The following is a 144,179-nucleotide window of genomic DNA, read 5'->3' on the forward strand; positions in this document are numbered from 1 at the left end:
ATTTTGTTCTTGGAATGAATGAATTATTGCAGTTTGTTTCATTGAATGAAGGCGTTAAGGTGTAGACATTGAATCAATGGGAAGCTGGATTCAATGAATGAATGAATACCGCTTGTTTCAATGAATGAGTGAGTGCAGTTTGATCCATTGAATGAATGAATGCAGTTTCATACATTGAATAAGGCAGTTAAGCTCGTTACATTGAATGAATGACACAAGCTCAAAACGTTGAAGCAAAACGTCATATTTTGTTGTTGGAATGAATGAATTATTGCAGTGTGTTTCATTGAGTAAAGGCGTTAAGGTGTAGACATTGAATCAATGGGATAAGCTGGATTCAATGAATGAATGAATACCGCTTGTTTCAATGAATGAGTGACTGTAGTTTGATTCATTGAATGAATGAATGAAGTTTCATACATTGAATAAATCAGTTAAGCTCGTTACATTGAATGAATGACACAAGCTCAAAACGTTGAATCAAAGCATCTTATTTAGTTCTTTGAATGAATGAATGAATGCAGTGTGTTTCATTGAATGAAGGCGTTATGGTGTAGACATTGAATGAATGGGATAAGCTGTATTCAATGAATGAATGAATACCGCTTGTTTCAATGAATGAGTGAGTGTAGTTTGATACATTAAATGAATGAATGCAGTTTCATACATTGAATAAATCAGATCAGCTCGTTACGTTGAATGAATGAGACAAGCTCAAAACGTTGAATCAAAACGTCTTATTTTGTTGTTGGAATGAATGAATTATTGCAGTTTGTTTCATTGAATAAAGGCGTTAAGGTGTAGACATTGAATCAATGGGATACGCTGGATTCAATGAATGAATGAATACCGCTTGTTTCAATGAATGAGTGAGTGTAGTTTGATTCATTGAATGAATGAATGCAGTTTCATACATTGAATAAATCAGTTAAGCTCGTTACGTTGAATGAATGAGACAAGCTCAAAAGGTTGAATCAAAACGTCTTATTTTGTTGTTGGAATAAATGAATTATTGCAGTTTGTTTCATTGAATAAAGGCGTTAAGGTGTAGACATTGAATGAATGGGATAAGCTGGATTCAATGAATGAATGAATACCGCTTGTTTCAATGAATGAGTGAGTGTAGTTTGATTCATTGAATGAATGAATGCAGTTTCATACAGTGAATAAATCTGTTAAGCTCGTTACAGTGAATGAATGAGACAAGCTCAAAACGTTGAATCAAAACGTCTTATTTTGTTGTTGGAATAAATGAATTATTGCAGTTTGTTTAATTAAATGAAGGCGTTAAGGTGTAGACATTGAATCAATGGCATAAGCTGGATTCAATGAATGAATGAATACCGCTAGTTTCAATGAATGAGTGAGTGTAGTTTGATTCATTGAATGAATGAATGCAGTTTCATACATTGAATAAATCTGTTACGCTCGTTACATTGAATGAATGAGACAAGCTCAAAACGTTGAATCCAAACGTCTTAGTTAGTTCTTTGAATAAATGAATGAATGCAGATTGGTTCATTGAATGAAGGCGTTAAGGTGTAGACATTGAATGAATGGGATAAGCTGTATTCAATGAATGATTGAATACCGCTTGTTTCAATGAATGAGTGAGGGCAGTTTGATTCATTGAATGAATGAATGCAGTTTCATACATTGAATAAATCAGTTAAGCTCGTTACATTGAATGAATGAGACAAGCTCAAAACGTTGAATGAAAGCGTCTTATTTTGTTGTTGGAATGAATGAATTATTGCAGTTTGTTTCGTTGAATGAAGGCGTTAAGGTGTAGACATTGAATCAATGGGAAAGCTGGATTCAATGAATGAATGAATACCGCTTGTTTCAATGAATGAGGGAGTGTAGTTTGATTCGTTGAATGAATGAATGCAGTTTCATACATTGAATAAATCAGTTAAGCTCGTTACATTGAATGAATGAGACAAGGTCAAAACGTTTAATCAAAACGTCTAATTTTGTTGTTGGTTTGAATGAATTATTGCAGTGTGTTTCATTGAATAAAGGCGTTAAGGTGTAGACATTGAATCAATGGGATAAGCTGGATTCAATGAATGAATGAATACCGCTTGTTTCAATGAATGAGTGAGTGTAGTTTGATTCATGGAATGAATGAATGAATGCAGTTTTATACTTTCAATAAATCAGTTAAGCTCGTTACATTGAATGAATGAGACAAGCTCAAAACGTTGAATGAAAACGTCTTATTTTGTTCTTGGAATGAATGAATTATTGCAGTTTGTTTCGTTGAATGAAGGCGTTAAGGTGTAGACATTGAATCAATGGGAAGCTGGATTCAATGAATGAATGAATACCGCTTGTTTCAATGAATGAGTGAGTGTAGTTTGATCCATTGAATGAATGAATGCAGTTTCATACATTGAATAAGGCAGTTAAGCTCGTTACATTGAATGAATGAGACAAGCTCAAAATGTTGAATCAAAACGTCTAATTTTGTTGTTGGAATGAATGAATTATTGCAGTGTGTTTCATTGAGTAAAGGCGTTAAGGTGTAGACATTGAATCATTGGGATAAGCTGGATTCAATGAATGAATGAATACCGCTTGTTTCAATGAATGAGTGAGTGTAGTTTGATTCATTGACTGAATGAATGCAGTTTTATACTTTCAATAAATCAGTTAAGCTCGTTACATTGAATGAATGAGACAAGCTCAAAACGTTGAATGAAAACGTCTTATTTTGTTCGTGGAATGAATGAATTATTGCAGTTTGTTTCGTTGAATGACGGCATTATGGTGTAGACATTGAATCAATGGGATAAGCGTGATTCAATGAATGAATGAATACCGATTGTTTCACTGAATGTGTTTAGTTTGATTCATTGAATGAATGAATGCAGTTTTATAGTTTCAATAAATCAGTTAAGCTCGTTACATTGAATGAATGAGACAAGCTCAAAACGTTGAATGAAAACGTGTTATTTTGTTGTTGGAATGAATAAATTATTGCAGTTTGTTTCATTGAATGACGGCGTTAAGGTGTAGACATTGAATGAATGGGATAAGCTGGATTTAATTAATAATGAATACCGCTTGTTTCAATGAATGAGTGAGTGTAGTTTGATTCATTGAATGAATGAATGCAGTTTCATACATTGAATAAATCAGTTAAGCTCGTTACATTGAATGAATGAGACAAGCTCAAAAGGTTGAATCAAAACGTCTTATTTTTTTGTTGGAATGAATGAATTATTGCAGTTTGTTTAATTGAATGACGGCGTTATGGTGTAGACATTGAATCAATGGGATAAGCTGGATTCAATTAATGAATGAATACCGCTTGTTTCACTGAATGTGTTTAGTTTGATTCATTGAATGAATGAATGCAGTTTTATACTTTCAATAAATCAGTTAAGCTCGTTACATTGAATGAATGAGACAAGCTCAAAACGTTGAATGAAAACGTCTTATTTTGTTCTTGGAATGAATGAATTATTGCAGTTTGTTTCATTGAATGAAGGCGTTAAGGTGTAGACATTGAATCAATGGGAAGCTGGATTCAATGAATGAATGAATACCGCTTGTTTCAATGAATGAGTGAGTGCAGTTTGATCCATTGAATGAATGAATGCAGTTTCATACATTGAATAAGGCAGTTAAGCTCGTTACATTGAATGAATGACACAAGCTCAAAACGTTGAAGCAAAACGTCATATTTTGTTCTTGGAATGAATGAATTATTGCAGTGTGTTTCATTGAGTAAAGGCGTTAAGGTGTAGACATTGAATCAATGGGATAAGCTGGATTCAATGAATGAATGAATACCGCTTGTTTCAATGAATGAGTGACTGTAGTTTGATTCATTGAATGAATGAATGAAGTTTCATACATTGAATAAGGCAGTTAAGCTCGTTACATTGAATGAATGACACAAGCTCAAAACGTTGAATCAAAACGTCATATTTTGTTGTTGGAATGAATGAATTATTGCAGTTTGTTTCATTGAATGAAGGCGTTAAGGTGTAGACATTGAATCAATGGGAAGCTGGATTCAATGAATGAATGAATACCGCTTGTTTCAATGAATGAGTGAGTGCAGTTTGATCCATTGAATGAATGAATGCAGTTTCATACATTGAATAAGGCAGTTAAGCTCGTTACATTGAATGAATGACACAAGCTCAAAACGTTGAATGAAAACGTCTTATTTTGTTGTTGGAATGAATGAATTTTTGCAGTTTGATTCATTGAATGAAGGCGTTAAGGTGTAGACATTGAATCAATGGGATAAGCTGGATTCAATGAATGAATGAATACCGCTTGTTTCACTGAATGTGTTTAGTTTGATTCATTGAATGAATGAATGCAGTTTTATACTTTCGATAAATCAGTTAAGCTCGTTACATTGAATGAATGAGATAAGCTCAGAACGTTGAAACAAAGCATCTTATTTAGTTCTTTGAATGAATGAATGAATGCAGTGTGTTTCATTGAATGAAGGCGTTATGGTGTAGACATTGAATGAATGGGATAAGCTGTATTCAATGAATGAATGAATACCGCTTGTTTCAATGAATGAGTGAGTGTAGTTTGATACATTGAATGAATGAATGCAGTTTCATACATTGAATAAATCAGATCAGCTCGTTACGTTGAATGAATGAGACAAGCTCAAAACGTTGAATCAAAACGTCTTATTTTGTTGTTGGAATAAATGAATTATTGCAGTTTGTTTCATTGAATAAAGGCGTTAAGGTGTAGACATTGAATCAATGGGATACGCTGGATTCAATGAATGAATGAATACCGCTTGTTTCAATGAATGAGTGAGTGTAGTATGATTCATTGAATGAATGAATGCAGTTTCATACATTGAATAAATCAGTTAAGCTCGTTACGTTGAATGAATGAGACAAGCTCAAAAGGTTGAATCAAAACGTCTTATTTTGTTGTTGGAATAAATGAATTATTGCAGTTTGTTTCATTGAATAAAGGCGTTAAGGTGTAGACATTGAATGAATGGGATAAGCTGGATTCAATGAATGAATGAATACCGCTTGTTTCAATGAATGAGTGAGTGCAGTTTGATTCATTGAATGAATGAATGCAGGTTGATACATTGAATAAATCAGTTAAGATCGTTACATTGAATGAATGAGACAAGGACAAAACGTTGAATCAAAACGTCTTATTTTGTTGTTGGAATGAATAAATTATTGCAGTTTGTTTCATTGAATAAAGGCGTTAAGGTGTTCACATTGAATGAACGGGATAACCTGGACTCAATGAATGAATGAATACCGCTTGTTTCAATGAAAGAGTGAGTGTAGTTTGATTCATTGAATGAATGAATGCAGTTTCATGCATTGAATAAATCAGTTAAGCTCGTTACATTGAATGAATGAGACAAGCACAAAACGTTGAATCAAAACTTATTATTTTTTTCTTCGAATGAATGAATTATTGCAGTTTGTTTAATAGAATTAAGGCGTTAAGGTGTAGACATTGAATGAATGGGATAAGCTGGATTCAATGAATGAATGAATACCGCTTGTTTCAATGAATGAGTGAGTGTAGTTTGATTCATTGAATGAATGAATGCAGTTTCATACAGTGAATAAATCTGTTAAGCTCGTTACAGTGAATGAATGAGACAAGCTCAAAACGTTGAATCAAAACGTCTTATTTTGTTGTTAGAATGAATGAATTATTGCAGTTTGTTTCATTGAATAAAGGCGTTAAGGTGTAGACATTGAATCAATGGGATAAGCTGGATTCAATGAATGAATGAATACCGCTTGTTTCAATGAATGAGTGAGTGTAGTTTGATTTATTGAATGAATGAATGCAGTTTCATACATTGAATAAATCAGTTAAGCTCGTTACATTGAATGAATGAGACAAGCTCAAAAGATTGAATCTAAACGTCTTATATAGTTCTTTGAATGAATGAATGAATGCAGTTTGCTTCATTGAATGAAGGCGTTAAGGTGTAGACATTGAATGAATGGGATAAGCTGGATTCAATGAATGAATGAATACCGCTTATTTCAATGAATGAGTGAGTGTAGTTTGATTCATTTAATGAATGAATGCAGTTTCATACATTGAATAAATCAGTTAAGCTCGTTACATTGAATGAATGAGACAAGCTCAAAACGTTGAATCAAAACGTCTTATTTTGTTGTTGGAATGAATGAATTATTGCAGTTTGTTTAATTGAATGACGGCGTTAAGGTGTAGACATTGAATCAATGGGATAAGCTGGATTCAATTAATGAATGAATACCGCTTGTTTCACTGAATGTGTTTAGTTTGATTCATTGAATGAATGAATGCAGTTTTATACATTCAATAAATCAGTTAAGCTCGTTACATTGAATGAATTAGACAAGCTCAAAACGTTGAACGAAAACGTCTTATTTTGTTCTTGGAATGAATGAATTATTGCAGTTTGATTCATTGAATGAAGGCGTTAAGGTGTAGACATTGAATCAATGGGAATGCTGGATTCAATGAATGAATGAATACCGCTTGTTTCAATGAATGAGTGAGTGTAGTTTGATTCATTGAATGAATGAATGAATGCAGTTTTATACTTTCAATAAATCAGTTAAGCTCGTTACATTGAATGAATGAGATAAGCTCAGAACGTTGAATCAAAGCATCTTATTTAGTTCTTTGTATGAATGAATGAATGCATTGTGTTTCATTGAATGAAGGCGTTACGGTGTAGACATTGAATGAATGGGATAAGCTGTATTCAATGAATGAATGAATACCGCTAGTTTCAATGAATGAGTGAGTGTAGTTTGATACATTGAATGAATGAATGCAGTTTCATACATTGAATAAATCAGTTAAGCTCGTTACGTTGAATGAATGAGACAAGTTCAAAAGGTTGAATCAAAACGTCTTATTTTGTTGTTGGAATAAATGAATTATTGCAGTTTGTTTCATTGAATGACGGCGTTAAGGTGTAGACATTGAATGAATGTGATAAGCTGGATTTAATTAATAATGAATACCGCTTGTTTCAATGAATGAGTGAGTGTAGTTTGATTCATTGAGACAAGCTCAAAAGGTTGAATCAAAACGTCTTATTTTTTTGTTGGAATGAATGAATTATTGCAGTTTGTTTCATTGAGTAAAGGCGTTAAGGTGTAGACATTGAATCAATGGGATAAGCTGGATTCAATTAATGAATGAATACCGCTTGTTTCACTGAATGAGTGAGTGTAGTTTGATTCATTGAATGAATGAATGAAGTTTCATACATTGAATAAATCAGTTAAGCTCGTTACATTGAATGAATGACACAAGCTCAAAACGTTGAATCAAAACGTCATATTTTGTTGTTGAAATGAATGAATTATTGCAGTTTGTTTCATTGAATGAAGGCGTTAAGGTGTAGACATTGAATCAATGGGAAGCTGGATTCAATGAATGAATGAATACCGCTTGTTTCAATGAATGAGTGAGTGCAGTTTGATCCATTGAATGAATGAATGCAGTTTCATACATTGAATAAGGCAGTTAAGCTCGTTACATTGAATGAATGAGACAAGCTCAAAATGTTGAATCAAAACGTCTAATTTTGTTGTTGGAATGAATGAATTATTGCAGTGTGTTTCATTGAGTAAAGGCGTTAAGACATGAATCAATGGGATAAGCTGGATTCAATGAATGAATGAATACCGCTTGTTTCAATGAATGAGTGAGTGCAGTTTGATCCATTGAATGAATGAATGCAGTTTCATACATTGAATAAGGCAGTTAAGCTCGTTACATTGAATGAATGAGACAAGCTCAAAATGTTGAATCAAAACGTCTAATTTTGTTGTTGGAATGAATGAATTATTGCAGTGTGTTTCATTGAGTAAAGGCGTTAAGGTGTAGACATTGAATCAATGGGATAAGCTGGATTCAATGAATGAATGAATACTGCTTGTTTCAATGAATGAGTGAGTGTAGTTTGATTCATTGAATGAATGAATGAAGTTTCATACATTGAATAAATCAGTTAAGCTCGTTACATTGAATGAATGACACAAGCTCAAAACGTTGAATCAAAACGTCATATTTTGTTGTTGGAATGAATGAATTATTACAGTTTGTTTCATTGAATGACGGCATTAAGGTGTAGACATTGAATCAATGGGATAAGCTGGATTCAATTAATGAATGAATACCGATTGTTTCACTGAATGTGTTTAGTTTGATTCATTGAATGAATGAATGCAGTTTCATACATTGAATAAATCAGTTAAGATCGTTACATTGAATAAATTAGACGAGCTCAAAACTTTGAATCAAAACGTCTTAGTTAGTTCTTGGAATGAATGAATGATTGCAGTTTGTTTAATTGAATAAAGGCGTTAAGCTGTAGACATTGAATCAATGGGATAAGCTGGATTCAATGAATGAATGAATACCACTTGTTTCAATGAATGAGTGAGTGTAGTTTGATTCATTGAATGAATGAATGCAGTTTCATACATTGAATAAATCAGTTAAGCTCGTTACGTTGAATGAATGAGACAAGCTCAAAAGGTTGAATCAAAACGTCTTATTTTGTTGTTGGAATAAATGAATTATTGCAGTTTGTTTCATTGAATAAAGGCGTTAAGGTGTAGACATTGAATCAAAGGGATAAGCTGGATTCAATGAATGAATGAATACCGCTTGTTTCAATGAATGAGTGAGTGTAGTTTGATTCATTGAATGAATGAATGCAGTTTCATACATTGAATAAATCAGTTAAGATCGTTACATTGAATGAATGAGACAAGCTCAAAACGTTGAATCAAAACGTCTTATTTAGTTCTTGGATTGAATGAATTATTGCAGTTTGTTTCATTGAATGAAGGCGGTAAGGTGTAGACATTGAATCAATGAATTCAATGAATGAATGATTACCGCTTGTTTCAATGAATGAGTGAGTGTAGTTTGATTCATTGAATGAATGAATGCAGTTTCATACATTGAATAAATCAGTTAAATTCGTTACATTGAATGAATGAGACAAGGACAAAACGTTGAATCAAAACGTCTGATTTTATTGTTGGAATGAATGAATTATTGCAGTTTGTTTCATTGAATAAAGGCGTTAAGGTGTTCACATTGAATGAACGGGATAAGCTGGACTCAATGAATGAATGAATACCGCTTGTTTCAATGAAAGAGTGAGTGTAGTTTGATTCATTGAATGAATGAATGCAGTTTCATGCATTGAATAAATCAGATAAGCTCGTTACATTGAATGAATGAGACAAGCTCAAAACGTTGAATCAAAACGTCTTATTTTGTTGTTGGAATAAATGAATTATTGCAGTGTGTTTCATTGAATAAAGGCGTTAAGGTGTAGACATTGAATGAATGGGATAAGCTGGATTCAATGAATGAATGAATACCGCTTGTTTCAATGAATGAGTGAGTGCAGTTTGATTCATTGAATGAATGAATGCAGTTTCATGCTTTGAATAAATCAGTTAAGCTCGTTATGTTGAATGAATGAGACAAGCTCAAAACGTTGAATCAAAACGTCTTATTTTGTTGTTGGAATGAATGAATTATTGCAGTCTGTTTCATTGAATAAAGGCGTTAAGGTGTAGACATTGAATCAATGGGATACGCAGGATTCAATGAATGAATGAATACCGCTTGTTTCAATGAATGAGTGAGTGTAGTTTGATTCATTGAATGACTGAATGCAGTTTCATACATTGAATAAATCAGTTAAGCTTGTTACGTTGAATGAATGTGAGAAGCTCAAAAGGTTGAATCAAAACGTCTTATTTTGTTGTTGGAATAAATGGATTATTGCAGTTTGTTTCATTGAATAAAGGCGTTAAGGTGTAGACATTGAATCAATGGGATAAGCTGGATTCAATGAATGAATGAATACCGCTTGTTTCACTGAATGTGTTTAGTTTGATTCATTGAATGAATGAATGAATGCAGTTTTATACTTTCAATAAATCAGTTAAGCTCGTTACATTGAATGAATGAGACAAGCTCAAAACGTTGAATGAAAACGTCTTATTTTGTTCTTGGAGTGAATGAATTATTGCAGTTTGTGTCATTGAATAAAGGCTTTAAGGTGTAGACATTGAATGAATGGGATAAGCTGGATTCAATGAATGAATGAATACCGCTTGTTTCACTGAATGTGTTTAGTTTGATTCATTGAATGAATGAATGCAGTTCTATACTTTCTATAAATCAGTTAAGCTCATTACATTGAATGAATGAGACAAGCTCAAAACGTTGAATCCAAACGTCTTAGTTAGTTCTTTGAATGAATGAATGAATACAGTTTGTTTCATTGAATGAAGGCGTTAATGTGTAGACATTGAATGAATGGGATAAGCTGGATTCAATGAATGAATGAATACCGCTTGTTTCAATGAATGAGTGAGTGTAGTTTGATTCATTTAATGAATGAATGCAGTTTCATACATTGAATAAATCAGTTAAGCTCGTAACATTGAATGAATGAGACAAGCTCAAAACGTTGAATCAAAACGTCTTAGTTAGTTCTTTGAATGAATGAATGAATGCAGTGTGTTTCGTTGAATGAAGGCGTTAAGGTTTAGACATTGAATGAATGGGATAAGCTGGATTCAATGAATGAATGAATACCGCTTGTTTCAATGAATGAGTGTGTAGTTCGATTCATTGAATGAATGAATGCAGTTTCATACATTGAATAAATCTGTTAAGTTCGTTACATTGAATGAATGAGACAAGCTCAAAACATTGAATCAAAACGTCTTATTTTGTTGTTGGAATGATTGAATTATTGCAGTGTGTTTCATTGAGTAAAGGCGTTAAGGTGTAGACATTGAATCAATGGCATAAGCTGGATTCAATGAATGAATGAATACCGCTTGTTTCAATGAATGAGTGAGTGCAGTTTGATTCATTGAATGAATGAATGCAGTTTCATACATTTAATAAATCAGTTAAGCTAGTTACATTGAATGAATGAGACAAGCTCAAAACGTTGAATGAAAACGTGTTATTTTGTTGTTGGAATGAATGAATTATTGCAGTTCGTTTCATTGAATAAAGGCGTTAAGGTGTAGACATTGAATCAATGGCATAAGCTGGATTCAATGAATGAATGAATACCGTTTGTTTCAATGAATGTGTTTAGTTTGATTCATTCAATGAATGAATGCAGTATTATACTTTTTATAAATCAGTGAAGCTCGTTACATAGAATGAATGAGACAAGCTCAAAACGTTGAATCAAAACGTCTTATTTTGTTGTTGGAATGAATGAATTATTGCACTTTGTTTCATTGAATAAAGGCGTTAAGGTGTAGACATTGAATGAATGGGATAAGCTGGATTCAATGAATGAATGAATACCGCTTGTTTCACTGAATGTGTTTAGTTTGATTCATTGAATGAATGAATGCAGTTTTATACTTTCAATAAATCAGTTAAGCTCGTTACATTGAATGAATGAGACAAGCTCAAAACGTTGAATGAAAACGTCTTATTTTGTTCTTGGAATGAATGAATTATTGCAGTTTGTTTCATTGAATAAAGGCGTTAAGGTGTAGACATTAAATCCATGGGATAAGCTGGATTCAAGCATTGAAACAAGCGGTATTCATTCATTCATTGAATCCAGCTTATCCCATTCATTCAATGTCTACACCTTAACGCCGTCATTCAATTAAACAAACTGCAAGAATTCATTCATTCCAACAACAAAATAAGACGCTTTGATTCAACGTTTTGAGCTTGTCTCATTCATTCAACGTAACGAACTTAACTGATTTAATAAATGTATGAAACTGCATTCATTCATTCAATGAATCAAACTACACTCACTCATTCATTGAAACAAGTGGTATTCATTCATTCATTGAATCCAGCTTATCCCATTGATTCAATGTCTACACCTTAACGCCGTCATTCAATTAAACAAACTGCAAGAATTCATTCATTCCAACAACAAAATAAGACGTTTTGATTCAACGTTTTGAGCTTGTCTCATTCATTCAACGTAACGAACTTAACTGATTTAATAAATGTATGAAACTGCATTCATTCATTCAATGAATCAAACTACACTCACTCATTCATTGAAACAAGTGGTATTCATTCATTCATTGAATCCAGCTTATCCCATTGATTCAATGTCTACACCTTAACGCCTTTATTCAATGAAACAAACTGCAATAATTCATTTATTCCAACAACAAAATAAGACGTTTTGATTCAACGTTTTGAGCTTGTCTCATTCATTCAATGTAACGAGCTTAACTGATTTATTCAATGCATGAAACTGCATTCATTCATTCAATGAATCAAACTACACCACTCATTCATTGAAACAAGCGGTATTCATTCATTCATTGAATCCAGCTTTTCCCATTGATTCAATGTCTACACCTTAACGCCTTTATTCAATGAAACAAACTGCAATAATTCATTCATTCCAACAACAAAATAAGACGTTTTGATTCAACCTTTTGAGCTTGTCTCATTCATTCAATGTAACGATCTTAACTGATTTATTCAATGTATGAAACTGCATTCATTCATTCAATGAATCAAACTACACTCACTCATTCATTGAAACAAGCGGTATTCATTCATTCATTGAATCCAGCTTATCCCATTGATTCAATGTCTACACCTTAACGCCTTTATTCAATGAAACAAACTGCAATAATTCATTCAATCCAACAACAAAATAAGACGTTTTGATTCAACCTTTTGAGCTTATCCCATTCATTCAATGTCTACACCTTAACGCCTTCATTCAATGAAACAAACTGCAATAATTCATTCATTCCAAGACCTAAATAAGACGTTTTGATTCAACGTTTTGAGCTTGTCTCATTCATTCAATGTAACGATCTTAACTGATTTATTCAATGCATGAAACTGCATTCATTCATTCAATGAATCAAACTACACTCACTCATTCATTGAAACAAGCGGTATTCATTCATTCATTGAATCCAGCCTATCCCATTGATACAATGTCTACACCTTAACGCCTTTATTCAATGATACAAACTGCAATATTTCATTCATTCCAACAACAAAATAAGACGTTTTGTTTCAACGTTTTGAGCTTGTCTCATTCATTCACTGTAATGAGCTTAACAGATTTATTTCATGTATGAAACTGCATTCATTCATACATTGAATCCAGCTTATCCCATTCATTCAATGTCTACACCTTAACGCCTTCATTCATTCAAAGAACTAAATAAGACGTTTTGATTCAACGTTTTGAGCTTGTCTCATTCATTCAACGTAACGAGTTTAACTGATTTCTTCAATGTATGAAACTGCATTCATTCATTCAATGAATCAAACTACACTCACTCATTCTTTGAAACAAGCGGTATTCATTCATTCATTGAATCCAGCTTATCCCATTCATTCAATGTCTACACCTTAACGCCTTTATTCAATGAAACAAACTGCAATAATTCATTCATTCCATCAACAAAATAAAACGTTTTGTTTCAACGTTTTGAGCTTGTCTCATTCATTCACTGTACCGAGCTTAACAGATTTATTTCATGTATGAAACTGCATTCATTCATATTTTGAATCCAGCTTATCCCATTCATTCAATGTCTACACCTTAACGCCTTCATTCATTCAAAGAACTAAATAAGACGTTTTGATTCAACGTTTTGAGCTTGTCTCATTCATTCAATGTAACGAGCTTAACTGATTTATTCAATGTATGAAACTGCATTCATTCATTCAATGAATCAAACTACACTCACTCATTAATTGAAACAAGCGGTATTCATTCATTCATTGAATCCAGCTTATCCCATTCATTCAATGTCTACTCTTTAACGCTTTTATTCAATGAAACAAACTGCAATATTTCATTCATTCCAACAACAAAATAAGACGTTTTCATTCAACGTTTTGAGATTGTCTCATTCATTCAACGTAACGAGCTGAACTGATTTATTCAATGCATGAAACTGCATTCATTCATTCAATGAATCAAACTACACTCACTCATTCATTGAAACAAGCGGTATTCATTCATTCATTGAATCCAGCTTATCCCATTGATTCAATGTCTACACCTTAACGCCTTCATTCAATGAAACAAACTGCAATAATTCATTCATTCCAACAACAAAATAAGACGTTTTGATTCAACCTTTTGAGCTTGTCTCATTCGTTCACTGTACCGAGCTTAACAGATTTATTTCATGTATGAAACTGCATTCATTCATACATTGAATCCAGCTTATCCCAATCATTCAATGTCTACACCTTAACGCCTTCATTCATTCAAAGAACTAAAGAAGACGTTTTGATTCAACGTTTTGAGCTTGTCTCATTCATTCAATGTAACGAGCTTAACTGATTTATTCAATGTATGAAACTGCATTCATTCATTCAATGAATCAAACTACACTCACTCATTCATTGAAACAAGTGTTATTCATTCATACATTGAAATCAGCTTATCCCATTGATTCAATGTCTACACCTTAACGCCTTTATTCAATGAAACAAACTGCAATAATTCATTCATTCCATCAACAAAATAAGACGTTTTGTTACAACGTTTTGAACTTGTCTCATTCATTCACTGTACCCAGCTTAACAGATTTATTTCATTTATGAAACTGCATTCATTCATACCTTGAATCCAGCTTATCCCATTCATTCAATGTCTACACCTTAACGCCTTCATTCATTCAAAGAACTAAATAAGACGTTTTGATTCAACGTTTTGAGCTTGTCTCATTCATTCAACGTAACGAGTTTAACTGATTTATTCAATGTATGAAACTGCATTCATTCATTCAATGAATCAAACTACACTCACTCATTCATTGAAACAAGTGTTATTCATTCATTCATTGAATCCAGCTTATCCCATTCATTCAATGTCTACACCTTAACGCCTTAATTCTATTAAACAAACTGCAATAATTCATTCATTCCAAGACCAAAATAATAAGTTTTGATTCAACGTTTTGAGCTTGTCTCATTCATTCAATGTAATGAGTTTAACTGATTTATTCAATGCATGAAACTGCATTCATTCATTCAATGAATCAAACTACACACACTCATTCAGTGAATCAAGCGTCATTCATTCATTCATTGAATCCAGCTTATCCCATTCTTTCAATGTCTACACCTTAACGCCTTCATTCAAAGAAACAAACTGCAATAATTCATTCAATCCAAGAACTAAATAAGACGTTTTGATTCAACGTTTTGAGCTCGTCTCATTCATTCAATGTAACGAGCATAACTGATTTATTCAATGTATGAAACTGCATTCATTCATTCAATGAATCAAACTACACTCACTTATTCATTGAAACAAGTGTTATTCATTCATTCATTGAATCCAGCTTATCCCATTGATTCAATGTCGACACCTTAACGCCTTTATTCAATGAAACAAACTGCAATAATTCATTTATTCCAAGAACAAAATAAGACGTTTTGATTCAACGTTTTGAGCTTGTCTCATTCATTCAATGTAATGAGTTTAACTGATTTATTCAATGTATGAAACTGCATTCATTCATTCAATGAATCAATCTACACTCACTCATTCATTGAAACAAGCGGTTTTCATTCATTCATTGAATCCAGCTTATCCCATTGATTCAATGTCTACACCTTATCGCCTTTATTGAATGAAACAAACTACAATAATTCATTTATTCCAACAACAAAATAAGACGTTTTGATTCAACGTTTTGAGCTTGTCTCATTCATTCAATGTAACGATCTTAACTGATTTATTCAAAGCATGAAACTGCATTCATTCATTCAATGAATCAAACTACACTCACTCATTCATTGAAACAAGCGGTATTCATTCATTCATTGAATCCAGCTTATCCCATTGATTCAATGTCTACACCTTAACGCCTTCATTGAATGACACAAACTGCAATAATTCATTCATTCCAACAACAAAATAAGACGTTTTGATTCAACGTTTTGAGCTTGTCTCATTCATTCAATGTAACGAGCTTAACTGATTTATTCAATGCATGAAACTGCATTCATTCATTCAATGAATCAAACTACACTCACTCATTCATTGAAACAAGCGGTATTCATTCATTCATTGAATCCAGCTTATCCCATTCATTCAGTGTCTACTCTTTAACGCTTATATTCAATGAAACAAACTGCAATAATTCATTCATTCCATCAACAAAATAAGACGTTTTGTTTCAACGTTTTGAGCTCGTCTCATTCATTCACTGTACCGAGCTTAACAGATTTATTTCATGTATGAAACTGCATTCATTCATACATTGAATCCAGCTTATCCCATTCATTCAATGTCTACACCTTAACGCCTTCATTCATTCAAAGAACTAAATAAGACGTTTTGATTCAACGTTTTGAGCTTGTCTCATTCATTCAACGTAACGAGTTTAACTGATTTATTCAATGTATGAAACTGCATTCATTCATTCAATGAATCAAACTACACTCACTCATTCATTGAAACAAGCGGTATTCATTCATTCATTGAATCCAGCTTATCCCATTGATTCAATGTCTACACCTTAACGCCTTTATTGAATGAAACAAACTGCAATAATTCATTCATTCCAACAACAAAATAAGACGTTTTGATTCAACGTTTTGAGCTTGTCTCATTCATTCAATGTAACGAGCTTAACTGATTTATTCAATGCATGAAACTGCATTCATTCATTCAATGAATCAAACTACACTCACGCATTCATTGAAACAAGCGGTATTCATTCATTCATTGAATCCAGCTTATCCCATTGATTCAATGTCTACACCTTAACGCCTTTATTCAATGAAACAAACTGCAATAATTCATTCATTCCATCAACAAAATAAGACGTTTTGATTCAACGTTTTGAGCTTGTCTGATTCATTCAATGTAACGTTCTTATCTGATTTAATCAATGTATGAAACTGCATTCATTCAGTCAATGAATCAATACACATTCACTCATTCATTGAAACAAGCGGTTTCCATTCATTCATTGAATCCAGCTAATCCCATTGATTCAATGTCTGCACCTTAACTCCTTTATTCAATGAAACAAACTGCAATAATTCATTTATTCCAACAACAAAATAAGACGTTTTGATTCAACGTTTTGAGCTTGTCTCATTCATTCAATGTAACGATCTTAACTGATTTAATCAATGTATGAAGCTGCATTCATTCAGTCAATGAATCAATACACACTCACTCATTCATTAAAACAAGCGGTATTCATTCATTCATTGAATCCAGCTTATCCCATTGATTCAATGTCTACACCTTAACGCCTTTATTCAATGAAACAAACTGCAATAATTCATTCATTCCATCAACAAAATAAGACGTTTTGTTTCAACGTTTTGAGCTCGTCTCATTCATTCACTGTACCGAGCTTAACAGATTTATTTCATGTATGAAACTGCATTCATTCATACATTGAATCCAGCTTATCCCATTCATTCAATGTCTACACCTTAACGCCTTCATTCATTCAAAGAACTAAATAAGACGTGTTGATTCAACGTTTTGAGCTTGTCTCATTCATTCAATGTAACGAGCTTAACTGATTTATTCAATGTATGAAACTGCATTCATTCATTCAATAAATCAATCTACACTCACTCATTCATTGAAACAAGCGGTATTCATTCATTCATTGAATCCAGCTAATTCCATCGATTCAATGTCTACACCTTAACGCCTTTATTCAATGAAACAAACTGCAATAACTCATTTATTCCAACAACAAAATAAGACGTTTTGATTCAACGTTTTGAGCTTGTCTCATTCATTCAATGTAACGAGCTTAACTGATTTATTCAATGTATGAAACTGCATTCATTCATGCAATGAATCAAACTACACTCACTCATTCATTGAAACAAGCGGTATTCATTCATTCATTGAATTCAGCTTATTCCATTGATTCAATGTCTACACCTAAACGCCTTTATTCAATGAAACAAACTGCAATAATTCATTCATTCCATCAACAAAATAAGACGTTTTGTTTCAACGTTTTTTTGCTCGTCTCATTCATTCACTGTACCGAGCTTAACAGATTTATTTCATGTATGAAACTGCATTCATTCATACATTGAATCCAGCTTATCCCATTTATTCAATGTCTACACCTTAACGCCTTCATTCATTCAAAGAACTAAATAAGACGTTTTGATTCAACGTTTTGAGCTTGTCTCATTCATTTAACGTAACGAGCTTAACAGATTTAGTCAATGTATGAAACTGCATTCATTCATTCAATGAATCAAACTACACTCACTCATTCATTGAAACAAGCAGTATTCATTCATTCATTGAATCCAAATTATTCCATTGATTCAATGTCTACACCTTAACGCCTTTATTCAATGAAACAAACTGCAATATTTCATTCATTCCAACAACAAAATAAGACGTTTTGATTCAACGTTTTGAGCTTGTCTCATTCATTCAATGTAATGATCTTAACTGATTTAATCAATGTATGAAACTGCATTCATTCATTCAATGAATCAATCTACACTCACCCATTCATTGAAACAAGCGGTTTTCATTCATTCATTGAATCCAGCTTATCCCATTGATTCAATGTCTACACCTTAACGCCTTTATTGAATGAAACAAACTGCAATAATTCATTTATTCCAACAACAAAATAAGACGTTTTGATTCAACGTTTTGAGCTTGTCTCATTCATTCAATGTAACGAGTTTAACTGATTTATTCAATGTATGAAACTGCATTCATTCATTCAATGAATCAAACTACACTCACTCATTCATTGAAACAAGCGGTATTCATTCATTCATTGAATCCAGCTTATCCCATTGATTCAATGTCTACACCTTAACGCCTTTATTGAATGAAACAAACTGCAATAATTCATTTATTCCAACAACAAAATAAGACGTTTTGATTCAACGTTTTGAGCTTGTCTCATTCATTCAATGTAACGAGCTTAACTGATTTATTCAATGCATGAAACTGCATTCATTCATTCAATGAATCAAACTACACTCACGCATTCATTGAAACAAGCGGTATTCATTCATTCATTGAATCCAGCTTATCCCATTGATTCAGTGTCTACTCCTTAACGCTTTTATACAATGAAACAAACTGCAATAATTCATTCATTCCATCAACAAAATGAGACGTTTTGTTTCAACGTTTTGAGCTCGTCTCATTCATTCACTGGTACCGAGCTTAACAGATTTATTTCATGTATGAAACTGCATTCATTCATACATTGAATCCAGCTTATCCCATTCATTCAATGTCTACACCTTAACGCCTTCATTCATTCAAAGAACTAAATAAGACGTTTTGATTCAACGTTTTGAGCTTGTCTCATTCATTCAACGTAACGAGTTTAACTGATTTATTCAATGTATGAAACTGCATTCATTCATTCAATGAATCAAACTACACTCACGCATTCATTGAAACAAGCGGTATTCATTCATTCATTGAATCCAGTTTATCCCATTGATTCAATGTCTACACCTTAACGCCTTTATTCAATGAAACAAACTGCAATAATTCATTCATTCCATCAACAAAATAAGACGTTTTGTTTCAACGTTTTGAGCTCGTCTCATTCATTCACTGTACCGAGCTGAACGGATTTATTTCATGTATGAAACTGCATTCATTCATACATTGAATCCAGCTTATCCCATTCATTCAATGTCTACACCTTAACGCCTTCATTCATTCAAAGAACTAAATAAGACGTTTTGATTCAACGTTTTGAGCTTGTCTCATTCATTCAATGTAACGAGCTTAACTGATTTATTCAATGTATGAAACTGCATTCATTCATTCAATGAATCAATCTACACTCACTCATTCATTGAAACAAGCGGTATTCATTCATTCATTGAATCCAGCTAATTCCATCGATTCAATGTCTACACCTTAACGCCTTTATTCAATGAAACAAACTGCAATAACTCATTTATTCCAACAACAAAATAAGACGTTTTGATTCAACGTTTTGAGCTTGTCTCATTCATTCAATGTAACGAGCTTAACTGATTTATTCAATGTATGAAACAGCATTCATTCATTCAATGAATCAAACTACATTCACTCATTCATTGAAACAAGCGGTATTCATTCATTCATTGAATTCAGCTTATTCCATTGATTCAATGGCTACACCTAAACGCCTTTATTCAATGAAACAAACTGCAATAATTCATTCATTCCATCAACAAAATAAGACGTTTTGTTTCAACGTTTTTTTGCTCGTCTCATTCATTCACTGTACCGAGCTTAACAGATTTATTTCATGTATGAAACTGCATTCATTCATACATTGAATCCAGCTTATCCCATTCATTCAATGTCTTCACCTTAACGCCTTCATTCATTCAAAGAACTAAATAAGACGTTTTGATTCAACGTTTTGAGCTTGTCTCATTCATTTAACGTAACGAGCTTAACTGATTTATTCAATGTATGAAACTGCATTCATTCATTCAATGAATCAAACGACACTCACTCATTCATTGAAACAAGCAGTATTCATTCATTCATTGAATCCAGCTTATCCCATTGATTCAATGTCTACACCTTAACGCCTTTATTGAATGAAACAAACTGCAATAATTCATTTATTCCAACAACAAAATAAGACGTTTTGATTCAACGTTTTGAGCTTGTCTCATTCATTCAATGTAACGAGCTTAACAGATTTATTCAATGTATGAAACTGCATACATTCATTCAATGAATCAAACTACACTCACTCATTCATTGAAACAAGCGGTATTCATTCATTCATTGAATCCAGCTTATCCCATTGATTCAATGTCTACTCTTTAACGCTTTTATTCAATGAAACAAACTGCAATATTTCATTCATTCCAACAACAAAATAAGACGTTTTGATTCAACGTTTTGAGCTTGTCTCAAACATTCAACGTAACGAGCTTAACTGATTTATTCAATGTATGAAACTGCATTCATTCATTCAATGAATCAAACTACACTCACTCATTCATTGAAACAAGCGGTATTCATTCATTCATTGAATCCAGCTTATCCCATTGATTCAATGTCTACAACTTAACGCTTTTATTCAATGAAACAAACTGCAATATTTCATTCATTCCAACAACAAAATAAGACGTTTTGATTCAACGTTTTGAGCTCGTCTTATTCATTCATTGTAACGAGCTTAACTGATTTAATCAATGTATGAAACTGTATTCATTCATTCATTGAATCAAACTACACTCACTCATTCATTGAAACAAGCGGTATTCATTCATTCATTGAATCCAGCTTATTCCATTGATTCAATGTCTACACCTTAACGCCTTTATTCAATGAAACAAACTGCAATAATTCATTTATTCCAACAACAAAATAAGACGTTTTGATTCAACGTTTTGAGCTTGTCTCATTCATTCAATGTAACGATCTTAACTGATTTAATCAATGTATGAAGCTGCATTCATTCAGTCAATGAATCAATACACACTCACTCATTCATTGAAACAAGCGGTATTCATTCATTCATTGAATCCAGCTTATCCCATTCATTCAATGTCTACACCTTAACGCCTTTATTCAATGAAACAAACTGCAATAATTCATTTATTCCAAGAACAAAATAAGACGTTTTGTTTCAACGTTTTGAGCTCGTCACATTCATTCACTGTACCGAGCTTAACAGATTTATTTCATGTATGAAACTGCATTCATTCATACATTGAAACCAGCTTATCCCATTCATTCAATGTCTACACCTTAACGCCTTCATTCATTCAAAGAACTAAATAAGACGTTTTGATTCAACGTTTTGAGCTTGTCTCATTCATTCAACGTAACGAGTTTAACTGATTTAATCAATGTATGAAACTGCATTCATTCATTCATTGAATCAAACTACACTCACTCATTCATTGAAACAAGCGGTATTCATTCATTCATTGAATCCAGCTTATTCCATTGATTCAATGTATACACCTTAACGCCTTTATTCAATGAAACAAACTGCAATAATTCATTTATTCCAACAACAAAATAAGACGTTTTGATTCAACGTTTTCAGCTTGTCTCATTCATTCAACGTAACGAGTTTAACTGATTTATTCAATGTATGAAACTGCATTCATTCATTCAATGAATCAAACTACACTCACTCATTCATTGAAACAAGCGGTATTCATTCATTCATTGAATCCAGCTTATTCCATTGATTCAATGTATACACCTTAACGCCTTTATTCAATGAAACAAACTGCAATAATTCATTTATTCCAACAACAAAATAAGACGTTTTGATTCAACGTTTTCAGCTTGTCTCATTCATTCAATGTAACGAGTTTAACTGATTTATTCAATGTATGAAACTGCATTCATTCATTCAATGAATCAAACTACACTCACTCATTCATTGAAACAAGCGGTATTCATTCATTCATTGAATCCAGCTTATCCCATTGATTCAATGTCTACACCTTAACGCCTTTATTGAATGAAACAAACTGCAATAATTCATTTATTCCAACAACAAAATAAGACGTTTTGATTCAACGTTTTGAGCTTGTCTCATTCATTCAATGTAACGAGCTTAACTGATTTATTCAATGCATGAAACTGCATTCATTCATTCAATGAATCAAACTACACTCACGCATTCATTGAAACAAGCGGTATTCATTCATTCATTGAATCCAGCTTATCCCATTGATTCAGTGTCTACTCCTTAACGCTTTTATACAATGAAACAAACTGCAATAATTCATTCATTCCATCAACAAAATGAGACGTTTTGTTTCAACGTTTTGAGCTCGTCTCATTCATTCACTGGTACCGAGCTTAACAGATTTATTTCATGTATGAAACTGCATTCATTCATACATTGAATCCAGCTTATCCCATTCATTCAATGTCTACACCTTAACGCCTTCATTCATTCAAAGAACTAAATAAGACGTTTTGATTCAACGTTTTGAGCTTGTCTCATTCATTCAACGTAACGAGTTTAACTGATTTATTCAATGTATGAAACTGCATTCATTCATTCAATGAATCAAACTACACTCACGCATTCATTGAAACAAGCGGTATTCATTCATTCATTGAATCCAGTTTATCCCATTGATTCAATGTCTACACCTTAACGCCTTTATTCAATGAAACAAACTGCAATAATTCATTCATTCCATCAACAAAATAAGACGTTTTGTTTCAACGTTTTGAGCTCGTCTCATTCATTCACTGTACCGAGCTGAACGGATTTATTTCATGTATGAAACTGCATTCATTCATACATTGAATCCAGCTTATCCCATTCATTCAATGTCTACACCTTAACGCCTTCATTCATTCAAAGAACTAAATAAGACGTTTTGATTCAACGTTTTGAGCTTGTCTCATTCATTCAATGTAACGAGCTTAACTGATTTATTCAATGTATGAAACTGCATTCATTCATTCAATGAATCAATCTACACTCACTCATTCATTGAAACAAGCGGTATTCATTCATTCATTGAATCCAGCTAATTCCATCGATTCAATGTCTACACCTTAACGCCTTTATTCAATGAAACAAACTGCAATAACTCATTTATTCCAACAACAAAATAAGACGTTTTGATTCAACGTTTTGAGCTTGTCTCATTCATTCAATGTAACGAGCTTAACTGATTTATTCAATGTATGAAACAGCATTCATTCATTCAATGAATCAAACTACATTCACTCATTCATTGAAACAAGCGGTATTCATTCATTCATTGAATTCAGCTTATTCCATTGATTCAATGGCTACACCTAAACGCCTTTATTCAATGAAACAAACTGCAATAATTCATTCATTCCATCAACAAAATAAGACGTTTTGTTTCAACGTTTTTTTGCTCGTCTCATTCATTCACTGTACCGAGCTTAACAGATTTATTTCATGTATGAAACTGCATTCATTCATACATTGAATCCAGCTTATCCCATTCATTCAATGTCTTCACCTTAACGCCTTCATTCATTCAAAGAACTAAATAAGACGTTTTGATTCAACGTTTTGAGCTTGTCTCATTCATTTAACGTAACGAGCTTAACTGATTTATTCAATGTATGAAACTGCATTCATTCATTCAATGAATCAAACGACACTCACTCATTCATTGAAACAAGCAGTATTCATTCATTCATTGAATCCAGCTTATCCCATTGATTCAATGTCTACACCTTAACGCCTTTATTGAATGAAACAAACTGCAATAATTCATTTATTCCAACAACAAAATAAGACGTTTTGATTCAACGTTTTGAGCTTGTCTCATTCATTCAATGTAACGAGCTTAACAGATTTATTCAATGTATGAAACTGCATACATTCATTCAATGAATCAAACTACACTCACTCATTCATTGAAACAAGCGGTATTCATTCATTCATTGAATCCAGCTTATCCCATTGATTCAATGTCTACTCTTTAACGCTTTTATTCAATGAAACAAACTGCAATATTTCATTCATTCCAACAACAAAATAAGACGTTTTGATTCAACGTTTTGAGCTTGTCTCAAACATTCAACGTAACGAGCTTAACTGATTTATTCAATGTATGAAACTGCATTCATTCATTCAATGAATCAAACTACACTCACTCATTCATTGAAACAAGCGGTATTCATTCATTCATTGAATCCAGCTTATCCCATTGATTCAATGTCTACAACTTAACGCTTTTATTCAATGAAACAAACTGCAATATTTCATTCATTCCAACAACAAAATAAGACGTTTTGATTCAACGTTTTGAGCTCGTCTTATTCATTCATTGTAACGAGCTTAACTGATTTAATCAATGTATGAAACTGTATTCATTCATTCATTGAATCAAACTACACTCACTCATTCATTGAAACAAGCGGTATTCATTCATTCATTGAATCCAGCTTATTCCATTGATTCAATGTCTACACCTTAACGCCTTTATTCAATGAAACAAACTGCAATAATTCATTTATTCCAACAACAAAATAAGACGTTTTGATTCAACGTTTTGAGCTTGTCTCATTCATTCAATGTAACGATCTTAACTGATTTAATCAATGTATGAAGCTGCATTCATTCAGTCAATGAATCAATACACACTCACTCATTCATTGAAACAAGCGGTATTCATTCATTCATTGAATCCAGCTTATCCCATTCATTCAATGTCTACACCTTAACGCCTTTATTCAATGAAACAAACTGCAATAATTCATTTATTCCAAGAACAAAATAAGACGTTTTGTTTCAACGTTTTGAGCTCGTCACATTCATTCACTGTACCGAGCTTAACAGATTTATTTCATGTATGAAACTGCATTCATTCATACATTGAAACCAGCTTATCCCATTCATTCAATGTCTACACCTTAACGCCTTCATTCATTCAAAGAACTAAATAAGACGTTTTGATTCAACGTTTTGAGCTTGTCTCATTCATTCAACGTAACGAGTTTAACTGATTTAATCAATGTATGAAACTGCATTCATTCATTCATTGAATCAAACTACACTCACTCATTCATTGAAACAAGCGGTATTCATTCATTCATTGAATCCAGCTTATTCCATTGATTCAATGTATACACCTTAACGCCTTTATTCAATGAAACAAACTGCAATAATTCATTTATTCCAACAACAAAATAAGACGTTTTGATTCAACGTTTTCAGCTTGTCTCATTCATTCAACGTAACGAGTTTAACTGATTTATTCAATGTATGAAACTGCATTCATTCATTCAATGAATCAAACTACACTCACTCATTCATTGAAACAAGCGGTATTCATTCATTCATTGAATCCAGCTTATCCCATTGATTCAATGTCTACACCTTAACGCCTTTATACAATGAAACAAACTGCAATAATTCATTCATTCCATCAACAAAATAAGACGTTTTGTTTCAACGTTTTGAGCTCGTCTCATTCATTCACTGGTACCGAGCTTAACAGATTTATTTCATGTATGAAACTGCATTCATTCATACATTGAATCCAGCTTATCCCATTCATTCAATGTCTACACCTTAACGCCTTCATTCATTCAAAGAACTAAATAAGACGTTTTGATTCAACGTTTTGAGCTTGTCTCATTCATTCAACGTAACGAGTTTAACTGATTTATTCAATGTATGAAACTGCATTCATTCATTCAATGAATCAAACTACACTCACTCATTCATTGAAACAAGCGGTATTCATTCATTCATTGAATCCAGCTTAACCCATTGATTCAATGTCTACACCTTAACGCCTTTATTGAATGAAACAAACTGCAATAATTCATTTATTCCAACAACAAAATAAGACGTTTTGATTCAACGTTTTCAGCTTGTCTCATTCATTCAATGTAACGAGCTTAACTGATTTATTCAATGCATGAAACTGCATTCATTCATTCAATGAATCAAACTACACTCACGCATTCATTGAAACAAGCGGTATTCATTCATTCATTGAATCCAGCTTATCCCATTGATTCAATGTCTACACCTTAACGCCTTTATTCAATGAAACAAACTGCAATAATTCATTCATTCCATCAACAAAATAAGACGTTTTGTTTCAACGTTTTGAGCTCGTCTCATTCATTCACTGTACCGAGCTTAACAGATTTATTTCATGTATGAAACTGCATTCATTCATACAGTGAATCCAGCTTTTCCCATTCATTCAATGTCTACACCTTAACGCCTTCATTCATTCAAAGAACTAAATAAGACGTTTTGATTCAACGTTTTGAGCTTGTCTCATTCATTCAATGTAACGAGCTTAACAGATTTATTCAATGTATGAAACTGCATTCATTCATTCAATGAATCAAACTACACTCACTCATTCATTGAAACAAGTGTTATTCATTCATTCATTGAATCCAGCTTATCCCATTCATTCAATGTCTACACCTAAACGCCTTTATTCAATGAAACAAACTGCAATAATTCATTCATTCCATCAACAAAATAAGACGTTTTGTTTCAACGTTTTGAGCTCGTCTCATTCATTCACTGTACCGAGCTTAACGGATTTATTTCATGTATGAAACTGCATTCATTCATACATTGAATCCAGCTTATCCCATTCATTCAATGTCTACACCTTAACGCCTTCATTCATTCAAAGAACTAAATAAGACGTTTTGATTCAACGTTTTGAGCTTGTCTCATTCATTCAATGTAACGAGCTTAACTGATTTATTCAATGTATGAAACTGCATTCATTCATTCAATGAATCAATCTACACTCACTCATTCATTGAAACAAGCGGTATTCATTCATTCATTGAATCCAGCTAATTCCATCGATTCAATGTCTACACCTTAACGCCTTTATTCAATGAAACAAACTGCAATAACTCATTTATTCCAACAACAAAATAAGACGTTTTGATTCAACGTTTTGAGCTTGTCTCATTCATTCAATGTAACGAGCTTAACTGATTTATTCAATGTATGAAACAGCATTCATTCATTCAATGAATCAAACTACATTCACTCATTCATTGAAACAAGCGGTATTCATTCATTCATTGAATTCAGCTTATTCCATTGATTCAATGGCTACACCTAAACGCCTTTATTCAATGAAACAAACTGCAATAATTCATTCATTCCATCAACAAAATAAGACGTTTTGTTTCAACGTTTTTTTGCTCGTCTCATTCATTCACTGTACCGAGCTTAACAGATTTATTTCATGTATGAAACTGCATTCATTCATACATTGAATCCAGCTTATCCCATTCATTCAATGTCTTCACCTTAACGCCTTCATTCATTCAAAGAACTAAATAAGACGTTTTGATTCAACGTTTTGAGCTTGTCTCATTCATTTAACGTAACGAGCTTAACAGATTTATTCAATGTATGAAACTGCATTCATTCATTCAATGAATCAAACTACACTCACTCATTCATTGAAACAAGCGGTATTCATTCATTCATTGAATCCAGCTTATCCCATTGATTCAATGTCTACTCTTTAACGCTTTTATTCAATGAAACAAACTGCAATATTTCATTCATTCCAACAACAAAATAAGACGTTTTGATTCAACGTTTTGAGCTTGCCTCAAACATTCAACGTAACGAGCTTAACTGATTTATTCAATGTATGAAACTGCATTCATTCATTCAATGAAACAAACTACACTCACTCATTCATTGAAACAAGCGGTATTCATTCATTCATTGAATCCACCTTATCCCATTGATTCAATGTCTACACCTTAACGCCTTTATTCAATGAAACAAACTGCAATAATTCATTTATTCCAAGAACAAAATAAGACGTTTTAATTCAACGTTTTGAGCTTGTCTCATTCATTCAACGTAACGAGCTTAACTGATTTATTCAATGTATGAAACTGCATTCATTCATTCAATGAAACAAACTACACTCACTCATTCATTGAAACAAGCGGTATTCATTCATTCATTGAATCCACCTTATCCCATTGATTCAATGTCTACACCTTAACGCCTTTATTCAATGAAAGAAACTGCAATAATTCATTTATTCCATCAACAAAATAAGACGCTTTGATTCAACGTTTTGAGCTCGTCTTATTCATTCAATGTAACGAGCTTAACTGATTTAATCAATGTATGAAACTGCATTCATTCATTCATTGAATCAAACTACACTCACTCATTCATTGAAACAAGCGGTATTCATTCATTCATTGAATCCAGCTTATTCCATTGATTCAATGTCTACACCTTAACGCCTTTATTCAATGAAACAAACTGCAATAATTCATTTATTCCAACAACAAAATAAGACGTTTTGATTCAACGTTTTGAGCTTGTCTCATTCATTTAACGTAACGAGCTTAACTGATTTATTCAATGTATGAAACTGCATTCATTCAGTCAATGAATCAATACACACTCCCTCATTCATTGAAACAAGCGGTATTCATTCATTCATTGAATCCAGCTTATCCCATTCATTCAATGTCTACACCTAAACGCCTTTATTCAATGAAACAAATTGCAATAATTCATTCATTCCATCAACAAAATAAGACGTTTTGTTTCAACGTTTTGAGCTCGTCTCATTCATTCACTGTACCGAGCTTAACAGATTTATTTCATGTATGAAACTGCATTCATTCATACATTGAGTCCAGTTTATCCCATTCATTCAATGTCTACTCTTTAACGCTTTTATTCAATGAAACATTCAATGTAACGAGCTTAACTGATTTATTCAATGTATGAAACTGCATTCATTCATTCAATGAATCAAACTACACTCACTCATTCATTGAAACAAGTGTTATTCATTCATACATTGAATCCAGCTTATCCCATTGATTCAATGTCTACTCTTTAACGCTTTTATTCAATGAAACAAACTGCAATATTTCATTCATTCCAACAAAAAAATAAGACGTTTTGATTCAACGTTTTGAGCTTGTCTCATTCATTCAACGTAACGAGCTTAACTGATTTATTCAATGTATAAAACTGCATTCATTCATTCAATGAATCAAACTATACTCACTCATTCATTGAAACAAGCGGTATTCATTCATTCATTGAATCCAGCTTATCCCATTCATTCAATGTCTACACCTAAACGCCTTTATTCAATGAAACAAACTGCAATAATTCATTCATTCCATCAACAAACTAAGACGTTTTGTTTCAACGTTTTGAGCTCGTTTCATTCATTCACTGTACCGAGCTTAACAGATTTATTTCATGTATGAAACTGCATTCATTCATACATTGAATCCAGCTTATCCCATTCATTCAATGTCTACACCTTAACGCCTTCATTCATTCAAAGAACTAAATAAGACGTTTTGATTCAACGTTTTGAGCTTGTCTGATTCATTCAATATAACGAGCTTAACTGATTTATTCAATGTATGAAACTGCATTCATTCATTCAATGAATCAATCTACACTCACTCATTCATTGAAACAAGCGGTTTTCATTCATTCATTGAATCCAGCTTATCCCATTGATTCAATGTCTACACCTTAACGCCTTTATTGAATGAAACAAACTGCAATAATTCATTCATTCCAACAACAAAATAAGACGTTTTGATTCAACGTTTTGAGCTTGTCTCATTCATTCAATGTAACGAGCTTAACTGATTTATTCAATGCATGAAACTGCATTCCTTCATTCAATGAATCAAACTACACTCACTCATTCATTGAAACAAGTGTTATTCATTCATTCATTGAATCCAGCTTATCCCATTGATTCAACGTTTTTTTGCTCCTCTCATTCATTCACTGTACCGAGCTTAACAGATTTATTTCATGTATGAAACTGCATTCATTCATACATTGAATCCAGCTTATCCCATTCATTCAATGTCTACACCTTAACGCCTTCATTCATTCAAAGAACTAAATAAGACGTTTTGATTCAACGTTTTGAGCTTGTCTCATTCATTCAATGTAACGAGCTTAACTGATTTATTCAATGTATGAAACTGCATTCATTCATTCATTGAATCAAACTACACTCACTCATTTATTGAAACAAGCGGTATTCATTCATTCATTGAATCCAGCTTATTCCATTGATTCAATGTCTACACCTTAACGCCTTTATTCAATGAAACAAACTGCAATAATTCATTTATTCCAACCACAAAATAAGACGTTTTGATTCAACGTTTTGAGCTTGTCTCATTCATTCAATGTAACGTGCTTAACTGATTTATTCAATGTATGAAACTGCATTCGTTCATTCAATGAATCAAACTACACTCACTCATTCATTGAAACAAGCAGTATTCATTCATTCATTGAATCCAGCTAATTCCATCGATTCAATGTCTACACCTTAACGCCTTTATTCAATGAAACAAACTGCAATAATTCATTTATTCCAACAACAAAATAAGACGTTTTGATTCAACGTTTTGAGCTAGTCTTATTCATTCAATGTAACGAACTTAACTGATTTAATCAATGTATGAAACTGCATTCATTCATTCATTCATTGAATCAAACTACACTCACTCATTCATTGAAACAAGCGGTATTCATTCATTCATTGAATCCAGCTAATTCCATCGATTCAATGTCTACACCTTAACGCCTTTATTCAATGAAACAAACTGCAATAATTCATTTATTCCAACAACAAAATAAGACGTTTTGATTCAACGTTTTGAGCTTGTCTCATTCATTCAATGTAACGAGCTTAACTGATTTATTCAATGTATGAAACTGCATTCATTCATTCAATGAATCAAACTACACTCACTCCTTCATTGAAACAAGCGGTATTCATTCATTCATTGAAACCAGCTTATCCCTTCGATTCAATGTCTACACCTTAACGCCTTTATTCATTTAAAGAACTAAATAAGACGTTTTGATTCAACGTTTTGAGCTTGTCTCAGTCATTCAATGTAACGAGCTTAACTGATTTATTCAATGTATGAAACTGCATTCATTCATTCAATGAATCAAACTACACTCACTCATTCATTGAAACAAGCGGTTTTCATTCATTCATTGAATCCAGCTTATCCCATCGATTCAATGTCTACACCTTAACGCCTTTATTCAATGAAACAAACTGCAATAATTCATTTATTCCAACAACAAAATAAGACGTTTTGATTCAACGTTTTGAGCTTGTCTCATTCATTCAATGTAACGATCTTAACTGATTTAATCAATGTATGAAGCTGCATTCATTCAGTCAATGAATCAATACACACTCACTCATTCATTGAAACAAGCGGTATTCATTCATTCATTGAATCCAGCTTATCCCATTCATTCAATGTCTACACCTTAACGCCTTTATTCAATGAAACAAACTGCAATAATTCATTTATTCCAAGAACAAAATAAGACGTTTTGTTTCAACGTTTTGAGCTCGTCACATTCATTCACTGTACCGAGCTTAACAGATTTATTTCATGTATGAAACTGCATTCATTCATACATTGAAACCAGCTTATCCCATTCATTCAATGTCTACACCTTAACGCCTTCATTCATTCAAAGAACTAAATAAGACGTTTTGATTCAACGTTTTGAGCTTGTCTCATTCATTCAACGTAACAAGTTTAACTGATTTAATCAATGTATGAAACTGCATTCATTCATTCATTGAATCAAACTACACTCACTCATTCATTGAAACAAGCGGTATTCATTCATTCATTGAATCCAGCTTATTCCATTGATTCAATGTCTACACCTTAACGCCTTTATTGAATGAAACAAACTGCAATAATTCATTTATTCCAACAACAAAATAAGACGTTTTGATTCAACGTTTTCAGCTTGTCTCATTCATTCAATGTAACGATCTTAACTGATTTATTCAATGTATGAAACTGCATTCATTCATTCAATGAATCAAACTACACTCACTCATTCATTGAAACAAGCGGTATTCATTCATTCATTGAATCCAGCTTATCCCATTGATTCAATGTCTACACCTTAACGCCTTTATTCAATGAAACATACTGCAATAATTCATTCATTCCAACAACAAAATAAGACGTTTTGATTCAACGTTTTGAGCTTGTCTCATTCATTTAACGTAACGAGCTTAACTGATTTATTCAATGTATGAAACTGCATTCATTCATTCAATGAATCAAACTACACTCACTCATTCATTGAAACAAGCGGTATTCATTCATTCATTGAATTCAGCTTATTCCATTGATTCAATGTCTACACCTAAACGCCTTTATTCAATGAAACAAACTGCAATAATTCATTCATTAAATCAACAAAATAAGACGTTTTGTTTCAACGTTTTTTTTGCTCGTCTCATTCATTCACTGTACCGAGCTTAACAGATTTATTTCATGTATGAAACTGCATTCATTCATACATTGAATCCAGCTTATCCCATTCATTCAATGTCTACACCTTAACGCCTTCATTCATTCAAAGAACTAAATAAGACGTTTTGATTCAACGTTTTGAGCTTGTCTCATTCATTTAACGTAACGAGCTTAACTGATTTATTCAATGTATGAAACTGCATTCATTCATTCAATGAATCAAACTACACTCACTCATTCATTGAAACAAGCAGTATTCGTTCATTCATTGAATCCAGCTTATTCCATTGATTCAATGTCTACACCTTAACGCCTTTATTCAATGAAACAAACTGCAATAATTCATTTATTCCAACAACAAAATAAGACGTTTTGATTCAACGTTTTGAGCTTGTCTCATTCATTCAATGTAACGATCTTAACTGATTTAATCAATGTATGAAACTGCATTCATTCATTCAATGAATCAATCTACACTCACTCATTCATTGAAACAAGCGGTATTCATTCATTCATTGAATCCAGCTTATCCCATTGATTCAATGTCTACACCTTAACGCCTTTATTCAATGAAACATACTGCAATAATTCATTCATTCCAACAACAAAATAAGACGTTTTGTTTCAACGTTTTGAGCTTGTCTCATTCATTCACTGTAATGAGTTTAACAGATTTATTTCATGTATGAAACTGCATTCATTCATACATTGAATCCAGCTTATCCCATTCATTCAATGTCTACACCTTAACGCCTTTATTGAATGAAACAAACTGCAATCATTCATTTATTCCAACAACAAAATAAGACGTTTTGATTCAACGTTTTGAGCTTGTCTCATTCATTCAATGTAACGAGCTTAACTGATTTATTCAATGTATGAAACTGCATTCATTCATTCAATGAATCAACCTACACTCACTCATTCATTGAAACAAGCGGTATTCATTCATTCATTGAATCCAGCTTATCCCATTGATTCAATGTCTACACCTTAACGCCTTTATTGAATGAAACAAACTGCAATAATTCATTCTTTCCAAGAACAAAATAAGACGTTTTGATTCAACGTTTTGAGCTTGTCTCATTCATTCAATGTAACGAGCTTAACAGATTTAGTCAATGCATGAAACTGAAATTCATTCATTCAATGAATCAAACTACACTCACTCATTCATTGAAACAAGCGGTATTCATTCATTCATTGAATCCAGCTTATCCCATTCATTCAATGTCTACACCTTAACGCCTTTATTCAATGAAAGAAACTGCAATAATTCATTTATTCCAACAACCAAATAAGACGTGTTGATTCAACGTTTTGAGCTTGTCTCATTCATTCAATGTAACGAGCTTAACTGATTTAATCAGTGTATGAAACTGCATTCGTTCATTCATTGAATCAAACTACACTCACTCATTCATTGAATCCAGCTTATCCCATTGATTCAATGTCTGCACCTTAACGCCTTTATTCAATGAAAGACACTGCAATAATTCATTTATTCCAACAACAAAATAAGACGTTTTGATTCAACGTTTTGAGCTCGTCTCATTCATTCAATGTAACGAGTTTAACTGATTTATTCAATGTATGAAACTGCATTCATTCATTCAATGAATCAAACTACACTCACTCATTCATTGAAACAAGCGGTATTCATTCATTCATTGAATCCTGCTTATCCCATTGATTCAATGTCTACACCTTAACGCCTTTATTGAATGAAACAAACTGCAATAAATCATTCATTCCAACAACAAAATAAGACGTTTTGATTCAACGTTGTGAGCTTGTCTCATTCATTCAATGTAACGAGCTTTACTGATTTATTCAATGCATGAAACTGCATTCATTCATTCAATGAATCAAACTACACGCACTCATTCATTGAAACAAGCGGTATTCATTCATTCATTGAAACCAGCTTATCCCATTGATTCAATGTCTACACCTTAACGCCTTTATTCAATGAAACAAACTGCAATAATTCATTCAATCCAAGAACTAAATAAGACGTTTTGATTCAACATTTTGAGCTTGTCTCATTCATTCAATGTAACGATCTTAACTGATTTATTCAAAGCATGAAACTGCATTCATTCATTCAATGAATCAAACTACACTCACTCATTCATTGAAACAAGCGGTATTCATTCATTCATTGAATCCAGCTTATCCCATTGATTCAATGTCTACACCTTAACGCCTTTATTCAATGAAACAAACTGCAATAATTCATTTATTCCAAGAACAAAATAAGACGTTTTAATTCAACGTTTTGAGCTTGTCTCATTCATTCAACGTAACGAGCTTAACTGATTTATTCAATGTATGAAACTGCATTCATTCATTCAATGAAACAAACTACACTCACTCATTCATTGAAACAAGCGGTATTCATTCATTCATTGAATCCACCTTATCCCATTGATTCAATGTCTACACCTTAACGCCTTTATTCAATGAAAGAAACTGCAATAATTCATTTATTCCATCAACAAAATAAGACGCTTTGATTCAACGTTTTGAGCTCGTCTTATTCATTCAATGTAACGAGCTTAACTGATTTAATCAATGTATGAAACTGCATTCATTCATTCATTGAATCAAACTACACTCACTCATTCATTGAAACAAGTGTTATTCATTCATACATTGAATCCAGCTTATCCCATTGATTCAATGTCTACTCTTTAACGCTTTTATTCAATGAAACAAACTGCAATATTTCATTCATTCCAACAAAAAAATAAGACGTTTTGATTCAACGTTTTGAGCTTGTCTCATTCATTCAACGTAACGAGCTTAACTGATTTATTCAATGTATAAAACTGCATTCATTCATTCAATGAATCAAACTATACTCACTCATTCATTGAAACAAGCGGTATTCATTCATTCATTGAATCCAGCTTATCCCATTCATTCAATGTCTACACCTAAACGCCTTTATTCAATGAAACAAACTGCAATAATTCATTCATTCCATCAACAAACTAAGACGTTTTGTTTCAACGTTTTGAGCTCGTTTCATTCATTCACTGTACCGAGCTTAACAGATTTATTTCATGTATGAAACTGCATTCATTCATACATTGAATCCAGCTTATCCCATTCATTCAATGTCTACACCTTAACGCCTTCATTCATTCAAAGAACTAAATAAGACGTTTTGATTCAACGTTTTGAGCTTGTCTGATTCATTCAATGTAACGAGCTTAACTGATTTATTCAATGTATGAAACTGCATTCATTCATTCAATGAATCAATCTACACTCACTCATTCATTGAAACAAGCGGTTTTCATTCATTCATTGAATCCAGCTTATCCCATTGATTCAATGTCTACACCTTAACGCCTTTATTGAATGAAACAAACTGCAATAATTCATTCATTCCAACAACAAAATAAGACGTTTTGATTCAACGTTTTGAGCTTGTCTCATTCATTCAATGTAACGAGCTTAACTGATTTATTCAATGCATGAAACTGCATTCCTTCATTCAATGAATCAAACTACACTCACTCATTCATTGAAACAAGTGTTATTCATTCATTCATTGAATCCAGCTTATCCCATTGATTCAACGTTTTTTTGCTCCTCTCATTCATTCACTGTACCGAGCTTAACAGATTTATTTCATGTATGAAACTGCATTCATTCATACATTGAATCCAGCTTATCCCATTCATTCAATGTCTACACCTTAACGCCGTCATTCATTCAAAGAACTAAATAAGACGTTTTGATTCAACGTTTTGAGCTTGTCTCATTCATTCAATGTAACGAGCTTAACTGATTTATTCAATGTATGAAACTGCATTCATTCATTCAATGAATCAAACTACACTCACTCATTCATTGAAACAAGTGTTATTCATTCATTCATTGAATCCAGCTTATCCCATTGATTCAATGTCTACTCTTTAACGCTTTTATTCAATGAAACAAACTGCAATATTTCATTCATTCCAACAACAAAATAAGACGTTTTGATTCAACGTTTTGAGCTTGTCTCATTCATTCAACGTAACGAGCTTAACTGATTTATTCAATGTATGAAACTGCATTCATTCATTCAATGAATCAAACTACACTCACTCATTCATTGAAACAAGCGGTATTCATTCATTCATTGAATCCAGCTTATCCATTTGATTCAATGTCTACACCTTAACGCCTTTATTCAATGAAAGAAACTGCAATAATTCATTTATTCCAACAACAAAATAAGACGTTTTGATTCAACGTTTTGAGCTCGTCTTATTCGTTCAATGTAACGAGCTTAACTGATTTAATCAATGTATGAAACTGCATTCATTCATTCATTGAATCAAACTACACTCACTCATTTATTGAAACAAGCGGTATTCATTCATTCATTGAATCCAGCTTATTCCATTGATTCAATGTCTACACCTTAACGCCTTTATTCAATGAAACAAACTGCAATAATTCATTTATTCCAACCACAAAATAAGACGTTTTGATTCAACGTTTTGAGCTTGTCTCATTCATTCAATGTAACGTGCTTAACTGATTTATTCAATGTATGAAACTGCATTCGTTCATTCAATGAATCAAACTACACTCACTCATTCATTGAAACAAGCGGTATTCATTCATTCATTGAATCCAGCTAATTCCATCGATTCAATGTCTACACCTTAACGCCTTTATTCAATGAAACAAACTGCAATAATTCACTTATTCCAACAACAAAATAAGACGTTTTGATTCAACGTTTTGAGCTAGTCTTATTCATTCAATGTAACGAACTTAACTGATTTAATCAATGTATGAAACTGCATTCATTCATTCATTCATTGAATCAAACTACACTCACTCATTCATTGAAACAAGCGGTATTCATTCATTCATTGAATCCAGCTAATTCCATCGATTCAATGTCTACACCTTAACGCCTTTATTCAATGAAACAAACTGCAATAATTCATTTATTCCAACAACAAAATAAGACGTTTTGATTCAACGTTTTGAGCTTGTCTCATTCATTCAATGTAACGAGCTTAACTGATTTATTCAATGTATGAAACTGCATTCATTCATTCAATGAATCAAACTACACTCACTCCTTCATTGAAACAAGCGGTATTCATTCATTCATTGAAACCAGCTTATCCCATCGATTCAATGTCTACACCTTAACGCCTTTATTCATTTAAAGAACTAAATAAGACGTTTTGATTCAACGTTTTGAGCTTGTCTCAGTCATTCAATGTAACGAGCTTAACTGATTTATTCAATGTATGAAACTGCATTCATTCATTCAATGAATCAAACTACACTCACTCATTCATTGAAACAAGCGGTTTTCATTCATTCATTGAATCCAGCTTATCCCATCGATTCAATGTCTACACCTTAACGCCTTTATTCAATGAAACAAACTGCAATAATTCATTTATTCCAACAACAAAATAAGACGTTTTGATTCAACGTTTTGAGCTTGTCTCATTCATTCAATGGAACGATCTTAACTGATTTAATCAATGTATGAAACTGCATTCATTCATTCAATGAATCAATCTACACTCACTCATTCATTGAAACAAGCGGTTTTCATTCATTCATTGAATCCAGCTTATCCCATCGATTCAATGTCTACACCTTAACGCCTTTATTGAATGAAACAAACTGCAATAATTCATTCATTCCAACAACAAAATAAGACGTTTTGATTCAACGTTTTGAGCTTGTCTCATTCATTTAAAATAACGAGCTTAACTGATTTATTCAATGTATGAAACTGCATTCGTTCATTCAATGAATCAAACTACACTCACTCATTCATTGAAACAAGCGGTATTCATTCATTCATTGAATCCAGCTAATTCCATCGATTCAATGTCTACACCTTAACGCCTTTATTCAATGAAACAAACTGCAATAATTCACTTATTCCAACAACAAAATAAGACGTTTTGATTCAACGTTTTGAGCTAGTCTTATTCATTCAATGTAACGAACTTAACTGATTTAATCAATGTATGAAACTGCATTCATTCATTCATTCATTGAATCAAACTACACTCACTCATTCATTGAAACAAGCGGTATTCATTCATTCATTGAATCCAGCTAATTCCATCGATTCAATGTCTACACCTTAACGCCTTTATTCAATGAAACAAACTGCAATAATTCATTTATTCCAACAACAAAATAAGACGTTTTGATTCAACGTTTTGAGCTTGTCTCATTCATTCAATGTAACGAGCTTAACTGATTTATTCAATGTATGAAACTGCATTCATTCATTCAATGAATCAAACTACACTCACTCCTTCATTGAAACAAGCGGTATTCATTCATTCATTGAAACCAGCTTATCCCATCGATTCAATGTCTACACCTTAACGCCTTTATTCATTTAAAGAACTAAATAAGACGTTTTGATTCAACGTTTTGAGCTTGTCTCAGTCATTCAATGTAACGAGCTTAACTGATTTATTCAATGTATGAAACTGCATTCATTCATTCAATGAATCAAACTACACTCACTCATTCATTGAAACAAGCGGTTTTCATTCATTCATTGAATCCAGCTTATCCCATCGATTCAATGTCTACACCTTAACGCCTTTATTCAATGAAACAAACTGCAATAATTCATTTATTCCAACAACAAAATAAGACGTTTTGATTCAACGTTTTGAGCTTGTCTCATTCATTCAATGGAACGATCTTAACTGATTTAATCAATGTATGAAACTGCATTCATTCATTCAATGAATCAATCTACACTCACTCATTCATTGAAACAAGCGGTTTTCATTCATTCATTGAATCCAGCTTATCCCATCGATTCAATGTCTACACCTTAACGCCTTTATTGAATGAAACAAACTGCAATAATTCATTCATTCCAACAACAAAATAAGACGTTTTGATTCAACGTTTTGAGCTTGTCTCATTCATTCAACGTAACGAGCTTAACTGATCTATTCAATGTACGAAACTGCATTCATTCATCCAATGAATCAAACTACACTCACTCATTCATTGAAACAAGCGATATTCATTCATTCATTGAATCCAGCTTATCCCATTGATTCAATGTCTACACCTTAACGCCTTTATTCAATGAACGAAACTGCAATAATTCATTTATTCCAACAACAAAATAAGACGTTTTGATTCAACGTTTTGAGCTCGTCTTATTCATTCAATGTAACGAGCTTAACTGATTTATTCAATGCATGAAACTGCATTCATTCATTCAATGAATCAAACTACACGCACTCATTCATTGAAACAAGCGGTATTCATTCATTCATTGAATCCAGCTTATCCCATTGATTCAATGTCTACACCTTAACGCCTTTATTCAATGAACGAAACTGCAATAATTCATTTATTCCAACAACAAAATAAGACGTTTTGATTCAACGTTTTGAGCTCGTCTTATTCATTAAATGTAACGAGCTTAACTGATTTAATCAATGTATGAAACTGCATTCATTCATTCAATGAATCAAACTACACTCACTCATTCATTGAAACAAGCGGTATTCATTCATTCATTGAATCCTGCTTATCCCATTGATTCAATGTCTACACCTTAACGCCTTTATTGAATGAAACAAACTGCAATAAATCATTCATTCCAAGAACAAAATAAGACGTTTTGATTCAACGTTGTGAGCTTGTCTCATTCATTCAATGTAACGAGCTTAACTGATTTATTCAATGCATGAAACTGCATTCATTCATTCAATGAATCAAACTACACGCACTCATTCATTGAAACAAGCGGTATTCATTCATTCATTGAATCCACCTTATCCCATTGATTCAATGTCTACACCTTAACGCCTTTATTCAATGAAAGAAACTGCAATAATTCATTTATTCCAACAACCAAATAAGACGTGTTGATTCAACGTTTTGAGCTTGTCTCATTCATTCAATGTAACGAGCTTAACTGATTTAATCAGTGTATGAAACTGCATTCGTTCATTCATTGAATCAAACTACACTCACTCATTCATTGAAACAAGCGGTATTCATTCATTCATTGAATCCAGCTTATTCCATTGATTCAATGTCTACACCTTAACGCCTTTATTCAATGAAACAAACTGCAATAATTCATTTATTCCAACAACAAAATAAGACGTTTTGATTCAACGTTTTCAGCTTGTCTCATTCATTCAATGTAACGATCTTAACTGATTTAATCAATGTATGAACCTGCATTCATTCATTCAATGAATCAATCTACACTCACTCATTCATTGAAACAAGCGGTTTTCATTCATTCATTGAATCCAGCTTATCCCATTGACTCAATGTCTACACCTTAACGCCTTTATTCAATGATACAAACTGCAATATTTCATTCATTCCAACAACAAAATAAGACGTTTTGTTTCAACGTTTTGAGCTTGTCTCATTCATTCACTGTAATGAGTTTAACAGATTTATTTCATGTATGAAACTGCATTCATTCATACATTGAATCCAGCTTATCCCATTCATTCAATGTCTACACCTTAATGCCTTTATTGAATGAAACAAACTGCAATCATTCATTTATTCCAACAACAAAATAAGACGTTTTGATTCAACGTTTTGAGCTTGTCTCATTCATTCAATGTAACGAGCTTAACTGATTTATTCAATGTATGAAACTGCATTCATTCATTCAATGAATCAACCTACACTCACTCATTCATTGAAACAAGCGGTATTCATTCATTCATTGAATCCAGCTTATCCCATTGATTCAATGTCTACACCTTAACGCCTTTATTGAATGAAACAAACTGCAATAATTCATTCTTTCCAAGAACAAAATAAGACGTTTTGATTCAACGTTTTGAGCTTGTCTCATTCATTCAATGTAACGAGCATAACAGATTTAGTCAATGCATGAAACTGAAATTCATTCATTCAATGAATCAAACTACACTCACTCATTCATTGAAACAAGCGGTATTCATTCATTCATTGAATCCAGCTTATCCCATTCATTCAATGTCTACACCTTAACGCCTTTATTCAATGAAAGAAACTGCAATAATTCATTTATTCCAACAACCAAATAAGACGTGTTGATTCAACGTTTTGAGCTTGTCTCATTCATTCAATGTAACGAGCTTAACTGATTTAATCAGTGTATGAAACTGCATTCGTTCATTCATTGAATCAAACTACACTCACTCATTCATTGAATCCAGCTTATCCCATTGATTCAATGTCTGCACCTTAACGCCTTTATTCAATGAAAGACACTGCAATAATTCATTTATTCCAACAACAAAATAAGACGTTTTGATTCAACGTTTTGAGCTCGTCTCATTCATTCAATGTAACGAGTTTAACTGATTTATTCAATGTATGAAACTGCATTCATTCATTCAATGAATCAAACTACACTCTCTCATTCATTGAAACAAGCGGTATTCATTCATTCATTGAATCCTGCTTATCCCATTGATTCAATGTCTACACCTTAACGCCTTTATTGAATGAAACAAACTGCAATAAATCATCATTCCAAGAACAAAATAAGACGTTTTGATTCAACGTTGTGAGCTTGTCTCATTCATTCAATGTAACGAGCTTAACTGATTTATTCAATGCATGAAACTGCATTCATTCATTCAATGAATCAAACTACACGCACTCATTCATTGAAACAAGCGGTATTCATTCATTCATTGCTTATCCCATTGATTCAATGTCTACACCTTAACGCCTTTATTCAATGAAACAAACTGCAATAATTCATTCAATCCAAGAACTAAATAAGACGTTTTGATTCAACATTTTGAGCTTGTCTCATTCATTCAATGTAACGATCTTAACTGATTTATTCAAAGCATGAAACTGCATTCATTCATTCAATGAATCAAACTACACGCACTCATTCATTGAAACAAGCGGTATTCATTCATTCATTGAATCCAGCTTATCCCATTGATTCAATGTCTACACCTTAACGCCTTTATTCAATGAAACAAACTGCAATAATTCATTTATTCCAAGAACAAAATAAGACGTTTTAATTCAACGTTTTGAGCTTGTCTCATTCATTCAACGTAACGAGCTTAACTGATTTATTCAATGTATGAAACTGCATTCATTCATTCAATGAATCAAACTACACTCACTCATTCATTGAAACAAGCGGTATTCATTCATGCATTGAATCCACCTTATCCCATTGATTCAATGTCTACACCTTAACGCCTTTATTCAATGAAAGAAACTGCAATAATTCATTTATTCCAACAACCAAATAAGACGTGTTGATTCAACGTTTTGAGCTTGTCTCATTCATTCAATGTAACGAGCTTAACTGAATTAATCAGTGTATGAAACTGCATTCGTTCATTCATTGAATCAAACTACACTCACTCATTCATTGAAACAAGCGGTATTCATTCATTCATTGAATCCTGCTTATCCCATTGATTCAATGTCTACACCTTAACGCCTTTATTGAATGAAACAAACTGCAATAATTCATTCATTCCAAGAACAAAATAAGACGTTTTGATTCAACGTTTTGAGCTTGTCTCATTCATTCAATGTAACGAGCTTAACTGATTTATTCAATGTATGAAACTGCATTCATTCATTCAATGAATCATACTACACTCACCCATTCATTGAGACAAGCGGTATTCATTCATTCATTGAATCCAGCTTATCCCATTGATTCAATGTCTACGCCTTAACGCCTTTATTCAATGAAACAAACTGCAATAATTCATGCTTTCCAACAACAAAATAAGACGTTTTGATTCAACGTTTTGAGCTCGTCTCATTCATTCAATGTAACGATCTTAACTGAGTTATTCAATGTATGAAACTGCATTCATTCATTCAATGAATCAATCTGCATTCACTCATTCATTGAAACAAGCGGTATTCATTCATTCATTGAATCCAGCTTATCCCATTGATTCAATGTCTACACCTTAACGCCTTTATTCAATGAAAGACACTGCAATAATTCATTTATTCCAACAACAAAATAAGACGTTTTGATTCAACGTATTGAGCTCGTCTCATTCATTCAATGTAACGATCTTAACTGATTTATTCAATGTATGAAACTGCATTCATTCATTCAAAGAATCAATCTACACTCACTCATTCATTGAAACAAGCGGTATTCATTCATTCATTGAATCCTGCTTATCCCATTGATTCAATGTCTACACCTTAACGCCTTTATTGAATGAAACAAACTGCAATAATTCATTTATTCCAAGAACAAAATAAGACGTTTTAATTCAACGTTTTGAGCTTGTCTCATTCATTCAATGTAACGATCTTAACTGATGTATTCAATGTATGAAACTGCATTCATTCATTCAATGAATCAAACTACACTCACTCATTCATTGAAACCAGCGGTATTCATTCATTCATTGAATCCAGCTTATCCCATTGATTCAATGTCTACACCTTAACACCTTGATTGAATGAAACAAACTGCAATAATTCATTTATTCCAACAACAAAATAAGACGTTTTGATTCAACGTTTTGAGCTTGTCTCATTCATTCAATGTAACGAGCTTAACTGATTTATTCAATGTATGAACCTGCATTCATTCATTCAATGAATCAATCTACACTCACTCATTCATTGAAACAAGCGGTATTCATTCATTCATTGAATCCAGCTTATCCCATTGTCTCAATGTCTACACCTTAACGCCTTTATTCAATGATACAAACTGCAATATTTCATTCATTCCAACAACAAAATAAGACGTTTTGTTTCAACGTTTTGAGCTTGTCTCATTCATTCACTGTAATGAGCTTAACAGATTTATTTCATGTATGAAACTGCATTCATTCATACATTGAATCCAGCTTATCCCATTCATTCAATGTCTACACGTTAACGCCTTTATTGAATGAAACAAACTGCAATAATTCATTTATTCCAAGAACAAAATAAGACGTTTTAATTCAACGTTTTGAGCTTGTCTCATTCATTCAATGTAACGAGCTTAACTGATTTATTCAATGTATGAAACTGCATTCATTCATTCAATGAATCAAACTACACTCACTCATTCATTGAAACAAGCGGTATTCATTCATTCATTGAAACCAGCTTATCCCATTGATTCAATGTCTACACCTTAACGGCTTCATTCAATGTAACAAACTGCAATAATTCATTCAATCCAAGAACTAAACAAGACGTTTTGATTCAACGTTTTGAGCTTGTCCCATTCATTCACTGTAATGAGCTTAACAGATTTATTTCATGTTTGAAACTGCATTCATTCATACATTGAATCCAGCTTATCCCATTCATTCAATGTCTACACCTTAACGCCTTCATTCATTCAAAGAACTAAATAAGACGTTTTGATTCAACGTTTTGAGCTTGTCTCATTCATTCAATGTAACGAGCTTCACTGATTTATTCAATGTATGAAACTGCATTCATTCATACATTGGATCCAGCTTATCCCATTCATTCAATGTCTACACCTTAACGCCTTCATTCATTCAAAGAACTAAATAAGACGTTTTGATTCAACGTTTTGAGCTTGTCTCATTCATTCAATGTAACGATCTTAACTGATTTAATCAATGTATGAAACTGCATTCATTCATTCAATGAATCAATCTACACTCACTCATTCATTGAAACAAGCGGTTTTCATTCATTCATTGAATCCTGCTTATCCCATTGATTCAATGTCTACACCTTAACGCCTTTATTGAATGAAACAAACTGCAATAATTCATTTATTCCAACAACAAAATAAGACGTTTTGATTCAACGTTTTGAGCTTGTCTCATTCATTCAATGTAACGATCTTAACTGATGTATTCAATGTATGAAACTGCATTCATTCATTCAATGAATCAAACTACACTCACTCATTCATTGAAACCAGCGGTATTCATTCATTCATTGAATCCAGCTTATCCCATTGATTCAATGTCTACACCTTAACACCTTGATTGAATGAAACAAACTGCAATAATTCATTTATTCCAACAACAAAATAAGACGTTTTGATTCAACGTTTTGAGCTTGTCTCATTCATTCAATGTAACGAGCTTAACTGATTTATTCAATGTATGAACCTGCATTCATTCATTCAATGAATCAATCTACACTCACTCATTCATTGAAACAAGCGGTATTCATTCATTCATTGAATCCAGCTTATCCCATTGTCTCAATGTCTACACCTTAACGCCTTTATTCAATGATACAAACTGCAATATTTCATTCATTCCAACAACAAAATAAGACGTTTTGTTTCAACGTTTTGAGCTTGTCTCATTCATTCACTGTAATGAGCTTAACAGATTTATTTCATGTATGAAACTGCATTCATTCATACATTGAATCCAGCTTATCCCATTCATTCAATGTCTACACGTTAACGCCTTTATTGAATGAAACAAACTGCAATAATTCATTTATTCCAAGAACAAAATAAGACGTTTTAATTCAACGTTTTGAGCTTGTCTCATTCATTCAATGTAACGAGCTTAACTGATTTATTCAATGTATGAAACTGCATTCATTCATTCAATGAATCAAACTACACTCACTCATTCATTGAAACAAGCGGTATTCATTCATTCATTGAAACCAGCTTATCCCATTGATTCAATGTCTACACCTTAACGGCTTCATTCAATGTAACAAACTGCAATAATTCATTCAATCCAAGAACTAAACAAGACGTTTTGATTCAACATTTTGAGCTTGTCTCATTCATTCAATGTAACGATCTTAACTGATTTATTCAAAGCATGAAACTGCATTCATTCATTCAATGAATCAAACTACACTCACTCATTCATTGAAACAAGCGGTATTCATTCATTCATTGAATCCAGCTTATCCCATTGATTCAATGTCTACACCTTAACGCCTTTATTCAATGAAACAAACTGCAATAATTCATTTATTCCAAGAACAAAATAAGACGTTTTAATTGAACGTTTTGAGCTTGTCTCATTCATTCAATGTAACGAACTTAACTGATTTATTCAATGTATGAAACTGCATTCATTCATTCAATGAATCCAACTACACTCACTCATTCATTGAAACAAGCGGTATTCATTCATTCATTGAATCCAGCTTATCCCATTGATTCCATGTCTACACCTTAATGCCTTTATTCAATGAAACATACTGCAATAATTCATTCATTCCAACAACAAAATAAGACGTGTTCATTCAACGTTTTGAGCTCGTCTCATTCATTCACTGTACCGAGCTTAACAGATTTATTTCATGTATGAAACTGCATTCATTCATACATTGAATCCAGCTTATCCCATTCATTCAATGTCTACACCTTAACGCCTTCATTCATTCAAAGAACTAAATAAGACGTTTTGATTCAACGTTTTGAGCTTATCTCATTCATTCAATGTAACGAGCTTAACTGATTTATTCAATGTATGAAACTGCTTTAATTCATTCAATGAATCAAACTACACTCACTCATTCATTGAAACAAGTGTTGTTCATTCATTCATTGAATCCAGCTTATCCCATTGATTCAATGTCTACTCTTTAACGCTTTTATTGAATGAAACAAACTGCAATATTTCATTCATTCCAACAACAAAATAAGACGTTTTGATTCAACGTTTTGAGCTTGTCTCATTCATTCAATGTAACGATCTTAACTGATTTATTCAATGTATGAAACTGCATTCATTCATTCAATGAATCAAACTACACTCACTCATTCATTGAAACAAGCGGTATTCATTCATTCATTGAATCCAGCTTATTCCATTGATTCAATGTCTACACCTTAACGCCTTTATTCAATGAAATAAACTGCAATAATTCATGCTTTCCAACAACAAAATAAGACGTTTTGATTCAACGTTTTGAGCTTGTCTCATTCATTCAATGTAACGAGCTTAACTGATTTATTCAATGTATGAACCTGCATTCATTCATTCAATGAATCAATCTACACTCACTCATTCATTGAAACAAGCGGTATTCATTCATTCATTGAATCCAGCTTATCCCATTGTCTCAATGTCTACACCTTAACGCCTTTATTCAATGATACAAACTGCAATATTTCATTCATTCCAACAACAAAATAAGACGTTTTGTTTCAACGTTTTGAGCTTGTCTCATTCATTCACTGTAATGAGCTTAACAGATTTATTTCATGTATGAAACTGCATTCATTCATACATTGAATCCAGCTTATCCCATTCATTCAATGTCTACACGTTAACGCCTTTATTGAATGAAACAAACTGCAATAATTCATTTATTCCAAGAACAAAATAAGACGTTTTAATTCAACGTTTTGAGCTTGTCTCATTCATTCAATGTAACGAGCTTAACTGATTTATTCAATGTATGAAACTGCATTCATTCATTCAATGAATCAAACTACACTCACTCATTCATTGAAACAAGCGGTATTCATTCATTCATTGAAACCAGCTTATCCCATTGATTCAATGTCTACACCTTAACGGCTTCATTCAATGAAACAAACTGCAATAATTCATTCAATCCAAGAACTAAATAAGACGTTTTGATTCAACATTTTGAGCTTGTCTCATTCATTCAATGTAACGATCTTAACTGATTTATTCAAAGCATGAAACTGCATTCATTCATTCAATGAATCAAACTACACTCACTCATTCATTGAAACAAGCGGTATTCATTCATTCATTGAATCCAGCTTATCCCATTGATTCAATGTCTACACGTTAACGCCTTTATTCAATGAAACAATATGCAATAATTCATTTATTCCAAGAACAAAATAAGACGTTTTAATTCAACTTCTGGAGCTTGTCTCATTCATTCAATGTAACGAGCTTAACTGATTTATTCCATGTATGAAACTGCATTCATTCATTCAATGAATCAAACTACACTCACTCATTCAATGAAGCAAGCAGTATTCATTCATTTATTGAATCCAGCTTATCGCATTGATTCAATGACTACACCCTAACGCCTTTATTCAATGAAACAAACTGCAATAATTCATTCATTCCAACAACAAAATAAGACGTTTTGATTCAACGTTTTGAGCTTGTCCCATTCATTCACTGTAATGAGCTTAACAGATTTATTTCATGTTTGAAACTGCATTCATTCATACATTGAATCCAGCTTATCCCATTCATTCAATGTCTACACCTTAACGCCTTCATTCATTCAAAGAACTAAATAAGACGTTTTGATTCAACGTTTTGAGCTTGTCTCATTCATTCAATGTAACGAGCTTCACTGATTTATTCAATGTATGAAACTGCATTCATTCATACATTGGATCCAGCTTATCCCATTCATTCAATGTCTACACCTTAACGCCTTCATTCATTCAAAGAACTAAATAAGACGTTTTGATTCAACGTTTTGAGCTTGTCTCATTCATTCAATGTAACGATCTTAACTGATTTAATCAATGTATGAAACTGCATTCATTCATTCAATGAATCAATCTACACTCACTCATTCATTGAAACAAGCGGTTTTCATTCATTCATTGAATCCTGCTTATCCCATTGATTCAATGTCTACACCTTAACGCCTTTATTGAATGAAACAAACTGCAATAATTCATTTATTCCAACAACAAAATAAGACGTTTTGATTCAACGTTTTGAGCTTGTCTCATTCATTCAATGTAACGATCTTAACTGATGTATTCAATGTATGAAACTGCATTCATTCATTCAATGAATCAAACTACACTCACTCATTCATTGAAACCAGCGGTATTCATTCATTCATTGAATCCAGCTTATCCCATTGATTCAATGTCTACACCTTAACACCTTGATTGAATGAAACAAACTGCAATAATTCATTTATTCCAACAACAAAATAAGACGTTTTGATTCAACGTTTTGAGCTTGTCTCATTCATTCAATGTAACGAGCTTAACTGATTTATTCAATGTATGAACCTGCATTCATTCATTCAATGAATCAATCTACACTCACTCATTCATTGAAACAAGCGGTATTCATTCATTCATTGAATCCAGCTTATCCCATTGTCTCAATGTCTACACCTTAACGCCTTTATTCAATGATACAAACTGCAATATTTCATTCATTCCAACAACAAAATAAGACGTTTTGTTTCAACGTTTTGAGCTTGTCTCATTCATTCACTGTAATGAGCTTAACAGATTTATTTCATGTATGAAACTGCATTCATTCATACATTGAATCCAGCTTATCCCATTCATTCAATGTCTACACGTTAACGCCTTTATTGAATGAAACAAACTGCAATAATTCATTTATTCCAAGAACAAAATAAGACGTTTTAATTCAACGTTTTGAGCTTGTCTCATTCATTCAATGTAACGAGCTTAACTGATTTATTCAATGTATGAAACTGCATTCATTCATTCAATGAATCAAACTACACTCACTCATTCATTGAAACAAGCGGTATTCATTCATTCATTGAAACCAGCTTATCCCATTGATTCAATGTCTACACCTTAACGGCTTCATTCAATGTAACAAACTGCAATAATTCATTCAATCCAAGAACTAAACAAGACGTTTTGATTCAACATTTTGAGCTTGTCTCATTCATTCAATGTAACGATCTTAACTGATTTATTCAAAGCATGAAACTGCATTCATTCATTCAATGAATCAAACTACACTCACTCATTCATTGAAACAAGCGGTATTCATTCATTCATTGAATCCAGCTTATCCCATTGATTCAATGTCTACACCTTAACGCCTTTATTCAATGAAACAAACTGCAATAATTCATTTATTCCAAGAACAAAATAAGACGTTTTAATTGAACGTTTTGAGCTTGTCTCATTCATTCAATGTAACGAACTTAACTGATTTATTCAATGTATGAAACTGCATTCATTCATTCATTCAATGAATCAAACTACACTCACTCATTCATTGAAACAAGCGGTATTCATTCATTCATTGAATCCAGCTTATCCCATTGATTCAATGTCTACACGTTAACGCCTTTATTCAATGAAACAAACTGCAATACTTCATTCATTCCAACAACAAAATAAGACGTTTTGATTCAACGTTTTGAGCTTGTCTCATTCATTCAACGTAACGATCTTAACTGATTTATTCAATGTATGAACCTGCATTCATTCATTCAATGAATCCAACTACACTCACTCATTCATTGAAACAAGCGGTATTCATTCATTCATTGAATCCAGCTTATCCCATTGATTCAATGTCTACACCTTAACGCCTTTATTCAATGAAACAAACTGCAATAATTCATGATTTCCAACAACAAAATAAGACGTTTTGATTCAACGTTTTGAGCTTGTCTCATTCATTCAATGTAACGAGCTTAACTGATTTATTCAATGTATGAAACTGCATTCATTCATTCAATGAATCCAACTACACTCACTCATTCATTGAAACAAGCGGTATTCATTCATTCATTGAATCCAGCTTATCCCATTGATTCCATGTCTACACCTTAATGCCTTTATTCAATGAAACATACTGCAATAATTCATTCATTCCAACAACAAAATAAGACGTGTTCATTCAACGTTTTGAGCTCGTCTCATTCATTCACTGTACCGAGCTTAACAGATTTATTTCATGTATGAAACTGCATTCATTCATACATTGAATCCAGCTTATCCCATTCATTCAATGTCTACACCTTAACGCCTTCATTCATTCAAAGAACTAAATAAGACGTTTTGATTCAACGTTTTGAGCTTATCTCATTCATTCAATGTAACGAGCTTAACTGATTTATTCAATGTATGAAACTGCTTTAATTCATTCAATGAATCAAACTACACTCACTCATTCATTGAAACAAGTGTTGTTCATTCATTCATTGAATCCAGCTTATCCCATTGATTCAATGTCTACTCTTTAACGCTTTTATTGAATGAAACAAACTGCAATATTTCATTCATTCCAACAACAAAATAAGACGTTTTGATTCAACGTTTTGAGCTTGTCTCATTCATTCAATGTAACGATCTTAACTGATTTATTCAATGTATGAAACTGCATTCATTCATTCAATGAATCAAACTACACTCACTCATTCATTGAAACAAGCGGTATTCATTCATTCATTGAATCCAGCTTATTCCATTGATTCAATGTCTACACCTTAACGCCTTTATTCAATGAAATAAACTGCAATAATTCATGCTTTCCAACAACAAAATAAGACGTTTTGATTCAACGTTTTGAGCTTGTCTCATTCATTCAATGTAACGAGTTTAACTGATTTATTCAATGTATGAAACTGCATTCATTCATTCAATGAATCAAACTACACACTCATTCATTGAAACAAGCGGTATTCATTCAATCATTGAATCCTGCTTATCCCATTGATTCAATGTCTACTCTTTAACGCTTTTATTCAATGAAACAGACTGCAATATTTCATTCATTCCAACAACAAAATAAGACGTTTTGATTCAACGTTTTGAGCTTGTCTCATTCATTCAATGTAACGAGTTTAACTGATTTATTCAATGTATGAAACTGCATTCATTCATTCAATGAATCAAACTACACTCACCCGTTCATTGAAACAAGCGGTATTCATTCAATCATTGAATCCAGCTTATCCCATTGATTCAATGTCTACTCTTTAACGCTTTTATTCAATGAAACAAACTGTAATATTTCATTCATTCCAACAACAAAATAAGACGTTTTGATTCAACGTTTTGAGCTTGTCTCATTCATTCAATGTAACGAGTTTAACTGATTTATTCAATGTATGAAACTGCATTCATTTATTCAATGAATCAAACTACACTCACTCATTCATTGAAACAAGCGGTATTCATTCAATCATTGAATCCTGCTTATGAATGAATGCAGTGTGTTTCATTGAATGAAGGCGTTATGGTGTAGACATTGAATGAATGGGATAAGCTGTATTCAATGAATGAATGAATACCGCTTGTTTCAATGAATGAGTGAGTGTAGTTTGATACATTGAATGAATGAATGCAGTTTCATACATTGAATAAATCAGATCAGCTCGTTACGTTGAATGAATGAGACAAGCTCAAAACGTTGAATCAAAACGTCTTATTTTGTTGTTGGAATAAATGAATTATTGCAGTTTGTTTCATTGAATAAAGGCGTTAAGGTGTAGACATTGAATCAATGGGATACGCTGGATTCAATGAATGAATGAATACCGCTTGTTTCAATGAATGAGTGAGTGTAGTATGATTCATTGAATGAATGAATGCAGTTTCATACATTGAATAAATCAGTTAAGCTCGTTACGTTGAATGAATGAGACAAGCTCAAAAGGTTGAATCAAAACGTCTTATTTTGTTGTTGGAATAAATGAATTATTGCAGTTTGTTTCATTGAATAAAGGCGTTAAGGTGTAGACATTGAATGAATGGGATAAGCTGGATTCAATGAATGAATGAATACCGCTTGTTTCAATGAATGAGTGAGTGCAGTTTGATTCATTGAATGAATGAATGCAGGTTGATACATTGAATAAATCAGTTAAGATCGTTACATTGAATGAATGAGACAAGGACAAAACGTTGAATCAAAACGTCTTATTTTGTTGTTGGAATGAATAAATTATTGCAGTTTGTTTCATTGAATAAAGGCGTTAAGGTGTTCACATTGAATGAACGGGATAACCTGGACTCAATGAATGAATGAATACCGCTTGTTTCAATGAAAGAGTGAGTGTAGTTTGATTCATTGAATGAATGAATGCAGTTTCATGCATTGAATAAATCAGTTAAGCTCGTTACATTGAATGAATGAGACAAGCACAAAACGTTGAATCAAAACTTATTATTTTTTTCTTCGAATGAATGAATTATTGCAGTTTGTTTAATAGAATTAAGGCGTTAAGGTGTAGACATTGAATGAATGGGATAAGCTGGATTCAATGAATGAATGAATACCGCTTGTTTCAATGAATGAGTGAGTGTAGTTTGATTCATTGAATGAATGAATGCAGTTTCATACAGTGAATAAATCTGTTAAGCTCGTTACAGTGAATGAATGAGACAAGCTCAAAACGTTGAATCAAAACGTCTTATTTTGTTGTTAGAATGAATGAATTATTGCAGTTTGTTTCATTGAATAAAGGAGTTAAGGTGTAGACATTGAATCAATGGGATAAGCTGGATTCAATGAATGAATGAATACCGCTTGTTTCAATGAATGAGTGAGTGTAGTTTGATTTATTGAATGAATGAATGCAGTTTCATACATTGAATAAATCAGTTAAGCTCGTTACATTGAATGAATGAGACAAGCTCAAAAGATTGAATCTAAACGTCTTATATAGTTCTTTGAATGAATGAATGAATGCAGTTTGCTTCATTGAATGAAGGCGTTAAGGTGTAGACATTGAATGAATGGGATAAGCTGGATTCAATGAATGAATGAATACCGCTTATTTCAATGAATGAGTGAGTGTAGTTTGATTCATTTAATGAATGAATGCAGTTTCATACATTGAATAAATCAGTTAAGCTCGTTACATTGAATGAATGAGACAAGCTCAAAACGTTGAATCAAAACGTCTTATTTTGTTGTTGGAATGAATGAATTATTGCAGTTTGTTTAATTGAATGACGGCGTTAAGGTGTAGACATTGAATCAATGGGATAAGCTGGATTCAATTAATGAATGAATACCGCTTGTTTCACTGAATGTGTTTAGTTTGATTCATTGAATGAATGAATGCAGTTTTATACATTCAATAAATCAGTTAAGCTCGTTACATTGAATGAATTAGACAAGCTCAAAACGTTGAACGAAAACGTCTTATTTTGTTCTTGGAATGAATGAATTATTGCAGTTTGATTCATTGAATGAAGGCGTTAAGGTGTAGACATTGAATCAATGGGAATGCTGGATTCAATGAATGAATGAATACCGCTTGTTTCAATGAATGAGTGAGTGTAGTTTGATTCATTGAATGAATGAATGAATGCAGTTTTATACTTTCAATAAATCAGTTAAGCTCGTTACATTGAATGAATGAGATAAGCTCAGAACGTTGAATCAAAGCATCTTATTTAGTTCTTTGTATGAATGAATGAATGCATTGTGTTTCATTGAATGAAGGCGTTACGGTGTAGACATTGAATGAATGGGATAAGCTGTATTCAATGAATGAATGAATACCGCTAGTTTCAATGAATGAGTGAGTGTAGTTTGATACATTGAATGAATGAATGCAGTTTCATACATTGAATAAATCAGTTAAGCTCGTTACGTTGAATGAATGAGACAAGTTCAAAAGGTTGAATCAAAACGTCTTATTTTGTTGTTGGAATAAATGAATTATTGCAGTTTGTTTCATTGAATGACGGCGTTAAGGTGTAGACATTGAATGAATGTGATAAGCTGGATTTAATTAATAATGAATACCGCTTGTTTCAATGAATGAGTGAGTGTAGTTTGATTCATTGAGACAAGCTCAAAAGGTTGAATCAAAACGTCTTATTTTTTTGTTGGAATGAATGAATTATTGCAGTTTGTTTCATTGAGTAAAGGCGTTAAGGTGTAGACATTGAATCAATGGGATAAGCTGGATTCAATTAATGAATGAATACCGCTTGTTTCACTGAATGAGTGAGTGTAGTTTGATTCATTGAATGAATGAATGAAGTTTCATACATTGAATAAATCAGTTAAGCTCGTTACATTGAATGAATGACACAAGCTCAAAACGTTGAATCAAAACGTCATATTTTGTTGTTGAAATGAATGAATTATTGCAGTTTGTTTCATTGAATGAAGGCGTTAAGGTGTAGACATTGAATCAATGGGAAGCTGGATTCAATGAATGAATGAATACCGCTTGTTTCAATGAATGAGTGAGTGCAGTTTGATCCATTGAATGAATGAATGCAGTTTCATACATTGAATAAGGCAGTTAAGCTCGTTACATTGAATGAATGAGACAAGCTCAAAATGTTGAATCAAAACGTCTAATTTTGTTGTTGGAATGAATGAATTATTGCAGTGTGTTTCATTGAGTAAAGGCGTTAAGACATGAATCAATGGGATAAGCTGGATTCAATGAATGAATGAATACCGCTTGTTTCAATGAATGAGTGAGTGCAGTTTGATCCATTGAATGAATGAATGCAGTTTCATACATTGAATAAGGCAGTTAAGCTCGTTACATTGAATGAATGAGACAAGCTCAAAATGTTGAATCAAAACGTCTAATTTTGTTGTTGGAATGAATGAATTATTGCAGTGTGTTTCATTGAGTAAAGGCGTTAAGGTGTAGACATTGAATCAATGGGATAAGCTGGATTCAATGAATGAAAGAATACTGCTTGTTTCAATGAATGAGTGAGTGTAGTTTGATTCATTGAATGAATGAATGAAGTTTCATACATTGAATAAATCAGTTAAGCTCGTTACATTGAATGAATGACACAAGCTCAAAACGTTGAATCAAAACGTCATATTTTGTTGTTGGAATGAATGAATTATTACAGTTTGTTTCATTGAATGACGGCATTAAGGTGTAGACATTGAATCAATGGGATAAGCTGGATTCAATTAATGAATGAATACCGATTGTTTCACTGAATGTGTTTAGTTTGATTCATTGAATGAATGAATGCAGTTTCATACATTGAATAAATCAGTTAAGATCGTTACATTGAATAAATTAGACGAGCTCAAAACTTTGAATCAAAACGTCTTAGTTAGTTCTTGGAATGAATGAATGATTGCAGTTTGTTTAATTGAATAAAGGCGTTAAGCTGTAGACATTGAATCAATGGGATAAGCTGGATTCAATGAATGAATGAATACCACTTGTTTCAATGAATGAGTGAGTGTAGTTTGATTCATTGAATGAATGAATGCAGTTTCATACATTGAATAAATCAGTTAAGCTCGTTACGTTGAATGAATGAGACAAGCTCAAAAGGTTGAATCAAAACGTCTTATTTTGTTGTTGGAATAAATGAATTATTGCAGTTTGTTTCATTGAATAAAGGCGTTAAGGTGTAGACATTGAATCAATGGGATAAGCTGGATTCAATGAATGAATGAATACCGCTTGTTTCAATGAATGAGTGAGTGTAGTTTGATTCATTGAATGAATGAATGCAGTTTCATACATTGAATAAATCAGTTAAGATCGTTACATTGAATGAATGAGACAAGCTCAAAACGTTGAATCAAAACGTCTTATTTAGTTCTTGGATTGAATGAATTATTGCAGTTTGTTTCATTGAATGAAGGCGGTAAGGTGTAGACATTGAATCAATGAATTCAATGAATGAATGATTACCGCTTGTTTCAATGAATGAGTGAGTGTAGTTTGATTCATTGAATGAATGAATGCAGTTTCATACATTGAATAAATCAGTTAAGCTCGTTACATTGAATGAATTAGACAAGCTCAAAACGTTGAACGAAAACGTCTTATTTTGTTCTTGGAATGAATGAATTATTGCAGTTTGATTCATTGAATGAAGGCGTTAAGGTGTAGCCATTGAATCAATGGGAATGCTGGATTCAATGAATGAATGAATACCGCTTGTTTCAATGAATGAGTGAGTGTAGTTTGATTCATTGAATGAATGAATGAATGCAGTTTTATACTTTCAATAAATCAGTTAAGCTCGTTACATTGAATGAATGAGATAAGCTCAGAACGTTGAATCAAAGCATCTTATTTAGTTCTTTGTATGAATGAATGAATGCATTGTGTTTCATTGAATGAAGGCGTTACGGTGTAGACATTGAATGAATGGGATAAGCTGTATTCAATGAATGAATGAATACCGCTAGTTTCAATGAATGAGTGAGTGTAGTTTGATACATTGAATGAATGAATGCAGTTTCATACATTGAATAAATCAGTTAAGCTCGTTACGTTGAATGAATGAGACAAGTTCAAAAGGTTGAATCAAAACGTCTTATTTTGTTGTTGGAATAAATGAATTATTGCAGTTTGTTTCATTGAATGACGGCGTTAAGGTGTAGACATTGAATGAATGTGATAAGCTGGATTTAATTAATAATGAATACCGCTTGTTTCAATGAATGAGTGAGTGTAGTTTGATTCATTGAGACAAGCTCAAAAGGTTGAATCAAAACGTCTTATTTTTTTGTTGGAATGAATGAATTATTGCAGTTTGTTTCATTGAGTAAAGGCGTTAAGGTGTAGACATTGAATCAATGGGATGAGCTGGATTCAATTAATGAATGAATACCGCTTGTTTCACTGAATGAGTGAGTGTAGTTTGATTCATTGAATGAATGAATGAAGTTTCATACATTGAATAAATCAGTTAAGCTCGTTACATTGAATGAATGACACAAGCTCAAAACGTTGAATCAAAACGTCATATTTTGTTGTTGAAATGAATGAATTATTGCAGTTTGTTTCATTGAATGAAGGCGTTAAGGTGTAGACATTGAATCAATGGGAAGCTGGATTCAATGAATGAATGAATACCGCTTGTTTCAATGAATGAGTGAGTGCAGTTTGATCCATTGAATGAATGAATGCAGTTTCATACATTGAATAAGGCAGTTAAGCTCGTTACATTGAATGAATGAGACAAGCTCAAAATGTTGAATCAAAACGTCTAATTTTGTTGTTGGAATGAATGAATTATTGCAGTGTGTTTCATTGAGTAAAGGCGTTAAGACATGAATCAATGGGATAAGCTGGATTCAATGAATGAATGAATACCGCTTGTTTCAATGAATGAGTGAGTGCAGTTTGATCCATTGAATGAATGAATGCAGTTTCATACATTGAATAAGGCAGTTAAGCTCGTTACATTGAATGAATGAGACAAGCTCAAAATGTTGAATCAAAACGTCTAATTTTGTTGTTGGAATGAATGAATTATTGCAGTGTGTTTCATTGAGTAAAGGCGTTAAGGTGTAGACATTGAATCAATGGGATAAGCTGGATTCAATGAATGAAAGAATACTGCTTGTTTCAATGAATGAGTGAGTGTAGTTTGATTCATTGAATGAATGAATGAAGTTTCATACATTGAATAAATCAGTTAAGCTCGTTACATTGAATGAATGACACAAGCTCAAAACGTTGAATCAAAACGTCATATTTTGTTGTTGGAATGAATGAATTATTACAGTTTGTTTCATTGAATGACGGCATTAAGGTGTAGACATTGAATCAATGGGATAAGCTGGATTCAATTAATGAATGAATACCGATTGTTTCACTGAATGTGTTTAGTTTGATTCATTGAATGAATGAATGCAGTTTCATACATTGAATAAATCAGTTAAGATCGTTACATTGAATAAATTAGACGAGCTCAAAACTTTGAATCAAAACGTCTTAGTTAGTTCTTGGAATGAATGAATGATTGCAGTTTGTTTAATTGAATAAAGGCGTTAAGCTGTAGACATTGAATCAATGGGATAAGCTGGATTCAATGAATGAATGAATACCACTTGTTTCAATGAATGAGTGAGTGTAGTTTGATTCATTGAATGAATGAATGCAGTTTCATACATTGAATAAATCAGTTAAGCTCGTTACGTTGAATGAATGAGACAAGCTCAAAAGGTTGAATCAAAACGTCTTATTTTGTTGTTGGAATAAATGAATTATTGCAGTTTGTTTCATTGAATAAAGGCGTTAAGGTGTAGACATTGAATCAATGGGATAAGCTGGATTCAATGAATGAATGAATACCGCTTGTTTCAATGAATGAGTGAGTGTAGTTTGATTCATTGAATGAATGAATGCAGTTTCATACATTGAATAAATCAGTTAAGATCGTTACATTGAATGAATGAGACAAGCTCAAAACGTTGAATCAAAACGTCTTATTTAGTTCTTGGATTGAATGAATTATTGCAGTTTGTTTCATTGAATGAAGGCGGTAAGGTGTAGACATTGAATCAATGAATTCAATGAATGAATGATTACCGCTTGTTTCAATGAATGAGTGAGTGTAGTTTGATTCATTGAATGAATGAATGCAGTTTCATACATTGAATAAATCAGTTAAGATCGTTACATTGAATGAATGAGACAAGCTCAAAACGTTGAATCAAAATGTCTTATTTTGTTGTTGGAATAAATGAATTATTGCAGTTTGTTTCATTGAATAAAGGTGTTAAGGTGTAGACATTGAATCAATGGGATAAGCTGGATTCAATGAATGAATGAATACCGCTTGTTTCAATGAATGAGTGAGTGTAGTTTGATTCATTGAATGAATGAATGCAGTTTCATACATTGAATAAATCAGTTAAGATCGTTACATTGAATGAATGAGACAAGCTCAAAACGTTGAATCAAAACGTCTTATTTAGTTCTTGGATTGAATGAATTATTGCAGTTTGTTTCATTGAATGAAGGCGGTAAGGTGTAGATATTGAATGAATGGGATTAGCTGGATTCAATGAATGAATGAATACTGCTTGTTTCAATGAATGAGTGAGTGTAGTTTGATTCATTGAATGAATGAATGCAGTTTCATACATTGAATAAATCAGTTAAATTCGTTACATTGAATGAATGAGACAAGGACAAAACGTTGAATCAAAACGTCTGATTTTATTGTTGGAATGAATGAATTATTGCAGTTTGTTTCATTGAATAAAGGCGTTAAGGTGTTCACATTGAATGAACGGGATAAGCTGGACTCAATGAATGAATGAATACCGCTTGTTTCAATGAAAGAGTGAGTGTAGTTTGATTCATTGAATGAATGAATGCAGTTTCATGCATTGAATAAATCAGATAAGCTCGTTACATTGAATGAATGAGACAAGCTCAAAACGTTGAATCAAAACGTCTTATTTTGTTGTTGGAATAAATGAATTATTGCAGTGTGTTTCATTGAATAAAGGCATTAAGGTGTAGACATTGAATGAATGGGATAAGCTGGATTCAATGAATGAATGAATACCGCTTGTTTCAATGAATGAGTGAGTGCAGTTTGATTCATTGAATGAATGAATGCAGTTTCATGCTTTGAATAAATCAGTTAAGCTCGTTATGTTGAATGAATGAGACAAGCTCAAAACGTTGAATCAAAACGTCTTATTTTGTTGTTGGAATGAATGACTTATTGCAGTCTGTTTCATTGAATAAAGGCGTTAAGGTGTAGACATTGAATCAATGGGATAAGCTGGATTCAATGAATGAATGAATACCGCTTGTTTCAATGAATGAGTGAGTGTAGTTTGATTCATTGAATGACTGAATGCAGTTTCATACACTGAATAAATCAGTTAAGCTTGTTACGTTGAATGAATGTGAGAAGCTCAAAAGGTTGAATCAAAACGTCTTATTTTGTTGTTGGAATAAATGGATTATTGCAGTTTGTTTCATTGAATAAAGGCGTTAAGGTGTAGACATTGAATCAATGGGATAAGCTGGATTCAATGAATGAATGAATACCGCTTGTTTCACTGAATGTGTTTAGTTTGATTCATTGAATGAATGAATGAATGCAGTTTTATACTTTCAATAAATCAGTTAAGCTCGTTACATTGAATGAATGAGACAAGCTCAAAACGTTGAATGAAAACGTCTTATTTTGTTCTTGGAGTGAATGAATTATTGCAGTTTGTGTCATTGAATAAAGGCTTTAAGGTGTAGACATTGAATGAATGGGATAAGCTGGATTCAATGAATGAATGAACACCGCTTGTTTCACTGAATGTGTTTAGTTTGATTCATTGAATGAATGAATGCAGTTCTATACTTTGTATAAATCAGTTAAGCTCATTACATTGAATGAATGAGACAAGCACAAAACGTTGAATCAAAACTTATTATTTTGGTCTTGGAATGAATGAATTATTGCAGTTTGTTTAATAGAATTAAGGCGTTAAGGTGTAGACATTGAATGAATGGGATAAGCTGGATTCAATGAATGAATGAATACCGCTTGTTTCAATGAATGAGTGAGTGTAGTTTGATTCATTGAATGAATGAATGCAGTTTCATGCATTGAATAAATGATTTCAGCTCGTTACGTTGAATGAATGAGACAAGCTCAAAACGTTGAATCAAAACGTCTTATTTTGTTGTTGGAATGAATGAAATATTGCAGTTTGTTTCATTGAATAAAAGCGTTAAAGAGTAGACATTGAATGAATGGGATAAGCTGGATTCAATGAATGAATGAATACCGCTAGTTTCAATGAATGAGTGAGTGTAGTTTGATTCATTGAATGAATGAATGCAGTTTCATACATTGAATAAATCAGTTGAGATCGTTACATTGAATGAATGAGACAAGCTCAAAACGGTGAATGAAAACGTCTCATTTAGTTCTTGGAAAGAATGAATTATTGCAGTTTGTTCAATTGAGTGAAGGCGTTAAGGTGTAGACATTGAATGAATGGGATAAGCTGGATTCAATGAATGAATGAATACCGCTTGTTTCAATGAATGAGTGAGTGTAGTTTGATTCATTGAATGAATGAATGCAGTTTCATACATTGAATAAATCAGTTAAGATCGTTACATTGAATGAATGAGACAAGCTCAAAACGTTGAATCAAAACGTCTTATTTAGTTCTTGGATTGAATGAATTATTGCAGTTTGTTTCATTGAATGAAGGCGGTAAGGTGTAGATATTGAATGAATGGGATTAGCTGGATTCAATGAATGAATGAATACTGCTTGTTTCAATGAATGAGTGAGTGTAGTTTGATTCATTGAATGAATGAATGCAGTTTCATACATTGAATAAATCAGTTAAATTCGTTACATTGAATGAATGAGACAAGGACAAAACGTTGAATCAAAACGTCTGATTTTATTGTTGGAATGAATGAATTATTGCAGTTTGTTTCATTGAATAAAGGCGTTAAGGTGTAGACATTGAATCAATGGGATACGCAGGATTCAATGAATGAATGAATACCGCTTGTTTCAATGAATGAGTGAGTGTAGTTTGATTCATTGAATGACTGAATGCAGTTTCATACATTGAATAAATCAGTTAAGCTTGTTACGTTGAATGAATGTGAGAAGCTCAAAAGGTTGAATCAAAACGTCTTATTTTGTTGTTGGAATAAATGGATTATTGCAGTTTGTTTCATTGAATAAAGGCGTTAAGGTGTAGACATTGAATCAATGGGATAAGCTGGATTCAATGAATGAATGAATACCGCTTGTTTCACTGAATGTGTTTAGTTTGATTCATTGAATGAATGAATGAATGCAGTTTTATACTTTCAATAAATCAGTTAAGCTCGTTACATTGAATGAATGAGACAAGCTCAAAACGTTGAATGAAAACGTCTTATTTTGTTCTTGGAGTGAATGAATTATTGCAGTTTGTGTCATTGAATAAAGGCTTTAAGGTGTAGACATTGAATGAATGGGATAAGCTGGATTCAATGAATGAATGAATACCGCTTGTTTCACTGAATGTGTTTAGTTTGATTCATTGAATGAATGAATGCAGTTCTATACTTTCTATAAATCAGTTAAGCTCATTACATTGAATGAATGAGACAAGCACAAAACGTTGAATCAAAACTTATTATTTTGGTCTTGGAATGAATGAATTATTGCAGTTTGTTTAATAGAATTAAGGCGTTAAGGTGTAGACATTGAATGAATGGGATAAGCTGGATTCAATGAATGAATGAATACCGCTTGTTTCAATGAATGAGTGAGTGTAGTTTGATTCATTGAATGAATGAATGCAGTTTCATGCATTGATTAAATGATTTCAGCTCGTTACGTTGAATGAATGAGACAAGCTCAAAACGTTGAATCAAAACGTCTTATTTTGTTGTTGGAATGAATGAAATATTGCAGTTTGTTTCATTGAATAAAAGCGTTAAAGAGTAGACATTGTATGAATGGGATAAGCTGGATTCAATGAATGAATGAATACCGCTAGTTTCAATGAATGAGTGAGTGTAGTTTGATTCATTGAATGAATGAATGCAGTTTCATACATTGAATAAATCAGTTGAGATCGTTACATTGAATGAATGAGACAAGCTCAAAACGTTGAATGAAAACGTCTCATTTAGTTCTTGGAAAGAATGAATTATTGCAGTTTGTTCAATTGAGTGAAGGCGTTAAGGTGTAGACATTGAATGAATGGGATAAGCTGGATTCAATGAATGAATGAATACCGCTTGTTTCAATGAATGAGTGAGTGTAGTTTGATTCATTGAATGAATGAATGCAGTTTTATCCTTTGAATCAATCAGTTAAGCTCGTTACATTGAATGAATGAGACAAGCTCAAAACGTTGAATCTAAACGTCTTATATAGTTCTTTGAATGAATGAGTGAATGCAGTTTGCTTCATTGAATAAAGGCGTTAATGTGTTGACATTGAATGAATGGGATAAGCTGGATTCAATGAATGAATGAATACCGCTTGTTTCAATGAATGAGTGAGTGTAGTTTGATTCATTGAATGAATGAATGCAGTTTCATACATTGAAAAAATCAGTTAAGATCGTTACATTGAATAAATGAGACGAGCTCAAAGCTTTGAATCAAAACGTCTTAGTTAGTTCTTGGAATGAATGAATTATTGCAGTTTGTTTAATTGAATAAAGGCGTTAAGCTGTAGACATTGAATCAATGGGATAAGCTGGATTCAATGAATGAATGAATACCACTTGTTTCAATGAATGAGTGAGTGTAGTTTGATTCATTGAATGAATGAATGCAGTTTCATACATTGAATAAATCAGTTAAGCTCGTTACATTGAATGAATGAGACAAGCTCAAAACGTTGAATCCAAACGTCTTAGTTAGTTCTTTGAATGAATGAATGAATACAGTTTGTTTCATTGAATGAAGGCGTTAATGTGTAGACATTGAATGAATGGGATAAGCTGGATTCAATGAATGAATGAATACCGCTTGTTTCAATGAATGAGTGAGTGTAGTTTGATTCATTTAATGAATGAATGCAGTTTCATACATTGAATAAATCAGTTAAGCTCGTAACATTGAATGAATGAGACAAGCTCAAAACGTTGAATCAAAACGTCTTAGTTAGTTCTTTGAATGAATGAATGAATGCAGTGTGTTTCGTTGAATGAAGGCGTTAAGGTTTAGACATTGAATGAATGGGATAAGCTGGATTCAATGAATGAATGAATACCGCTTGTTTCAATGAATGAGTGTGTAGTTCGATTCATTGAATGAATGAATGCAGTTTCATACATTGAATAAATCTGTTAAGTTCGTTACATTGAATGAATGAGACAAGCTCAAAACGTTGAATGAAAACGTGTTATTTTGTTGTTGGAATGAATGAATTATTGCAGTTCGTTTCATTGAATAAAGGCGTTAAGGTGTAGACATTGAATCAATGGCATAAGCTGGATTCAATGAATGAATGAATACCGTTTGTTTCAATGAATGTGTTTAGTTTGATTCATTCAATGAATGAATGCAGTATTATACTTTTTATAAATCAGTGAAGCTCGTTACATAGAATGAATGAGACAAGCTCAAAACGTTGAATCAAAACGTCTTATTTTGTTGTTGGAATGAATGAATTATTGCACTTTGTTTCATTGAATAAAGGCGTTAAGGTGTAGACATTGAATGAATGGGATAAGCTGGATTCAATGAATGAATGAATACCGCTTGTTTCACTGAATGTGTTTAGTTTGATTCATTGAATGAATGAATGCAGTTTTATACTTTCAATAAATCAGTTAAGCTCGTTACATTGAATGAATGAGACAAGCTCAAAACGTTGAATGAAAACGTCTTATTTTGTTCTTGGAATGAATGAATTATTGCAGTTTGTTTCATTGAATAAAGGCGTTAAGGTGTAGACATTAAATCCATGGGATAAGCTGGATTCAAGCATTGAAACAAGCGGTATTCATTCATTCATTGAATCCAGCTTATCCCATTCATTCAATGTCTACACCTTAACGCCGTCATTCAATTAAACAAACTGCAAGAATTCATTCATTCCAACAACAAAATAAGACGCTTTGATTCAACGTTTTGAGCTTGTCTCATTCATTCAACGTAACGAACTTAACTGATTTAATAAATGTATGAAACTGCATTCATTCATTCAATGAATCAAACTACACTCACTCATTCATTGAAACAAGTGGTATTCATTCATTCATTGAATCCAGCTTATCCCATTGATTCAATGTCTACACCTTAACGCCGTCATTCAATTAAACAAACTGCAAGAATTCATTCATTCCAACAACAAAATAAGACGTTTTGATTCAACGTTTTGAGCTTGTCTCATTCATTCAACGTAACGAACTTAACTGATTTAATAAATGTATGAAACTGCATTCATTCATTCAATGAATCAAACTACACTCACTCATTCATTGAAACAAGTGGTATTCATTCATTCATTGAATCCAGCTTATCCCATTGATTCAATGTCTACACCTTAACGCCTTTATTCAATGAAACAAACTGCAATAATTCATTTATTCCAACAACAAAATAAGACGTTTTGATTCAACGTTTTGAGCTTGTCTCATTCATTCAATGTAACGAGCTTAACTGATTTATTCAATGCATGAAACTGCATTCATTCATTCAATGAATCAAACTACACCACTCATTCATTGAAACAAGCGGTATTCATTCATTCATTGAATCCAGCTTATCCCATTGATTCAATGTCTACACCTTAACGCCTTTATTCAATGAAACAAACTGCAATAATTCATTCAATCCAACAACAAAATAAGACGTTTTGATTCAACCTTTTGAGCTTATCCCATTCATTCAATGTCTACACCTTAACGCCTTCATTCAATGAAACAAACTGCAATAATTCATTCATTCCAAGACCTAAATAAGACGTTTTGATTCAACGTTTTGAGCTTGTCTCATTCATTCAATGTAACGATCTTAACTGATTTATTCAATGCATGAAACTGCATTCATTCATTCAATGAATCAAACTACACTCACTCATTCATTGAAACAAGCGGTATTCATTCATTCATTGAATCCAGCCTATCCCATTGATACAATGTCTACACCTTAACGCCTTTATTCAATGATACAAACTGCAATATTTCATTCATTCCAACAACAAAATAAGACGTTTTGTTTCAACGTTTTGAGCTTGTCTCATTCATTCACTGTAATGAGCTTAACAGATTTATTTCATGTATGAAACTGCATTCATTCATACATTGAATCCAGCTTATCCCATTCATTCAATGTCTACACCTTAACGCCTTCATTCATTCAAAGAACTAAATAAGACGTTTTGATTCAACGTTTTGAGCTTGTCTCATTCATTCAACGTAACGAGTTTAACTGATTTCTTCAATGTATGAAACTGCATTCATTCATTCAATGAATCAAACTACACTCACTCATTCTTTGAAACAAGCGGTATTCATTCATTCATTGAATCCAGCTTATCCCATTCATTCAATGTCTACACCTTAACGCCTTTATTCAATGAAACAAACTGCAATAATTCATTCATTCCATCAACAAAATAAAACGTTTTGTTTCAACGTTTTGAGCTTGTCTCATTCATTCACTGTACCGAGCTTAACAGATTTATTTCATGTATGAAACTGCATTCATTCATATTTTGAATCCAGCTTATCCCATTCATTCAATGTCTACACCTTAACGCCTTCATTCATTCAAAGAACTAAGTAAGACGTTTTGATTCAACGTTTTGAGCTTGTCTCATTCATTCAATGTAACGAGCTTAACTGATTTATTCAATGTATGAAACTGCATTCATTCATTCAATGAATCAAACTACACTCACTCATTAATTGAAACAAGCGGTATTCATTCATTCATTGAATCCAGCTTATCCCATTCATTCAATGTCTACTCTTTAACGCTTTTATTCAATGAAACAAACTGCAATATTTCATTCATTCCAACAACAAAATAAGACGTTTTCATTCAACGTTTTGAGATTGTCTCATTCATTCAACGTAACGAGCTGAACTGATTTATTCAATGCATGAAACTGCATTCATTCATTCAATGAATCAAACTACACTCACTCATTCATTGAAACAAGCGGTATTCATTCATTCATTGAATCCAGCTTATCCCATTGATTCAATGTCTACACCTTAACGCCTTCATTCAATGAAACAAACTGCAATAATTCATTCATTCCAACAACAAAATAAGACGTTTTGATTCAACCTTTTGAGCTTGTCTCATTCGTTCACTGTACCGAGCTTAACAGATTTATTTCATGTATGAAACTGCATTCATTCATACATTGAATCCAGCTTATCCCAATCATTCAATGTCTACACCTTAACGCCTTCATTCATTCAAAGAACTAAAGAAGACGTTTTGATTCAACGTTTTGAGCTTGTCTCATTCATTCAATGTAACGAGCTTAATTGATTTATTCAATGTATGAAACTGCATTCATTCATTCAATGAATCAAACTACACTCACTCATTCATTGAAACAAGTGTTATTCATTCATACATTGAAATCAGCTTATCCCATTGATTCAATGTCTACACCTTAACGCCTTTATTCAATGAAACAAACTGCAATAATTCATTCATTCCATCAACAAAATAAGACGTTTTGTTACAACGTTTTGAACTTGTCTCATTCATTCACTGTACCCAGCTTAACAGATTTATTTCATTTATGAAACTGCATTCATTCATACCTTGAATCCAGCTTATCCCATTCATTCAATGTCTACACCTTAACGCCTTCATTCATTCAAAGAACTAAATAAGACGTTTTGATTCAACGTTTTGAGCTTGTCTCATTCATTCAACGTAACGAGTTTAACTGATTTATTCAATGTATGAAACTGCATTCATTCATTCAATGAAACAAACTACACTCACTCATTCATTGAAACAAGTGTTATTCATTCATTCATTGAATCCAGCTTATCCCATTCATTCAATGTCTACACCTTAACGCCTTAATTCTATTAAACAAACTGCAATAATTCATTCATTCCAAGACCAAAATAATAAGTTTTGATTCAACGTTTTGAGCTTGTCTCATTCATTCAATGTAATGAGTTTAACTGATTTATTCAATGCATGAAACTGCATTCATTCATTCAATGAATCAAACTACACACACTCATTCAGTGAATCAAGCGTCATTCATTCATTCATTGAATCCAGCTTATCCCATTCTTTCAATGTCTACACCTTAACGCCTTCATTCAAAGAAACAAACTGCAATATTTCATTCAATCCAAGAACTAAATAAGACGTTTTGATTCAACGTTTTGAGCTCGTCTCATTCATTCAATGTAACGAGCTTAACTGATTTATTCAATGTATGAAACTGCATTCATTCATTCAATGAATCAAACTACACTCACTTATTCATTGAAACAAGTGTTATTCATTCATTCATTGAATCCAGCTTATCCCATTGATTCAATGTCGACACCTTAACGCCTTTATTCAATGAAACAAACTGCAATAATTCATTTATTCCAAGAACAAAATAAGACGTTTTGATTCAACGTTTTGAGCTTGTCTCTTTCATTCAATGTAATGAGTTTAACTGATTTATTCAATGTATGAAACTGCATTCATTCATTCAATGAATCAATCTACACTCACTCATTCATTGAAACAAGCGGTTTTCATTCATTCATTGAATCCAGCTTATCCCATTGATTCAATGTCTACACCTTATCGCCTTTATTGAATGAAACAAACTACAATAATTCATTTATTCCAACAACAAAATAAGACGTTTTGATTCAACGTTTTGAGCTTGTCTCATTCATTCAATGTAACGATCTTAACTGATTTATTCAAAGCATGAAACTGCATTCATTCATTCAATGAATCAAACTACACTCACTCATTCATTGAAACAAGCGGTATTCATTCATTCATTGAATCCAGCTTATCCCATTGATTCAATGTCTACACCTTAACGCCTTTATTGAATGACACAAACTGCAATAATTCATTCATTCCAACAACAAAATAAGACGTTTTGATTCAACGTTTTGAGCTTGTCTCATTCATTCAATGTAACGAGCTTAACTGATTTATTCAATGCATGAAACTGCATTCATTCATTCAATGAATCAAACTACACTCACTCATTCATTGAAACAAGCGGTATTCATTCATTCATTGAATCCAGCTTATCCCATTCATTCAGTGTCTACTCTTTAACGCTTATATTCAATGAAACAAACTGCAATAATTCATTCATTCCATCAACAAAATAAGACGTTTTGTTTCAACGTTTTGAGCTCGTCTCATTCATTCACTGTACCGAGCTTAACAGATTTATTTCATGTATGAAACTGCATTCATTCATACATTGAATCCAGCTTATCCCATTCATTCAATGTCTACACCTTAACGCCTTCATTCATTCAAAGAACTAAATAAGACGTTTTGATTCAACGTTTTGAGCTTGTCTCATTCATTCAACGTAACGAGTTTAACTGATTTATTCAATGTATGAAACTGCATTCATTCATTCAATGAATCAAACTACACTCACTCATTCATTGAAACAAGCGGTGTTCATTCATTCATTGAATCCAGCTTATCCCATTGATTCAATGTCTACACCTTAACGCCTTTATTGAATGAAACAAACTGCAATAATTCATTCATTCCAACAACAAAATAAGACGTTTTGATTCAACGTTTTGAGCTTGTCTCATTCATTCAACGTAACGAGTTTAACTGATTTATTCAATGTATGAAACTGCATTCGTTCATTCAATGAATCAAACTACACTCACTCATTCATTGAAACAAGCGGTATTCATTCATTCATTGAATCCAGCTTATCCCATTGATTCAATGTCTACACCTTAACGCCTTTATTCAATGAAACAAACTGCAATAATTCATTCATTCCAACAACAAAATAAGACGTTTTGATTCAACGTTTTGAGCTTGTCTCATTCATTCAATGTAACGAGCTTAACTGATTTATTCAATGCATGAAACTGCATTCATTCATTCAATGAATCAAACTACACTCACGCATTCATTGAAACAAGCGGTATTCATTCATTCATTGAATCCAGCTTATCCCATTGATTCAATGTCTACACCTTAACGCCTTTATTCAATGAAACAAACTGCAATAATTCATTCATTCCATCAACAAAATAAGACGTTTTGATTCAACGTTTTGAGCTTGTCTGATTCATTCAATGTAACGTTCTTATCTGATTTAATCAATGTATGAAACTGCATTCATTCAGTCAATGAATCAATACACATTCACTCATTCATTGAAACAAGCGGTTTCCATTCATTCATTGAATCCAGCTTATCCCATTGATTCAATGTCTACACCTTAACTCCTTTATTCAATGAAACAAACTGCAATAATTCATTTATTCCAACAACAAAATAAGACGTTTTGATTCAACGTTTTGAGCTTGTCTCATTCATTCAATGTAACGATCTTAACTGATTTAATCAATGTATGAAGCTGCATTCATTCAGTCAATGAATCAATACACACTCACTCATTCATTAAAACAAGCGGTATTCATTCATTCATTGAATCCAGCTTATCCCATTGATTCAATGTCTACACCTTAACGCCTTTATTCAATGAAACAAACTGCAATAATTCATTCATTCCATCAACAAAATAAGACGTTTTGTTTCAACGTTTTGAGCTCGTCTCATTCATTCACTGTACCGAGCTTAACAGATTTATTTCATGTATGAAACTGCATTCATTCATACATTGAATCCAGCTTATCCCATTCATTCAATGTCTACACCTTAACGCCTTCATTCATTCAAAGAACTAAATAAGACGTGTTGATTCAACGTTTTGAGCTTGTCTCATTCATTCAATGTAACGAGCTTAACTGATTTATTCAATGTATGAAACTGCATTCATTCATTCAATAAATCAATCTACACTCACTCATTCATTGAAACAAGCGGTTTTCATTCATTCATTGAATCCAGCTTATCCCATTGATTCAATGTCTACACCTTAACGCCTTTATTGAATGAAACAAACTGCAATAATTCATTCATTCCAACAACAAAATAAGACGTTTTGATTCAACGTTTTGAGCTTGTCTCATTCATTCAATGTAACGAGCTTAACTGATTTATTCAATGCATGAAACTGCATTCCTTCATTCAATGAATCAAACTACACTCACTCATTCATTGAAACAAGTGTTATTCATTCATTCATTGAATCCAGCTTATCCCATTGATTCAACGTTTTTTTGCTCCTCTCATTCATTCACTGTACCGAGCTTAACAGATTTATTTCATGTATGAAACTGCATTCATTCATACATTGAATCCAGCTTATCCCATTCATTCAATGTCTACACCTTAACGCCTTCATTCATTCAAAGAACTAAATAAGACGTTTTGATTCAACGTTTTGAGCTTGTCTCATTCATTCAATGTAACGAGCTTAACTGATTTATTCAATGTATGAAACTGCATTCATTCATTCAATGAATCAAACTACACTCACTCATTCATTGAAACAAGTGTTATTCATTCATTCATTGAATCCAGCTTATCCCATTGATTCAATGTCTACTCTTTAACGCTTTTATTCAATGAAACAAACTGCAATATTTCATTCATTCCAACAACAAAATAAGACGTTTTGATTCAACGTTTTGAGCTTGTCTCATTCATTCAACGTAACGAGCTTAACTGATTTATTCAATGTATGAAACTGCATTCATTCATTCAATGAATCAAACTACACTCACTCATTCATTGAAACAAGCGGTATTCATTCATTCATTGAATCCAGCTTATCCATTTGATTCAATGTCTACACCTTAACGCCTTTATTCAATGAAAGAAACTGCAATAATTCATTTATTCCAACAACAAAATAAGACGTTTTGATTCAACGTTTTGAGCTCGTCTTATTCGTTCAATGTAACGAGCTTAACTGATTTAATCAATGTATGAAACTGCATTCATTCATTCATTGAATCAAACTACACTCACTCATTCATTGAAACAAGCGGTATTCATTCATTCATTGAATCCAGCTTATCCCATTGATTCAATGTCTACTCTTTAACGCTTTTATTCAATGAAACAAACTGCAATATTTCATTCATTCCAACAACAAAATAAGACGTTTTGATTCAACGTTTTGAGCTTGTCTCATTCATTCAACGTAACGAGCTTAACTGATTTATTCAATGTATGAAACTGCATTCATTCATTCAATGAATCAAACTACACTCACTCATTCATTGAAACAAGCGGTATTCATTCATTCATTGAATCCAGCTTATCCATTTGATTCAATGTCTACACCTTAACGCCTTTATTCAATGAAAGAAACTGCAATAATTCATTTATTCCAACAACAAAATAAGACGTTTTGATTCAACGTTTTGAGCTCGTCTTATTCGTTCAATGTAACGAGCTTAACTGATTTAATCAATGTATGAAACTGCATTCATTCATTCATTGAATCAAACTACACTCACTCATTCATTGAAACAAGCGGTATTCATTCATTCATTGAATCCAGCTTATTCCATTGATTCAATGTCTACACCTTAACGCCTTTATTCAATGAAACAAACTGCAATAATTCATTTATTCCAACCACAAAATAAGACGTTTTGATTCAACGTTTTGAGCTTGTCTCATTCATTCAATGTAACGTGCTTAACTGATTTATTCAATGTATGAAACTGCATTCGTTCATTCAATGAATCAAACTACACTCACTCATTCATTGAAACAAGCGGTATTCATTCATTCATTGAATCCAGCTAATTCCATCGATTCAATGTCTACACCTTAACGCCTTTATTCAATGAAACAAACTGCAATAATTCACTTATTCCAACAACAAAATAAGACGTTTTGATTCAACGTTTTGAGCTAGTCTTATTCATTCAATGTAACGAACTTAACTGATTTAATCAATGTATGAAACTGCATTCATTCATTCATTCATTGAATCAAACTACACTCACTCATTCATTGAAACAAGCGGTATTCATTCATTCATTGAATCCAGCTAATTCCATCGATTCAATGTCTACACCTTAACGCCTTTATTCAATGAAACAAACTGCAATAATTCATTTATTCCAACAACAAAATAAGACGTTTTGATTCAACGTTTTGAGCTTGTCTCATTCATTCAATGTAACGAGCTTAACTGATTTATTCAATGTATGAAACTGCATTCATTCATTCAATGAATCAAACTACACTCACTCCTTCATTGAAACAAGCGGTATTCATTCATTCATTGAAACCAGCTTATCCCATCGATTCAATGTCTACACCTTAACGCCTTTATTCATTTAAAGAACTAAATAAGACGTTTTGATTCAACGTTTTGAGCTTGTCTCAGTCATTCAATGTAACGAGCTTAACTGATTTATTCAATGTATGAAACTGCATTCATTCATTCAATGAATCAAACTACACTCACTCATTCATTGAAACAAGCGGTTTTCATTCATTCATTGAATCCAGCTTATCCCATCGATTCAATGTCTACACCTTAACGCCTTTATTCAATGAAACAAACTGCAATAATTCATTTATTCCAACAACAAAATAAGACGTTTTGATTCAACGTTTTGAGCTTGTCTCATTCATTCAATGGAACGATCTTAACTGATTTAATCAATGTATGAAACTGCATTCATTCATTCAATGAATCAATCTACACTCACTCATTCATTGAAACAAGCGGTTTTCATTCATTCATTGAATCCAGCTTATCCCATCGATTCAATGTCTACACCTTAACGCCTTTATTGAATGAAACAAACTGCAATAATTCATTCATTCCAACAACAAAATAAGACGTTTTGATTCAACGTTTTGAGCTTGTCTCATTCATTTAAAATAACGAGCTTAACTGATTTATTCAATGTAGGAAACAGCATTCATTCATTCAATGAATCAAACTACACTCACTCATTCATTGAAACAAGCGGTATTCATTCATTCATTGAATCCAGCTTATCCCATTCATTCAATGTCCACACCTAAACGCCTTTATTCAATGAAACAAACTGCAATAATTCAATCATTCCATCAACAAAATAAGACGTTTTGTTTCAACGTTTTGAGCTCGTCTCATTCATTCACTGTACCTAGCTTAACAGATTTATTTCATGTATGAAACTGCATTCATTCATACATTGAATCCAGCTTAGCCATTCATTCAATGTCTACACCATAACGCCTTCATTCATTCAAAGAACTAAATAAGACGTTTTGATTCAACGTTTTGAGCTTGTCTCATTCATTCAATGTAACGAGCTTAACTGATTTATTCAATGTATGAAACTGCTTTCATTCATTCAATGAATCAAACTACACTCACTCATTCATTGAAACAAGTGTTATTCATTCATTCATTGAATCCAGCTTATCCCATTGATTCAATGTCTACTCTTTAACGCTTTTATTCAATTAAAAACAAACTGCAATATTTCATTCATTCCAACAACAAAATAAGACGTTTTGATTCAACGTTTTGAGCTTGTCTCATTCATTCAACGTAACGAGCTTAACTGATCTATTCAATGTACGAAACTGCATTCATTCATCCAATGAATCAAACTACACTCACTCATTCATTGAAACAAGCGATATTCATTCATTCATTGAATCCAGCTTATCCCATTGATTCAATGTCTACACCTTAACGCCTTTATTCAATGAACGAAACTGCAATAATTCATTTATTCCAACAACAAAATAAGACGTTTTGATTCAACGTTTTGAGCTCGTCTTATTCATTCAATGTAACGAGCTTAACTGATTTATTCAATGCATGAAACTGCATTCATTCATTCAATGAATCAAACTACACTCACTCATTCATTGAAACAAGCGGTATTCATTCATTCATTGAATCCAGCTTATCCCATTGATTCAATGTCTACACCTTAACGCCTTTATTCAATGAACGAAACTGCAATAATTCATTTATTCCAACAACAAAATAAGACGTTTTGATTCAACGTTTTGAGCTCGTCTTATTCATTAAATGTAACGAGCTTAACTGATTTAATCAATGTATGAAACTGCATTCATTCATTCAATGAATCAAACTACACTCACTCATTCATTGAAACAAGCGGTATTCATTCATTCATTGAATCCTGCTTATCCCATTGATTCAATGTCTACACCTTAACGCCTTTATTGAATGAAACAAACTGCAATAAATCATTCATTCCAAGAACAAAATAAGACGTTTTGATTCAACGTTGTGAGCTTGTCTCATTCATTCAATGTAACGAGCTTAACTGATTTATTCAATGCATGAAACTGCATTCATTCATTCAATGAATCAAACTACACGCACTCATTCATTGAAACAAGCGGTATTCATTCATTCATTGAATCCACCTTATCCCATTGATTCAATGTCTACACCTTAACGCCTTTATTCAATGAAAGAAACTGCAATAATTCATTTATTCCAACAACCAAATAAGACGTGTTGATTCAACGTTTTGAGCTTGTCTCATTCATTCAATGTAACGAGCTTAACTGATTTAATCAGTGTATGAAACTGCATTCGTTCATTCATTGAATCAAACTACACTCACTCATTCATTGAAACAAGCGGTATTCATTCATTCATTGAATCCAGCTTATTCCATTGATTCAATGTCTACACCTTAACGCCTTTATTCAATGAAACAAACTGCAATAATTCATTTATTCCAACAACAAAATAAGACGTTTTGATTCAACGTTTTCAGCTTGTCTCATTCATTCAATGTAACGATCTTAACTGATTTAATCAATGTATGAAACTGCATTCATTCATTCAATGAATCAATCTACACTCACTCATTCATTGAAACAAGCGGTTTTCATTCATTCATTGAATCCAGCTTATCCCATTGACTCAATGTCTACACCTTAACGCCTTTATTCAATGATACAAACTGCAATATTTCATTCATTCCAACAACAAAATAAGACGTTTTGTTTCAACGTTTTGAGCTTGTCTCATTCATTCACTGTAATGAGTTTAACAGATTTATTTCATGTATGAAACTGCATTCATTCATACATTGAATCCAGCTTATCCCATTCATTCAATGTCTACACCTTAATGCCTTTATTCAATGAAACAAACTGCAATCATTCATTTATTCCAACAACAAAATAAGACGTTTTGATTCAACGTTTTGAGCTTGTCTCATTCATTCAATGTAACGAGCTTAACTGATTTATTCAATGTATGAAACTGCATTCATTCATTCAATGAATCAACCTACACTCACTCATTCATTGAAACAAGCGGTATTCATTCATTCATTGAATCCAGCTTATCCCATTGATTCAATGTCTACACCTTAACGCCTTTATTGAATGAAACAAACTGCAATAATTCATTCTTTCCAAGAACAAAATAAGACGTTTTGATTCAACGTTTTGAGCTTGTCTCATTCATTCAATGTAACGAGCATAACAGATTTAGTCAATGCATGAAACTGAAATTCATTCATTCAATGAATCAAACTACACTCACTCATTCATTGAAACAAGCGGTATTCATTCATTCATTGAATCCAGCTTATCCCATTCATTCAATGTCTACACCTTAACGCCTTTATTCAATGAAAGAAACTGCAATAATTCATTTATTCCAACAACCAAATAAGACGTGTTGATTCAACGTTTTGAGCTTGTCTCATTCATTCAATGTAACGAGCTTAACTGATTTAATCAGTGTATGAAACTGCATTCGTTCATTCATTGAATCAAACTACACTCACTCATTCATTGAATCCAGCTTATCCCATTGATTCAATGTCTGCACCTTAACGCCTTTATTCAATGAAAGACACTGCAATAATTCATTTATTCCAACAACAAAATAAGACGTTTTGATTCAACGTTTGGAGCTCGTCTCATTCATTCAATGTAACGAGTTTAACTGATTTATTCAATGTATGAAACTGCATTCATTCATTCAATGAATCAAACTACACTCTCTCATTCATTGAAACAAGCGGTATTCATTCATTCATTGAATCCTGCTTATCCCATTGATTCAATGTCTACACCTTAACGCCTTTATTGAATGAAACAAACTGCAATAAATCATCATTCCAAGAACAAAATAAGACGTTTTGATTCAACGTTGTGAGCTTGTCTCATTCATTCAATGTAACGAGCTTAACTGATTTATTCAATGCATGAAACTGCATTCATTCATTCAATGAATCAAACTACACGCACTCATTCATTGAAACAAGCGGTATTCATTCATTCATTGCTTATCCCATTGATTCAATGTCTACACCTTAACGCCTTTATTCAATGAAACAAACTGCAATAATTCATTCAATCCAAGAACTAAATAAGACGTTTTGATTCAACATTTTGAGCTTGTCTCATTCATTCAATGTAACGATCTTAACTGATTTATTCAAAGCATGAAACTGCATTCATTCATTCAATGAATCAAACTACACGCACTCATTCATTGAAACAAGCGGTATTCATTCATTCATTGAATCCAGCTTATCCCATTGATTCAATGTCTACACCTTAACGCCTTTATTCAATGAAACAAACTGCAATAATTCATTTATTCCAAGAACAAAATAAGACGTTTTAATTCAACGTTTTGAGCTTGTCTCATTCATTCAACGTAACGAGCTTAACTGATTTATTCAATGTATGAAACTGCATTCATTCATTCAATGAATCAAACTACACTCACTCATTCATTGAAACAAGCGGTATTCATTCATGCATTGAATCCACCTTATCCCATTGATTCAATGTCTACACCTTAACGCCTTTATTCAATGAAAGAAACTGCAATAATTCATTTATTCCAACAACCAAATAAGACGTGTTGATTCAACGTTTTGAGCTTGTCTCATTCATTCAATGTAACGAGCTTAACTGAATTAATCAGTGTATGAAACTGCATTCGTTCATTCATTGAATCAAACTACACTCACTCATTCATTGAAACAAGCGGTATTCATTCATTCATTGAATCCTGCTTATCCCATTGATTCAATGTCTACACCTTAACGCCTTTATTGAATGAAACAAACTGCAATAATTCATTCATTCCAAGAACAAAATAAGACGTTTTGATTCAACGTTTTGAGCTTGTCTCATTCATTCAATGTAACGAGCTTAACTGATTTATTCAATGCATGAAACTGCATTCATTCATTCAATGAATCATACTACACTCACCCATTCATTGAGACAAGCGGTATTCATTCATTCATTGAATCCAGCTTATCCCATTGATTCAATGTCTACACCTTAACGCCTTTATTCAATGAAACAAACTGCAATAATTCATGCTTTCCAACAACAAAATAAGACGTTTTGATTCAACGTTTTGAGCTCGTCTCATTCATTCAATGTAACGATCTTAACTGAGTTATTCAATGTATGAAACTGCATTCATTCATTCAATGAATCAATCTGCATTCACTCATTCATTGAAACAAGCGGTATTCATTCATTCATTGAATCCAGCTTATCCCATTGATTCAATGTCTACACCTTAACGCCTTTATTCAATGAAAGACACTGCAATAATTCATTTATTCCAACAACAAAATAAGACGTTTTGATTCAACGTATTGAGCTCGTCTCATTCATTCAATGTAACGATCTTAACTGATTTATTCAATGTATGAAACTGCATTCATTCATTCAAAGAATCAATCTACACTCACTCATTCATTGAAACAAGCGGTATTCATTCATTCATTGAATCCTGCTTATCCCATTGATTCAATGTCTACACCTTAACGCCTTTATTGAATGAAACAAACTGCAATAATTCATTTATTCCAAGAACAAAATAAGACGTTTTAATTCAACGTTTTGAGCTTGTCTCATTCATTCAATGTAACGATCTTAACTGATGTATTCAATGTATGAAACTGCATTCATTCATTCAATGAATCAAACTACACTCACTCATTCATTGAAACCAGCGGTATTCATTCATTCATTGAATCCAGCTTATCCCATTGATTCAATGTCTACACCTTAACACCTTGATTGAATGAAACAAACTGCAATAATTCATTTATTCCAACAACAAAATAAGACGTTTTGATTCAACGTTTTGAGCTTGTCTCATTCATTCAATGTAACGAGCTTAACTGATTTATTCAATGTATGAACCTGCATTCATTCATTCAATGAATCAATCTACACTCACTCATTCATTGAAACAAGCGGTATTCATTCATTCATTGAATCCAGCTTATCCCATTGTCTCAATGTCTACACCCTAACGCCTTTATTCAATGATACAAACTGCAATATTTCATTCATTCCAACAACAAAATAAGACGTTTTGTTTCAACGTTTTGAGCTTGTCTCATTCATTCACTGTAATGAGCTTAACAGATTTATTTCATGTATGAAACTGCATTCATTCATACATTGAATCCAGCTTATCCCATTCATTCAATGTCTACACGTTAACGCCTTTATTGAATGAAACAAACTGCAATAATTCATTTATTCCAAGAACAAAATAAGACGTTTTAATTCAACGTTTTGAGCTTGTCTCATTCATTCAATGTAACGAGCTTAACTGATTTATTCAATGTATGAAACTGCATTCATTCATTCAATGAATCAAACTACACTCACTCATTCATTGAAACAAGCGGTATTCATTCATTCATTGAAACCAGCTTATCCCATTGATTCAATGTCTACACGTTAACGCCTTTATTCAATGAAACAATATGCAATAATTCATTTATTCCAAGAACAAAATAAGACGTTTTAATTCAACTTCTGGAGCTTGTCTCATTCATTCAATGTAACGAGCTTAACTGATTTATTCCATGTATGAAACTGCATTCATTCATTCAATGAATCAAACTACACTCACTCATTCAATGAAGCAAGCAGTATTCATTCATTTATTGAATCCAGCTTATCGCATTGATTCAATGACTACACCCTAACGCCTTTATTCAATGAAACAAACTGCAATAATTCATTCATTCCAACAACAAAATAAGACGTTTTGATTCAACGTTTTGAGCTTGTCCCATTCATTCACTGTAATGAGCTTAACAGATTTATTTCATGTTTGAAACTGCATTCATTCATACATTGGATCCAGCTTATCCCATTCATTCAATGTCTACACCTTAACGCCTTCATTCATTCAAAGAACTAAATAAGACGTTTTGATTCAACGTTTTGAGCTTATCTCATTCATTCAATGTAACGAGCTTAACTGATTTAATCAGTGTATGAAACTGCATTCGTTCATTCATTGAATCAAACTACACTCACTCATTCATTGAATCCAGCTTATCCCATTGATTCAATGTCTGCACCTTAACGCCTTTATTCAATGAAAGACACTGCAATAATTCATTTATTCCAACAACAAAATAAGACGTTTTGATTCAACGTTTTGAGCTCGTCTCATTCATTCAATGTAACGAGTTTAACTGATTTATTCAATGTATGAAACTGCATTCATTCATTCAATGAATCAAACTACACTCTCTCATTCATTGAAACAAGCGGTATTCATTCATTCATTGAATCCTGCTTATCCCATTGATTCAATGTCTACACCTTAACGCCTTTATTGAATGAAACAAACTGCAATAAATCATCATTCCAAGAACAAAATAAGACGTTTTGATTCAACGTTGTGAGCTTGTCTCATTCATTCAATGTAACGAGCTTAACTGATTTATTCAATGCATGAAACTGCATTCATTCATTCAATGAATCAAACTACACGCACTCATTCATTGAAACAAGCGGTATTCATTCATTCATTGCTTATCCCATTGATTCAATGTCTACACCTTAACGCCTTTATTCAATGAAACAAACTGCAATAATTCATTCAATCCAAGAACTAAATAAGACGTTTTGATTCAACATTTTGAGCTTGTCTCATTCATTCAATGTAACGATCTTAACTGATTTATTCAAAGCATGAAACTGCATTCATTCATTCAATGAATCAAACTACACGCACTCATTCATTGAAACAAGCGGTATTCATTCATTCATTGAATCCAGCTTATCCCATTGATTCAATGTCTACACCTTAACGCCTTTATTCAATGAAACAAACTGCAATAATTCATTTATTCCAAGAACAAAATAAGACGTTTTAATTCAACGTTTTGAGCTTGTCTCATTCATTCAACGTAACGAGCTTAACTGATTTATTCAATGTATGAAACTGCATTCATTCATTCAATGAATCAAACTACACTCACTCATTCATTGAAACAAGCGGTATTCATTCATGCATTGAATCCACCTTATCCCATTGATTCAATGTCTACACCTTAACGCCTTTATTCAATGAAAGAAACTGCAATAATTCATTTATTCCAACAACCAAATAAGACGTGTTGATTCAACGTTTTGAGCTTGTCTCATTCATTCAATGTAACGAGCTTAACTGAATTAATCAGTGTATGAAACTGCATTCGTTCATTCATTGAATCAAACTACACTCACTCATTCATTGAAACAAGCGGTATTCATTCATTCATTGAATCCTGCTTATCCCATTGATTCAATGTCTACACCTTAACGCCTTTATTGAATGAAACAAACTGCAATAATTCATTCATTCCAAGAACAAAATAAGACGTTTTGATTCAACGTTTTGAGCTTGTCTCATTCATTCAATGTAACGAGCTTAACTGATTTATTCAATGCATGAAACTGCATTCATTCATTCAATGAATCATACTACACTCACCCATTCATTGAGACAAGCGGTATTCATTCATTCATTGAATCCAGCTTATCCCATTGATTCAATGTCTACACCTTAACGCCTTTATTCAATGAAACAAACTGCAATAATTCATGCTTTCCAACAACAAAATAAGACGTTTTGATTCAACGTTTTGAGCTCGTCTCATTCATTCAATGTAACGATCTTAACTGAGTTATTCAATGTATGAAACTGCATTCATTCATTCAATGAATCAATCTGCATTCACTCATTCATTGAAACAAGCGGTATTCATTCATTCATTGAATCCAGCTTATCCCATTGATTCAATGTCTACACCTTAACGCCTTTATTCAATGAAAGACACTGCAATAATTCATTTATTCCAACAACAAAATAAGACGTTTTGATTCAACGTATTGAGCTCGTCTCATTCATTCAATGTAACGATCTTAACTGATTTATTCAATGTATGAAACTGCATTCATTCATTCAAAGAATCAATCTACACTCACTCATTCATTGAAACAAGCGGTATTCATTCATTCATTGAATCCTGCTTATCCCATTGATTCAATGTCTACACCTTAACGCCTTTATTGAATGAAACAAACTGCAATAATTCATTTATTCCAAGAACAAAATAAGACGTTTTAATTCAACGTTTTGAGCTTGTCTCATTCATTCAATGTAACGATCTTAACTGATGTATTCAATGTATGAAACTGCATTCATTCATTCAATGAATCAAACTACACTCACTCATTCATTGAAACCAGCGGTATTCATTCATTCATTGAATCCAGCTTATCCCATTGATTCAATGTCTACACCTTAACACCTTGATTGAATGAAACAAACTGCAATAATTCATTTATTCCAACAACAAAATAAGACGTTTTGATTCAACGTTTTGAGCTTGTCTCATTCATTCAATGTAACGAGCTTAACTGATTTATTCAATGTATGAACCTGCATTCATTCATTCAATGAATCAATCTACACTCACTCATTCATTGAAACAAGCGGTATTCATTCATTCATTGAATCCAGCTTATCCCATTGTCTCAATGTCTACACCCTAACGCCTTTATTCAATGATACAAACTGCAATATTTCATTCATTCCAACAACAAAATAAGACGTTTTGTTTCAACGTTTTGAGCTTGTCTCATTCATTCACTGTAATGAGCTTAACAGATTTATTTCATGTATGAAACTGCATTCATTCATACATTGAATCCAGCTTATCCCATTCATTCAATGTCTACACGTTAACGCCTTTATTGAATGAAACAAACTGCAATAATTCATTTATTCCAAGAACAAAATAAGACGTTTTAATTCAACGTTTTGAGCTTGTCTCATTCATTCAATGTAACGAGCTTAACTGATTTATTCAATGTATGAAACTGCATTCATTCATTCAATGAATCAAACTACACTCACTCATTCATTGAAACAAGCGGTATTCATTCATTCATTGAAACCAGCTTATCCCATTGATTCAATGTCTACACGTTAACGCCTTTATTCAATGAAACAATATGCAATAATTCATTTATTCCAAGAACAAAATAAGACGTTTTAATTCAACTTCTGGAGCTTGTCTCATTCATTCAATGTAACGAGCTTAACTGATTTATTCCATGTATGAAACTGCATTCATTCATTCAATGAATCAAACTACACTCACTCATTCAATGAAGCAAGCAGTATTCATTCATTTATTGAATCCAGCTTATCGCATTGATTCAATGACTACACCCTAACGCCTTTATTCAATGAAACAAACTGCAATAATTCATTCATTCCAACAACAAAATAAGACGTTTTGATTCAACGTTTTGAGCTTGTCCCATTCATTCACTGTAATGAGCTTAACAGATTTATTTCATGTTTGAAACTGCATTCATTCATACATTGGATCCAGCTTATCCCATTCATTCAATGTCTACACCTTAACGCCTTCATTCATTCAAAGAACTAAATAAGACGTTTTGATTCAACGTTTTGAGCTTGTCTCATTCATTCAATGTAACGAGCTTCACTGATTTATTCAATGTATGAAACTGCATTCATTCATACATTGGATCCAGCTTATCCCATTCATTCAATGTCTACACCTTAACGCCTTCATTCATTCAAAGAACTAAATAAGACGTTTTGATTCAACGTTTTGAGCTTGTCTCATTCATTCAATGTAACGATCTTAACTGATTTAATCAATGTATGAAACTGCATTCATTCATTCAATGAATCAATCTACACTCACTCATTCATTGAAACAAGCGGTTTTCATTCATTCATTGAATCCTGCTTATCCCATTGATTCAATGTCTACACCTTAACGCCTTTATTGAATGAAACAAACTGCAATAATTCATTTATTCCAACAACAAAATAAGACGTTTTGATTCAACGTTTTGAGCTTGTCTCATTCATTCAATGTAACGATCTTAACTGATGTATTCAATGTATGAAACTGCATTCATTCATTCAATGAATCAAACTACACTCACTCATTCATTGAAACCAGCGGTATTCATTCATTCATTGAATCCAGCTTATCCCATTGATTCAATGTCTACACCTTAACACCTTGATTGAATGAAACAAACTGCAATAATTCATTTATTCCAACAACAAAATAAGACGTTTTGATTCAACGTTTTGAGCTTGTCTCATTCATTCAATGTAACGAGCTTAACTGATTTATTCAATGTATGAACCTGCATTCATTCATTCAATGAATCAATCTACACTCACTCATTCATTGAAACAAGCGGTATTCATTCATTCATTGAATCCAGCTTATCCCATTGTCTCAATGTCTACACCTTAACGCCTTTATTCAATGATACAAACTGCAATATTTCATTCATTCCAACAACAAAATAAGACGTTTTGTTTCAACGTTTTGAGCTTGTCTCATTCATTCACTGTAATGAGCTTAACAGATTTATTTCATGTATGAAACTGCATTCATTCATACATTGAATCCAGCTTATCCCATTCATTCAATGTCTACACGTTAACGCCTTTATTGAATGAAACAAACTGCAATAATTCATTTATTCCAAGAACAAAATAAGACGTTTTAATTCAACGTTTTGAGCTTGTCTCATTCATTCAATGTAACGAGCTTAACTGATTTATTCAATGTATGAAACTGCATTCATTCATTCAATGAATCAAACTACACTCACTCATTCATTGAAACAAGCGGTATTCATTCATTCATTGAAACCAGCTTATCCCATTGATTCAATGTCTACACCTTAACGGCTTCATTCAATGTAACAAACTGCAATAATTCATTCAATCCAAGAACTAAACAAGACGTTTTGATTCAACATTTTGAGCTTGTCTCATTCATTCAATGTAACGATCTTAACTGATTTATTCAAAGCATGAAACTGCATTCATTCATTCAATGAATCAAACTACACTCACTCATTCATTGAAACAAGCGGTATTCATTCATTCATTGAATCCAGCTTATCCCATTGATTCAATGTCTACACCTTAACGCCTTTATTCAATGAAACAAACTGCAATAATTCATTTATTCCAAGAACAAAATAAGACGTTTTAATTGAACGTTTTGAGCTTGTCTCATTCATTCAATGTAACGAACTTAACTGATTTATTCAATGTATGAAACTGCATTCATTCATTCATTCAATGAATCAAACTACACTCACTCATTCATTGAAACAAGCGGTATTCATTCATTCATTGAATCCAGCTTATCCCATTGATTCAATGTCTACACGTTAACGCCTTTATTCAATGAAACAAACTGCAATACTTCATTCATTCCAACAACAAAATAAGACGTTTTGATTCAACGTTTTGAGCTTGTCTCATTCATTCAACGTAACGATCTTAACTGATTTATTCAATGTATGAACCTGCATTCATTCATTCAATGAATCCAACTACACTCACTCATTCATTGAAACAAGCGGTATTCATTCATTCATTGAATCCAGCTTATCCCATTGATTCAATGTCTACACCTTAACGCCTTTATTCAATGAAACAAACTGCAATAATTCATGATTTCCAACAACAAAATAAGACGTTTTGATTCAACGTTTTGAGCTTGTCTCATTCATTCAATGTAACGAGCTTAACTGATTTATTCAATGTATGAAACTGCATTCATTCATTCAATGAATCCAACTACACTCACTCATTCATTGAAACAAGCGGTATTCATTCATTCATTGAATCCAGCTTATCCCATTGATTCCATGTCTACACCTTAATGCCTTTATTCAATGAAACATACTGCAATAATTCATTCATTCCAACAACAAAATAAGACGTGTTCATTCAACGTTTTGAGCTCGTCTCATTCATTCACTGTACCGAGCTTAACAGATTTATTTCATGTATGAAACTGCATTCATTCATACATTGAATCCAGCTTATCCCATTCATTCAATGTCTACACCTTAACGCCTTCATTCATTCAAAGAACTAAATAAGACGTTTTGATTCAACGTTTTGAGCTTATCTCATTCATTCAATGTAACGAGCTTAACTGATTTATTCAATGTATGAAACTGCTTTAATTCATTCAATGAATCAAACTACACTCACTCATTCATTGAAACAAGTGTTGTTCATTCATTCATTGAATCCAGCTTATCCCATTGATTCAATGTCTACTCTTTAACGCTTTTATTGAATGAAACAAACTGCAATATTTCATTCATTCCAACAACAAAATAAGACGTTTTGATTCAACGTTTTGAGCTTGTCTCATTCATTCAATGTAACGATCTTAACTGATTTATTCAATGTATGAAACTGCATTCATTCATTCAATGAATCAAACTACACTCACTCATTCATTGAAACAAGCGGTATTCATTCATTCATTGAATCCAGCTTATTCCATTGATTCAATGTCTACACCTTAACGCCTTTATTCAATGAAATAAACTGCAATAATTCATGCTTTCCAACAACAAAATAAGACGTTTTGATTCAACGTTTTGAGCTTGACTCATTCATTCAATGTAACGAGCTTAACTGATTTATTCAATGTATGAACCTGCATTCATTCATTCAATGAATCAATCTACACTCACTCATTCATTGAAACAAGCGGTATTCATTCATTCATTGAATCCAGCTTATCCCATTGTCTCAATGTCTACACCTTAACGCCTTTATTCAATGATACAAACTGCAATATTTCATTCATTCCAACAACAAAATAAGACGTTTTGTTTCAACGTTTTGAGCTTGTCTCATTCATTCACTGTAATGAGCTTAACAGATTTATTTCATGTATGAAACTGCATTCATTCATACATTGAATCCAGCTTATCCCATTCATTCAATGTCTACACGTTAACGCCTTTATTGAATGAAACAAACTGCAATAATTCATTTATTCCAAGAACAAAATAAGACGTTTTAATTCAACGTTTTGAGCTTGTCTCATTCATTCAATGTAACGAGCTTAACTGATTTATTCAATGTATGAAACTGCATTCATTCATTCAATGAATCAAACTACACTCACTCATTCATTGAAACAAGCGGTATTCATTCATTCATTGAAACCAGCTTATCCCATTGATTCAATGTCTACACCTTAACGGCTTCATTCAATGAAACAAACTGCAATAATTCATTCAATCCAAGAACTAAATAAGACGTTTTGATTCAACATTTTGAGCTTGTCTCATTCATTCAATGTAACGATCTTAACTGATTTATTCAAAGCATGAAACTGCATTCATTCATTCAATGAATCAAACTACACTCACTCATTCATTGAAACAAGCGGTATTCATTCATTCATTGAATCCAGCTTATCCCATTGATTCAATGTCTACACGTTAACGCCTTTATTCAATGAAACAATATGCAATAATTCATTTATTCCAAGAACAAAATAAGACGTTTTAATTCAACTTCTGGAGCTTGTCTCATTCATTCAATGTAACGAGCTTAACTGATTTATTCCATGTATGAAACTGCATTCATTCATTCAATGAATCAAACTACACTCACTCATTCAATGAAGCAAGCAGTATTCATTCATTTATTGAATCCAGCTTATCGCATTGATTCAATGACTACACCCTAACGCCTTTATTCAATGAAACAAACTGCAATAATTCATTCATTCCAACAACAAAATAAGACGTTTTGATTCAACGTTTTGAGCTTGTCCCATTCATTCACTGTAATGAGCTTAACAGATTTATTTCATGTTTGAAACTGCATTCATTCATACATTGAATCCAGCTTATCCCATTCATTCAATGTCTACACCTTAACGCCTTCATTCATTCAAAGAACTAAATAAGACGTTTTGATTCAACGTTTTGAGCTTGTCTCATTCATTCAATGTAACGAGCTTCACTGATTTATTCAATGTATGAAACTGCATTCATTCATACATTGGATCCAGCTTATCCCATTCATTCAATGTCTACACCTTAACGCCTTCATTCATTCAAAGAACTAAATAAGACGTTTTGATTCAACGTTTTGAGCTTGTCTCATTCATTCAATGTAACGATCTTAACTGATTTAATCAATGTATGAAACTGCATTCATTCATTCAATGAATCAATCTACACTCACTCATTCATTGAAACAAGCGGTTTTCATTCATTCATTGAATCCTGCTTATCCCATTGATTCAATGTCTACACCTTAACGCCTTTATTGAATGAAACAAACTGCAATAATTCATTTATTCCAACAACAAAATAAGACGTTTTGATTCAACGTTTTGAGCTTGTCTCATTCATTCAATGTAACGATCTTAACTGATGTATTCAATGTATGAAACTGCATTCATTCATTCAATGAATCAAACTACACTCACTCATTCATTGAAACCAGCGGTATTCATTCATTCATTGAATCCAGCTTATCCCATTGATTCAATGTCTACACCTTAACACCTTGATTGAATGAAACAAACTGCAATAATTCATTTATTCCAACAACAAAATAAGACGTTTTGATTCAACGTTTTGAGCTTGTCTCATTCATTCAATGTAACGAGCTTAACTGATTTATTCAATGTATGAACCTGCATTCATTCATTCAATGAATCAATCTACACTCACTCATTCATTGAAACAAGCGGTATTCATTCATTCATTGAATCCAGCTTATCCCATTGTCTCAATGTCTACACCTTAACGCCTTTATTCAATGATACAAACTGCAATATTTCATTCATTCCAACAACAAAATAAGACGTTTTGTTTCAACGTTTTGAGCTTGTCTCATTCATTCACTGTAATGAGCTTAACAGATTTATTTCATGTATGAAACTGCATTCATTCATACATTGAATCCAGCTTATCCCATTCATTCAATGTCTACACGTTAACGCCTTTATTGAATGAAACAAACTGCAATAATTCATTTATTCCAAGAACAAAATAAGACGTTTTAATTCAACGTTTTGAGCTTGTCTCATTCATTCAATGTAACGAGCTTAACTGATTTATTCAATGTATGAAACTGCATTCATTCATTCAATGAATCAAACTACACTCACTCATTCATTGAAACAAGCGGTATTCATTCATTCATTGAAACCAGCTTATCCCATTGATTCAATGTCTACACCTTAACGGCTTCATTCAATGTAACAAACTGCAATAATTCATTCAATCCAAGAACTAAACAAGACGTTTTGATTCAACATTTTGAGCTTGTCTCATTCATTCAATGTAACGATCTTAACTGATTTATTCAAAGCATGAAACTGCATTCATTCATTCAATGAATCAAACTACACTCACTCATTCATTGAAACAAGCGGTATTCATTCATTCATTGAATCCAGCTTATCCCATTGATTCAATGTCTACACCTTAACGCCTTTATTCAATGAAACAAACTGCAATAATTCATTTATTCCAAGAACAAAATAAGACGTTTTAATTGAACGTTTTGAGCTTGTCTCATTCATTCAATGTAACGAACTTAACTGATTTATTCAATGTATGAAACTGCATTCATTCATTCATTCAATGAATCAAACTACACTCACTCATTCATTGAAACAAGCGGTATTCATTCATTCATTGAATCCAGCTTATCCCATTGATTCAATGTCTACACGTTAACGCCTTTATTCAATGAAACAAACTGCAATACTTCATTCATTCCAACAACAAAATAAGACGTTTTGATTCAACGTTTTGAGCTTGTCTCATTCATTCAACGTAACGATCTTAACTGATTTATTCAATGTATGAACCTGCATTCATTCATTCAATGAATCCAACTACACTCACTCATTCATTGAAACAAGCGGTATTCATTCATTCATTGAATCCAGCTTATCCCATTGATTCAATGTCTACACCTTAACGCCTTTATTCAATGAAACAAACTGCAATAATTCATGATTTCCAACAACAAAATAAGACGTTTTGATTCAACGTTTTGAGCTTGTCTCATTCATTCAATGTAACGAGCTTAACTGATTTATTCAATGTATGAAACTGCATTCATTCATTCAATGAATCCAACTACACTCACTCATTCATTGAAACAAGCGGTATTCATTCATTCATTGAATCCAGCTTATCCCATTGATTCCATGTCTACACCTTAATGCCTTTATTCAATGAAACATACTGCAATAATTCATTCATTCCAACAACAAAATAAGACGTGTTCATTCAACGTTTTGAGCTCGTCTCATTCATTCACTGTACCGAGCTTAACAGATTTATTTCATGTATGAAACTGCATTCATTCATACATTGAATCCAGCTTATCCCATTCATTCAATGTCTACACCTTAACGCCTTCATTCATTCAAAGAACTAAATAAGACGTTTTGATTCAACGTTTTGAGCTTATCTCATTCATTCAATGTAACGAGCTTAACTGATTTATTCAATGTATGAAACTGCTTTAATTCATTCAATGAATCAAACTACACTCACTCATTCATTGAAACAAGTGTTGTTCATTCATTCATTGAATCCAGCTTATCCCATTGATTCAATGTCTACTCTTTAACGCTTTTATTGAATGAAACAAACTGCAATATTTCATTCATTCCAACAACAAAATAAGACGTTTTGATTCAACGTTTTGAGCTTGTCTCATTCATTCAATGTAACGATCTTAACTGATTTATTCAATGTATGAAACTGCATTCATTCATTCAATGAATCAAACTACACTCACTCATTCATTGAAACAAGCGGTATTCATTCATTCATTGAATCCAGCTTATTCCATTGATTCAATGTCTACACCTTAACGCCTTTATTCAATGAAATAAACTGCAATAATTCATGCTTTCCAACAACAAAATAAGACGTTTTGATTCAACGTTTTGAGCTTGTCTCATTCATTCAATGTAACGAGTTTAACTGATTTATTCAATGTATGAAACTGCATTCATTCATTCAATGAATCAAACTACACACTCATTCATTGAAACAAGCGGTATTCATTCAATCATTGAATCCTGCTTATCCCATTGATTCAATGTCTACTCTTTAACGCTTTTATTCAATGAAACAGACTGCAATATTTCATTCATTCCAACAACAAAATAAGACGTTTTGATTCAACGTTTTGAGCTTGTCTCATTCATTCAATGTAACGAGTTTAACTGATTTATTCAATGTATGAAACTGCATTCATTCATTCAATGAATCAAACTACACTCACCCGTTCATTGAAACAAGCGGTATTCATTCAATCATTGAATCCAGCTTATCCCATTGATTCAATGTCTACTCTTTAACGCTTTTATTCAATGAAACAAACTGTAATATTTCATTCATTCCAACAACAAAATAAGACGTTTTGATTCAACGTTTTGAGCTTGTCTCATTCATTCAATGTAACGAGTTTAACTCATTTATTCAATGTATGAAACTGCATTCATTCATTCAATGAATCAAACTACACTCACTCATTCATTGAAACAAGCGGTATTCATTCAATCATTGAATCCTGCTTATCCCATTGATTCAATGTCTACTCTTTAACGCTTTTATTCAATGAAACAAACTGCAATATTTCATTCATTCCAACAACAAAATAAGACGTTTTGATTCAACGTTTTGAGCTTGTCTCATTCATTCAATGTAACGAGTTTAACTGATTTATTCAATGTATGAAACTGCATTCATTCATTCAATGAATCAAACTACACTCACTCATTCATTGAAACAAGCGGTATTCATTCAATCATTGAATCCTGCTTATCCCATTGATTCAATGTCTACACCTTAACGCCTTTGTTGAATGAAACAAACTGCAATCAATCATTCATTCCAAGAACAAAATAAGACGTTTTAATTCAACGTTTTGAGCTTGTCTCATTCATTCAACGTAACGAGCTTAACTGATTTATTCAATGTATGAAACTGCATTCATTCATTCAATGAATCAAACTACACTCACTTATTCATTGAAACAAGCGGTATTCATTCATTCATTGAATCCAGCTTATCCCATTGATTCAATGTCTACACGTTAACGCCTTTTTTCAATGAAACAAACTGCACTAATTCATTTATTCCAAGAACAAAATAAGACGTTTTAATTCAACTTTTTGAACTTGTCTCATTCATTCAATGTAACGAGCTTAACTGATTTATTCAATGTATGAAACTGCATTCATTCATTCAATGAATCAAACTTCACTCACTCATTCATTGAAACAAGCGGTATTCATTCATTCATTGAATCCAGCTTATCCCATTGATTCAATGTCTACTCTTTAACGCTTTTATTCAATGAAACAAACTGCAATATTTCATTCATTCCAACAACAAAATAAGACGTTTTGATTCAACGTTTTGAGCTTGTCTCATTCATTCAATGTAACGAGCTTAACTGATTTATTCAATGTATGAAACTGCATTCATTCATTCAATGAATCAAACTACACTCACTCATTCATTGAAACAAGCGGTATTCATTCATTCATTGAATCCAGCTTATCCCATTGATTCAATGTCTACACCTTAACGCCTTTATTCAATGAAACATACTGCAATAATTCATTCATTCCAACAACAAAATAAGACGTTTTCATTCAACGTTTTGAGCTCGTCTCATTCATTCAATGTAACGAGTTTAACTGATATATTCAAAGTATGAAACTGCATTCATTCATTCAATGAATCAAACTACACTCACTCATTCATTGAAACAAGCGGTATTCATTCATTCATTGAATCCAGCTTAACCCATTGATTCAATGTCTACACCTTAACGCCTTTATTCAATGAAACAAACTGCAATAATTCATTTATTCCAAGAACAAAATAAGACGTTTTAATTCAACGTTTTGAGCTTGTCTCATTCATTCAACGTAACGAGCTTAACTGATTTATTCCATGTATGAAACTGCATTCATTCATTCAATGAATCAAACTACACTCACTCATTCAATGAAACAAGCGATATTCATTCATTCATTGAATCCAGCTTATCGCATTGATTCAATGACTACACCCTAACGCCTTTATTCAATGAACCAAACTGCAATAATTCATTCATTCCAACAACAAAATAAGACGTTTTGATTGAACGTTTTGAGCTTGTCTCATTCATTCAACGTAACGATCTTAACTGATTTATTCAATGTATGAAACTGCATTCATTCATTCAATGAATCAAACTACACTCACTCATTCATTGAAACAAGCGGTATTCATTCATTCATTGAATCCAGCTTATCCCATTCATTCAATGTCTACACCTAAACGCCTTTATTCAATGAAACAAACTGCAATAATTCATTCATTCCATCAACAAAATAAGACGTTTTGTTTCAACGTTTTGAGCTCATCTCATTCATTCACTGTACCGAGCTTAACAGATTTATTTCATGTATGAAACTGCATTCATTCATACATTGAATCCAGCTTATCCCATTCATTCAATGTCTACACCTTAACGCCTTCATTCATTCAAAGAACTAAATAAGACGTTTTGATTCAACGTTTTGAGCTTGTCTCATTCATTCAATGTAACGAGCTTAACTGATTTATTCAATGTATGAAACTGCATTCATTCATTCAATGAATCCAACTACACTCACTCATTCAATGAAACAAGCGGTATTCATTCATTCATTGAATCCAGCTTGTCGCATTGATTCAATGACTACACCCTAACGCCTTTATTCAATGAAACAAACTGCAATACTTCATTCATTCCAACAACAAAATAAGACGTTTTGATTCAACGTTTTGAGTTTGTCTCATTCATTCAACGTAACGTTCTTAACTGATTTATTCAATGTATGAACCTGCATTCATTCATTCAATGAATCCAACTACACTCACTCATTCATTGAAACAAGCGGTATTCATTCATTCATTGAATCCAGCTTATCCCATTGATTCAATGTCTACACCTTAACGCCTTTATTCAATGAAACAAACTGCAATAATTCATTTATTCCAACAACAAAATAAGACGTTTTGATTCAAAGTTTTGAGCTTGTCTCATTCATTCAATGTAACGAGCTTAACTGATTTATTCAATGTATGAAACTGCATTAATTCATTCATTGAATCAAACTACACTCACTCATTCATTGAAACAAGCGGTATTCATTCATTCATTGAATCCAGCTTGTCGCATTGATTCAATGACTACACCCTAACGCCTTTATTCAATGAAACAAACTGCAATACTTCATTCATTCCAACAACAAAATAAGACGTTTTGATTCAACGTTTTGAGTTTGTCTCATTCATTCAACGTAACGTTCTTAACTGATTTATTCAATGTATGAACCTGCATTCATTCATTCAATGAATCCAACTACACTCACTCATTCATTGAAACAAGCGGTATTCATTCATTCATTGAATCCAGCTTATCCCATTGATTCAATGTCTACACCTTAACGCCTTTATTGAATGAAACAAACTACAATAATTCATTTATTCCAACAACAAAATAAGACGTTTTGATTCAACGTTTTGAGCTTGTCTCATTCATTCAATGTAACGAGCTTAACTGATTTATTCAATGTATGAAACTGCATTCATTCATTCAATGAATCAAACTACACTCACTCATTCATTGAAACAAGCGGTATTCATTCATTCATTGAATCTAGCTTATCCCATTGATTCAATGTCTACACCTTAACGCCTTTTTTCAATGAAAGAAACTGCAATAATCCATTTATTCCAACAACCAAATAAGACGTTTTGATTCAACGTTTTGAGCTTGTCTCATTCATTCAATGTAACGAGCTTAACTGATTTACTCAGTGTATGAAACTGCATTCATTCATTCAATGAATCAAACTACACTCACTCATTCATTGAAACAAGCGGTATTCATTCAATCATTGAATCCTGCTTATCCCATTGATTCAATGTCTACACCTTAACGCCTTTATTGAATGAAACAAACTGCAATCAATCATTCATTCCAAGAACAAAATAAGACGTTTTAATTCAACGTGTTGAGCTTGTCTCATTCATTCAATGTAACGAGCTTAACTGATTTATTCAATGTATGAAACTGCATTCATTCATTCAATGAATCAAACTACACTCACTCATTCATTGAAACAAGCGGTATTCATTCATTCATTGAATCCAGCTTATCCCATTGATTCAATGTCTACACGTTAACGCCTTTATTCAATGAAACAAACTGCACTAATTCATTTATTCCAAGAACAAAATAAGACGTTTTAATTCAACGTTTTGAGCTCGTCTCATTCATTCAATGTAACGAGTTTAACTGATTTATTCAATGTATGAAACTGCATTCATTCATTCAATGAATCAAACTACACTCACTCATTCATTGAAACAAGCGGTATACATTCAATCATTGAATCCTGCTTATCCCATTGATTCATGTCTACACCTTAACGCCTTTATTGAATGAAACAAACTGCAATCAATCATTCATTCCAAGAACAAAATAAGACGTTTTAATTCAACGTTTTGAGCTTGTCTCATTCATTCAATGTAACGAGCTTAACTGATTTATTCAATGTATGAAACTGCATTCATTCATTCAATGAATCAAACTACACTCACTCATTCATTGAAACAAGCGGTATTCATTCATTCATTGAATCCAGCTTATCCCATTGATTCAATGTCTACACGTTAACGCCTTTATTCAATGAAACAAACTGCACTAATTCATTTATTCCAAGAACAAAATAAGACGTTTTAATTCAACTTTTTGAGCTTGTCTCATTCATTCAATGTAACGAGCTTAACTGATTTATTCAATGTATGAACCTGCATTCATTCATTCAATGAATCAATCTACACTCACTCATTCATTGAAACAAGCGGTATTCATTCATTCATTGAATCCAGCTTATCCCATTGTCTCAATGTCTACACCTTAACGCCTTTATTCAATGATACAAACTGCAATATTTCATTCATTCCAACAACAAAATAAGACGTTTTGTTTCAACGTTTTGAGCTTGTCTCATTCATTCACTGTAATGAGCTTAACAGATTTATTTCATGTATGAAACTGCATTCATTCATACATTGAATCCAGCTTATCCCATTCATTCAATGTCTACACGTTAACGCCTTTATTGAATGAAACAAACTGCAATAATTCATTTATTCCAAGAACAAAATAAGACGTTTTAATTCAACGTTTTGAGCTTGTCTCATTCATTCAATGTAACGAGCTTAACTGATTTATTCAATGTATGAAACTGCATTCATTCATTCAATGAATCAAACTACACTCACTCATTCATTGAAACAAGCGGTATTCATTCATTCATTGAAACCAGCTTATCCCATTGATTCAATGTCTACACCTTAACGGCTTCATTCAATGTAACAAACTGCAATAATTCATTCAATCCAAGAACTAAACAAGACGTTTTGATTCAACATTTTGAGCTTGTCTCATTCATTCAATGTAACGATCTTAACTGATTTATTCAAAGCATGAAACTGCATTCATTCATTCAATGAATCAAACTACACTCACTCATTCATTGAAACAAGCGGTATTCATTCATTCATTGAATCCAGCTTATCCCATTGATTCAATGTCTACACCTTAACGCCTTTATTCAATGAAACAAACTGCAATAATTCATTTATTCCAAGAACAAAATAAGACGTTTTAATTGAACGTTTTGAGCTTGTCTCATTCATTCAATGTAACGAACTTAACTGATTTATTCAATGTATGAAACTGCATTCATTCATTCATTCAATGAATCAAACTACACTCACTCATTCATTGAAACAAGCGGTATTCATTCATTCATTGAATCCAGCTTATCCCATTGATTCAATGTCTACACGTTAACGCCTTTATTCAATGAAACAAACTGCAATACTTCATTCATTCCAACAACAAAATAAGACGTTTTGATTCAACGTTTTGAGCTTGTCTCATTCATTCAACGTAACGATCTTAACTGATTTATTCAATGTATGAACCTGCATTCATTCATTCAATGAATCCAACTACACTCACTCATTCATTGAAACAAGCGGTATTCATTCATTCATTGAATCCAGCTTATCCCATTGATTCAATGTCTACACCTTAACGCCTTTATTCAATGAAACAAACTGCAATAATTCATGATTTCCAACAACAAAATAAGACGTTTTGATTCAACGTTTTGAGCTTGTCTCATTCATTCAATGTAACGAGCTTAACTGATTTATTCAATGTATGAAACTGCATTCATTCATTCAATGAATCCAACTACACTCACTCATTCATTGAAACAAGCGGTATTCATTCATTCATTGAATCCAGCTTATCCCATTGATTCCATGTCTACACCTTAATGCCTTTATTCAATGAAACATACTGCAATAATTCATTCATTCCAACAACAAAATAAGACGTGTTCATTCAACGTTTTGAGCTCGTCTCATTCATTCACTGTACCGAGCTTAACAGATTTATTTCATGTATGAAACTGCATTCATTCATACATTGAATCCAGCTTATCCCATTCATTCAATGTCTACACCTTAACGCCTTCATTCATTCAAAGAACTAAATAAGACGTTTTGATTCAACGTTTTGAGCTTATCTCATTCATTCAATGTAACGAGCTTAACTGATTTATTCAATGTATGAAACTGCTTTAATTCATTCAATGAATCAAACTACACTCACTCATTCATTGAAACAAGTGTTGTTCATTCATTCATTGAATCCAGCTTATCCCATTGATTCAATGTCTACTCTTTAACGCTTTTATTGAATGAAACAAACTGCAATATTTCATTCATTCCAACAACAAAATAAGACGTTTTGATTCAACGTTTTGAGCTTCTCTCATTCATTCAATGTAACGATCTTAACTGATTTATTCAATGTATGAAACTGCATTCATTCATTCAATGAATCAAACTACACTCACTCATTCATTGAAACAAGCGGTATTCATTCATTCATTGAATCCAGCTTATTCCATTGATTCAATGTCTACACCTTAACGCCTTTATTCAATGAAATAAACTGCAATAATTCATGCTTTCCAACAACAAAATAAGACGTTTTGATTCAACGTTTTGAGCTTGTCTCATTCATTCAATGTAACGAGCTTAACTGATTTATTCAATGTATGAACCTGCATTCATTCATTCAATGAATCAATCTACACTCACTCATTCATTGAAACAAGCGGTATTCATTCATTCATTGAATCCAGCTTATCCCATTGTCTCAATGTCTACACCTTAACGCCTTTATTCAATGATACAAACTGCAATATTTCATTCATTCCAACAACAAAATAAGACGTTTTGTTTCAACGTTTTGAGCTTGTCTCATTCATTCACTGTAATGAGCTTAACAGATTTATTTCATGTATGAAACTGCATTCATTCATACATTGAATCCAGCTTATCCCATTCATTCAATGTCTACACGTTAACGCCTTTATTGAATGAAACAAACTGCAATAATTCATTTATTCCAAGAACAAAATAAGACGTTTTAATTCAACGTTTTGAGCTTGTCTCATTCATTCAATGTAACGAGCTTAACTGATTTATTCAATGTATGAAACTGCATTCATTCATTCAATGAATCAAACTACACTCACTCATTCATTGAAACAAGCGGTATTCATTCATTCATTGAAACCAGCTTATCCCATTGATTCAATGTCTACACCTTAACGGCTTCATTCAATGAAACAAACTGCAATAATTCATTCAATCCAAGAACTAAATAAGACGTTTTGATTCAACATTTTGAGCTTGTCTCATTCATTCAATGTAACGATCTTAACTGATTTATTCAAAGCATGAAACTGCATTCATTCATTCAATGAATCAAACTACACTCACTCATTCATTGAAACAAGCGGTATTCATTCATTCATTGAATCCAGCTTATCCCATTGATTCAATGTCTACACGTTAACGCCTTTATTCAATGAAACAATATGCAATAATTCATTTATTCCAAGAACAAAATAAGACGTTTTAATTCAACTTCTGGAGCTTGTCTCATTCATTCAATGTAACGAGCTTAACTGATTTATTCCATGTATGAAACTGCATTCATTCATTCAATGAATCAAACTACACTCACTCATTCAATGAAGCAAGCAGTATTCATTCATTTATTGAATCCAGCTTATCGCATTGATTCAATGACTACACCCTAACGCCTTTATTCAATGAAACAAACTGCAATAATTCATTCATTCCAACAACAAAATAAGACGTTTTGATTCAACGTTTTGAGCTTGTCCCATTCATTCACTGTAATGAGCTTAACAGATTTATTTCATGTTTGAAACTGCATTCATTCATACATTGAATCCAGCTTATCCCATTCATTCAATGTCTACACCTTAACGCCTTCATTCATTCAAAGAACTAAATAAGACGTTTTGATTCAACGTTTTGAGCTTGTCTCATTCATTCAATGTAACGAGCTTCACTGATTTATTCAATGTATGAAACTGCATTCATTCATACATTGGATCCAGCTTATCCCATTCATTCAATGTCTACACCTTAACGCCTTCATTCATTCAAAGAACTAAATAAGACGTTTTGATTCAACGTTTTGAGCTTGTCTCATTCATTCAATGTAACGATCTTAACTGATTTAATCAATGTATGAAACTGCATTCATTCATTCAATGAATCAATCTACACTCACTCATTCATTGAAACAAGCGGTTTTCATTCATTCATTGAATCCTGCTTATCCCATTGATTCAATGTCTACACCTTAACGCCTTTATTGAATGAAACAAACTGCAATAATTCATTTATTCCAACAACAAAATAAGACGTTTTGATTCAACGTTTTGAGCTTGTCTCATTCATTCAATGTAACGATCTTAACTGATGTATTCAATGTATGAAACTGCATTCATTCATTCAATGAATCAAACTACACTCACTCATTCATTGAAACCAGCGGTATTCATTCATTCATTGAATCCAGCTTATCCCATTGATTCAATGTCTACACCTTAACACCTTGATTGAATGAAACAAACTGCAATAATTCATTTATTCCAACAACAAAATAAGACGTTTTGATTCAACGTTTTGAGCTTGTCTCATTCATTCAATGTAACGAGCTTAACTGATTTATTCAATGTATGAACCTGCATTCATTCATTCAATGAATCAATCTACACTCACTCATTCATTGAAACAAGCGGTATTCATTCATTCATTGAATCCAGCTTATCCCATTGTCTCAATGTCTACACCTTAACGCCTTTATTCAATGATACAAACTGCAATATTTCATTCATTCCAACAACAAAATAAGACGTTTTGTTTCAACGTTTTGAGCTTGTCTCATTCATTCACTGTAATGAGCTTAACAGATTTATTTCATGTATGAAACTGCATTCATTCATACATTGAATCCAGCTAATCCCATTCATTCAATGTCTACACGTTAACGCCTTTATTGAATGAAACAAACTGCAATAATTCATTTATTCCAAGAACAAAATAAGACGTTTTAATTCAACGTTTTGAGCTTGTCTCATTCATTCAATGTAACGAGCTTAACTGATTTATTCAATGTATGAAACTGCATTCATTCATTCAATGAATCAAACTACACTCACTCATTCATTAAAACAAGCGGTATTCATTCATTCATTGAAACCAGCTTATCCCATTGATTCAAAATCTACACCTTAACGGCTTCATTCAATGTAACAAACTGCAATATTTCATTCAATCCAAGAACTAAACAAGACGTTTTGATTCAACATTTTGAGCTTGTCTCATTCATTCAATGTAACGATCTTAACTGATTTATTCAAAGCATGAAACTGCATTCATTCATTCAATGAATCAAACTACACTCACTCATTCATTGAAACAAGCGGTATTCATTCATTCATTGAATCCAGCTTATCCCATTGATTCAATGTCTACACCTTAACGCCTTTATTCAATGAAACAAACTGCAATAATTCATTTATTCCAAGAACAAAATAAGACGTTTTAATTGAACGTTTTGAGCTTGTCTCATTCATTCAATGTAACGAACTTAACTGATTTATTCAATGTATGAAACTGCATTCATTCATTCATTCAATGAATCAAACTACACTCACTCATTCATTGAAACAAGCGGTATTCATTCATTCATTGAATCCAGCTTATCCCATTGATTCAATGTCTACACGTTAACGCCTTTATTCAATGAAACAAACTGCAATACTTCATTCATTCCAACAACAAAATAAGACGTTTTGATTCAACGTTTTGAGCTTGTCTCATTCATTCAACGTAACGATCTTAACTGATTTATTCAATGTATGAACCTGCATTCATTCATTCAATGAATCCAACTACACTCACTCATTCATTGAAACAAGCGGTATTCATTCATTCATTGAATCCAGCTTATCCCATTGATTCAATGTCTACACCTTAACGCCTTTATTCAATGAAACAAACTGCAATAATTCATGATTTCCAACAACAAAATAAGACGTTTTGATTCAACGTTTTGAGCTTGTCTCATTCATTCAATGTAACGAGCTTAACTGATTTATTCAATGTATGAAACTGCATTCATTCATTCAATGAATCCAACTACACTCACTCATTCATTGAAACAAGCGGTATTCATTCATTCATTGAATCCAGCTTATCCCATTGATTCCATGTCTACACCTTAATGCCTTTATTCAATGAAACATACTGCAATAATTCATTCATTCCAACAACAAAATAAGACGTGTTCATTCAACGTTTTGAGCTCGTCTCATTCATTCACTGTACCGAGCTTAACAGATTTATTTCATGTATGAAACTGCATTCATTCATACATTGAATCCAGCTTATCCCATTCATTCAATGTCTACACCTTAACGCCTTCATTCATTCAAAGAACTAAATAAGACGTTTTGATTCAACGTTTTGAGCTTATCTCATTCATTCAATGTAACGAGCTTAACTGATTTATTCAATGTATGAAACTGCTTTAATTCATTCAATGAATCAAACTACACTCACTCATTCATTGAAACAAGTGTTGTTCATTCATTCATTGAATCCAGCTTATCCCATTGATTCAATGTCTACTCTTTAACGCTTTTATTGAATGAAACAAACTGCAATATTTCATTCATTCCAACAACAAAATAAGACGTTTTGATTCAACGTTTTGAGCTTCTCTCATTCATTCAATGTAACGATCTTAACTGATTTATTCAATGTATGAAACTGCATTCATTCATTCAATGAATCAAACTACACTCACTCATTCATTGAAACAAGCGGTATTCATTCATTCATTGAATCCAGCTTATTCCATTGATTCAATGTCTACACCTTAACGCCTTTATTCAATGAAATAAACTGCAATAATTCATGCTTTCCAACAACAAAATAAGACGTTTTGATTCAACGTTTTGAGCTTGTCTCATTCATTCAATGTAACGAGTTTAACTGATTTATTCAATGTATGAAACTGCATTCATTCATTCAATGAATCAAACTACACACTCATTCATTGAAACAAGCGGTATTCATTCAATCATTGAATCCTGCTTATCCCATTGATTCAATGTCTACTCTTTAACGCTTTTATTCAATGAAACAGACTGCAATATTTCATTCATTCCAACAACAAAATAAGACGTTTTGATTCAACGTTTTGAGCTTGTCTCATTCATTCAATGTAACGAGTTTAACTGATTTATTCAATGTATGAAACTGCATTCATTCATTCAATGAATCAAACTACACTCACCCGTTCATTGAAACAAGCGGTATTCATTCAATCATTGAATCCAGCTTATCCCATTGATTCAATGTCTACTCTTTAACGCTTTTATTCAATGAAACAAACTGTAATATTTCATTCATTCCAACAACAAAATAAGACGTTTTGATTCAACGTTTTGAGCTTGTCTCATTCATTCAATGTAACGAGTTTAACTGATTTATTCAATGTATGAAACTGCATTCATTCATTCAATGAATCAAACTACACTCACTCATTCATTGAAACAAGCGGTATTCATTCAATCATTGAATCCTGCTTATCCCATTGATTCAATGTCTACTCTTTAACGCTTTTATTCAATGAAACAAACTGCAATATTTCATTCATTCCAACAACAAAATAAGACGTTTTGATTCAACGTTTTTAGCTTGTCTCATTCATTCAATGTAACGAGTTTAACTGATTTATTCAATGTATGAAACTGCATTCATTCATTCAATGAATCAAACTACACTCACTCATTCATTGAAACAAGCGGTATTCATTCAATCATTGAATCCTGCTTATCCCATTGATTCAATGTCTACACCTTAACGCCTTTATTGAATGAAACAAACTGCAATCAATCATTCATTCCAAGAACAAAATAAGACGTTTTAATTCAACGTTTTGAGCTTGTCTCATTCATTCAATGTAACGAGCTTAACTGATTTATTCAATGTATGAAACTGCATTCATTCATTCAATGAATCAAACTACACTCACTTATTCATTGAAACAAGCGGTATTCATTCATTCATTGAATCCAGCTTATCCCATTGATTCAATGTCTACACGTTAACGCCTTTTTTCAATGAAACAAACTGCACTAATTCATTTATTCCAAGAACAAAATAAGACGTTTTAATTCAACTTTTTGAACTTGTCTCATTCATTCAATGTAACGAGCTTAACTGATTTATTCAATGTATGAAACTGCATTCATTCATTCAATGAATCAAACTTCACTCACTCATTCATTGAAACAAGCGGTATTCATTCATTCATTGAATCCAGCTTATCCCATTGATTCAATGTCTACTCTTTAACGCTTTTATTCAATGAAACAAACTGCAATATTTCATTCATTCCAACAACAAAATAAGACGTTTTGATTCAACGTTTTGAGCTTGTCTCATTCATTCAATGTAACGAGCTTAACTGATTTATTCAATGTATGAAACTGCATTCATTCATTCAATGAATCAAACTACACTCACTCATTCATTGAAACAAGCGGTATTCATTCATTCATTGAATCCAGCTTATCCCATTGATTCAATGTCTACACCTTAACGCCTTTATTCAATGAAACATACTGCAATAATTCATTCATTCCAACAACAAAATAAGACGTTTTCATTCAACGTTTTGAGCTCGTCTCATTCATTCAATGTAACGAGTTTAACTGATATATTCAAAGTATGAAACTGCATTCATTCATTCAATGAATCAAACTACACTCACTCATTCATTGAAACAAGCGGTATTCATTCATTCATTGAATCCAGCTTAACCCATTGATTCAATGTCTACACCTTAACGCCTTTATTCAATGAAACAAACTGCAATAATTCATTTATTCCAAGAACAAAATAAGACGTTTTAATTCAACGTTTTGAGCTTGTCTCATTCATTCAACGTAACGAGCTTAACTGATTTATTCCATGTATGAAACTGCATTCATTCATTCAATGAATCAAACTACACTCACTCATTCAATGAAACAAGCGATATTCATTCATTCATTGAATCCAGCTTATCGCATTGATTCAATGACTACACCCTAACGCCTTTATTCAATGAACCAAACTGCAATAATTCATTCATTCCAACAACAAAATAAGACGTTTTGATTGAACGTTTTGAGCTTGTCTCATTCATTCAACGTAACGATCTTAACTGATTTATTCAATGTATGAAACTGCATTCATTCATTCAATGAATCAAACTACACTCACTCATTCATTGAAACAAGCGGTATTCATTCATTCATTGAATCCAGCTTATCCCATTCATTCAATGTCTACACCTAAACGCCTTTATTCAATGAAACAAACTGCAATAATTCATTCATTCCATCAACAAAATAAGACGTTTTGTTTCAACGTTTTGAGCTCATCTCATTCATTCACTGTACCGAGCTTAACAGATTTATTTCATGTATGAAACTGCATTCATTCATACATTGAATCCAGCTTATCCCATTCATTCAATGTCTACACCTTAACGCCTTCATTCATTCAAAGAACTAAATAAGACGTTTTGATTCAACGTTTTGAGCTTGTCTCATTCATTCAATGTAACGAGCTTAACTGATTTATTCAATGTATGAAACTGCATTCATTCATTCAATGAATCCAACTACACTCACTCATTCAATGAAACAAGCGGTATTCATTCATTCATTGAATCCAGCTTGTCGCATTGATTCAATAACTACACCCTAACGCCTTTATTCAATGAAACAAACTGCAATACTTCATTCATTCCAACAACAAAATAAGTCGTTTTGATTCAACGTTTTGAGTTTGTCTCATTCATTCAACGTAACGTTCTTAACTGATTTATTCAATGTATGAACCTGCATTCATTCATTCAATGAATCCAACTACACTCACTCATTCATTGAAACAAGCGGTATTCATTCATTCATTGAATCCAGCTTATCCCATTGATTCAATGTCTACACCTTAACGCCTTTATTCAATGAAACAAACTGCAATAATTCATTTATTCCAACAACAAAATAAGACGTTTTGATTCAAAGTTTTGAGCTTGTCTCATTCATTCAATGTAACGAGCTTAACTGATTTATTCAATGTATGAAACTGCATTAATTCATTCATTGAATCAAACTACACTCACTCATTCATTGAAACAAGCGGTATTCATTCATTCATTGAATCCAGCTTGTCGCATTGATTCAATGACTACACCCTAACGCCTTTATTCAATGAAACAAACTGCAATACTTCATTCATTCCAACAACAAAATAAGACGTTTTGATTCAACGTTTTGAGTTTGTCTCATTCATTCAACGTAACGTTCTTAACTGATTTATTCAATGTATGAACCTGCATTCATTCATTCAATGAATCCAACTACACTCACTCATTCATTGAAACAAGCGGTATTCATTCATTCATTGAATCCAGCTTATCCCATTGATTCAATGTCTACACCTTAACGCCTTTATTGAATGAAACAAACTACAATAATTCATTTATTCCAACAACAAAATAAGACGTTTTGATTCAACGTTTTGAGCTTGTCTCATTCATTCAATGTAACGAGCTTAACTGATTTATTCAATGTATGAAACTGCATTCATTCATTCAATGAATCAAACTACACTCACTCATTCATTGAAACAAGCGGTATTCATTCATTCATTGAATCTAGCTTATCCCATTGATTCAATGTCTACACCTTAACGCCTTTTTTCAATGAAAGAAACTGCAATAATCCATTTATTCCAACAACCAAATAAGACGTTTTGATTCAACGTTTTGAGCTTGTCTCATTCATTCAATGTAACGAGCTTAACTGATTTACTCAGTGTATGAAACTGCATTCATTCATTCAATGAATCAAACTACACTCACTCATTCATTGAAACAAGCGGTATTCATTCAATCATTGAATCCTGCTTATCCCATTGATTCAATGTCTACACCTTAACGCCTTTATTGAATGAAACAAACTGCAATCAATCATTCATTCCAAGAACAAAATAAGACGTTTTAATTCAACGTTTTGAGCTTGTCTCATTCATTCAATGTAACGAGCTTAACTGATTTATTCAATGTATGAAACTGCATTCATTCATTCAATGAATCAAACTACACTCACTCATTCATTGAAACAAGCGGTATTCATTCATTCATTGAATCCAGCTTATCCCATTGATTCAATGTCTACACGTTAACGCCTTTATTCAATGAAACAAACTGCACTAATTCATTTATTCCAAGAACAAAATAAGACGTTTTAATTCAACGTTTTGAGCTCGTCTCATTCATTCAATGTAACGAGTTTAACTGATTTATTCAATGTATGAAACTGCATTCATTCATTCAATGAATCAAACTACACTCACTCATTCATTGAAACAAGCGGTATTCATTCAATCATTGAATCCTGCTTATCCCATTGATTCAATGTCTACACCTTAACGCCTTTATTGAATGAAACAAACTGCAATCAATCATTCATTCCAAGAACAAAATAAGACGTTTTAATTCAACGTTTTGAGCTTGTCTCATTCATTCAATGTAACGAGCTTAACTGATTTATTCAATGTATGAAACTGCATTCATTCATTCAATGAATCAAACTACACTCACTCATTCATTGAAACAAGCGGTATTCATTCATTCATTGAATCCAGCTTATCCCATTGATTCAATGTCTACACGTTAACGCCTTTATTCAATGAAACAAACTGCACTAATTCATTTATTCCAAGAACAAAATAAGACGTTTTAATTCAACTTTTTGAGCTTGTCTCATTCATTCAATGTAACGAGCTTAACTGATTTATTCAATGTATGAAACTGCATTCATTCATTCAATGAATCAAACTACACTCACTCATTCATTGAAACAAGCGGTATTCATTCATTCATTGAATCCAGCTTATCCCATTGATTCAATGTCTACACCTTAACGCCTTTATTCAATGAAACATACTGCAATAATTCATTCATTCCAACAACAAAATAAGACGTTTTCATTCAACGTTTTGAGCTCGTCTCATTCATTCAATGTAACGAGTTTAACTGATTTATTCAATGTATGAAACTGCATTCATTCATTCAATGAATCAAACTACACTCACTCATTCAATGAAACAAGCGATATTCATTCATTCATTGAATCCAGCTTATCGCATTGATTCAATATCTACACCCTAACGCCTTTATTGAATGAAACAAACTGCAATCAATCATTCATTCCAAGAACAAAATAAGACGTTTTGATTCAACGTTTTGAGCTTGTCTCATTCATTCAATGTAACGAGCTTAACTGATTTATTCAATGTATGAAACTGCATTCATTCATTCAATGAATCCAACTACACTCACTCATTCAATGAAACAAGCGGTATTCATTCATTCATTGAATCCAGCTTGTCGCATTGATTCAATGACTACACCCTAACGCCTTTATTCAATGAAACAAACTGCAATACTTCATTCATTCCAACAACAAAATAAGACGTTTTGATTCAACGTTTTGAGCTTGTCTCATTCATTCAACGTAACGATCTTAACTGATTTATTCAATGTATGAACCTGCATTCATTCATTCAATGAATCCAACTACACTCACTCATTCATTGAAACAAGCGGTATTCATTCATTCATTGAATCCAGCTTATCCCATTGATTCAATGTCTACACCTTAACGCCTTTATTCAATGAAACAAACTGCAATAATTCATTTATTCCAACAACAAAATAAGACGTTTTGATTCAAAGTTTTGAGCTTGTCTCATTCATTCAATGTAACGAGCTTAACTGATTTATTCAATGTATGAAACTGCATTAATTCATTCATTGAATCAAACTACACTCACTCATTCATTGAAGCAAGCGGTATTCATTCATTCATTGAATCCAGCTTATTCCATCGATTCAATGTCTACACCTTAACGCCTTTATTCAATGAAACAAACTGCAATAATTCATTTATTCCAACAACAAAATAAGACGTTTTGATTCAACGTTTTGAGCTTGTCTCATTCATTCAATGTAACGATCTTAACTGATTTATTCAATGTATGAAACTGCATTCATTCATTCAATGAATCAAACTACACTCACTCATTCATTGAAACAAGCGGTATTCATTCATTCATTGAATCCAGCTTATCCCATTGATTCAATGTCTACACCTTAACGCCTTTATTGAATGAAACAAACTACAATAATTCATTTATTCCAACAACAAATTAAGACGTTTTGATTCAACGTTTTGAGCTTGTCTCATTCATTCAATGTAACGAGCTTAACTGATTTATTCAATGTATGAAACTGCATTCATTCATTCAATGAATCAAACTACACTCACTCATTCATTGAAACAAGCGGTATTCATTCATTGAATCCAGCTTATCCCATTGATTCAATGTCTACACCTTAACGCCTTTTTTCAATGAAAGAAACTGCAATAATCCATTTATTCCAACAACCAAATAAGACGTTTTGATTCAACGTTTTGAGCTTGTCTCATTCATTCAATATAACGAGCTTAACTGATTTACTCAGTGTATGAAACTGCATTCGTTCATTCATTGAATCAAACTACACTCACTCATTCATTGAAACAAGCGGTATTCATTCATTCATTGAATCCAGCTTATCCCATTGATTCAATGTCTACACGTTAACGCCTTTATTCAATGAAACAAACTGCACTAATTCATTTATTCCAAGAACAAAATAAGACGTTTTAATTCAACTTTTTGAGCTTGTCTCATTCATTCAATGTAACGAGCTTAACTGATTTATTCAATGTATGAAACTGCATTCATTCATTCAATGAATCAAACTACACTCACTCATTCATTGAAACAAGCGGTATTCATTCATTCATTGAATCCAGCTTATCCCATTGATTCAATGTCTACACCTTAACGCCTTTATTCAATGAAACATACTGCAATAATTCATTCATTCCAACAACAAAATAAGACGTTTTCATTCAACGTTTTGAGCTAGTCTCATTCATTCAATGTAACGAGCTTAACTGATTTATTCAATGTATGAAACTGCATTCATTCATTCAATGAATCAAACTACACTCACTCATTCAATGAAACAAGCTGTATTCATTCATTCATTGAATCCAGCTTATCCCATTGATTCAATGTCTACACCTTAACGCCTTTATTCAATGAAACATACTGCAATAATTCATTCATTCCAACAACAAAATAAGACGTTTTCATTCAACGTTTTGAGCTCGTCTCATTCATTCAATGTAACGAGTTTAACTGATTTATTCAATGTATGAAACTGCATTCATTCATTCAATGAATCAAACTACACTCACTCATTCAATGAAACAAGCGATATTCATTCATTCATTGAATCCAGCTTATCGCATTGATTCAATATCTACACCTTAACGTCTTTATTCAATGAAACAAACTGCAATAATTCATTTATTCCAAGAACAAAATAAGACGTTTTAATTCAACGTTTTGAGCTAGTCTCATTCATTCAATGTAACGAGCTTAACTGATTTATTCAATGTATGAAACTGCATTCATTCATTCAATGAATCAAACTACACTCACTCATTCAATGAAACAAGCGATATTCATTCATTCATTGAATCCAGCTTATCGCATTGATTCAATGACTACACCCTAACGCCTTTATTGAATGAAACAAACTGCAATCAATCATTCATTCCAAGAACAAATTAAGACGTTTTGATTCAACGTTTTGAGCTTGTCTCATTCATTCAATGTAACGAGCTTAACTGATTTATTCAATGTATGAAACTGCATTCATTCATTCAATGAATCAAACTACACTCACTCATTCAATAAAACAAGCGATATTCATTCATTCATTGAATCCAGCTTATCGCATTGATTCAATGACTACACCCTAACGCCTTTATTGAATGAAACAAACTGCAATCAATCATTCATTCCAAGAACAAAATAAGACGTTTTGATTCAACGTTTTGAGCTTGTCTCATTCATTCAATGTAACGAGCTTAACTGATTTATTCAATGTATGAAACTGCATTCATTCATTCAATGAATCAAACTACACTCACTCATTCATTGAAACAAGCGGTATTCATTCATTCATTGAATGCAGCTTATCCCATTCATTCAATGTCTACACCTAAACGCCTTTATTCAATGAAACAAACTGCAATAATTCATTCATTCCATCAACAAAATAAGACGTTTTGTTTCAACGTTTTGATCTCATCTCATTCATTCACTGTACCGAGCTTAACAGATTTATTTCATGTATGAAACTGCATTCATTCATACATTGAATCCAGCTTATCCCATTCATTCAATGTCTACACCTTAACGCCTTCATTCATTCAAAGAACTAAATAAGACGTTTTGATTCAACGTTTTGAGCTTGTCTCATTCATTCAATGTAACGAGCTTAACTGATTTATTCAATGTATGAAACTGCATTCATTCATTCAATGAATCCAACTACACTCACTCATTCAATGAAAAAAGCGGTATTCATTCATTCATTGAATCCAGCTTGTCGCATTGATTCAATGACTACACCCTAACGCCTTTATTCAATGAAACAAACTGCAATACTTCATTCATTCCAACAACAAAATAAGACGTTTTGATTCAACGTTTTGAGCTTGTCTCATTCATTCAACGTAACGATCTTAACTGATTTATTCAATGTATGAACCTGCATTCATTCATTCAATGAATCCAACTACACTCACTCATTCATTGAAACAAGCGGTATTCATTCATTCATTGAATCCAGCTTATCCCATTGATTCAATGTCTACACCTTAACGCCTTTATTCAATGAAACAAACTGCAATAATTCATTTATTCCAACAACAAAATAAGACGTTTTGATTCAAAGTTTTGAGCTTGTCTCATTCATTCAATGTAACGAGCTTAACTGATTTATTCAATGTATGAAACTGCATTAATTCATTCATTGAATCAAACTACACTCACTCATTCATTGAAACAAGCGGTATTCATTCATTCATTGAATCCAGCTTATTCCATCGATTCAATGTCTACACCTTAACGCCTTTATTCAATGAAACAAACTGCAATAATTCATTTATTCCAACAACAAAATAAGACGTTTTGATTCAACGTTTTGAGCTTGTCTCATTCATTCAATGTAACGATCTTAACTGATTTATTCAATGTATGAAACTGCATTCATTCATTCAATGAATCAAACTACACTCACTCATTCATTGAAACAAGCGGTATTCATTCATTCATTGAATCCAGCTTATCCCATTGATTCAATGTCTACACCTTAACGCCTTTATTGAATGAAACAAACTACAATAATTCATTTATTCCAACAACAAAATAAGACGTTTTGATTCAACGTTTTGAGCTTGTCTCATTCATTCAATGTAACGAGCTTAACTGATTTATTCAATGTATGAAACTGCATTCATTCATTCAATGAATCAAACTACACTCACTCATTCATTGAAACAAGCGGTATTCATTCATTCATTGAATCCAGCTTATCCCATTGATTCAATGTCTACACCTTAACGCCTTTTTTCAATGAAAGAAACTGCAATAATCCATTTATTCCAACAACCAAATAAGACGTTTTGATTCAACGTTTTGAGCTTGTCTCATTCATTCAATGTAACGATCTTAACTGATTTATTCAATGTATGAAACTGCATTCATTCATTCAATGAATCAAACTACACTCACTCATTCATTGAAACAAGCGGTATTCATTCATTCATTGAATCCAGCTTATCGCATTGATTCAATGACTACACCCTAACGCCTTTATTGAATGAAACAAACTGCAATCAATCATTCATTCCAAGAACAAAATAAGACGTTTTGATTCAACGTTTTGAGCTTGTCTCATTCATTCAATGTAACGAGCTTAACTGATTTATTCAATGTATGAAACTGCATTCATTCATTCAATGAATCAAACTACACTCACTCATTCAATAAAACAAGCGATATTCATTCATTCATTGAATCCAGCTTATCGCATTGATTCAATGACTACACCCTAACGCCTTTATTGAATGAAACAAACTGCAATCAATCATTCATTCCAAGAACAAAATAAGACGTTTTGATTCAACGTTTTGAGCTTGTCTCATTCATTCAATGTAACGAGCTTAACTGATTTATTCAATGTATGAAACTGCATTCATTCATTCAATGAATCAAACTACACTCACTCATTCATTGAAACAAGCGGTATTCATTCATTCATTGAATCCAGCTTATCCCATTCATTCAATGTCTACACCTAAACGCCTTTATTCAATGAAACAAACTGCAATAATTCATTGATTCCATCAACAAAATAAGACGTTTTGTTTCAACGTTTTGAGCTCATCTCATTCATTCACTGTACCGAGCTTAACAGATTTATTTCATGTATGAAACTGCATTCATTCATACATTGAATCCAGCTTATCCCATTCATTCAATGTCTACACCTTAACGCCTTCATTCATTCAAAGAACTAAATAAGACGTTTTGATTCAACGTTTTGAGCTTGTCTCATTCATTCAATGTAACGAGCTTAACTGATTTATTCAATGTATGAAACTGCATTCATTCATTCAATGAATCCAACTACACTCACTCATTCAATGAAACAAGCGGTATTCATTCATTCATTGAATCCAGCTTGTCGCATTGATTCAATGACTACACCCTAACGCCTTTATTCAATGAAACAAACTGCAATACTTCATTCATTCCAACAACAAAATAAGACGTTTTGATTCAACGTTTTGAGCTTGTCTCATTCATTCAACGTAACGATCTTAACTGATTTATTCAATGTATGAACCTGCATTCATTCATTCAATGAATCCAACTACACTCACTCATTCATTGAAACAAGCGGTATTCATTCATTCATTGAATCCAGCTTATCCCATTGATTAAATGTCTACACCTTAACGCCTTTATTGAATGAAACAAACTACAATAATTCATTTATTCCAACAACAAAATTAAGACGTTTTGATTCAACGTTTTGAGCTTGTCTCATTCATTCAATGTAACGAGCTTAACTGATTTATTCAATGTATGAAACTGCATTCATTCATTCAATGAATCAAACTACACTCACTCATTCATTGAAACAAGCGGTATTCATTCATTCATTGAATCCAGCTTATCCCATTGATTCAATGTCTACACCTTAACGCCTTTTTTCAATGAAAGAAACTGCAATAATCCATTTATTCCAACAACCAAATAAGACGTTTTGATTCAACGTTTTGAGCTTGTCTCATTCATTCAATGTAACGAGCTTAACTGATTTACTCAGTGTATGAAACTGCATTCATTCATTCAATGAATCAAACTACACTCACTCATTCATTGAAACAAGCGGTATTCATTCAATCATTGAATCCTGCTTATCCCATTGATTCAATGTCTACACCTTAACGCCTTTATTGAATGAAACAAACTGCAATCAATCATTCATTCCAAGAACAAAATAAGACGTTTTAATTCAACGTTTTGAGCTTGTCTCATTCATTCAATGTAACGAGCTTAACTGATTTATTCAATGTATGAAACTGCATTCATTCATTCAATGAATCAAACTACACTCACTCATTCATTGAAACAAGCGGTATTCATTCATTCATTGAATCCAGCTTATCCCATTGATTCAATGTCTACACGTTAACGCCTTTATTCAATGAAACAAACTGCACTAATTCATTTATTCCAAGAACAAAATAAGACGTTTTAATTCAACGTTTTGAGCTCGTCTCATTCATTCAATGTAACGAGTTTAACTGATTTATTCAATGTATGAAACTGCATTCATTCATTCAATGAATCAAACTACACTCACTCATTCATTGAAACAAGCGGTATTCATTCAATCATTGAATCCTGCTTATCCCATTGATTCAATGTCTACACCTTAACGCCTTTATTGAATGAAACAAACTGCAATCAATCATTCATTCCAAGAACAAAATAAGACGTTTTAATTCAACGTTTTGAGCTTGTCTCATTCATTCAATGTAACGAGCTTAACTGATTTATTCAATGTATGAAACTGCATTCATTCATTCAATGAATCAAACTACACTCACTCATTCATTGAAACAAGCGGTATTCATTCATTCATTGAATCCAGCTTATCCCATTGATTCAATGTCTACACGTTAACGCCTTTATTCAATGAAACAAACTGCACTAATTCATTTATTCCAAGAACAAAATAAGACGTTTTAATTCAACTTTTTGAGCTTGTCTCATTCATTCAATGTAACGAGCTTAACTGATTTATTCAATGTATGAAACTGCATTCATTCATTCAATGAATCAAACTACACTCACTCATTCATTGAAACAAGCGGTATTCATTCATTCATTGAATCCAGCTTATCCCATTGATTCAATGTCTACACCTTAACGCTTTTATTCAATGAAACATACTGCAATAATTCATTCATTCCAACAACAAAATAAGACGTTTTCATTCAACGTTTTGAGCTCGTCTCATTCATTCAATGTAACGAGTTTAACTGATTTATTCAATGTATGAAACTGCATTCATTCATTCAATGAATCAAACTACACTCACTCATTCAATGAAACAAGCGATATTCATTCATTCATTGAATCCAGCTTATCGCATTGATTCAATATCTACACCCTAACGCCTTTATTGAATGAAACAAACTGCAATCAATCATTCATTCCAAGAACAAAATAAGACGTTTTGATTCAACGTTTTGAGCTTGTCTCATTCATTCAATGTAACGAGCTTAACTGATTTATTCAATGTATGAAACTGCATTCATTCATTCAATGAATCCAACTACACTCACTCATTCAATGAAACAAGCGGTATTCATTCATTCATTGAATCCAGCTTGTCGCATTGATTCAATGACTACACCCTAACGCCTTTATTCAATGAAACAAACTGCAATACTTCATTCATTCCAACAACAAAATAAGACGTTTTGATTCAACGTTTTGAGCTTGTCTCATTCATTCAACGTAACGATCTTAACTGATTTATTCAATGTATGAACCTGCATTCATTCATTCAATGAATCCAACTACACTCACTCATTCATTGAAACAAGCGGTATTCATTCATTCATTGAATCCAGCTTATCCCATTGATTCAATGTCTACACCTTAACGCCTTTATTCAATGAAACAAACTGCAATAATTCATTTATTCCAACAACAAAATAAGACGTTTTGATTCAAAGTTTTGAGCTTGTCTCATTCATTCAATGTAACGAGCTTAACTGATTTATTCAATGTATGAAACTGCATTAATTCATTCATTGAATCAAACTACACTCACTCATTCATTGAAGCAAGCGGTATTCATTCATTCATTGAATCCAGCTTATTCCATCGATTCAATGTCTACACCTTAACGCCTTTATTCAATGAAACAAACTGCAATAATTCATTTATTCCAACAACAAAATAAGACGTTTTGATTCAACGTTTTGAGCTTGTCTCATTCATTCAATGTAACGATCTTAACTGATTTATTCAATGTATGAAACTGCATTCATGCATTCAATGAATCAAACTACACTCACTCATTCATTGAAACAAGCGGTATTCATTCATTCATTGAATCCAGCTTATCCCATTGATTCAATGTCTACACCTTAACGCCTTTATTGAATGAAACAAACTACAATAATTCATTTATTCCAACAACAAATTAAGACGTTTTGATTCAACGTTTTGAGCTTGTCTCATTCATTCAATGTAACGAGCTTAACTGATTTATTCAATGTATGAAACTGCATTCATTCATTCAATGAATCAAACTACACTCACTCATTCATTGAAACAAGCGGTATTCATTCATTGAATCCAGCTTATCCCATTGATTCAATGTCTACACCTTAACGCCTTTTTTCAATGAAAGAAACTGCAATAATCCATTTATTCCAACAACCAAATAAGACGTTTTGATTCAACGTTTTGAGCTTGTCTCATTCATTCAATATAACGAGCTTAACTGATTTACTCAGTGTATGAAACTGCATTCGTTCATTCATTGAATCAAACTACACTCACTCATTCATTGAAACAAGCGGTATTCATTCATTCATTGAATCCAGCTTATCCCATTGATTCAATGTCTACACGTTAACGCCTTTATTCAATGAAACAAACTGCACTAATTCATTTATTCCAAGAACAAAATAAGACGTTTTAATTCAACTTTTTGAGCTTGTCTCATTCATTCAATGTAACGAGCTTAACTGATTTATTCAATGTATGAAACTGCATTCATTCATTCAATGAATCAAACTACACTCACTCATTCATTGAAACAAGCGGTATTCATTCATTCATTGAATCCAGCTTATCCCATTGATTCAATGTCTACACCTTAACGCCTTTATTCAATGAAACATACTGCAATAATTCATTCATTCCAACAACAAAATAAGACGTTTTCATTCAACGTTTTGAGCTAGTCTCATTCATTCAATGTAACGAGCTTAACTGATTTATTCAATGTATGAAACTGCATTCATTCATTCAATGAATCAAACTACACTCACTCATTCAATGAAACAAGCTGTATTCATTCATTCATTGAATCCAGCTTATCCCATTGATTCAATGTCTACACCTTAACGCCTTTATTCAATGAAACATACTGCAATAATTCATTCATTCCAACAACAAAATAAGACGTTTTCATTCAACGTTTTGAGCTCGTCTCATTCATTCAATGTAACGAGTTTAACTGATTTATTCAATGTATGAAACTGCATTCATTCATTCAATGAATCAAACTACACTCACTCATTCAATGAAACAAGCGATATTCATTCATTCATTGAATCCAGCTTATCGCATTGATTCAATATCTACACCTTAACGTCTTTATTCAATGAAACAAACTGCAATAATTCATTTATTCCAAGAACAAAATAAGACGTTTTAATTCAACGTTTTGAGCTAGTCTCATTCATTCAATGTAACGAGCTTAACTGATTTATTCAATGTATGAAACTGCATTCATTCATTCAATGAATCAAACTACACTCACTCATTCAATGAAACAAGCGATATTCATTCATTCATTGAATCCAGCTTATCGCATTGATTCAATGACTACACCCTAACGCCTTTATTGAATGAAACAAACTGCAATCAATCATTCATTCCAAGAACAAATTAAGACGTTTTGATTCAACGTTTTGAGCTTGTCTCATTCATTCAATGTAACGAGCTTAACTGATTTATTCAATGTATGAAACTGCATTCATTCATTCAATGAATCAAACTACACTCACTCATTCAATAAAACAAGCGATATTCATTCATTCATTGAATCCAGCTTATCGCATTGATTCAATGACTACACCCGAACGCCTTTATTGAATGAAACAAACTGCAATCAATCATTCATTCCAAGAACAAAATAAGACGTTTTGATTCAACGTTTTGAGCTTGTCTCATTCATTCAATGTAACGAGCTTAACTGATTTATTCAATGTATGAAACTGCATTCATTCATTCAATGAATCAAACTACACTCACTCATTCATTGAAACAAGCGGTATTCATTCATTCATTGAATGCAGCTTATCCCATTCATTCAATGTCTACACCTAAACGCCTTTATTCAATGAAACAAACTGCAATAATTCATTCATTCCATCAACAAAATAAGACGTTTTGTTTCAACGTTTTGATCTCATCTCATTCATTCACTGTACCGAGCTTAACAGATTTATTTCATGTATGAAACTGCATTCATTCATACATTGAATCCAGCTTATCCCATTCATTCAATGTCTACACCTTAACGCCTTCATTCATTCAAAGAACTAAATAAGACGTTTTGATTCAACGTTTTGAGCTTGTCTCATTCATTCAATGTAACGAGCTTAACTGATTTATTCAATGTATGAAACTGCATTCATTCATTCAATGAATCCAACTACACTCACTCATTCAATGAAACAAGCGGTATTCATTCATTCATTGAATCCAGCTTGTCGCATTGATTCAATGACTACACCCTAACGCCTTTATTCAATGAAACAAACTGCAATACTTCATTCATTCCAACAACAAAATAAGACGTTTTGATTCAACGTTTTGAGCTTGTCTCATTCATTCAACGTAACGATCTTAACTGATTTATTCAATGTATGAACCTGCATTCATTCATTCAATGAATCCAACTACACTCACTCATTCATTGAAACAAGCGGTATTCATTCATTCATTGAATCCAGCTTATCCCATTGATTCAATGTCTACACCTTAACGCCTTTATTCAATGAAACAAACTGCAATAATTCATTTATTCCAACAACAAAATAAGACGTTTTGATTCAAAGTTTTGAGCTTGTCTCATTCATTCAATGTAACGAGCTTAACTGATTTATTCAATGTATGAAACTGCATTAATTCATTCATTGAATCAAACTACACTCACTCATTCATTGAAACAAGCGGTATTCATTCATTCATTGAATCCAGCTTATTCCATCGATTCAATGTCTACACCTTAACGCCTTTATTCAATGAAACAAACTGCAATAATTCATTTATTCCAACAACAAAATAAGACGTTTTGATTCAACGTTTTGAGCTTGTCTCATTCATTCAATGTAACGATCTTAACTGATTTATTCAATGTATGAAACTGCATTCATTCATTCAATGAATCAAACTACACTCACTCATTCATTGAAACAAGCGGTATTCATTCATTCATTGAATCCAGCTTATCCCATTGATTCAATGTCTACACCTTAACGCCTTTATTGAATGAAACAAACTACAATAATTCATTTATTCCAACAACAAAATAAGACGTTTTGATTCAACGTTTTGAGCTTGTCTCATTCATTCAATGTAACGAGCTTAACTGATTTATTCAATGTATGAAACTGCATTCATTCATTCAATGAATCAAACTACACTCACTCATTCATTGAAACAAGCGGTATTCATTCATTCATTGAATCCAGCTTATCCCATTGATTCAATGTCTACACCTTAACGCCTTTTTTCAATGAAAGAAACTGCAATAATCCATTTATTCCAACAACCAAATAAGACGTTTTGATTCAACGTTTTGAGCTTGTCTCATTCATTCAATGTAACGATCTTAACTGATTTATTCAATGTATGAAACTGCATTCATTCATTCAATGAATCAAACTACACTCACTCATTCATTGAAACAAGCGGTATTCATTCATTCATTGAATCCAGCTTATCGCATTGATTCAATGACTACACCCTAACGCCTTTATTGAATGAAACAAACTGCAATCAATCATTCATTCCAAGAACAAAATAAGACGTTTTGATTCAACGTTTTGAGCTTGTCTCATTCATTCAATGTAACGAGCTTAACTGATTTATTCAATGTATGAAACTGCATTCATTCATTCAATGAATCAAACTACACTCACTCATTCAATAAAACAAGCGATATTCATTCATTCATTGAATCCAGCTTATCGCATTGATTCAATGACTACACCCTAACGCCTTTATTGAATGAAACAAACTGCAATCAATCATTCATTCCAAGAACAAAATAAGACGTTTTGATTCAACGTTTTGAGCTTGTCTCATTCATTCAATGTAACGAGCTTAACTGATTTATTCAATGTATGAAACTGCATTCATTCATTCAATGAATCAAACTACACTCACTCATTCATTGAAACAAGCGGTATTCATTCATTCATTGAATCCAGCTTATCCCATTCATTCAATGTCTACACCTAAACGCCTTTATTCAATGAAACAAACTGCAATAATTCATTGATTCCATCAACAAAATAAGACGTTTTGTTTCAACGTTTTGAGCTCATCTCATTCATTCACTGTACCGAGCTTAACAGATTTATTTCATGTATGAAACTGCATTCATTCATACATTGAATCCAGCTTATCCCATTCATTCAATGTCTACACCTTAACGCCTTCATTCATTCAAAGAACTAAATAAGACGTTTTGATTCAACGTTTTGAGCTTGTCTCATTCATTCAATGTAACGAGCTTAACTGATTTATTCAATGTATGAAACTGCATTCATTCATTCAATGAATCCAACTACACTCACTCATTCAATGAAACAAGCGGTATTCATTCATTCATTGAATCCAGCTTGTCGCATTGATTCAATGACTACACCCTAACGCCTTTATTCAATGAAACAAACTGCAATACTTCATTCATTCCAACAACAAAATAAGACGTTTTGATTCAACGTTTTGAGCTTGTCTCATTCATTCAACGTAACGATCTTAACTGATTTATTCAATGTATGAACCTGCATTCATTCATTCAATGAATCCAACTACACTCACTCATTCATTGAAACAAGCGGTATTCATTCATTCATTGAATCCAGCTTATCCCATTGATTAAATGTCTACACCTTAACGCCTTTATTGAATGAAACAAACTACAATAATTCATTTATTCCAACAACAAATTAAGACGTTTTGATTCACCGTTTTGAGCTTGTCTCATTCATTCAATGTAACAAGCTTAACTGATTTATTCAATGTATGAAACTGCATTCATTCATTCAATGAATCAAACTACACTCACTCATTCATTGAAACAAGCGGTATTCATTCATTCATTGAATCCAGCTTATCCCATTGATTCAATGTCTACACCTTAACGCCTTTTTTCAATGAAAGAAACTGCAATAATCCATTTATTCCAACAACCAAATAAGACGTTTTGATTCAACGTTTTGAGCTTGTCTCATTCATTCAATGTAACGAGCTTAACTGATTTACTCAGTGTATGAAACTGCATTCGTTCATTCATTGAATCAAACTACACTCACTCATTCATTGAAACAAGCGGTATTCATTCATTCATTGAATCCAGCTTATCCCATTGATTCAATGTCTACACGTTAACGCCTTTATTCAATGAAACAAACTGCACTAATTCATTTATTCCAAGAACAAAATAAGACGTTTTAATTCAACTTTTTGAGCTTGTCTCATTCATTCAATGTAACGAGCTTAACTGATTTATTCAATGTATGAAACTGCATTCATTCATTCAATGAATCAAACTACACTCACTCATTCATTGAAACAAGCGGTATTCATTCATTCATTGAATCCAGCTTATCCCATTGATTCAATGTCTACACCTTAACGCCTTTATTCAATGAAACATACTGCAATAATTCATTCATTCCAACAACAAAATAAGACGTTTTCATTCAACGTTTTGAGCTAGTCTCATTCATTCAATGTAACGAGCTTAACTGATTTATTCAATGTATGAAACTGCATTCATTCATTCAATGAATCAAACTACACTCACTCATTCAATGAAACAAGCGGTATTCATTCATTCATTGAATCCAGCTTATCCCATTGATTCAATGTCTACACCTTAACGCCTTTATTCAATGAAACATACTGCAATAATTCATTCATTCCAACAACAAAATAAGACGTTTTGATTCAACGTTTTGAGCTTGTCTCATTCATTCAATGTAACGAGTTTAACTGATTTATTCAATGTATGAAACTGCATTCATTCATTCAATGAATCAAACTACACTCACTCATTCATTGAAACAAGCGGTATTCATTCAATCATTGAATCCTGCTTATCCCATTGATTCAATGTCTACTCTTTAACGCTTTTATTCAATGAAACAAACTGCAATATTTCATTCATTCCAACAACAAAATAAGACGTATTGATTCAACGTTTTGAGCTTGTCTCATTCATTCAATGTAACGAGTTTAACTGATTTATTCAATGTATGAAACTGCATTCATTCATTCAATGAATCAAACTACACTCACTCATTCATTGAAACAAGCGGTATACATTCAATCATTGAATCCTGCTTATCCCATTGATTCATGTCTACACCTTAACGCCTTTATTCAATGAAACATACTGCAATAATTCATTCATTCCAACAACAAAATAAGACGTTTTCATTCAACGTTTTGAGCTCGTCTCATTCATTCAATGTAACGAGTTTAACTGATATATTCAATGTATGAAACTGCATTCATTCATTCAATGAATCAAACTACACTCACTCATTCATTGAAACAAGCGGTATTCATTCATTCATTGAATCCTGCTTATCCCATTGATTCAATGTCTACACCTTAACGTCTTTATTCAATGAAACAAACTGCAATAATTCATTTATTCCAAGAACAAAATAAGACGTTTTAATTCAACGTTTTGAGCTTGTCTCATTCATTCAATGTAACGAGCTTAACTGATTTATTCAATGTATGAAACTGCATTCATTCATTCAATGAATCAAACTACACTCACTCATTCAATGAAACAAGCGATATTCATTCATTCATTGAATCCAGCTTATCGCATTGATTCAATGACTACACCCTAACGCCTTTATTCAATGAACCAAACTGCAATAATTCATTCATTCCAACAACAAAATAAGACGTTTTGATTGAACGTTTTGAGCTTGTCTCATTCATTCAACGTAACGATCTTAAAAGATTTATTCAATGTATGAACCTGCATTCATTCATTCAATGAATCAAACTACACTCACTCATTCATTGAAACAAGCGGTATTCATTCATTCATTGAATCCAGCTTATCCCATTCATTCAATGTCTACACCTAAACGCCTTTATTCAATGAAACAAACTGCAATAATTCATTCATTCCATCAACAAAATAAGACGTTTTGTTTCAACGTTTTGAGCTCATCTCATTCATTCACTGTACCGAGCTTAACAGATTTATTTCATGTATGAAACTGCATTCATTCATACATTGAATCCAGCTTATCCCATTCATTCAATGTCTACACCTTAACGCCTTCATTCATTCAAAGAACTAAATAAGACGTTTTGATTCAACGTTTTGAGCTTGTCTCATTCATTCAATGTAACGAGCTTAACTGATTTATTCAATGTATGAAACTGCATTCATTCATTCAATGAATCCAACTACACTCACTCATTCAATGAAACAAGCGGTATTCATTCATTCATTGAATCCAGCTTGTCGCATTGATTCAATGACTACACCCTAACGCCTTTATTCAATGAAACAAACTGCAATACTTCATTCATTCCAACAACAAAATAAGACGTTTTGATTCAACGTTTTGAGCTTGTCTCATTCATTCAACGTAACGATCTTAACTGATTTATTCAATGTATGAACCTGCATTCATTCATTCAATGAATCCAACTACACTCACTCATTCATTGAAACAAGCGGTATTCATTCATTCATTGAATCCAGCTTATCCCATTGATTCAATGTCTACACCTTAACGCCTTTATTCAATGAAACAAACTGCAATAATTCATTTATTCCAACAACAAAATAAGACGTTTTGATTCAAAGTTTTGAGCTTGTCTCATTCATTCAATGTAACGAGCTTAACTGATTTATTCAATGTATGAAACTGCATTCATTCATTCAATGAATCAAACTACACTCACTCATTCATTGAAACAAGCGGTATTCATTCATTCATTGAATCCAGCTTATTCCATCGATTCAATGTCTACACCTTAACGCCTTTATTCAATGAAACAAACTGCAATAATTCATTTATTCCAACAACAAAATAAGACGTTTTGATTCAACGTTTTGAGCTTGTCTCATTCATTCAATGTAACGATCTTAACTGATTTATTCAATGTATGAAACTGCATTCATTCATTCAATGAATCAAACTACACTCACTCATTCATTGAAACAAGCGGTATTCATTCATTCATTGAATCCAGCTTATTCCATCGATTCAATGTCTACACCTTAACGCCTTTATTCAATGAAACAAACTGCAATAATTCATTTATTCCAACAACAAAATAAGACGTTTTGATTCAACGTTTTGAGCTTGTCTCATTCATTCAATGTAACGATCTTAACTGATTTATTCAATGTATGAAACTGCATTCATTCATTCAATGAATCAAACTACACTCACTCATTCATTGAAACAAGCGGTATTCATTCATTCATTGAATCCAGCTTATCCCATTGATTCAATGTCTACACCTTAACGCCTTTATTGAATGAAACAAACTACAATAATTCATTTATTCCAACAACAAAATAAGACGTTTTGATTCAACGTTTTGAGCTTGTCTCATTCATTCAATGTAACGAGCTTAACTGATTTATTCAATGTATGAAACTGCATTCATTCATTCAATGAATCAAACTACACTCACTCATTCATTGAAACAAGCGGTATTCATTCATTCATTGAATCCAGCTTATCCCATTGATTCAATGTCTACACCTTAACGCCTTTTTTCAATGAAAGAAACTGCAATAATCCATTTATTCCAACAACCAAATAAGACGTTTTGATTCAACGTTTTGAGCTTGTCTCATTCATTCAATGTAACGATCTTAACTGATTTATTCAATGTATGAAACTGCATTCATTCATTCAATGAATCAAACTACACTCACTCATTCATTGAAACAAGCGGTATTCATTCATTCATTGAATCCAGCTTATCGCATTGATTCAATGACTACACCCAAACGCCTTTATTGAATGAAACAAACTGCAATCAATCATTCATTCCAAGAACAAAATAAGACGTTTTGATTCAACGTTTTGAGCTTGTCTCATTCATTCAATGTAACGAGCTTAACTGATTTATTCAATGTATGAAACTGCATTCATTCATTCAATGAATCAAACTACACTCACTCATTCATTGAAACAAGCGGTATTCATTCATTCATTGAATCCAGCTTATCCCATTCATTCAATGTCTACACCTAAACGCCTTTATTCAATGAAACAAACTGCAATAATTCATTCATTCCATCAACAAAATAAGACGTTTTGTTTCAACGTTTTGAGCTCATCTCATTCATTCACTGTACCGAGCTTAACAGATTTATTTCATGTATGAAACTGCATTCATTCATACATTGAATCCAGCTTATCCCATTCATTCAATGTCTACACCTTAACGCCTTCATTCATTCAAAGAACTAAATAAGACGTTTTGATTCAACGTTTTGAGCTTGTCTGATTCATTCAATGTAACGAGCTTAACTGATTTATTCAATGTATGAAACTGCATTCATTCATTCAATGAATCCAACTACACTCACTCATTCAATGAAACAAGCGGTATTCATTCATTCATTGAATCCAGCTTGTCGCATTGATTCAATGACTACACCCTAACGCCTTTATTCAATGAAACAAACTGCAATACTTCATTCATTCCAACAACAAAATAAGACGTTTTGATTCAACGTTTTGAGCTTGTCTCATTCATTCAACGTAACGATCTTAACTGATTTATTCAATGTATGAACCTGCATTCATTCATTCAATGAATCCAACTACACTCACTCATTCATTGAAACAAGCGGTATTCATTCATTCATTGAATCCAGCTTATCCCATTGATTCAATGTCTACACCTTAACGCCTTTATTCAATGAAACAAACTGCAATAATTCATTTATTCCAACAACAAAATAAGACGTTTTGATTCAACGTTTTGAGCTTGTCTCATTCATTCAATGTAACGATCTTAACTGATTTATTCAATGTATGAAACTGCATTCATTCATTCAATGAATCAAACTACACTCACTCATTCATTGAAACAAGCGGTATTCATTCATTCATTGAATCCAGCTTATCCCATTGATTCAATGTCTACATCTTAACGCCTTTATTGAATGAAACAAACTACAATAATTCATTTATTCCAACAACAAATTAAGACGTTTTGATTCAACTTTTTGAGCTTGTCTCATTCATTCAATGTAACGAGCTTAACTGATTTATTCAATGTATGAAACTGCATTCATTCATTCAATGAATCAAACTACACTCACTCATTCATTGAAACAAGCGGTATTCATTCATTCATTGAATCCAGCTTATCCCATTGATTCAATGTCTACACCTTAACGCCTTTATTCAATGAAACATACTGCAATAATTCATTCATTCCAACAACAAAATAAGACGTTTTCATTCAACGTTTTGAGCTAGTCTCATTCATTCAATGTAACGAGCTTAACTGATTTATTCAATGTATGAAACTGCATTCATTCATTCAATGAATCAAACTACACTCACTCATTCAATGAAACAAGCTGTATTCATTCATTCATTGAATCCAGCTTATCCCATTGATTCAATGTCTACACCTTAACGCCTTTATTCAATGAAACATACTGCAATAATTCATTCATTCCAACAACAAAATAAGACGTTTTCATTCAACGTTTTGAGCTCGTCTCATTCATTCAATGTAACGAGTTTAACTGATTTATTCAATGTATGAAACTGCATCCATTCATTCAATGAATCAAACTACACTCACTCATTCAATGAAACAAGCGATATTCATTCATTCATTGAATCCAGCTTATCGCATTGATTCAATATCTACACCTTAACGTCTTTATTCAATGAAACAAACTGCAATAATTCATTTATTCCAAGAACAAAATAAGACGTTTTAATTCAACGTTTTGAGCTAGTCTCATTCATTCAATGTAACGAGCTTAACTGATTTATTCAATGTATGAAACTGCATTCATTCATTCAATGAATCAAACTACACTCACTCATTCAATGAAACAAGCGATATTCATTCATTCATTGAATCCAGCTTATCGCATTGATTCAATGACTACACCCTAACGCCTTTATTGAATGAAACAAACTGCAATCAATCATTCATTCCAAGAACAAATTAAGACGTTTTGATTCAACGTTTTGAGCTTGTCTCATTCATTCAATGTAACGAGCTTAACTGATTTATTCAATGTATGAAACTGCATTCATTCATTCAATGAATCAAACTACACTCACTCATTCAATAAAACAAGCGATATTCATTCATTCATTGAATCCAGCTTATCGCATTGATTCAATGACTACACCCTAACGCCTTTATTGAATGAAACAAACTGCAATCAATCATTCATTCCAAGAACAAAATAAGACGTTTTGATTCAACGTTTTGAGCTTGTCTCATTCATTCAATGTAACGAGCTTAACTGATTTATTCAATGTATGAAACTGCATTCATTCATTCAATGAATCAAACTACACTCACTCATTCATTGAAACAAGCGGTATTCATTCATTCATTGAATGCAGCTTATCCCATTCATTCAATGTCTACACCTAAACGCCTTTATTCAATGAAACAAACTGCAATAATTCATTCATTCCATCAACAAAATAAGACGTTTTGTTTCAACGTTTTGATCTCATCTCATTCATTCACTGTACCGAGCTTAACAGATTTATTTCATGTATGAAACTGCATTCATTCATACATTGAATCCAGCTTATCCCATTCATTCAATGTCTACACCTTAACGCCTTCATTCATTCAAAGAACTAAATAAGACGTTTTGATTCAACGTTTTGAGCTTGTCTCATTCATTCAATGTAACGAGCTTAACTGATTTATTCAATGTATGAAACTGCATTCATTCATTCAATGAATCCAACTACACTCACTCATTCAATGAAACAAGCGGTATTCATTCATTCATTGAATCCAGCTTGTCGCATTGATTCAATGACTACACCCTAACGCCTTTATTCAATGAAACAAACTGCAATACTTCATTCATTCCAACAACAAAATAAGACGTTTTGATTCAACGTTTTGAGCTTGTCTCATTCATTCAACGTAACGATCTTAACTGATTTATTCAATGTATGAACCTGCATTCATTCATTCAATGAATCCAACTACACTCACTCATTCATTGAAACAAGCGGTATTCATTCATTCATTGAATCCAGCTTATCCCATTGATTCAATGTCTACACCTTAACGCCTTTATTCAATGAAACAAACTGCAATAATTCATTTATTCCAACAACAAAATAAGACGTTTTGATTCAAAGTTTTGAGCTTGTCTCATTCATTCAATGTAACGAGCTTAACTGATTTATTCAATGTATGAAACTGCATTAATTCATTCATTGAATCAAACTACACTCACTCATTCATTGAAACAAGCGGTATTCATTCATTCATTGAATCCAGCTTATTCCATCGATTCAATGTCTACACCTTAACGCCTTTATTCAATGAAACAAACTGCAATAATTCATTTATTCCAACAACAAAATAAGACGTTTTGATTCAACGTTTTGAGCTTGTCTCATTCATTCAATGTAACGATCTTAACTGATTTATTCAATGTATGAAACTGCATTCATTCATTCAATGAATCAAACTACACTCACTCATTCATTGAAACAAGCGGTATTCATTCATTCATTGAATCCAGCTTATCCCATTGATTCAATGTCTACACCTTAACGCCTTTATTGAATGAAACAAACTACAATAATTCATTTATTCCAACAACAAAATAAGACGTTTTGATTCAACGTTTTGAGCTTGTCTCATTCATTCAATGTAACGAGCTTAACTGATTTATTCAATGTATGAAACTGCATTCATTCATTCAATGAATCAAACTACACTCACTCATTCATTGAAACAAGCGGTATTCATTCATTCATTGAATCCAGCTTATCCCATTGATTCAATGTCTACACCTTAACGCCTTTTTTCAATGAAAGAAACTGCAATAATCCATTTATTCCAACAACCAAATAAGACGTTTTGATTCAACGTTTTGAGCTTGTCTCATTCATTCAATGTAACGATCTTAACTGATTTATTCAATGTATGAAACTGCATTCATTCATTCAATGAATCAAACTACACTCACTCATTCATTGAAACAAGCGGTATTCATTCATTCATTGAATCCAGCTTATCGCATTGATTCAATGACTACACCCTAACGCCTTTATTGAATGAAACAAACTGCAATCAATCATTCATTCCAAGAACAAAATAAGACGTTTTGATTCAACGTTTTGAGCTTGTCTCATTCATTCAATGTAACGAGCTTAACTGATTTATTCAATGTATGAAACTGCATTCATTCATTCAATGAATCAAACTACACTCACTCATTCAATAAAACAAGCGATATTCATTCATTCATTGAATCCAGCTTATCGCATTGATTCAATGACTACACCCTAACGCCTTTATTGAATGAAACAAACTGCAATCAATCATTCATTCCAAGAACAAAATAAGACGTTTTGATTCAACGTTTTGAGCTTGTCTCATTCATTCAATGTAACGAGCTTAACTGATTTATTCAATGTATGAAACTGCATTCATTCATTCAATGAATCAAACTACACTCACTCATTCATTGAAACAAGCGGTATTCATTCATTCATTGAATCCAGCTTATCCCATTCATTCAATGTCTACACCTAAACGCCTTTATTCAATGAAACAAACTGCAATAATTCATTGATTCCATCAACAAAATAAGACGTTTTGTTTCAACGTTTTGAGCTCATCTCATTCATTCACTGTACCGAGCTTAACAGATTTATTTCATGTATGAAACTGCATTCATTCATACATTGAATCCAGCTTATCCCATTCATTCAATGTCTACACCTTAACGCCTTCATTCATTCAAAGAACTAAATAAGACGTTTTGATTCAACGTTTTGAGCTTGTCTGATTCATTCAATGTAACGAGCTTAACTGATTTATTCAATGTATGAAACTGCATTCATTCATTCAATGAATCCAACTACACTCACTCATTCAATGAAACAAGCGGTATTCATTCATTCATTGAATCCAGCTTGTCGCATTGATTCAATGACTACACCCTAACGCCTTTATTCAATGAAACAAACTGCAATACTTCATTCATTCCAACAACAAAATAAGACGTTTTGATTCAACGTTTTGAGCTTGTCTCATTCATTCAACGTAACGATCTTAACTGATTTATTCAATGTATGAACCTGCATTCATTCATTCAATGAATCCAACTACACTCACTCATTCATTGAAACAAGCGGTATTCATTCATTCATTGAATCCAGCTTATCCCATTGATTAAATGTCTACACCTTAACGCCTTTATTGACTGAAACAAACTACAATAATTCATTTATTCCAACAACAAATTAAGACGTTTTGATTCACCGTTTTGAGCTTGTCTCATTCATTCAATGTAACGAGCTTAACTGATTTATTCAATGTATGAAACTGCATTCATTCATTCAATGAATCAAACTACACTCACTCATTCATTGAAACAAGCGGTATTCATTCATTCATTGAATCCAGCTTATCCCATTGATTCAATGTCTACACCTTAACGCCTTTTTTCAATGAAAGAAACTGCAATAATCCATTTATTCCAACAACCAAATAAGACGTTTTGATTCAACGTTTTGAGCTTGTCTCATTCATTCAATGTAACGAGCTTAACTGATTTACTCAGTGTATGAAACTGCATTCGTTCATTCATTGAATCAAACTACACTCACTCATTCATTGAAACAAGCGGTATTCATTCATTCATTGAATCCAGCTTATCCCATTGATTCAATGTCTACACGTTAACGCCTTTATTCAATGAAACAAACTGCACTAATTCATTTATTCCAAGAACAAAATAGGACGTTTTAATTCAACTTTTTGAGCTTGTCTCATTCATTCAATGTAACGAGCTTAACTGATTTATTCAATGTATGAAACTGCATTCATTCATTCAATGAATCAAACTACACTCACTCATTCAATGAAACAAGCGGTATTCATTCATTCATTGAATCCAGCTTATCCCATTGATTCAATGTCTACACCTTAACGCCTTTATTCAATGAAACATACTGCAATAATTCATTCATTCCAACAACAAAATAAGACGTTTTCATTCAACGTTTTGAGCTCGTCTCATTCATTCAATGTAACGAGTTTAACTGATTTATTCAATGTATGAAACTGCATTCATTCATTCAATGAATCAAACTACACTCACTCATTCAATGAAACAAGCGATATTCATTCATTCATTGAATCCAGCTTATCGCATTGATTCAATATCTACACCTTAACGTCTTTATTCAATGAAACAAACTGCAATAATTCATTTATTCCAAGAACAAAATAAGACGTTTTAATTCAACGTTTTGAGCTAGTCTCATTCATTCAATGTAACGAGCTTAACTGATTTATTCAATGTATGAAACTGCATTCATTCATTCAATGAATCAAACTACACTCACTCATTCAATGAAACAAGCGATATTCATTCATTCATTGAATCCAGCTTATCGCATTGATTCAATGACTACACCCTAACGCCTTTATTGAATGAAACAAACTGCAATCAATCATTCATTCCAAGAACAAAATAAGACGTTTTGATTCAACGTTTTGAGCTTGTCTCATTCATTCAATGTAACGAGCTTAACTGATTTATTCAATGTATGAAACTGCATTCATTCATTCAATGAATCAAACTACACTCACTCATTCAATAAAACAAGCGATATTCATTCATTCATTGAATCCAGCTTATCGCATTGATTCAATGACTACACCCTAACGCCTTTATTGAATGAAACAAACTGCAATCAATCATTCATTCCAAGAACAAAATAAGACGTTTTGATTCAACGTTTTGAGCTTGTCTCATTCATTCAATGTAACGAGCTTAACTGATTTATTCAATGTATGAAACTGCATTCATTCATTCAATGAATCAAACTACACTCACTCATTCATTGAAACAAGCGGTATTCATTCATTCATTGAATCCAGCTTATCCCATTGATTCAATGTCTACACCTTAACGCCTTTTTTCAATGAAAGAAACTGCAATAATCCATTTATTCCAACAACCAAATAAGACGTTTTGATTCAACGTTTTGAGCTTGTCTCATTCATTCAATGTAACGATCTTAACTGATTTATTCAATGTATGAAACTGCATTCATTCATTCAATGAATCAAACTACACTCACTCATTCATTGAAACAAGCGGTATTCATTCATTCATTGAATCCAGCTTATCGCATTGATTCAATGACTACACCCTAACGCCTTTATTGAATGAAACAAACTGCAATCAATCATTCATTCCAAGAACAAAATAAGACGTTTTGATTCAACGTTTTGAGCTTGTCTCATTCATTCAATGTAACGAGCTTAACTGATTTATTCAATGTATGAAACTGCATTCATTCATTCAATGAATCAAACTACACTCACTCATTCAATAAAACAAGCGATATTCATTCATTCATTGAATCCAGCTTATCGCATTGATTCAATGACTACGCCCTAACGCCTTTATTGAATGAAACAAACTGCAATCAATCATTCATTCCAAGAACAAAATAAGACGTTTTGATTCAACGTTTTGAGCTTGTCTCATTCATTCAATGTAACGAGCTTAACTGATTTATTCAATGTATGAAACTGCATTCATTCATTCAATGAATCAAACTACACTCACTCATTCATTGAAACAAGCGGTATTCATTCATTCATTGAATCCAGCTTATCCCATTCATTCAATGTCTACACCTAAACGCCTTTATTCAATGAAACAAACTGCAATAATTCATTGATTCCATCAACAAAATAAGACGTTTTGTTTCAACGTTTTGAGCTCATCTCATTCATTCACTGTACCGAGCTTAACAGATTTATTTCATGTATGAAACTGCATTCATTCATACATTGAATCCAGCTTATCCCATTCATTCAATGTCTACACCTTAACGCCTTCATTCATTCAAAGAACTAAATAAGACGTTTTGATTCAACGTTTTGAGCTTGTCTGATTCATTCAATGTAACGAGCTTAACTGATTTATTCAATGTATGAAACTGCATTCATTCATTCAATGAATCCAACTACACTCACTCATTCAATGAAACAAGCGGTATTCATTCATTCATTGAATCCAGCTTGTCGCATTGATTCAATGACTACACCCTAACGCCTTTATTCAATGAAACAAACTGCAATACTTCATTCATTCCAACAACAAAATAAGACGTTTTGATTCAACGTTTTGAGCTTGTCTCATTCATTCAACGTAACGATCTTAACTGATTTATTCAATGTATGAACCTGCATTCATTCATTCAATGAATCCAACTACACTCACTCATTCATTGAAACAAGCGGTATTCATTCATTCATTGAATCCAGCTTATCCCATTGATTAAATGTCTACACCTTAACGCCTTTATTGACTGAAACAAACTACAATAATTCATTTATTCCAACAACAAATTAAGACGTTTTGATTCACCGTTTTGAGCTTGTCTCATTCATTCAATGTAACGAGCTTAACTGATTTATTCAATGTATGAAACTGCATTCATTCATTCAATGAATCAAACTACACTCACTCATTCATTGAAACAAGCGGTATTCATTCATTCATTGAATCCAGCTTATCCCATTGATTCAATGTCTACACCTTAACGCCTTTTTTCAATGAAAGAAACTGCAATAATCCATTTATTCCAACAACCAAATAAGACGTTTTGATTCAACGTTTTGAGCTTGTCTCATTCATTCAATGTAACGAGCTTAACTGATTTACTCAGTGTATGAAACTGCATTCGTTCATTCATTGAATCAAACTACACTCACTCATTCATTGAAACAAGCGGTATTCATTCATTCATTGAATCCAGCTTATCCCATTGATTCAATGTCTACACGTTAACGCCTTTATTCAATGAAACAAACTGCACTAATTCATTTATTCCAAGAACAAAATAGGACGTTTTAATTCAACTTTTTGAGCTTGTCTCATTCATTCAATGTAACGAGCTTAACTGATTTATTCAATGTATGAAACTGCATTCATTCATTCAATGAATCAAACTACACTCACTCATTCAATGAAACAAGCGGTATTCATTCATTCATTGAATCCAGCTTATCCCATTGATTCAATGTCTACACCTTAACGCCTTTATTCAATGAAACATACTGCAATAATTCATTCATTCCAACAACAAAATAAGACGTTTTCATTCAACGTTTTGAGCTCGTCTCATTCATTCAATGTAACGAGTTTAACTGATTTATTCAATGTATGAAACTGCATTCATTCATTCAATGAATCAAACTACACTCACTCATTCAATGAAACAAGCGATATTCATTCATTCATTGAATCCAGCTTATCGCATTGATTCAATATCTACACCTTAACGTCTTTATTCAATGAAACAAACTGCAATAATTCATTTATTCCAAGAACAAAATAAGACGTTTTAATTCAACGTTTTGAGCTAGTCTCATTCATTCAATGTAACGAGCTTAACTGATTTATTCAATGTATGAAACTGCATTCATTCATTCAATGAATCAAACTACACTCACTCATTCAATGAAACAAGCGATATTCATTCATTCATTGAATCCAGCTTATCGCATTGATTCAATGACTACACCCTAACGCCTTTATTGAATGAAACAAACTGCAATCAATCATTCATTCCAAGAACAAAATAAGACGTTTTGATTCAACGTTTTGAGCTTGTCTCATTCATTCAATGTAACGAGCTTAACTGATTTATTCAATGTATGAAACTGCATTCATTCATTCAATGAATCAAACTACACTCACTCATTCAATAAAACAAGCGATATTCATTCATTCATTGAATCCAGCTTATCGCATTGATTCAATGACTACACCCTAACGCCTTTATTGAATGAAACAAACTGCAATCAATCATTCATTCCAAGAACAAAATAAGACGTTTTGATTCAACGTTTTGAGCTTGTCTCATTCATTCAATGTAACGAGCTTAACTGATTTATTCAATGTATGAAACTGCATTCATTCATTCAATGAATCAAACTGCACTCACTCATTCATTGAAACAAGCGGTATTCATTCATTCATTGAATGCAGCTTATCCCATTCATTCAATGTCTACACCTAAACGCCTTTATTCAATGAAACAAACTGCAATAATTCATTCATTCCATCAACAAAATAAGACGTTTTGTTTCAACGTTTTGATCTCATCTCATTCATTCACTGTACCGAGCTTAACAGATTTATTTCATGTATGAAACTGCATTCATTCATACATTGAATCCAGCTTATCCCATTCATTCAATGTCTACACCTTAACGCCTTCATTCATTCAAAGAACTAAATAAGACGTTTTGATTCAACGTTTTGAGCTTGTCTCATTCATTCAACGTAACGATCTTAACTGATTTATTCAATGTATGAACCTGCATTCATTCATTCAATGAATCCAACTACACTCACTCATTCATTGAAACAAGCGGTATTCATTCATTCATTGAATCCAGCTTATCCCATTGATTCAATGTCTACACCTTAACGCCTTTATTCAATGAAACAAACTGCAATAATTCATTTATTCCAACAACAAAATAAGACGTTTTGATTCAAAGTTTTGAGCTTGTCTCATTCATTCAATGTAACGAGCTTAACTGATTTATTCAATGTATGAAACTGCATTAATTCATTCATTGAATCAAACTACACTCACTCATTCATTGAAACAAGCGGTATTCATTCATTCATTGAATCCAGCTTATTCCATCGATTCAATGTCTACACCTTAACGCCTTTATTCAATGAAACAAACTGCAATAATTCATTTATTCCAACAACAAAATAAGACGTTTTGATTCAACGTTTTGAGCTTGTCTCATTCATTCAATGTAACGATCTTAACTGATTTATTCAATGTATGAAACTGCATTCATTCATTCAATGAATCAAACTACACTCACTCATTCATTGAAACAAGCGGTATTCATTCATTCATTGAATCCAGCTTATCCCATTGATTCAATGTCTACACCTTAACGCCTTTATTGAATGAAACAAAGTACAATAATTCATTTATTCCAACAACAAAATAAGACGTTTTGATTCAACGTTTTGAGCTTGTCTCATTCATTCAATGTAACGAGCTTAACTGATTTATTCAATGTATGAAACTGCATTCATTCATTCAATGAATCAAACTACACTCACTCATTCATTGAAACAAGCGGTATTCATTCATTCATTGAATCCAGCTTATCCCATTGATTCAATGTCTACACCTTAACGCCTTTTTTCAATGAAAGAAACTGCAATAATCCATTTATTCCAACAACCAAATAAGACGTTTTGATTCAACGTTTTGAGCTTGTCTCATTCATTCAATGTAACGATCTTAACTGATTTATTCAATGTATGGAACTGCATTCATTCATTCAATGAATCAAACTACACTCACTCATTCATTGAAACAAGCGGTATTCATTCATTCATTGAATCCAGCTTATCGCATTGATTCAATGACTACACCCTAACGCCTTTATTGAATGAAACAAACTGCAATCAATCATTCATTCCAAGAACAAAATAAGACGTTTTGATTCAACGTTTTGAGCTTGTCTCATTCATTCAATGTAACGAGCTTAACTGATTTATTCAATGTATGAAACTGCATTCATTCATTCAATGAATCAAACTACACTCACTCATTCAATAAAACAAGCGATATTCATTCATTCATTGAATCCAGCTTATCGCATTGATTCAATGACTACACCCTAACGCCTTTATTGAATGAAACAAACTGCAATCAATCATTCATTCCAAGAACAAAATAAGACGTTTTGATTCAACGTTTTGAGCTTGTCTCATTCATTCAATGTAACGAGCTTAACTGATTTATTCAATGTATGAAACTGCATTCATTCATTCAATGAATCAAACTACACTCACTCATTCATTGAAACAAGCGGTATTCATTCATTCATTGAATCCAGCTTATCCCATTCATTCAATGTCTACACCTAAACGCCTTTATTCAATGAAACAAACTGCAATAATTCATTCATTCCATCAACAAAATAAGACGTTTTGTTTCAACGTTTTGAGCTCATCTCATTCATTCACTGTACCGAGCTTAACAGATTTATTTCATGTATGAAACTGCATTCATTCATACATTGAATCCAGCTTATCCCATTCATTCAATGTCTACACCTTAACGCCTTCATTCATTCAAAGAACTAAATAAGACGTTTTGATTCAACGTTTTGAGCTTGTCTGATTCATTCAATGTAACGAGCTTAACTGATTTATTCAATGTATGAAACTGCATTCATTCATTCAATGAATCCAACTACACTCACTCATTCAATGAAACAAGCGGTATTCATTCATTCATTGAATCCAGCTTGTCGCATTGATTCAATGACTACACCCTAACGCCTTTATTCAATGAAACAAACTGCAATACTTCATTCATTCCAACAACAAAATAAGACGTTTTGATTCAACGTTTTGAGCTTGTCTCATTCATTCAACGTAACGATCTTAACTGATTTATTCAATGTATGAACCTGCATTCATTCATTCAATGAATCCAACTACACTCACTCATTCATTGAAACAAGCGGTATTCATTCATTCATTGAATCCAGCTTATCCCATTGATTCAATGTCTACACCTTAACGCCTTTATTCAATGAAACAAACTGCAATAATTCATTTATTCCAACAACAAAATAAGACGTTTTGATTCAAAGTTTTGAGCTTGTCTCATTCATTCAATGTAACGAGCTTAACTGATTTATTCAATGTATGAAACTGCATTAATTCATTCATTGAATCAAACTACACTCACTCATTCATTGAAACAAGCGGTATTCATTCATTCATTGAATCCAGCTTATTCCATCGATTCAATGTCTACACCTTAACGCCTTTATTCAATGAAACAAACTGCAATAATTCATTTATTCCAACAACAAAATAAGACGTTTTGATTCAACGTTTTGAGCTTGTCTCATTCATTCAATGTAACGATCTTAACTGATTTATTCAATGTATGAAACTGCATTCATTCATTCAATGAATCAAACTACACTCACTCATTCATTGAAACAAGCGGTATTCATTCATTCATTGAATCCAGCTTATCCCATTGATTCAATGTCTACACCTTAACGCCTTTATTGAATGAAACAAACTACAATAATTCATTTATTCCAACAACAAAATAAGACGTTTTGATTCAACGTTTTGAGCTAGTCTCATTCATTCAATGTAACGAGCTTAACTGATTTATTCAATGTATGAAACTGCATTCATTCATTCAATGAATCAAACTACACTCACTCATTCATTGAAACAAGCGGTATTCATTCATTCATTGAATCCAGCTTATCCCATTGATTCAATGTCTACACCTTAACGCCTTTTTTCAATGAAAGAAACTGCAATAATCCATTTATTCCAACAACCAAATAAGACGTTTTGATTCAACGTTTTGAGCTTGTCTCATTCATTCAATGTAACGAGCTTAACTGATTTATTCAATGTATGAAACTGCATTCATTCATTCAATGAATCAAACTACACTCACTCATTCATTGAAACAAGCGGTATTCATTCATTCATTGAATCCAGCTTATCCCATTGATTCAATGTCTACACGTTAACGCCTTTATTCAATGAAACAAACTGCACTAATTCATTTATTCCAAGAACAAAATAAGACGTTTTAATTCAACTTTTTGAGCTTGTCTCATTCATTCAATGTAACGAGCTTAACTGATTTATTCAATGTATGAAACTGCATTCATTCATTCAATGAATCAAACTACACTCACTCATTCATTGAAACAAGCGGTATTCATTCATTCATTGAATCCAGCTTATCCCATTGATTCAATGTCTACACCTTAACGCCTTTATTCAATGAAACATACTGCAATAATTCATTCATTCCAACAACAAAATAAGACGTTTTCATTCAACGTTTTGAGCTCGTCTCATTCATTCAACGTAACGAGTTTAACTGATTTATTCAATGTATGAAACTGCATTCATTCATTCAATGAATCAAACTACACTCACTCATTCAATGAAACAAGCGATATTCATTCATTCATTGAATCCAGCTTATGGCATTGATTCATATCTACACCTTAACGTCTTTATTCAATGAAACAAACTGCAATAATTCATTTATTCCAAGAACAAAATAAGACGTTTTAATTCAACGTTTTGAGCTAGTCTCATTCATTCAATGTAACGAGCTTAACTGATTTATTCAATGTATGAAACTGCATTCATTCATTCAATGAATCAAACTACACTCACTCATTCATTGAAACAAGCGGTATTCATTCATTCATTGAATCCAGCTTATCGCATTGATTCAATGACTACACCCTAACGCCTTTATTGAATGAATCAAACTACACTCACTCATTCATTGAAACAACCGGTATTCATTCAATCATTGAATCCTGCTTATCCCATTGATTCAATGTCTACACCTTAACGCCTTTATTGAATGAAACAAACTGCAATCAATCATTCATTCCAAGAACAAAATAAGACGTTTTAATTCAACGTTTTGAGCTTGTCTCATTCATTCAATGTAACGAGCTTAACTGATTTATTCAATGTATGAAACTGCATTCATTCATTCAATGAATCAAACTACACTCACTCATTCATTGAAACAAGCGGTATTCATTCATTCATTGAATCCAGCTTATCCCATTGATTCAATGTCTACACGTTAACGCCTTTATTCAATGAAACAAACTGCACTAATTCATTTATTCCAAGAACAAAATAAGACGTTTTAATTCAACTTTTTGAGCTTGTCTCATTCATTCAATGTAACGATCTTAACTGATTTATTCAATGTATGAAACTGCATTCATTCATTCAATGAATCCAACTACACTCACTCATTCATTGAAACAAGCGGTATTCATTCATTCATTGAATCCAGCTTATCCCATTGATTCCATGTCTACACCTTAACGCCTTTATTGAATGAAACAAACTGCAATAATTCATTTATTCCAACAACAAAATAAGACGTTTTCATTCAACGTTTTGAGCTTGTCTCATTCATTCAATGTAACGAGCTTAACTGATTTATTCAATGTATGAAACTGCATTCATTCATTCAATGAATCAAACTACACTCACTCATTCAATGAAACAAGCGATATTCATTCATTCATTGAATCCAGCTTATCGCATTGATTCAATGTCTACACCTTAACGTCTTTATTCAATGAAACAAACTGCAATAATTCATTTATTCCAAGAACAAAATAAGACGTTTTAATTCAACGTTTTGAGCTTCTCTCATTCATTCAATGTAACGAGCTTAACTGATTTATTCAATGCATGAAACTGCATTCATTCATTCAATGAATCAAACTACACTCACTCATTCAATGAAACAAGCGATATTCATTCATTCATTGAATCCAGCTTATCGCATTGATTCAATGACTACACCCTAACGCCTTTATTCAATGAAACAAACTGCAATAATTCATTCATTCCAACAACAAAATAAGACGTTTTGATTCAACGTTTTGAGCTTGTCTCATTCATTCAACGTAACGATCTTAACTGATTTATTCAATGTATGAACCTGCATTCATTCATTCAATGAATCCAACTACACTCACTCATTCATTGAAACAAGCGGTATTCATTCATTCATTGAATCCAGCTTATCCCATTGATTCAATGTCTACACCTTAACGCCTTTATTCAATGAAACAAACTGCAATAATTCATTTATTCCAAGAACAAAATAAGACGTTTTAATTCAACGTTTTGAGCTTGTCTCATTCATTCAACGTAACGAGCTTAACTGATTTATTCCATGTATGAAACTGCATTCATTCATTCAATGAATCAAACTACACTCACTCATTCAATGAAACAAGCGGTATTCATTCATTCATTGAATCCAGCTTATCGCATTGATTCAATGACTACACCCTAACGACTTTATTCAATGAAACAAACTGCAATAATTCATTCATTCCAACAACAAAATAAGACGTTTTGATTCAACGTTTTGAGCTTGTCTCATTCATTCAACGTAACGATCTTAAAAGATTTATTCAATGTATGAACCTGCATTCATTCATTCAATGAATCAAACTACACTCACTCATTCATTGAAACAAGCGGTATTCATTCATTCATTGAATCCAGCTTATCCCATTCATTCAATGTCTACACCTAAACGCCTTTATTCAATGAAACAAACTGCAATAATTCATTCATTCCATCAACAAAATAAGACGTTTTGTTTCAACGTTTTGAGCTCATCTCATTCATTCACTGTACCGAGCTTAACAGATTTATTTCATGTATGAAACTGCATTCATTCATACATTGAATCCAGCTTATCCCATTCATTCAATGTCTACACCTTAACGCCTTCATTCATTCAAAGAACTAAATAAGACGTTTTGATTCAACGTTTTGAGCTTGTCTCATTCATTCAACGTAACGATCTTAACTGATTTATTCAATGTATGAACCTGCATTCATTCATTCAATGAATCCAACTACACTCACTCATTCATTGAAACAAGCGGTATTCATTCATTCATTGAATCCAGCTTATCCCATTGATTCAATGTCTACACCTTAACGCCTTTATTCAATGAAACAAACTGCAATAATTCATTTATTCCAACAACAAAATAAGACGTTTTGATTCAAAGTTTTGAGCTTGTCTCATTCATTCAATGTAACGAGCTTAACTGATTTATTCAATGTATGAAACTGCATTAATTCATTCATTGAATCAAACTACACTCACTCATTCATTGAACCAAGCGGTATTCATTCATTCATTCAATCCAGCTTATTCCATCGATTCAATGTCTACACCTTAACGCCTTTCTTCAATGAAACAAACTGCAATAATTCATTTATTCCAACAACAAAATAAGACGTTTTGATTCAACGTTTTGAGCTTGTCTCATTCATTCAATGTAACGATCTTAACTGATTTATTCAATGTATGAAACTGCATTCATTCATTCAATGAATCAATCTACACTCACTCATTCATTGAAACAAGCGGTATTCATTCATTCATTGAATCCTGCTTATCCCATTGATTCAATGTCTACACCTTAACGCCTTTATTGAATGAAACAAACTACAATAATTCATTTATTCCAACAACAAAATAAGACGTTTTGATTCAACGTTTTGAGCTTGTCTCATTCATTCAATGTAACGAGCTTAACTGATTTATTCAATGTATGAAACTGCATTCATTCATTCAATGAATCAAACTACACTCACTCATTCATTGAAACAAGCGGTATTCATTCATTCATTGAATCCAGCTTATCCCATTGATTCAATGTCTACACCTTAACGTCTTTATTCAATGAAACAAACTGCAATAATTCATTCAGTCCAACAACAAAATAAGACGTTTTGTTTCAACGTTTTGAGCTCGTCTCATTCATTCACTGTACGGAGCTTAACAGATTTATTTCATGTATGAAACTGCATTCATTCATACATTGAATCCAGCTTATCCCATTCATTCAATGTCTACACCTTAACGCCTTCATTCATTCAAAGAACTAATTACGACGTTTTGATTCAACGTTTTGAGCTTGTCTCATTCATTCAATGTAACGAGCTTAACTGATTTATTCAATGTATGAAACTGCTTTAATTCATTCAATGAATCAAACTACACTCACTCATTCATTGAAACAAGCGGTATTCATTCATTCATTGAATCCAGCTTATCCCATTGATTCAATGTCTACTCTTTAACGCTTTTATTCAATGAAACAAACTGCAATATTTCATTCATTCCAACAACAAAATAAGACGTTTTCATTCAACGTTTTGAGCTTGTCTCATTCATTCAATGTAACG

The sequence above is a fragment of the Chiloscyllium punctatum genome, chromosome 15 (genome assembly GCF_047496795.1).
Source record: "Chiloscyllium punctatum isolate Juve2018m chromosome 15, sChiPun1.3, whole genome shotgun sequence".
NCBI lineage: Eukaryota > Metazoa > Chordata > Chondrichthyes > Orectolobiformes > Hemiscylliidae > Chiloscyllium > Chiloscyllium punctatum.